Source organism: Macrobrachium rosenbergii, chromosome 8, assembly GCF_040412425.1.
Source record: "Macrobrachium rosenbergii isolate ZJJX-2024 chromosome 8, ASM4041242v1, whole genome shotgun sequence".
Taxonomy (NCBI): domain Eukaryota; kingdom Metazoa; phylum Arthropoda; class Malacostraca; order Decapoda; family Palaemonidae; genus Macrobrachium; species Macrobrachium rosenbergii.
The window spans coordinates 56968598-57073597 of NC_089748.1; the positions used below are offsets into that span (position 1 = coordinate 56968598).

A 105000-nucleotide genomic window follows, 5' to 3' on the forward strand; every position below is an offset into this window, starting at 1 on the left:
GGATATGTATTATATTCCCGTCTTAATTTGTACAGTTTACTTTAGGTTTAATGTTATTTAAAGTATGTGGTCTTTGCCTAAAGTTTCTTTAAAGAATAGACATTAGGAAATAATTATTACTCTGTAGTTAATAATAAAAATATTTTTTTGTTTTCTCATTACACCAGATAGCTGGGTGTATTTTAAAATTGTATTTTAAAATTAAAAATTTTCACATATATACATACGCTTTTAAAATCTGACTTTCGAAAACTGTACAGGAGTTGCAAATTCGATTCCAAAGAATAAAGAGGATACTACAAAAAAGTAAACATAGCATCAACAACTTTGTCGATGTAAAGGGACATGCGACTGATTGGCTAATCCACTTTATATCGTCTAGCGTTGCAACAGCAGTGTTATTGAACTCCCTAAAAGATGTGCTTATGTAGATGGAAAAGGATTCTGTATTTCTTTTTTCGTTCCATGGCTCTGCTTTTCTGCTTATTGATAATTCAGATACTCATGATTAAATACTCGGCTAAATGTCACGGGGGGGGGGTTGTTGTTGTTGGTTCTTGAGTCAGTTTTACGTTTTTATTATATATGGCTGGGATTTTCTGTAATGATTACACACACACTCACACACACACACACATATATATATATAGATATATATATATAGATGTATATATAGACATGTATATATTTACATTAATATATATGTATGTATATATATACATTAATATATAAGTATGTATATATATATATATTGATTTTTATTTTTGCCTGTTATGTTCGTTCATTATCTCATTACTCACATAAATATATTTTTCTACCGATTCAAAATTTTTATAAAAATTATTTTCTTCCATTGCCGTAACCACGCATTTTATCCTATGCTCTTCGCATTTCCTTTGGCATTATTTGTTCATTCTGATATGCCAGTTCCTCCTAGTTATTTATTATAACTTTTTAAAAAACTATTTTCCTTCATTTCCATTAAATTATAGCTACATTCAAAACCAATTTTCTCTCAGGTACTTTAAACAGTCTATCATCTTCCTTCCACTCCTTCTCCACAGGTGTATGGGTCGTATGGTGCCATGAGTGTGGGTTCGAGGCGCAGGTGCCCCCTGGCGGGGTCGAGTGCTTCCCCCTCAACTACATCCTACAGAAGCAGCTCGTCCTCGAGGCCCTCAACTCCTCCTCGACGACCGTCTTCTGCGATCTTTGCCAAGAAGGTTGGTTTATCTGGGGAAGATGAGTGTGATAAGGCTTCGTTCCCTTCTGGGTGTCTTATTGTAGGACTCTCGTCAGATAACGCTTTCTCTCTCTCTCTCTCTCTCTCTCTCTCTCTCTCTCTCTCTCTGTTCGTGTTATTGTTCACTGATATGATGAATTTCTTTACTAAATATATTTAAGTACTTAAGACACCTGTAATTCTTTGTTTTTTTTTGTTTTTTTTTTTGCTTCTTGTCATATAGTCCCTTTATTTTTGTAGTATAGAATTATACCTCAATTTTATCTTTCAGTTTACTACTTGCGTGAACTATAAAAATCTGTTAGTTAAAGCAAAATATGTATCCCTATATTTTTTGTGTTCGGATGCCACTGTGGTGACCTGTCTTTCGCTGACAGCGTTTGTGCCCAACGATGTTACTCTTTGTTTGGTCTGTGTAAAGTTAGTTTTCATGTAAGGATATTGATTCTTAAAGCTGAGAAATTGTGATTTTGTAATCCTCAACGTATATTAAAAAGAAAAATGCAGAATAAAAACAATGAAAGGTCGAAATGACTACACAAAGTTAGCCAAAGCAAACCATTTCTAAATTTGGGCCCAAATTTTTTTTTTAAATAGTCTTTGAGACATATGTTTTATTTACGCTGCAAAGCTGCAGTAAGTTGCCTTTTCAACGAATGGTCTTTAATGTTATTTCTTCCAGCTGTTTCACATTAAAATGTAAAGAAAGAGGTACAAATATTTTTATGATTCTCAGTCGATAACTTGCCGAGTTATATATTTGATAGGTCAGTTAGGTTATTTTTTATACTAACATATTGGTTTTTGTGTCATTTTGAAAGTGGAAAGCTCTAGTTTATCATAGTTTGTTCAACAAAACAAAATAACAAAACTAAAAGATCAAAATATCGTCTTGAGTTTAGCTGGAAACAGAAGCTTCTATACTGAGCTGTAAAAAAGTATTCTTGAACTTAACCTGAAACTGAAGCTTCTATATTTAGTTGCAAGAAAGTAATCTTGAACTTAGTCTGAAACAGAAACTTCTATATTTAGTTGTAAAAAAATATTCTTGAACTTAGCCTGAAACAGAAACTTCTGTATTTAGTTGTAAAAAGTATTCTTGAACTTAGCCTGAAACAAGCTTCTATATTTAGTTGTAAAAAAAGTATTCTTGAACTTAGCCCGAAACAGAAGCGTTTATATTTACTGTAGGTGTAAAAAGTATTCTTGAACTTTGCCTGAAACAGAAGCTTCTATATTTGGTTGTAAGGAAAGTATTCTTGAACTTAGCCTGAAACAGAAGCTTCTATATTTAGTTGTAAAAAAGTATTCTTGAACTTAATCTGAAACAGAAGCTTCTATGTTTAGTTGTAAAAAGTTTTCTTGAACTTAGCCTGAAACAGAAGCTTCTATATTTGATTGTAAAAAAGTATTCTTGAACTTAGCCCGAAACAGAAGCGTTTATATTTAGGTGTAAAAAAGTATTCTTGAACTTTGCCTGAAACAGAAGCTTCTATATTTGGTTGTAAAAAAATTATTCTTGAACTTAGCCTGAAACAGAAGCTTCCATATTTAGTTGTAAAAAAGTATTCTTGAACTTTGCCTGAAACAGAAGCTTCTATATTTAGTTGTAAAAAAGTATTCTTGAACTTAGCCCGACACAGGAGCGTCCATATTTAGGTGTAAAAAGTATTCTTGAACTTTGCTTGAAACAGAAGCTTCTATGTTTGGTTGTAAAAAAAGTATTCTAGAACTTAGCCTGAAACAGAAGCTTCTGTATTTAGTTGTAAAAAGGTATTCTTGAACTTAGCCTGAAACAGAAGCTTCTATATTTAGTTGTAAAAAAGTTTTCTTGAACATACCCTGAAACAGAAGCTTCTATATTTAGTTGTAAAAAAGTATTCTTGAACTTAGCCTGAAGCAGAAGCGTCTATATTTAGGTGTAAAAAGGTATTCTTGAACTTAGCCTGAAACAGAAGCTTCTATATTTGGTTGTAAAAAGTATTCTTGAACATAGCCTGAAACAGAAGTTTCTATATTTAGGTATAAAAAGGTATTCTTGAACTTAGCCTGAAACAGAAGCTTCTATATTTAGTTGTAAAAAAGTATTCTTGAACTTAGCCCGAAACAGAAGCGTCTATATTTAGGTGTAAAAAAACTATTCTTGAACCTTGCCTGAAACAGAAGTTTCTATATTTGGTTGTAAAAAAAAGTATTCTTGAACCTAGCCTGAAACAGAAGCTTCTATATTTAGTTGTAAAAAGTATTCTTGAACTTAGGTCTAATTTAGGTGTAAAAAAACTATTCTTGAACCTTGCCTGAAACAGAAGCTTCTATATTTGGTTGTAAAAAAAAGTATTCTTGAACTTAGCCTGAAACAGAAGCTTCTATACTTAGCTGTAAAAAAGTATTCGCTAAAAATAAAATAATAGAGATATAAAAATGCTTTTTTTGTGCGATCAGAACTACGATAAATTGCTTTTCCAGTGGTATAGTGTTTATTGGTATATATGCCAGCCATTGAGCAGTAGAGCATATTACCGTCATTTTAGATTTTATGGATAAGCATCCACAAGGTGAATGTTTTTTTTAACTGTGGCTAAAACCTAGGAGACTGCAAGAGCATGAAATGTGATTAATTAAAATGTTTTGAACATAACGGCAGCATTAATTATTGGTCATGACAGTGGAAAGTAGTTCTGGCCTCCTCCTTTCTCTTCCACTGAATTTCAAGGTCATGAATAATATAGACTAAGAGCACTAATTCTCTCCTCTTCCCTTCCAACTCTCCACTCACTCGGTCATTCACCTGGTTTCATTCTATTCCATAAAATATCAGCAACATAAATCTGATTGTTTTGTTCTTTGTTCGACAGATGTCGTTGCCGAGGAGAGATGCGACACCTGTCCTGTGAACCTCTGTCGCTTGTGCAGTCGGGCACACACTCGCCAGAGACGAACTAATCATCACAAAGTCATCTCTTTACAGGTATTTTTCATTTTTCGTTTAGTAATTCTGTGCCTGTGCCGCGTGTGCTTATATTTGTCTAAAGGTAAATGTGTATTTGTGAATAACGGATAACATGCAATCCGTACGTGTATGTGTATGACTGCGTATGTATATATATGTATGTATGTATGTATGTATGTATGTATGTATGTATATATATATATATATATATATATATATATATATATATATATATATATATATATATATATATATATATATATATATATATATGTATGTATATATATATATATGTGTGTGTGTGTGTGTGTGTGTGTGTGTTTCCAGATACTGTTGTGTGACTTTCTTCACTAAATGAAGATAAGCAAAACAACCTCTACAACATAGTGTTAGGAAAATTTTTTATTAGGTCACTGACCCTCAAACAACGATCTCTTCATACACGAGTACACTTTTATAGGGTCGTTCAGAAGTCCATCCTCGTTACGAATTAGGTTCATTTCACTTTCTAGGTTAATTGACTTCGAAGTTTAGGCCGACTTCTGTGTTCTTAAGTTCCATATACTGTGGAATATGTCCCAATATATCAACACCTGCCGAAAAATCCTGCATTTGCTTATTTTAATAGCAATTTTTACGAGTACCCGCGTTATTTTTACTGCAGTGCATTTTAAATTTGATAACAATTTTCATACATCATTACTGCGCAAGTGACTATTATCTCTCTCTCTCTCTCTCTCTCTCTCTCTCTCTCTCTCTCTCTCTCTCTCTCTCTCTCCAGTTCCCCGTTTTTCCCGTCCACCCACTCCTAAAACACCTCTTTTCCTCCCCGGGTGGTACATTTTGACTTCATTATGGAGCTGACAAGAATGCATGATGGACCGGCGCCCTTTGGGTCATTTATCATAACTGGCGTATAATATGCCATTCATGACTTGGGCGACGCGGCTGATAATGTTGTCTTTCAGACTGCTGCTTTTACTGTGCTTGTTTGGATGAGATTTTGCAGATGTTTTCGTGGAAAAGATCCCTATGTGAATGCAGGAGCATGTCTTCCTACGTATTTCTGTCTGTCTCCTTTTGTATATATTTGGCTCTATTTAGCTCTAGGCTCTCAAGGGAATAGTTTTAATTATTATTGCTCTATATTTTTATTTATTCTTTGTATAATATTTTCTATTTAGCCTTCAAAGGGTAAGTGTTTTCCGATCATGCATGTTTCATTTAACTCCAAAGGGTAGTGTTTTATATATCATATATGTTTCATTTAATATATATATATGTATATATATATATATATATATATATATATATATGTGTGTGTGTGTGTGTGTGTGTGTGTGTGTGTGTGTGTTATATTGTATTTTCCAGATTGACCTCTTCCAATCTGGTCTACGGTAGACGCGTCCAGGAAGCATCTTATATTTCAGCTTGGAATGTAAATTTCTTGGGAACAATTTACAAAATTCTTAATTCTTCTTTCAACAGTTATTCACGTGCGACAAGGAATTATCACTTTAGTAGATTAATTTAGATTGTTTAGTTTTCTTAATTTTATTTATCCCCTTATTAGATTATAATTTCCACCTGTGTTATTTCTGGGTGTCGGAAAACCGAGTCTGTCTGTCGGAGGGAGGTAACACTAAGATTCTAAGCCCCAAAATGTGGACTTCGTTCCTGTTCGCGGTTTTGAATGCGCCACTTTCACAATCACTTTCCGCTGTCACCACTCGAGTCTGTCTCTCTCCCACAATAACTAATTCCCACTGGTGTTCAAATTCAGTACCTTTTTCCTGTGTTTTCACCTTCTGTAGTCTGTTTCCCCAAACCTCATGTGTGGATTGATTCTTAGTTTATCGTTCGATTAATCACTCATAACTGCACACGGGCTCCCGACACAGGCAACGACTGGGACCTCTCTTGATGCGTTTTTCGGAAGTAACAAACGCCCTTTCATTTGAGACCTTTGACCCGTGCTGATGGATCGCTACGGATGCTGAATTCGCATTTATAGCACTCGCGGTAAGAAGCACTATTTCGACTGGCACCTTTGTGTCTATACAAACACCTGCGGACTTGAAAATGTTATTCTCCGTTTTCTCTGTTACCCTCTGTCTCTTTTGTCTGTTTACGTATAATCTTTACTAACGTTCCCATTACAGTCGTTTCCACTACACGCACACACACACATATGTATGTGTATATATATATATATATATATATATATATATATATATATATATATATATATATATATATATATATATATATATATATATATATATATGTGTGTGTGTGTGTGTGTGTATACATGTGTGTGTGTATATATGTATATTTATATATATGAATATGATTATATATATATATATATATATATATATATATATATATATATATATATATATATATATATATATATATATATAGTGTTTCAGTCTATGTATGTTTGCGTCTGAAAAAAACTCTGCTCACCTATCTCATTTTGATGATTCCGGCTTCATTTGTGTTAAGGAAACTTGTCAAAAAACTGCATCTTAGAACCTAGGTTATGTAGGCATTTATCCCCCCGTCTTGTCGAAACATTCTCTCTCCCTCTTTGACCTGTCCCGCTCCACAGCTATTCATTTGATAGAGCGGGTTCACTGAACACTCCTAGCCTTTCCGTCTGTTGTCATTCATGCTTCTATGGGGTCCGCTAGGACACGGGTAACCAACCTTTATGAGATGACGAGGACCCAGCCTTATTCTTTTGTTTATATAATTATGAGAACACCACCATAGCTTTGAAGATTATTAAGCAGCTTAGTTACTTAGGAAGACTTGAGATTATTTGGGCAAAAGATTCACAGATAAAAGGTGTTTAGTCTTTGAGTTTCTAACATTTGCCATTTTGCATATTATTTACACGGAATACACAGGTAATAGGTTCGATTATATTATTGAATACATTGAAATGGCTTTAGTATTGAATAATAACTATGAACACCAATGATTCTATCGGAAATTTTCCAATTCAGCGTAAAAAAGTTCCAACAATTTTTGTTATTCTACTTCAAATACTGAGAAATAAAATGGGTTGCACATTCGCTGATACATCCATGATTCCACGAGGCACAGAATAGCTTGCTCTTAGTATGGTTATTTTACTGAAAGTTTTTCAATACAAATGAAAAATATCAACGTAAAACCAGTAGTTCTCTTTGTAAAACGTTTAAAAATTATACTTTTGAAAATGAAGTGTTTTGATAAGATGAAATCTTATATTTTTTAAACAAATGAGTCATCCAGAAACTTGTTACCGGTTCTTTTGAACATTTACACTATACGTTTCATAGAAATGTTTGCCACTTAGAATTATATATTGATTATTACATTAATTATACTGAGATATATATATGAAAAAACAGTGATAAATACGCGTTTGTGTTACAAAAAATGAAGTTGACTGCGTCGTTCTAATAAGTACTATCCAGGCATTGTTGTACTGATTTGAAGCAGATTAACCTTCCTCATCTCAAGGGGCTATGTAACACCCACCAGGTTCCAGTTCCCATATGTTATTAGTGGAGATCGACACCCTTCAGGTTTCTTTTCCACTTTTGCTTGTTCTGTTACTTTTAGATTTAAACCTGTCTACATTTATTTTTTTTTTTTTGGCTTTCGCAGGCTTGAGATGGATAAGATTGTATACACGTCACATTGGTCTTTGTATGAAAGGAATTGCAGAAAGATGTGATCATTGATTAATTTCCTTTTGTCATGAAATTCGTTGTGAAATAAGTTCAGTTATGTTAGTTAAGACCAAGTATATTCTGTGTCCCGTGGAATCGTGGATATATCTGCAAACGTACATCCTATTTTATTTTTCAGCACTTGAAGTAGAATAACAGATTTTTGCAAACCTCTTACGTTTGTTTGACAAATTTTCCACAAAATCATTAGTTTCCTAGTTATTACTCAATTGACATTTATGCCATTTAATCAGTCCTTGGTATCAAGCTCTTCCACGCGTGAATCCTTTTATTTGGTTTGTGCAAGAGGCTGATTTTTTCTTGAATGTCATCCTAATATAAAACCGTATCTTTTCCATTGGTTTTCGATTCTTCATTAAAGTTTTATATCATTTCTCATTATTTTCAGGAAGCTCGAAGCATGGGCATTCGCGAAGTCGCCCATACCCTGGTGTGTGCAACCCACGGCGAGGGGGAGGTGGGGTGGTGGTGCCGAGGATGCCAGGAGCCCCTCTGTGCCTCTTGCCTGGCTACTTTGCACCGAGGGCACCCGACGGTCACCGTCGACCAGGAAGCCCCTCATGCCAAGAGTAACCTCACCTCCCTGCTTGACTTGTCCTCCAACAGGTACTTGGATCTCTCTCTCTCTCTCTCTCTCTCTCTCTCTCTCTCTCTCTCTCTCTCTCTCTCTCTCTCTCTCTCTCTCTAGTTAAGGATTATAAAATACTGGCAGAAATTGCCCCAAAGTGGAGTCCAGGAAACATAAAGAAGTGCGACAGGTATCCCGCTTCTAAACGTATTGCCACTGCAGCCAACCTCAAATAATTTACCGAATTGCAAGGAAGTTTTTGGTCTCCACTTATTAAGCGACTGTAAATCTTAGGGTTTGACCAAGGCTGAAAATTCCAGAGATTCGTTATTTTCAAACTAAATCCTGCAAATACAACTTTTCCTCCTGGCAGCAGTTTGAGATGCGGTGTATAAATCATGATGATAAAGTAATGTGCAAAATCATTTTTTACCAATGCACCCGAATATATGAGTGATTCTCGAAATTGTGATCAAAGGCCATCATCTGCCGCCCTTAAATTAATATAATTTAATCGTGATTTGCGAAACGGAGAATTGACAGTTGGTAATTCTACTTGTAATAGGTTTTTCGAAGATCTGCACAATAGGAGGAGGCGATCTAAATAATCATCACAAATGAGCAAGTAAAAAACGCTTCCGGGGTAACGCGGATTAAGATTTTTTTTTTTTTCTTCTTCAAAGTTGTCAATATTCATTTCGAGGATATACTCTCATTGTTAACTCAGACTTTCCTATAAAGTAATAGCCAGTTATAGAATACGTTGAAGAGGTCCTGAAGTGCCAGATTCGGCAACAGCTCCATACTGTAACGTTGCATAATTTCACAAAAAGAGGGATTTCAAGTTTACTTTGAATGTTCCATAGTCACTGTTTTGACCTCAGCGAAGCATCGGAGAAAAAAACGCCCATCTAGACTAATGTCACATATTTAAACTATATTTTATGTCATGATTGAAACAATTAACTGTGCTATAATCATGTAACCTTCAGAAAATTTACCTGAAGGACAAACTTCAGAAGCAGAATTTTTCATTGGTTTCGGAAATCAGATGTTTTAGGATATACCTAGGAGTATATATGTAATACAGTTGGAAGGTTTTCAACAGATTCACTAAAATATATTTCTTTAATATGTATCACCATGGCTTACTTTCAAACTTTGCCTTAGAAGTAGTGTTTATTTATAAATAAATGTGCTTAAAACCTATTCAGATTCTTGGACATTAAATGTATGCAAATAATATTTTGTTAGTGAGTCACGTACTTTGATGTACGAGCCTTAGAAATAGTGTCCTTATTTTACCAAAGAAGTCCGAAAAGCATTTAACACATACAGTGTAATGATTCAGGATGGGAGAGTTGCTGAGTACAGTGGAAGACCTCACCGGGGCTGCTGCCAGGGTCCAGCAGCGAGGTCGCGCGGTCACCGATCAGGTCAACGCTTTTATTGACGACTACATCATGGCACTGGAGGAGCATCGGCATACCCTTCTCAGGCAGGTCAGTCCCCTAATTAAGTTTTTTTACATTATTAGGTCTACTGCTTTCTTCACTCCTCTTATTGTGTATTGTTTTTAGAAAAAAAAAATTTTAAGTTATTTTTATTCTTGATAAGCCACACCTCATTATCTGAAGTGGAAGAGATATGATAAAGGACTATAAATGAAATGAGTTATTTATTTTTGCTAGTTTTTTTTAACTGTTACAAAATTCTCACCTGTTCTTTTACCTTTAAGGTTAATTAAGAACTAGCAGCTGATTTGTCCTTATTCAATAATGAGCGTGAATTAAATACTAGTGTTTTCTTTAAATTAGTGTTAGATTGAGATGGAATAGAATGGCTCCCCTCTTCCTCTTCTCAGTTATTCAGGTAACACCCGCCAGTTCTTGGACTCTTACATTTAGACTAGGAATCAACGATTTCCTTATTCCTAAGTTTGGTGAACGAGTCTTCCACTCTACCACCGAGTATGGAATTCCTTACATGTTTCTGTTTTACTTATAAATTCAAAGGAAGGTCTTTTGTTCCTTTTGGAGATAGTTCTGCCTTTTTATGTGATATTTTTACTTCGACTATAAGCTTCATAAGAGCATGAAAGTTTACAAATGAAGATGAAACCTTTTATGGAATATCCACATTGGTTACAAGTCTGTAAGTCTTTTAGACTGTTTACACAAAATCATTAATTTAGGAAACAGATAGCCGATGAACGTGTAAGGCAATGAAAATTTTTATTTTATGCTTTTATTTAATGATTAAATTAATCTCAGATCAACTTGAACTTCATTCATTAAAGATTCTCCTTCAAGTTGAGGATCAAAAGAAAATCTCCTTCGGAGGAGGGAAGGGCAGTCGGTTTAGTTTCCTGATATTAAATGAAGTGTTTGTAACTGGCTCATTTTTTCAACTTAAACTCCTGAGTCGTGTAATGAATTAATAATTTTAATTGTGTATGGGGTAAATATTTATTTTAAACAAATTCAAATGAGCACTTGATGTTTTATTTGATCGACCGAAGAAAAGGAATCCACGAAATGGCGAATTAATGAAAAGAGAAAAATATTAATGCGAAAGTGGTTGAAAACTCCTGACATTTTTCCATATATTTTCACAAAAGACTTATTCGTTAAACTCCTGTTTATTTCACGAAGTAAACGAATATGTTTCATCCGTTCCAACGTATTTTCGTCTAAAAAAGGTACTAATAAATTCATTTCATCTTGGAAGTAACACACCAATTCACTTTTACAGATTCGACAAGCGTGTGAGCGCGCCCAGCGGGGCATAGTGATGGAGTCTCAGAAAGCCGGGCAGACTGCGAGTTGGTTGCGGCAAGGCTGTGATCTAACCCACGATCTGTTGCATCACGCTGGGGATGCCGAGACCTTGGCGCTGGCCCCGATCGTCACGCTTAGGTTACAGGTAAAAGAGCTCTGTTTAAACTCCCTTTTTTTTTTTTTTAAGACTGTAGCTACGAGTACTGACCCGTGAAAACCTAGAATGAATTCTGGAGATACGTACACCTATCCGTATTCTCAACTTCTTTACTACTAATATGGACCCATTTTCGTAGCTCCATCAACAGATAAGGCCACGTATCATATGTTGCAAATTCTGCAGGTACGGGAACCGTACCTCAAGATTCTTAATACTATGGTACGGGTCACGTGCGTCAGCCAGTCAGCGCTTGCGCAATATTGGAAAATAATCTGCCTGATTGGTGAACTTGCTTTTACCTCTTCTCTGTTCTAGACATTCCTATTCTCCACTGAATTCTTTTCTCATTTTCAGCAGCTTTGGAGTCTGTCAGGACTCGGGCCGTTCCCTCCTGTACTAACTTTAGAAATCAGTAATCTATGGATTACGCAGTTTAAGGTCGTTTTTCCCGCTATTCTCAAAGTTTAGAATTTTCATTGCGCTTCTGTTTCCGTGACTTAAATTCTTCCAGCCTTCGAAACGTTGTTTTGACACTTCTGGATTATGTCCAATCTTCTCTTGTTTCAGTCAAGTCTTAATTAAGGACTATAAGTTTTATTCCCAGTAAGTCTTATTCCCAGTGTCCTCTTCATTAAAAGATACACATCTTTCAGTTAGAAATAAGTATATTGCTTCCATTAATAATCTTTTCCCATGCTTAATCCAGAATGAAAATTCCAATCGATTTGATGTTAGAGATGGTCAGTTTCGCTACTGAGTAAGTTCAAGCTAGAAATTTTACTTATCTTTGTTACCAAAAACTTTTTTGAGTTACGTTTCATAACGAATTGATGCATTGTTAATTTTCCTTATATTCTGACCATGACAGCTAAATAACTCCATTCACATTCCGTTGTTTCAGCATCTCTTAAACGAAGATGTGCGTGGCTGGGCTCGATGGGAAAGGCTGACCTTGCTTCGCGACCATCGGGCAGGCAAGGTCAGAGGTCATCGACTCCATGGTGTCATCGCAGACACCCCTGCTCATCCTCCAAGTTCCAGGCTCAAATTATGTAAGGATTTACATATATATATATATATATATATATATATATATATATATATATATATATATATATATATATATATATATATATATATATACATATATATATATATATATATATATATATATATATATATTATATATATATAAATATACACATAATATATATATATGAATATGTACTATTAAACACACGCACACGCACACATATATATGTATATTTGTATATACAATGTAGTGTGTATCCGTATATTGTTTCTGAGTATCGCAGTCTGCAGTACTATGAATGAGCACCATAACAAAATTTAAAACAAAAAAAAATTAAGATCAACATAATTTGTCTAATATATTTTGGAAGATACATTTTCCAGGTTACTGAAACACTGCCGCCATTTTAAACGGAAAACTTAAAGTTTAATTTCACTTTACAGTAGGTGATGTAAATAACATTGCCGTGGGTACTCGAGTGTCTGCGTTGGTGGTTGCTAGGGACGTTGACGGTCAGCCAATCACGCACGGAGGAGAGGACGTTGGGGCAATGGTGCTTACGAGAGACGGCAATATCCTGTAAGATTCAGCTCGGAATTCGTTTTGATTTGTTGTTACTCTTATTTACTATTATTTCAGTGTTTCATATGTCATTTTGTCGCCCAATGACTGAATGTTCTTTTATGTACAGTATATGGTGCATCACTATACTGTGACCGGAAATAATTAAGTAAAAATCCACAATTTTGTTTATGAGCAAAGCTGTATTTTTCAGAACATAAAATGGATTGAAAATGGGAGCTTTCGACCGTTTGCACGACGGTCCTTTTCAGTCGGTGAAGAGGACCGGCATGCAAACGGTCTGAAGCTCTCATTTTAAATCTGTTTTTGTATTTTGAGAAATGCAACTTTGCTCATACAATACACGCAGTTGTGGAGTTTTAATTATTATTCCTTAATGCTTTCGAAATTTTATATTTGCATATCATTTTATAATCAGACATTTATTTAACTATGAATAAACACCACTTTAATGTGACTTTATAACAATTATGCAGATGTAGTTGTTCAGTGAGGGATCGTGAAGATGGGTCGTACGAGGTCACTTTCAGCCCTCCTGTGCCGATGTCAGCTATGCTGAAAGTGACCATCCAAGGTGCTCACGTTCAGGTGAGAATTGTCATTATGTATGATTTCCACTTATTAATTTTGTTTATAATGTTTTTTCTCTTCCCCTCTAGTAATCCCTTAAGTGAATGGTTATTTTGCTACAATGGTTATTTTTCTACAAGTAGTAAAATTTTTTATGAATGTTTTCTTAGCATGATATAATGATTATTTGTTTGGTATTCCTAATAAACTCGTAGTCACTTGATTTCTTCAAAATAATTTTTTCAGAGTTGTGTTTTCAGCTTCTTAATACACTGATTGACATATTAATCATTGTGTCTTTTGTCTTTTATAGCTCTTTACTCAGTCTCTTGGCAGAGGCAGATAAATTCGTATTCATTGCCAATCTAACTGCAAGTGCTTGTAATGTACCTGCCTCTAAAACTTATAATTTTCCCATCACCGATCTTGTCACTGAGTATATCACTCGATGCTTCTTGTTCATGGGAGCTGCTGCAGCTGCGTTAAATAGGCTTTTATTCAGCTCTGCTACAGATAATACCAAAGCTAATAAGATCATTCACTTTTGCTCTAAATTCTTTTGCTGTCCTAGATGAAATTGCAGAGTGACATTTTATTGATAATCTCAGAACGTATGTCATATCCAGAATTACATACACTAAGGTCTCCCCCGCCCCCCGTCTCTCTCTCTCTCTCTCTCTCTCTCTCTCTCTCTCTCTCTCTCTCTCTCTCTCTCTCTCTCTCTTTAGCATGTTTAATGTATAACATCTCTCTCTGGTCTGAACAACTCTTTGTGCATCCTCATTCCACATCCATTTTGCTAATGCAAGGCACACAGTGTAGACCTCTCGCTTTCTTTATCAACAGAATTTTGAAACCTTCCACCTTTTGTATTCCTAGTGTTCTCTTCCAGTTTTACCAGTGCCAGTTCCACTTGCGCGTGCATGTTTTCTAAAATACTAAGCTGGAAGTGGACTTACTTTTTTCCTCGTAATTTACATTGAGGATAAAGCAAATCTAATTCCTCTTTCTGTAATTAATTATTCTTTAGTACAGAAAGGGTTTTCAGTTCATGCTTTATTGACCGACTCGATGAAGTGTAATCCAGCAGAGTAAGTGACATCTGACCTTTACCGGACATCCAAGGAATTAGTCAAATTTTATCATGTTAGTCAGATATAATTAATCTTACATTATGCAAGAAATAGAAATACTGCAGTCTTTTTGGGTCGTAAATCTTGAAGGTGAAGGACTCAACACTTCCGGAAAAATACTTTTGTTTCTGTGACAATGGGTTTCGATGATATTCTGGCAAGTAAATTACTCTTCACATTTAAAGGTCCCTGTAGGCTGTACTGCCTTCAGTAGCCGGAAATGTTCTATGCAGCTTTCCCGTGGATCCTTTTTGGTCAGCTTTCCGAGAGTCTAGAAACTAGACTTGCGTTGTCTGGTTAAACTAGGCTACATTAATAATGTGTCTAAAGACAGGAAGTTGCAGACAAAGACAAAATTTCATTTCGAAACTTCTGAAAGAATTTCCGATGGCGTTGCAGATCAGTCTTAGTTACCATTATCAAATAGATTGATTTTTATTTTCCCATGTTTCCTCCCTTCACTGTCAAGAAAACTTCCATTGCTACTTAATAACAGGAAGCCCCAGGATACCAATCAGCTCCGAACATTTCTGAATGAAGTATTTGTGTTTATTAAATCTCAACCTGTGTTCCTGTACAGGACAGTCCCCTGGACATCATGATAACGCCCACATCTTCGTCGGGACAGTCCAGCCCAGGAGGTGGGGATCCTAGCTGTAAGGAAAGAGGCGTGGCTGTGCCAGGAAGGCAGCATACGGGCATCTTCCACTGCTGTACCTTCTGCTCCAGCAGTGGTGATAAAACCGCCACTTGCGCTTGTGGTGCGACTATGCCAGGTATGACAAACTGCACAGAGACAGAAAAGGAAATAAGAAATAAAGCTTCTCAAATGAGAAGGAAAGAACTGCGTTTGTTTGCTTCTCGTAAATATGAACAGAATAAACAAACGTGTTCTTTAATTCTGCCTACATTTTCAGCATTATGAAAGTTGATGGACTGCTCTTGACACAGTAGTTATATCACTCACGTCGAATTTTTTTCAGCAGTTGCACTCTTTTATCGTTTAGTTCTTCTTTTATTTAATGTTTTTTTTTTATTCTTTTATATAGCTTCGCCCTTTCTTTCTCTGTATGTGGTGAAGAAAGTGAATGCTTTAACTAAAATTATTGTTATCTTGTAAAGATAGGAATTAATTAATTAGGTGGGTGTCTTATCAGCAAGTAAATTGGATATGTAGTCTTTGGGAAACTGGGTTAGAAGAACTTGTGAAGTAAGAGGATATTTAGGAAGCGAGTAACATTTAGAAAAGTAAACGGGAAAAAACCAACAACAAACTTTCGTGAATTGGAAGTTGTATGAATAGCTTTGGCCAGTCTCTTTAATTTCCATTCCCTTGCATTTCTTATACAGGTGGGTACATGGGGTGTGGTCACAACCACGCCGGGCATCCCGGAAAGAAGCACTGGTCTTGTTGTGCCCAGACGAGTGCGACAGCGCCCTGCACGAGGCCCCCATCGCAGTATTACCAAGTTACGCTCTGATGATGAAGTCTTCGAAACCATTCAGAATTAAATCCTTATATATTTTTCAAGTAAAATAATCATACCACGGGGAACTGCACAGATCTGTTTGCGATTTCCATTTTGTCGTCACGTAAAACCATGGCAATTGTAGTGTTCACTGTTGTGCATTTTTGGACCTTTTTGACCTTTGATTCTTCTTATAAGAGCAGTGAATTTTCTCATACATTTTGAGGTATGGTTCTTGAGCCTTGAAGAATATGCGAAGTGGATTTCATTTTCTTCACATGTTCCATCATTACCATTTTCGATATCATCGCCATCCTCATTATCATCTCATTTTTACAAAAACTTCCTTTCATTTCATTTTTCATCAAGATTCATAAATACTGCCAAATAGTGTTCTTCCTAATATATTTATCCTCATATCTCAACCATGTTTATTTCATGTTGTCAGGTGCCATATTCTCTGCAACTGAGATTGCAGTATGGTGTTGTATCATCCAATAAAGAATTATATCAAATGTGTGTCCTTTATTCCTCTTTGCTTTTGGCTACGTGTATAAAGAGATTTAATGTAATCTTAGGTCATGAGTTTTCATAACTGGTAAGAATGGACATAATTGATGGTTTCTTTTGTTGCAGACAAGAGGATAAATGAGAAGTTTGTGCGTGATATTTTGTTGACCATTCAAAAACCATATTAAAGAAGAAAGATACTTTCGCCTTTTGCATTTGTTTCCGTGTCAGTAACCTTGACAGAAGAATATGCACTGTCACAAATTCTGTGACAAGTTTGATACTATGAAAAGGCAGCAAAGAAATTACAGGTAATAAGTGTAACAGTTTCCTTTAATTATTTTTCAGTTGATACCTTTAATTTGCAAGCCGAATAATCTTATCTGAAAATCAAATTGATACTTATGAATTTTCTTTTGCAAATATCAGGTAGAAGTAGCTGGAGAGCCAGCTATTGATGAGCTGACCAGAATACATCGAAGCCCTGAAAAAATAGACATGAGACCAGAAGAGGAGTTTCACTTTCCGTTTGCAGGTCCAGAGGAATCTCATGATTGGAAGAAAGGCTGAGAAAATTCACTAAAATCAACAATGGTCATTTTGTCTTCATATCAGAGAAATCAACACGTAATTAGTTTTTGTGATATGGCGACTACAAGGGAAGTTCCATGTGAAAGCGAAGAGAGTCCACCAACTATTTGCAAATTTTGGAAAGGCACTCAACAGAATACCATGGCAAGGTGTTAGATGATCTCTAAGGAAGCAGGGTCAACCACAAAGACATTAAAACAGCGATGCCACACTATCATAACACGAGATTTAGAATAATAAAAGAAGGCCCCTGGATGCTACTATCTGTGATGTTGATGAAATGTTCAGAAGATGAAAAAAGCTGAATGGAGGGGAAGAGGACTGAAAATACCTGTAAGCAAAACAAAGCTTCAGGTGACTGGAAAAGAAGCAAAGAAGATCATCCAGGAGTGGCCATGTGGGTGATGTATCGAATTTGGCAGAAGATGCTCAGGACTGCAAAACTTTAAATGGGAGTAAAGGGTCTTCATTGGCCGAAGAAGGTAGGAAGAACGAATGGTGAGAGAGGGAGGAGAAGCACCATGTTGCAGTAAAGAGACAGGCCTTGTAAATGGTAGAACATTTCTGTGACCTTGGGAACACTGAACTGTGAAGCAGATATTGTGAGGGTAGCAACAGCTTGGAGGAAGTTCTGGTAAATACGAATATCCTACTGGTAAAAGGAGCAAAAATTTACAATCCATGCATAAGGCCTTGCACTACCCTACGCATCAAAGTCGTGGTCATTCACAAGGAAGAGGAGATTGCCCAAAATGCAAGATTCATGAGTAAGTTGCGGAGACATGTGGTGCCCAGCAGCTGAGAGACTTAGATGGTTTGAATATTAAAAATAGATGGGTATTCAACAATAATGCTGATGATAAGGTAAAGATAATGTTTTCTTATATGAATCTTTAATGTGTATTTTGCTAGTATTCTTCAAACTAGATAAAAATTAGAAGGTAATCTATTAAGGTCCTAGGTCTTCTTATATAAATGCATTCATAGCACACATAGTTGCACCCTGCTATTTGCATGGATTAGTTCTGGGGTCACATTAATCTGGATTCTTTCTCTCTCTCACTTTGCTCTTGTTTGTTTTTCTTATATTTTTCTGTATAGAGTGGTGGGTTTATTCCTCAGGTTAAAGAACAGATAAGGGGATTAAGCTGTCCGTCTGTTAGTAGTTGCTTAAAAGTGGGCATGTTTGTAAGAATCCATATAACAAATCTTCACGCTTAGTGAATGATGAAAAGGGGAAACTGTGATCAGGGTCAAAACTGTGGTGTATAGGTATGGCATATACATTGAAAGAATTCTCTCTCTCTCTCTCTCTCTCTCTCTCTCTCTCTCTCTCTCTCTCTCTCTCTCTCTCTCTCTCTCTCTCTGACAGAATACAGAATACAGTATGTTTGGTTACAAAATGTATGCGAAACTTCAGTAATACTCTTTCCACTCGGTCGTAGAAGACTAACAATCATATCCAATTTGAAGGCAAATGTTGATTCAAACTTATGAATAGGCTACATTTCATGACTGACGCTATTCTAGCAAGACATCTCCGTCTCTTTTGCACTTCTAGCAGACTTGAAAAGGGGATGAAGAGTTCAGAATGGAAAGTTATGAGCCTTGAAATAATTCCAAACGTTATGCATCTCAGTGAACGTTACAACTCATTTTTGTGGTAACAAAATAGTAAAACCAGTCTGTCCATCTCTCGTCTTTAATTGTTTAGTGTTCTCTTTTCTTCCGTTTTAAACAGAAGGACTGACGAGGAAAGAGCCGAGAAGTTTGGTAGAACTGATTAAGATGCTATATGGTATAGAAGGTAATTTGTTGAGGGGTATTAGAAGTTTTCAATGAAAAAGCTGAAAATACGGTAGAACATACAAATAAGAAAGAGACCTCTTTTGTGTGGAAGTGGATCTTAAGAAAAGTGTGGGTCAAGTCTTCGTGGCAGTTTGGTATTTTTATGGGTGGTAAAAGGAAGGACGTAAATAGGATAGGTGCAAAGTTCACGACAAGAAATATCGTGACGAGAATATGGAGAACTTGATGTTTGCAAACGATGCCTTGGTAGTTGGATAAAAAAATAAAACGCTAAAAAGACTAGTGGAGGAGATTGAAAGTGTTTGTAAATTAACTTGACGGAAAGTGGTCGAAGGATCGAGGCTATGAGGGAAGATTGAGTATGAGGAGTGAATCTAAGTAAGAATAATGAAAGGGTTTGCTTTTATAAGTATTTGAGAGTAAACATAATGCAAGGTAGTAGGACGAGAGGATAAATGATGTTGTCCGAGAGGGAACTTCCAAAAATAAACTGAGAAGGTGATGATTATGATGAGAAAATGAAAGAATAAACAAAAAAGGCAGGATCTCTCTAAAAAAGTTTAGAAGAAAATAGCAGTTTCTTTGTAAGCAAAAGCTCAGATGTATGAAAGGACTGTTGATCTAGTTCTTTATGAGGTAAGTTGTGGATTCTGAGTTTAAATGAAACGAAAAAGTTATAATCAGTTGACATGAATCGTTAGCAATGACTACGTGCAAAAAGATGTTTATGGTAAGGAAGTTTAGTATATGTGAAAAGATGAATCTCGGTCTTTTGAGGTGGTTGACCACTTGCATAATTCAGAGGTTATTGTAGGAGTGGAAAACAGCCCTTGAAGTGCCGGGATGGAACAGAGGTGCTAAAACAAATCGGCCGTTATATCTTGGAAACGCCAGAGTTCATAAAATGAGGATGATTCACTACTGGTAAACTTTTTAGTGAGGTAAGAAGCGGTTTATGTTATGAGAGAGTGGATGTTTGACGCATTATATATATATATATATATATATATATATATATATATATATATATATATATATATATATATATATATCTTATTCTTCTTTTAATTATATATTTAGAGAGAGAGCTTTTGAAGGACTTTTGATTTGGCTTTGGGGTAGACAAAACACAAGAACGATATCATGTATCATAGAAATTCTTCCCAGAGGCTTATTGCGCGGGTATGGCATTCGAGACGGTGAGATGTTTGTTATGATGTTGACATTTACACATATACATATATATATATATATATATATATATATATATATATATATATATATATATATATATATATGTGTGTGTGTGTGTGTGTGTGTGTATATATATATATAAATTCAATGAGGCCCTTTGTGGCATTGGAGGCAATGATCATGATGATGACACATACATACGTACATACACACACACACAAAACACACACACACACACACACACACACATATATATATATATATATATATATATATATATATATATAAATTATAATATGGTGATTGGTGATACATGTACATGAGCTACCGGGGTCTAAGCGATGTCAGGCAGGGCAGCCGATCGAGACTACGGTCTACCCCAAAGCCAAATCAGTTCTTCAAAAGAAGGCATCGTGCTTACCCCATACAAAAAATGGAAAAAAAGCACGTTAAAAGAAGAAGAAAAATATATATTCGTGAAGTGCTAATGCACACGTAGCCCACCCACAAATTTTTAGCAACACTTCCAATACTTTTAGTACTTCTCCCTATCCTCAAGGCTGAGGCTTTGAAGGGACAATCGAAACTGCTACTTTGTTGCTCTATTCATTAATTCCCAAATCGATAACCCATGACCTCCTTTAGGGCTATATCAGATCTGCAATTGAACCACACCCAATAAATAGGCGAGTACAGCCACAAATTCGAAATGGTCGTGAAAGTCTGTATGTATTAACTGTGCTGGATGCTGAGTTACTATAAGCTTTTGGGATTCTCTCTCGAGCTGGAAGGGTCGTGGAGGACTGTGAAATTTTCTAACCTTAATTTTCTGAATTGTAGAATTTGTGTAAAATTTTCTTTTTTTTATTCTTGTTTTTCAGTCACCTTTTGGCTGCACTCAAATTTATGAATGTGATGTCCTTGTAGATCTAGTGTAGCCCTCAAGAAAGCTGTGGGTTAAGAGCTGAAACAGCAGTGGCTTGGTAATTAATAAATGGAGCAACCTAACAGCAATTTGTTTGTTCCTTCAAGACTTGGGATATGAAAAATTGGTGCACTTGAAAATAAAATAAAGACTAAAAATTATAATATACATATGTGTTTATATGTATACACACACATTTATTTTATATATATATACATATATCATATATATATATATGTGTGTGTGTGTTACATAATCTGCTGGTCATTTTTACCAAAAAGTAAGAAATCGAAGAGTAACAATTTCATTATGGCTAATACAAATACGTATAGAAATAGAAGTGCCCAGTGGATGCAATTTATATATATATATATATATATATATATATATATATATATATATATATATATATACTTATACATACATAGGGCCGGAGCTGAGGTTTGAAGTATACATCATGAAGGAAGGAATAGGGAAAGGCATCCTCATCCTTTAACAGTTTATTTTCAATGCGGACGTTTCGTGACGAATTCCAAGTCGCATTTTATAAAGTAAAAACATTTAAAACTAGACAACACATTCAAAGACAAACCCATTTTAAGTAAAAGAAGTTCACTAAAATCTTAAAACAACCTGCATATATGAAAGGAAAAGCAAGACCATAAATAAATAAGAATAGAGTGAGGAAAAGCAGTTGCCCAAACTAGACTATTAACCAGCTTTACAGAAGACGATTAAGTGTTTAACGACGGTACCGTCTTTTTGATAATTATGGATTCTAAGATGGTTAAGGCGTTGTTGTTCTGCATTTCGCCTAACCTTGCTGTCAATATAAGTTTTACATAATTTTGAATAGTTACGTATATTTGATTGTTCAGGATTAGATAACCTGCTACCTGTTCTATGGTTTATGCTCCTGTGGGAATCTATGCGGACCTTCAACAGCCTCTTCGTGCATCCCGCGTATATCCCGTGATCACATCTCGGGCAAGTGTACTTGTATATGACGCTGGGCGAAAGCAGAGGACTAAGTCGGTCTTTGACTCTAAACAGACCACTACAAGTAGTTCCCAGTTGCCCGTCACTTGCAAAGCCGGTATCATATAATATCTTATTTATTCGCTCGGCTCTCCTTTACACATCAATACACGGTTTTCATTATTGCTATTCAGAATATTTTTACAATGACAATGATATGGAAAAGATTAAAAGTTTTCTGATTTCAAAGCAAGCCTTTTCATAAGATAAAATCCATTCGATGAAATGACAGTAAGGTACAGTGAAATAACAAACAAATAGATTCGCGCATACCAAACGACAATCATACTGCAGTAATTGTCCATTATTCCCTCTTGAAGAACTAAACCAGTTGTTAATTTCAGGAGTGCAGTTGCGTCATGATGATTTTGCTATTACTGAAGCAAAATAAAAAAAGAAATAACTGCAAAACAGCCGTCAATAAAAACGATTATGAAATTGATATTACGAAAGGCTAATTTTTAAGAGGCACTGATTAGTGAATAGAAAATTGTCACCTCCGGTTTATGACCTCTCCCCTAACTGTGGATTTACAAGTGACATTGTACATCTTACTTCATATGCCTCTGAGGTGACGGACAAGTGCACGGGACATACAGTACACGCTTTTATTTAAATCGTTGTTAACGACAAGCACTTAAAAAAAAAAGAAGATGATTCAGGTTTTCTCGAGCGTATGTATTGTTTCTTTTCTTTTCGCCCTAATGTAAAATTACACCAGATGATAGTTTGGCCTTAACTGGAAGCAGAGAAAAAGGAAATTGTATGCCTGCTGGCCAGATTTCCTTATTGAGTGGTGTTGGAAATGCATGGTACTTTTACGATGTCAGTGATGAAAATACTTGAACTGTCTAACGTAGCAGATCACCCTATTGCTCCACCCGTCTCCCTCCACTCGAACGTTATCACTAGTACGATAAGATTAACACTAATACCCTTGGCGGGTATTTTTATGATCAAAAACAGTAATAATAAATACTGCAGTTCAAGCAGTAACAACATACCTTTTGTGCCAATGAATTTCAAGTTTGAGTGTTTATTTTGAAACTAATAAAGTTTAATTTGGAAACTATTAAGTTTTGAAGATGAATAATTAAATATATGAAATCCTAAATGTTCGTACAGTATGATAATGTTTTACAACCAAATAAACCACTTTAATATATTACAATATAATTTTCATGGTTCCAAAATAAAATTTAAAAGCGTCAATAATAATTATTATAATCTGGAATAGGGTCATGCTTCCGGACATAATCAATGATAGTGGCCTACAACGTTTTATCTGAGGAGCAGCTTAAAACTGTACCACAAATGCAATGTCTAGTTACATTTTGTATCGGGATATTGCTTATGCAACTACTCATTCGGAGTTCCCTGATTTTTCTTTTCTGAACTCTTTTTGTTTTCTTTTCCATATTTGGCATTTCTCCTCTTCTACTTTTCCTTCTTCAAGAGTGAATTTTCATATACTTTTTTTCACTTTCTTTGTTTCCTTGCTCTACTCCTTTGCGTTGTTCCTTTCTTTACTGAATTATTTGCATTTATGTTTGAAACTGTGTAACTTTTTGCTTTCTTCACACATTTCACATGCTACATATTCTGTTGTTTCTCCCCGTATTCAGCGGTAGCCAATTTCCTTTAGTTTGGCACAGAGTAATCAAGGCAGTTCGGCTGTTTACCACTTATCATTTCTTTTTTCTATTTGAATATACTTCTAAACGGATATTGTTTATCCCATATTTTACAATTCAATTTCCTTTCTTGTATTTTGATTTCTTCTTATCTACTGTAGCTTCTTTCCTGTATATTGTTTACTACTCTTTCAAGGTTATTTCCTACGGTTTCATTTGCAGTTATTACTGCTGTGCCATAATACTGTTTCGCTAGCTCTGCTTCTCTCCAGTACGTTTTCCTGTTAATAATTAGTTACGACTTTTGGTAGTTTTCATCTTTTCTATCATTCATCTCTTTTGTGTTTTGAACATTTTCATTTCATTATCTACTGCATACCTTTTCATAGATATTTGATACTCTCGGCGATCTCCTGTATATCTTACTCGACGTACTGTACTAGAATACTACATGTCTCTTTATATATTCAGCCATCAACCTGCTTATCCTTACTAATAGTTTTTTTTTTCTTCCTGGCTTTATATTCTTACGTTGCCAGTAGCCTACCTTAACTGGGAAAAATAATCCCTGAGAGTGTAAAAGCTTCATCAGTGAATCCTTTATCCAACCCAGTTCTCTTATAATTTCAGATGTTATCTGTACTTCTACCTCCTTGTCTAACTCTGTCATTCTCCTTCTTACATTTCAAATATTGTCTCTATCACAGGTGGATATAATTTACCATACTGTTAAATAGGTGTTCTTTAATATCTTTTTCACAGTCGTATGCCTTTCCTGAAACCCAAGGTCTATACCTCGCTGAAATCTATCTAATACTTTTTTTATTCACAGTCTTGTATTATACAAATAATGTCCTCAACTCCTATTTTGGAAATACTGCGTAATATTCTATAGCTTTGTCCTTTATTTTCATGTGACGTTCTGTTTCTTCTTTTATCAATTTCATGAATAAATTGTACGAAGAAAACCGTAATAGTTAGTCACTTGTTTTTGGTTTGTTGACAAACGAAGAGTCGCGGGAAACTGCTCAGTAGAGGCGGCACGACGTATAAATATTTGTAATGGTGAGGTGGAATTTTTCGTAGGTTGTATGTTACGAAAATAAGATATAGTGTAAGACATTTGGTTGTGTAAGTAAATCGTGAAAGCAAATTGAACTGGTAATGTCTGGTTTGAGGTCAACAGATAGCTTAAGTAACTGGAGCGTAGACTGGGCGATGTTGGCTGAATCTAGTCAGTAGGCAGTGCCAGGGCCAGTCGTATATTTTGATGTCTGACTCTAAGGGGTAGGCCTCTGAAATTCGACAGTGGAAATGGGCCAAAGATAACCTTGACTAGAATGTCTTGTCCTGACCTGGCTAGACCTTACCATCCTTACTTGACGCAGGCGACGTGCCCTGACCTGGCCGGTGGGCTTTGCCCCTCCATGGACTTACCCCCAAGTCACACTGGATATCAGAATCTGGTCGGCGGGGTCTAAATTTACATTAGGACACATGGTATGGCCCTGGCTATGACCTGTCCATATCAGCCTTAACCTAACCATTCTTATAGCATCGTGCCCTGGCAGTACTAACCTTTGTAACCTGATTAAGGGCACTGTGCCTTGACCTGGCTGGATCAGACTTTGCCCCTTCTGGACCTCCCACCAGGCAACACTATTTCATGCACATGGATTGACCTAGATTACCCCATTGTGGTAGTAGGTTTAAATTCATGATTTTTGTTGTGCTACTTTATCAGAACATGTGCAATTATTTCAAGAAACTGCAGAATTTTACATCAAAGGTGTAATTATCGGCAAAATTGCAGTAAAAGGCAACACGGCCAAATGGCAAGGAAATACACTTTTCTAGGTCATTTTGATGTGTTTCGCACAAATTTCACATTAAAATTCATCGGAAATTGATAGTTTCTTAGAAATACCTGGATTATTTCCTCCCATTTAACACCATTTGGGGTTCTGATACTGGCGGTGCATGTGTTTGTTGTCGGCCAAATGGAATGTCCCTTCGCCGTGTTTAGTACTGGCAGCGGGGGGCGGGGTTACCCATATATTAACAAGGTATTGCACTTGCTGAACGGGATATGAACCTTTTTTTTTCGTCCTTTGGTCATGCATAAGTTAGGGGCTGTGACCTGGGTAGTCGAGTGACAAGTTAGTGTTAGGGGCTGTGACCTGGGTACTTCTGTGAGAGGGTAGGTTAGGTTGTGTGGGTTTCACTGATAAGGAAATATGTTATTCTGATTGATTTTGATGTGTTAAGCATGAATTTCACCTTGAATTTCGTTGTAAATTGATGGTTTTTGGTCCACTTAAGTACACAGAGTTATTTCCAAAACCGTTAATTTCCGATGAAATTGAAGGTGAAATTCGTACTAAACACATCAAAATCAGTCAGAAAAACATATTTCTTTGTCATTATGGCATGTTGCCTCATACTGCAATAATACCTAATTATTTCAAGAAACTAGAGAATTTTACACAAAACACCTCTCATATACTGTTTCTGAACAACAGTCTGTACGACGTCAAATTCGACTCTTGCAGTAACAGTAAACATTCACGTTACATGAATCATACCTTTTTGATTTATTCTGATTGGTTGGCTTCTGAAAAATCAGTAAGCATAGGGCATCACCTAGGTCATCTGGGCCACATGATTGGCTGGGTTTAAGTTACTCATGACTTGAATTCAGGGCGGCTGGGGCAACACACAATAGTCGCCTTAAGAACTACAGAGGGCAGTGCTGTGTGAAACTGTTCAGGTCAATTGGGTGCTTATGAAAAGTTACATTTTATGGAAAAAATTGTCTCAACCAGTTGACAGAAATTAATCAGATAAGTTACATTTTGGTTGGTTTAGAGCACTTAGTGTAACGTTTATTCTATGGAAGTTTTTGCTAGTAGGCAAAATTACCAACATCTACCCATCTCCCTATTCTTATTTATTACTAAGCCTAGGCATAGGCCTAGATTATAAGTTTATGATAGAAATATTGAATCTAGGCCTGTCCTACTTAGGTTATACCATGTAAACAAACTGGCTGCAATAATACTGCAGAATAGTTTTGCACACATTTTAATACTGTGCTAGCCTCAGCACGATGTCACTTTTGGGGGAGTCCACCCCCTCCCCCCTGCTAAGCCAGGGTATGGCACTCTAGGATAAGTTTGGTTCGGATGTGTCCCTGATGAAATATCTATGATCTGTGGAGTGAATATCTTAGTTATGTTGGGCATGTTGCTGTAGTAGCTTAATAGTGTAGGTATTTTTGTAATGTAGGCAATTACCAGAAGTTGTTATGACCTAACTAAAGGGTTTCAACATGATGAACTTTTTCGGTTGCAGTGCCTTTTATCCAAGCATCAGATAAAAGTGATATTTGGCAATGAATATTTTATAACCCTACCTAATTTTTTGCATGAAAAGTATTATTTAGTACCAGTTAAGTTCAATAGTTCAGGTACTTATCAGGGTAAAAGTGCGTTTGACACAAAATGGCTATGCCAGAAGCCATCAAAATCGCAGGTAAGGGTTTTGAACACAATAGTGGCGTTAACCAGTATAGGATATCTGTACAAGAAAGTATCTCTTCACTGTGGCTCAGCCCACTTGCTGATGACATATTCACTAATTAATATTAGTACCCATCCTAGGTTTCTAAGCGCATTATCAATGATGGTGGCGTTCTCCATAATAATAATAATAATATTAATATTATTATTAATAATGTAATAATAATAATAATTAATATTAATAATATTTTGTGGAATTTGTTTCATTGCAACTTCCACAGCAGTTGTTTGGACTAAGTTGAATGAGCTTCTGAATTCTTCCATTTTCTTGATATTTGTATTGTTTCTAACTTTACAAATAATTCAGACATGTAATTCATTACATAATGAACCAGTCTATAGTTCATTTGTTGAATCTACATCCATTCCTACTTAGGAATACAAAAGACCATCTGTTTTGTTTTACTCGGGTTTTGACACCATAGCCTTCCATTTGCAGCAAGCCAGGAGCGGTCACTAAGTAGAATTCAAATGAAAAGCAGTGATACCTTTTTCTATCAATTGTTAGGATGGTGTAAATATCCATTGTTTTGTTTCAGTTAAGGGAAGCCAATTGCTATTTTCTGCTTTTTTATTTATACCATACAGCAGCCTAAACAGTTTTCGCCAATATAGCCTTTTTATCAAAGCATCAAATAAAAGGTAATGGTAGGAGTCAAGATTTTGACCCATCAATAGTTCTGGTATTTACCTAAGTGCGTTTCCTAGCCTAATATCAGTCAAATGTAGGGTTTTGATTTATATTGATATGCATGGAAAGGAAAATATATTGGAATAAGTTTGAATGAGGAGCATATTGTTATAATCATTGTGTTTTAATAAATATGTTTTAGAGAAACAAATAAAATGTCTAACACTATATATGCATAATATATTTACAAAATGTTTTCAGTGTCACTCTTGAGGAAGAGGTTGGAATTGTCTAACAACAGCTCCTGCCCACACTTCCATTGTTTCTAAGTAACTATTACTCACTATAGAAATATTTACCTATTCACAGCTATAGTAAATCTTCCATTCACGGGTCAAAAAGACCATCTGTATACAAAGTGGCAAGCTTTAGACAAATGCAGTCTTGCAACCAGCGGGGACAATTCCATGTCCAGCTGACCATTGTTCAATTTTGTTAAATGCCATTGACTGTTTAAGCATATCCATTCACCGCCTTTTTGGTGGATGGGCTGAAACAGTGCTATAAGGCGTCATCAAATACATTTACGTTAGGAATCGTTTTTAGATCCTTGTCTATGATTTACCGGTTCCAGCATCAGTGACTTCATTTTATATTTATAAATATCAAAACTATTGAACTTAGTTCATTTTTACTTTATAATATCAAAATATTGAACTTAGTTACTAAATAATACTTGCAAAAATTAGGTAGGGTTATAAAATATACACCTGCCAACTTTCACCTTTATCTGGTACTTTGATTAAAAGTTGTTGTCGAAAAACCGTGTTTCATTGGCTCTGAATCCCTTAGTAACCAGATTTACGTTCACCTAACATAACCTTGGACACTGTTCCCTAACTTGGCCAGGGTGGTTAACCCCCAAGTAAGTTGTGACCCCTTACTCAGCATTCTACCCTGATCTGCTGTTCCCTAACTTGGCCAGGGTGGTTAACTTCCAAGTAAGTTGTGACCCCTTACTCAGCATTCTACCCTGATCTGCTTTTAAGCTGGCCTGGAATTGTAATATTAGGCAAATGTATGCAGCTCTTCTGCACTTTTACCTTGGTTCCCTTTAAAGTTTTAGCCAGTAAAACAAAAATTCAGTCTGGCCTAGGATATGCATATGGCATGTGTATGGTTATTGTTGTTAGTGGTATATGAGCATTGGGTGGAGACTTTTTTTTTGGGGGGAGGGGGAAAATTAGTAAAATAGCATGTATTCTGCATGGCTCTGTGTATTGGGTGGTCCTTAACATAGGAATAATTCCAACATCAAATTCAGCCAACCAACCTGACTGACTGGAAAAATTACCAGAAAATTTTGGACATTATTCTTCTGTGAGAGGCACTCATAAGCCATGTTTCTCTCTGGGGTCCTTCCTAAGTTGGTAGATATAAGGGGTAGGATTAAACACTGATTCTATTCTGTATCAGTTAGGCTGCCAAGAAGCAGAGGAGCACTCACTTTTAGACAGTCATATCTCCTGTGCAGAACTTCCTTTAGTACGGACCAACCATTGCATCACAGTAATAGAGGTATTGCAATACGCTCCTTGAGCATCTTTAGTTCTTATCTATTATGATATTTTGTGAGCTGTAATTGTAATTTTACAAAATGAAATAAATTATTAGAAAAAACATGCATAACTTTGTAAAATTAACATATTTTTACGTGTGTTCTGTGCCCCACACAGGGTTGTAAATAGTCACTTTCAACTTCCTGTGGAAGGTAGGGAAAAATTTTTTGAATTTTTCTTCTTACACCATATGCATTTCCATATCTTCCTCTTTCCATTGATGTGTTTTTTTTTCTTAAATTAGCCAACCTTAAAGTTTGCCCAGTCTGGGGGTGTGCTTGATACATATTTAACCTGTCCCTTAAGGGTTAAGACAGCTCTTAACTTTTGGGACACCAATACGAATGACCCTTTGGTGGCAGCAGATCAAGTTATCATGACCTGAAGAACTAGGGGAGGTGTATGTTATGTTCCCCTCACAGGTGTAAATATCTGGGGCAGTTGCAACTAAATATCAGTAAGCATGGTTTTCCACTGTTGTAATTTATACACTAGTTGGAGTGCAACCCAGTTTTACTAACATGACCTATTCTATTTTATGATTCTTTGTTAGCCTCAAGCTTCTCTTTTGCTGGTATCCATGTTATCCCGTGTCCACTGATTCAGTACTTTTCTAGGTTCCAATGATACTTTAGCTCTTCCGGTTATAAATGCTCCCACCTAAGACAAGTATCTCCTCAGACTGTCATAAGATTACTTTTTTTTTTACTCAAATCTGATGTCCAGTTTTCGTCGTTTGATGTGCTTTGGAGCTGGATACAGACTAGTACAGTTGGAAAGGGGAACATTTTCTTTTGGGCATGTTTGAAAAAGGCATGCATAAAGGTTTGTATGTGAAAAAATTAATTGATTTAGAAAATTAGATTTTTCGCTACTAACAGTGCTTAGTGAGTCCTTTAAAGTGATACTTTTGAAAATCTTTCATCCAACAGATTAAGTTTCCATTTTGAAGCTGTTGCAGATGTTAAAATGTGATTATCCCTGCTTATGTAGTGAAAAGTGAATAGGCCAGATTCCTTTCTGAGATTCACTGCTTTTACATATCTGAAACCCATCATCTGCAATGAATGGTTTTGTTGATATATGAATCTGATAACAAATTAAAATGGATTAAACCCACAGTTGGGCTGATGTTTTTCATTCCAAAATGAATATCCCTGGAAGTAATTTTATCCTTCAGATTGGTCATGCATTTGGCCCCTGAGTATATGATCCAATCCCAGAATGTAGAACAAAACCTGCAGTTAACATATCCCATGTAATTGTACAGTTTTTGACCAACAGTGGAAGTAAAGTTTTGGAAGCAAATTCTAATAAGTTTTGTCAGGATCTTCAGCATTTTAGTTAATCCAGGTGTGACATTTTTACAGTTGTAATTTATTAAATAAAGTAATATATTCATTAAGAGCAAACCCTTTCTGCCAGCCTTATGATGATTTAGATTAAGGTGGACATTTGCTAGCACATGAGAGTTATGATAGCTCAGTGGTCTGGTTAAACGATTTTTAAAATTCATTGCTTATTTTCATTGAGTTTCCATCATTGTAGTTTTCATTTCCTTCCAGAATTGTTTGCTTGACAGTTTGGACATCATATTGTGTGTGCCTTTTTTTCATGGCTGGAGGAGTTCATCAACTTTTGAATATGTATTACAGCCCAAGAGGCTTTGTTCTAAGTTAGGTAATTGAAAAACAGGAAGAAAGTATGTGGAACGGTTTTTAGCCAGAAATAATGAAAAAAATCATGTATGTAATTAAATGTTACCAGGTAAGGTATATGGTAGTTTGTAGGTATTCATAATGTAACCGGAGTTTCATTGGTTCACATCATTCTGTATATTTTCAGGATATAAGAAAATATTTTTTTCCCGTTGGGGGAAGTAAACCAAGTACAACTGCATCTTCAAAAGAATCAAAGAAAAAGAATCGTATTATAGATTCAGATGATGAAGAACCTCTTCCTTCATCAAGCAAAAAACAGAAAATTTTGGCCTCAGACTCGGGTAATGTAACCCTAGCTTCGTCATATTATTGCTTGCTGAGTCAAGTTAGTGTGGCTGAATTGATTAACTGGTTAATGTTTAGATGTTTGTAAATCACATGAAGTACTGTATTAAAGTTCCTGTCCTTGCATAAACTTTTTTAAATTATTAGATTACAGTATAATGTACAGTACAATATTTCAAACTTTCTTTTAAGCCTTCCACTTAGATATATTGCAGTGTTTTGTTCTGGAATAATAAAAAATTTATATTAACTGACAATTCACCTTGCTGTATACATAGTTATCCTTGTATATGAGAGTAGGTAATTGTCAAGTACCTTTGTAGATGACTTTCAGATATACAATAGTTTTAAACCGAACAAGAAACACGACATAATTGTAAAATTGCTTAATTGTTGCTTTTGCTCATCATACCTGTCAGATTTTTTTTTTTATTTTTTTTTATTGCCAAGCCAGTTACCTATACAACCACTACTTTACTGTGAAAGGAATGTTGACATTAAGATATTAACATTAAGGTTTGTGTATTACTTGTTGTAAGCTATGTTATCCTACACTCCGTTGCTTTTACATTTTACTTATAGGACTTACCTGGTAGTTACATAAGCTGTTGTCTCTTTATATGGCAGAATTTTGGAAATTTTGGCGCTGTAGTATAAGTTGTTTTAGGTGATCCCTCTACCAGCGCCCTCTATAGGTAACAAGGAACTATCCCAACAATGTTCTAGAACCCATTAAGTTTTCTGCCGAGAGACCGGTAACACGGTCCGTTTTGTGGTTGAATTTTTTGTCTGCAATTTATACCAACAAGTATTTCTTTGTGGTTTTTTGAAGAAAAGCTTTTGCTTTTGTGTTTGGAATTAATTCTTTGTACAATATGTCTGATTCTGGTTCCCAGTATAGATATTGTGCTTTTAGGCTGTAGGACAATTTGCCTAAAGTTCCATCGACCCCCATTCAGTTTGCTCTTCATGTAGGGGTAAATTTTGTAATTCAGAGAATACATGTTGAATGTATGCATCTAACAACGGATGAATGGTCAGCCTTAGAGAAATATTGAAGTTAGAAAAGGACAGAGTTTTTCAGAGGTCATCATCTGCTAAGTCTGTAGGGCAGGTAATTCAATGTTAACCCCTCTCCTATTAACTCTCCTTTGAAAAAAAGTTTTGATCCCAATCCTATCACCATGTCAGAGTTAAAAGTCCAAATGGACACTAAATTTTCAGCTGTGCTTTCAGCCATCCAGACGATGGGCCAAGCCATTGAAAAATTGGCTCCTGAGATGAAGTGTTAGTGGAGGAGGTGTCTGTTCGGCCCAATCGTTCTCCCAGAACCTCTGTCGGACTCCCCTGGTTCATTTATGAGGGCATATCGAAAACCGAAAGGACTAAGTGGGGCTTATACAAAACGCAGTCACCCCTCAAGTATTCCTGTTGTGCATTCCCAGGATGCTTCCTCACGCCATAGAAAAGGCGCTGCTGGGGATGTGTCTTCTAGTGGTGATGATTATATGACTCTTATTCTGGGCGTTGAGATTCTTCTTGCCCTCTCAAGAGGTCTGAGAACCGTCTCTCCTGCAGCGATAAAGAAAAAGATCGTTACGGATATCTTCGGGCTGTAGCTTCTGGGAGGATTTTAAACCTTTTTCCTCCTCCTCTTCAGTAGATCAGCCCCCTGTCGGAAGGAACCTGTGTACTATTGCATGCAAAGCGTGTTTCCGTTCCAGGAGCATCTACATCTCGTCCAGCCTCATCGAGAGATAGTGCCTCCAAGAAATGTCGGTCAACAAGATCCCCATTTGTCGCTCAAGTCACGGACAAATTGACGGATCTTATTCAGTTCTTTTTGTGGCAATCGTGTTTCAGGAGCACCTGTTGCGAGGGACACTTAGGTGAATGCGCCACAAGTCTTGACTCAAGAGCCTAAGCAGTCATGCACCAATGAAGAGGCTCAACCAGACGCTTCAGCATTCTTCTCTGGCTCCGGATTCGCCACGTTCGGTTGACGAAACGCCACTTCAGCATGGCTGGCGCCACTTCAGCTTGGCGCAGCGCCACTTCAGCTTTGGGCGCTTGAATTTCAAGCGCCACACTTGACGGATTCGGCGCTTCGGCATGGTCGTAAGACTTTAGAATACGACCTACTTTTTTTCAGAAACTGTTCCTGTGCACCAATTGTCTCCTGTGTCTTCTGTAGACGAAGAAATCAAGAAGATGTAGAAATAGAAGAGGACTTTCCAGGAATCAAGGAGAAATATTTTCTTGTTATAGGAGTTATCAAGTTTTTCGTGGAAAACTTTGGGGACTCTTTTTGCCTTCGACTAAAGCTTCTCCCAGATCGCAGTTTAAGAGGGATAACGTTTCGGATCCAGCTCAAGTTTTACACGCCTAGTTTTGAAATTTCCAAGAAGGCTATCAGAAAATTAATTCCTGGCTCTCAGACAAGAGAGAGCAAGGCAAAGTATGTTTTGTCTTCCACCCTCCAGATTGGCTCATCTGGAATATTGAAAAAAATTAAAATTTAGCGAGACTGGAGAACGCGTTTTTTCTTTTTGTCTGCCTCCGCTCAAAAGGACTTCCAGTCTAGTGGATTCAAGTCGTCACACAGCTCTTCAATCAGCGAAGAACGCAGTCAGAGTTGGATCATCTTCTCAAGAGTATTTTCGCTGTTGTGGAGGTCATCAGTTTCTAGATTGGTCAGTAGCGGCTCTGGCTAGGAAAGTCAAAGAATTCGCCATTTCGGATGCGCATCACAGATTTCCTGTAGTTTTTGGAGACAAGGGGTATGCGATTGTGCCTTGAGCTAACCGAGTTTGCAACGGAGTTCTGAAAAAAACGACAACTCTGGTGCTCTTTTTAAGACGAAGGGTGTTTGCCGCAGCCAGAGGTCTTTCTCTCTTTGCTCCTTTGTCGAAGGACCACTTGTTCCCAAGGAATTAGTCATCGAGAGATCCTGAAGCTCTCACACAAAAGCAACACAGGACCTGTTGGCTCAGTCAGCAAAGAAGCCAAAGAAGACTACTCCGGTAGCTACTTCCACCAAAACCTGTGTTTTTCGGACACTTCCAAGACGTTCAGGGGCAAGTCTGCTTCTGATGCCCCTCCTTTCCAAGTTTCGGTGGGAAAGGAAAATCTTCTACTCGACCTTCCAATTTTCAACAAAAGAAATGAGTGTGCTGTCCTCCACATAGCAGTAGGTGCCAGACTCAGTCGTTCTCGGAAGCCTGGCAAAGGTCACTCAAGATCCTTGACCTTTACAGGTGATCCGGAGAGGGGTACTCCATCCCATTCCAACAAAAGCCCCTATCGGACGCCCAGTCGTTTTTCCAACATACTGTGGCGACTCTCAGAAGTTTCAGCGCCCTCGAGAAAGAAGTAGAAGCACTACTTGAAACAAGCCATCGAGTTAGTGCCACCCCATGCTCTCCGGGGTTTTACAACCGCCTTTTTAGTTTCAAAGGCGTCCGGGAGGTTGGAGGCCGGTTCTTCACGTGAGCGCATTGAACGCGTTTTCGTAAAAGAAGGTTTTTCGATGGAAACGAAGAGTCGGTGTTAGCATCTCTTCAACTAACTGGATGGTCTCGATAGACCTCCAGGATTATTTCCACGTTCTATCCATCATTGAATCAAGGAAGTTCCTGAGGTTTTTTTCCAGCAAAGTTTTCAGTTCAGAGCTCTTTGTTTCAGGACTGTCAACTGCACCTCAAGTGTTTACAAGAGTTCTGTCAACGGTTATGAAGAATCTTCACTTACAAGGAATAAGGATGTCAATGTATCTGGACGACTGGCTTTGGAAGCACACTCCAAAGCCAAATGTGTGGAGGACCTAATGAAGACATTATCTCTGGTAAAGGAACTAGGCCTACTAGTCAATGTTCAATCGTCCCTGTCACCATCACAGCAGATAGTTTATTTGGGAGTGAGAATGGACTCTCTGACTTTTCGGGCTTCTCCATCAATCACGGAGAGTAGAGTCTTGTCTAAGCATGATAGACGACTTTCTACATCGCGAGGTTTGCTCAGCCAACCAGTGGATGAGTTTTACTGGGGACCTTAGCCTCGATGGAGAAGGTAAGAAACTGGGGAGACTCAAGATGAGGCCTCTGCAGTTTTATCTACAAAGCCAATGGCCTGCTTAAAACCCATCCGGATTCCTTTCTTTTTCAAGATCTCAGATCAGATCCAGAAGGAGCTGTTCTGGTGGAATTCAAGGGAAAGGCTACAGGAGGGAATTTCTCTTTTATCAGAACCCAGACCTCACACTCTTGTCAGACGCCGGATCAGGGTGGGAGCGACTTTAGACAACAAGGAATGTTCAAGGGCCTGTGACAGGAAGAGCAGAAAGAACTGCACATAAATGTGAAAGAACTGAAAGCGGTACATCTAGCCCTGATGCAATTTCAACAAGAAGTAAAAGGCAAGGTTATTCTAGTTCAGTCGGACAACACGACAGCTCTTGCTTATATCAAGAGGCAAGGGGCACTCATTCCTTCTCCTGTATCAGACGACCATGGAACTTTTAGAATGGTCGGAAGAGAACGCAGGATATTGACCAGGTTCATAAAAGGCGAGAGGAATGTAACAGTGATCTTTTAAGCAGGAAGAATCAAGTCTTGCACGGAATGGACCTTACATCCGCAGGTTTGCAAACGATTGTGGAATCTGTGGGGTTGTCCGCTAGTAGACCTGTTTGCAACAGACAGAACAAAATCGCCTCCCAGTATATTGCCCTCAGATCCGGACGACAAGGCACTTTGGGTGGATGCAATGACAATGAGTTGGGATTGCCTAGATCTTTACGCTTTTCCACCGTTCAAAATTATCAGGAAGGTCTTGGAAAAGTTCAGGAACCACAAGAACACCAAGATGACTCTAATCGTTCCTTTCTGGCCATCAGGAATGGTTCCCAGATCTTCTCCTCCTCCTCTCAGATTTTCGAGGATCCTCCCGTCGATGGAAAGATCTACTCAGACAACCCCACTTCCTGAGGTTCCATCAGAACTTGTCCGCTCACGGCTTGTCGCCTGCAGACTAGCGACTCCTCAGGAAGAGAGGTTTTTCAAAGGAGGTTGCAAAAGCCATTGCGCGACCCAGAAGAAAGTCTTCGGACGCAGTATACCAGGCTAGATGGAATCAGTTTAGAGCCTGGTGCAATAGACATGGAGTCCACAGCTTCTAAAACCTCTCTAAATCAAATAGCCAAGTTCTTGCTATCCCTTTTTAAGGAGAAAAGGATTGTCTTTGAGCACGATTAAGGGGTATCGATCAATGCTTGCTTGGAGTATTTAAGCACAGAGGTCTAGACATCTCAACAATCAGGATCTAACAGATTTACTTAAGTCTTTTAATACCTCAAGACGAAAGTTCTAAACAAATAGCATGGAATTTGGACATCGTTCTTAAATGGATTTGTTCAGATCAATTCGAGCCTTTGGCAAATGTCGCTGAGAAACTTGACTAAGAAAACTATTTTTCTAGTAACACTGTCCAACAGCCAGGAGGGTGAGTGAGGTTCATGCCTTGGACAAAACTATTGGTTTCTCTCAAGGAAAAGCTGTTTGTTCTTCCTCTCTTAGGTTCTTAGCTTAAGAACGAAGATGCTTCCAGACCATGGCCGAGGTCTTTCAGCATTAAGAGCCTTTCAGATCTTGTGGGAGAAGGAGAACAAGAGAGATTGTTGTGCCAAGGTGAGAGCCTTAAAGTTCTATATTCACCGAACAAAAGGTATCAGGGCTCTTGGAGAACTTGTGGTGTTCTGTGAGAAACCCGTCAAGACCACTTTCTAAGAATGCTCTTGCTTTCTTCTTAAGAGAAGTTATTTCAGAAGCCCATGTGAATTGTCAGGACTCAGACACGGGAACTCTGAAAAAGTGAGAGCACATGAGATAAGAGCTGTAGCTACTTCTTTGGCTTTCAGGCACAACCTCTCAGTGCAAAAGATTGTGAATTCTACATTTTGGCGATGTAAGTCGATATTCGCATCGCATTACTTGTCAGAATTGAAGACTGATTTTGACAATGGCAGTACCTTAGGGCCTTTAGTAGTTACTGACACGGTGGTGGGTGAGGGAGAAGAGGGGCAACCCTATCCGACTAACATTTTCTCCTTGAAGTTGGAAATTGAGTTTGGACTCGTTTGTAGGTACTATGTTGTTGGTTTAGAGTACCTACAATCTTTTAATTTTATGGTTGAAAGTTTTTAATTTTATATTTTGGTGATAGAGGTGATCCCTTATTGTTAATTTGGTTCTGCGCCCAGAGCAAGGGCATACTAAGTCTTGTCCGTCCAATCTTTGTCCTCACGGCAAGTACTAACAGATTGTATCTGACACCCGGATCCTTTATATCCTGTCTATACAATCGAGGGATAAGCAGACTACAGAGGCAGTAACCGCTGAGTCAGCAATCCTTCAAGGTAAGGAACTAAAATTCATGTTTTTGATTTCTAACAATATATGTGGCTGACATGATCCCACACCTCTAAAGGTGCCAATCAGCCCCCTTCTGTAACTACCAGGTAAGTCCTATAAGTAAAAATGATATTTTTATGATAAAATAAGGTTTTACTTATACTTACCTGGTAGTTACATGAGTAAACCCGCCCACCTCCCCTCTCATGTCAAGTGGGCTTAAAACTTAATGGGTTCTAGAACATTGTTGGGATAGTTCCTTGTTACCTATAGAGGGCGCTACTCAGAGGGATCACCTAGGTGTTTTTAGCGCTAGCGGCGAAATTTAAAATTCTGCTAGAGCCAGAGACGACAGCTATATGTAACTACCAGGTAAGTATAAGTAAAACCTTATTTTATCATAAAATATCATGTTTAACTTAAAGGCAGTAGCAATACAAATCTGAAAGGAATTACACAATTTGCTCTTTATATGTACCACCTGGAAATTTTGTCCTATCCTGTAGTATTTAGTTGTTTTGGGTAAGTGCTAATGGCATAAACCAGACAAGGAAAGAGGTCTTTGTTGCCTGTAGTCAGTGACAGGGTTGGTATGGTGAAGGGCTCTGATATAAAGTCCTGCTGATCAGTTTCCTCAATTTTATCGACAAATTCATATGGCCAACAAATATTGTAGCCCAGGAACTTTTGAAGAAAAGAATTGTGTTGAAGGGAAATAATTCAGTAAAAGCTGAAATTTGGTATTTACAGATATCTTGTATATCTTGGACAATATAGTAAAAGTTCCACGATATCCTCACTTTACCATACTATTGATATTTGTTTCATAGTTGAATACACAAGAAAATTGTTTTTGAAAACTAACTCAGTTTTTCACAGTTGTTTTTAGTATACAGGTATACTACTAATTTAGCAACTAGAAAAAGTTTTATTGTGTTAAAAATAGGAAATATGAAAATAAAATATTTTTTCAATCAGATTTCACAACTAATGGGCTGAATATGGAATTGTTGAGATAAGAAAACTAGAAGTCGTTAAATCTTTCCAGAAATATGTACATCTTTTTATTTATGTTTATATATGCAAATGAAGGCACTAACAGCATATACAAAACAGTTGACCACTGCTGCATATGTGGCATAAACAGAAATATAAGTAGCAACTCAACCATCGTGGATGTGATCTTATAAATTTATCTTAGTAAATAGTTATATGACCATATTCTTTGCTGTTGAGATTATTTTTGGCTTGATCAAGAGCTTTGAGAACAAACTCATGAACATAACATAAAAAGTGAAAGTTACAATATCTTCCCAGATTCAAGGAAATTTTTTAAGACTGACTGTAAGAACTGTGAACAGTATGCAAAACAAAGACTGAATGTAAGAACTGTGAACAATATGCAAAACAGGTTACAGAGGCTCCAAGACCCAATTTTCTGAGGTTTGTGCAATTGGAAGAAATATCCAGATGAAGCAGATTTTACATATCTGAAATCAAGTTCATTGAGATTTTACAGATTACAATTTCAGTTAGTTGACTTCCAGTCCAATCGTGTTTCAGAGAAAAATTTTATTTTGTAGGGATTTAAGGTGAATGCTCACAAGGAAATATAAATAAGCAGTCAGACTGTTAATAGCTAAGAGTATGGAATTGCATTTTTTTAATATACTTTATCCAGTAAGTGATTCAATTGTCTGTATTTCCCATGACTTGTTACTTCTGTCAAGTGAACGCCCTATTCTTTGGGAGCTTGAATTTCAAGTCAATGGCCCCTGTGGGCTTGTCCCATATGAACCTCTTATGAATAATAATAATAGTAATATTCTCATATTTATCCTCTTAAAGGGGTAGTAGGAAAATAAAATGGTGTTCTTTTGAAATATATTACAAATGCACTTCTAACTATTTTCTTGTCAACATATTCATGATGAGTGATTCATGCATAGCTTTGACATGTATATGCTACCCTTTAATAAAGCAACAAAAAGTGATTATAGTTAAGGTAACTCTCGGTTTCATTTCAGTATTCAAGTTTTATGAGATTTTGAAATTTCCAGTTACATTTTATTAAAGTGCATATTTTTAAAAATAGGCCTGTTAACTATAAGCATTTAACCAAAACTAGAATAACTGGAATATTGAAAAAAATTAAAATTTAGTCACTTTGGCCTGAAAAGGATTGCCATCTGTACAGTTTTTAAAAAAATTGAAAGTGAAAAATGAAGTGTATGTCTTTTGATGAATTGACGTAGATGGTGTTTTAATTCTCATTTGAAAGTCCATAGCCATATCCCAATAAATAAAGATTTTCAAGCATAAACTGGTATCTTTCCCTTTTAAAGTTTTAGCTTTCTTGGATGAGTATACTATTTTTTTTAACTAGTTTCTGTAAGTAGAGAATAGTGACTAATTGATGCATGTAGAATTTGTGATGCTGGCAACTTCTAAGTTCTTCCTTTTTTTCAGATGATGAGATTTTCAGTTACTCAAAGACCAAGAAAAATAAAGGAGAGAAACCAAAGAAAAAGTCTCTTCCCAAACCAGAACCCCCTAAACTGAAGCCAGCAGCTGTTTCAGAATTTTTTGGTAGTAACCCAGTTGTACGAAAAGAAGCTCCTGTTGTTGCTGCAAAGAAGAAGGTATGAATAACTGACATCTGTTCACAGAGGAAATTTCCTTACAGCTATAGACTTGAGTGATGTGTACTTTCATATCCCCATTCACCTGTTTTCTGGGAAAAACCTTTGATTTGTTTGGCTGGGCTGCATCTCCTTGTTGTTAGCCCTTTGTTGTGGTCTCTGTATGGCTCCTCAGGTCCTCACCAGGATTCTTGCCCTGGCAGCCTCCTGGCTGCATCAACTGGGCCTGTGTCTTCATCACTACCTAGATAACTGGTTGGTTCCATCTCCTTTGGAGGGGGAGCCTAGCCTTGACTAATGTTGATCAGCTTTTGTATTTGGTCCCTGTAGCTCCAGTTAGCTTTGTTTTGGAAGATAACCTCAATGCCTTGAGCCATCAGAATCCTGGCAAGGATGCGCGTTCTTTGCACCTTCATTGGTAGAGGGATTATCAGAATCTGCTGAAGGGAATTTCTTTAGTACATCTTTTCAGGTGTATCTATCAAGAAATTTGGGTTCAAGGTGTTTGATCCAGGGAGGAGACACACATGTACACTAACTCCTTAGAGCAGCAAGCTGTGTTATTAGTTTAAAAACACCAATAGACAGTAACTTGACCACTTGGCCATCACAAACCTTGGCCTGGTTTAGAAATGATGGATGGTGACTGACTGCTTGGCTATCTTGATAGCCAGGTGGTCAACGTTGCTTGTCTGTTGTTGTTTCCGTACTAGGCCATGGCTTGAATCCTGGCCAGTACAGGAGCACTTATCATTTATAATTCATTTAGTGTAAGCTTTTCCCAAGTTATGGCAAATTTTATATTTAACAGTTTTTTTTTTTTACAATATTATGAATGAAAAAGTCACCTATTTGTAAGTGACAAAATTCATCATACTAATAAGTGCATATACATCCAATACCACAATGGTCCCGTGGCATATAAATATAAGAAGCACTTGCAGGAAAAGGTGAAAGGAAAGGTCATGGATCCTGAGCTTTCGTCTTTATTTCAAGACCTGATCATAGTAACAGAGAGGGAAAAAAAGTACAATACTGTAATATTACATTCATCTGGTAAAAAAAAAAATTACGTACATAAACAAGAGTAAAGATCAACTGTCCAGTTGCTAGTATTTACAAATTATGTAATACATCAAACAGCCCATTGTTATGAAGAGTAATTACCTTGTTGTCTTATGAGGGAAAAGGCTCGTTTAACTGTTGGTTCTTTAAATATCTCATTTTTCATAACTGTTAACTATAAAATCCAGGATTGAGGTTCATATTAATTTTGCTAATAAAACATGATTCTGTTATTAGTATTTCTAAAATATCACTAGATTTATACAGTGTTGTTGTATCTTTCCAGTTTATTACAAGGTCTTTGTCTCTTTTTACCAATACATGTAGTATGTTCCTTAGACCCCTGAAAATATGTGACCCAGAATATTTTGACAAAAAAATTCTTAACTACAGTATATTGCTATTGGTTAAATGTTATGTTACCCAGTTTATCTTTTTGGCAATGCATTAAGGAAGGTAAAGAAGTGTTTTTATGGTTCAGCATTTAGGAAGGAGTTTGAAACTGAGAATATTTTATGTTTACCATATTACAGTGGACTTTGTCATCTCCCTAAATTACTGAGAGAATTTAACTTAACGTTGTTTTTAAATATAATAATTGTATCAGAACCTTTTTGATAAAGAACAAACCTAAAGAAAGTGGCACAGGATGTATACATTGTATGCCACGTACAGGCTGTGATAAAGTGTACCTGGGACAGACTGGGAAGTCTTGCTGCACAAGTATTTCCCAGCATCGTTATACAGTAATGTACAAACTGTTAACCAATCTAGTTGCATTTTTATTCAGGTGAGAGACTAAGGCCATGTAATGAACTGGAAAGATGCAACAACACTGTATAAATCTAGCAATATTTTAGAAAGAATAATAGAATCATGTTTTATTGATAAAATTAATAATATGAACCTCAGTCCTGGATTTTATAAAGTTGATAATGTTATGAAAAATGAGATATTTAAAGAACCAACAGTTAAAAGAGCCTTTTCCCTCGTAAGACAGCATAGTAATTACGGTTCATAACCGTGGGCTGTTTGATATATTATGTAGTTTGTAAATACTAGCAATTGGATAGTTAATCTTTACTCTTGTTTATGTATGAAAATTTTTTTTTACCAGATGAATGTAATGTTACAGTATTGTACTGCTTCTCCTCTCTGTTACCGTGATCAGGTCTTGAAATAAAGTCGTAAGCTCAGGATCCATGATCTTTCCTTTCACCTTTTCCTGTGAGCGCTTCTTATAATAAGTACATGTAGTAATGGCAGTACATTTACCTCTTTATAAAATTTTGTCAGATACATTTAATGTCTTTTAATATTGATTAGCAAACTAGAAGGGAAATTATAATTTGATGGAGAAATTTCCAAGTAAATTTTAAAAGTTTTGTATGAGACCCTTATAATTTTTCCAAGAGTGACAAGTTAAATAACTTTCACAAAAGATCTCTGTACAAAATCTGTGTTACATGCATGTTGCACATTTACAGATGTGTCCATGATTTGAGGTAACATGGAATGTTTCCTCGTAGCATGTTTATTGCTCTGAGAGTTCAGTAATATACATGACAGATAAAAAAGTAAAGCTAGTATTGCTCTTTTGAAAATATTTCAGAGAAAGTCGTTTAAAAACTAAATTTTTAAAATAAATAACTGAATATATTTTTACCCATTCGTAAGAACATTACTAATATTGCCTCTCAAAATAATATATTGCTCATTAAAAGTGTGATACAACTTTTTTGCTGTAAATGAAGTTGAATTAGTCAAAACAAGTGCAAACTGCTCTCTCTCTCTCTCTCTCTCTCTCTCTCTCTCTCTCTCTCTCTCTCTCTCTCTCTCTCTCTCTCTCTCTCTCTCATTATACTATATTTCCCATTTCATATAATTAAGATGAAGAAATCTCTAGTTGAAATGCATACCTTGTACAAGCACACTCATTACTTATATGTAATTTTTAAAAAGTAACAGAATAATAAATAAATGTAACAATAATACAACAATGGTATTAGTGCCTGTGAGCCTATGGTATCAAAGATTCTCATTGTAATAATGACCAAGGATATATTAAGTTTTAACTTCCTGAAAATCTTTAAATAGATTTTAGTTTATAGGAAGATGCAATTTACTATCCTTTCTTAGTAATGTTTTCAGCTAATAATTTTTTTTAGTCTGCTTACTGTACATTATATATCAAGTGGACTTTAAAGACATTTATTTTTTCCCCAAGGAAGTGGAGGTGGTTGATGTTCATAGTGATGAGGACTTTGAGAAGACCCTTCAAGAATTAGATGAAAAGAGCAACAAAGAGAAATATTCATCTCAACATGAACAAAAGGAAAAATCCAAGGACATCACACCAAAGAAAACAGTGCAAGAATCCAAATCAGTTTCACACAATGAGGAGAAACCTAAACCAAATGAAAATAGCCCGCCTAGTGAAAATGCTAAGAAAAGTAGTCTTTCTAGTAAGCTATCTGCAAAGGTAAACAGCTTTGAAAAGAAAGACAAGCTGGAAGGAGAGAAGAGAGAGAGAACCCAAGAAGTTACTCCCCACAAGGAAAAGAAGCATGATCACGGAAAAGAAAGAAGCAGCAGTCACAAAAAGAAAAGAAAACATAGTGAAGATGACAGGAATAATAGAAGGGATAGAACACCAGATAAGAATGATAATATTCATAAGAAACAAAAATTATCGACTCAAAAAGATGAGGGATTAGTGAAACAGGAAGAGAAAGGAATGCCAAAGAGGGAACGTTATGAATCTGGTGAGAAGGAAAAGAGTGATGATCAAAAGGATGTCACTCCTTCAAAACAGAAGAATGAAAATAAAGAAAAATCTTCAAGCATGAAGGAAAAACCCAAAGGTTTGACTCCTAAAAAGGGAGAAATTGCTTCAGACATTGAAACTACGCCCCAGCCAGATGAGAAGAAGAAAAATGCCAGAGCAGCATATTTCAAATTTTTGCAGAGATCTGGCCCGAGTAATCCAGGGAGCAAGCTGATTCCAGAGGTATTTATTTTCTCTGCAGTTTTGCCTAATGTTTATGAATTTTTTTTATATAGAAGTTGATTTTGCTGCACTCTGTTATACAACAGAAACTTGTCTGGCTTAGGATGAACTATGTTGTAAATGTTTCTTTTCAATAGTTTAAGCATAGACTTTGTCCTTTTGATTATTTATCATTCAGACAGTATCTCTTCTGGATAGTTTATTAAGTAATATGTGCTCACTAGACGTTTATTTTTTAAATGAACGTTATCTTGCCATTATATAGTTTTTACTTCCCCACCAGCATTAGTAAATGCCACATAATGGGGTAAGTATTTAAAAAATAAAGCTGAAATTGTTTATATTTTTCAGGGAAAACCAGAGTGTTTGCAGGGCCTTGTTTTCGTGTTGACAGGTGTTATGGAAAGTTTAGATCGTGAGGAAGCAACAGAGCTCATTAAGAAGTATGGGGGTAAAGTCACCTCATCATTAAGCCGCAATACAACCTATGTAATTGTAGGTAATGAAGCTGGGGAAAGTAAATTAAAAAAGGTAAGTTCTATGTTATAGTATTTATTTGTTTCATCATAATCCTGTTACTTTTATGTGGTCTTTAATCCTGTTACTTTTATGTCATCTTTTTGTTTATCTGCGCTAGTCCCAAAGACACCAGGTTGGCTCATTCATATATAGTTCCCTCAGGTATGTAGTAGCAAACTGGATCACTTATTGTGTCTGTCAGTTGGTTCAAAGTCAATCATTTTTTCCCCCCCTCTCTTCAGCATACTATTTCTTACTTATTATTTATCCATTAATCATTCATTCGTTTTTATTTTTTAGCAGTTGGTTTGGTTATTTAAAAGAAAGTAGGATTGTAGTGAAATCTACCTAGGTCTCTTTCATACCTGAGAATTCATTGCAAGAACAGTACCCATGTTCTGCTTCAGATCCCTTACTTTTGTTAAATTTTGTGTGGATTAGTGCTTTTAGGTTTTTTTTTGTTTTATCAACGTTTTTGGAGTTTTTGCATCTGGTAGTAGGCGTGTTAATGCTTTGGTATGTTTACTGATAATTTCAACTTTTATAGGTGTAGGATAAGTATTGTTGTAATTTAAGTGCTATTTGCAGTGTTTGAGAAAGTTGTGTACCATTCTTGTATTTGTAGTGCAGATTTTTGAGTCTGCTTTCAGTAACTCCATGCAGCCCTCATGTGGTATCTTTTTCATGTTGTAAATTTTTTTCTTGTATGAAGTGTATATTGTACCTTGTTTTGCAAGTTTAAGTGCTTTTATTTCTGTGTTGTGTGTTGAGCAGCCTGGTTTTTTTTTAACTATTTATTAGGAAATGTTATAGCAAAGTGTTGTAATTTTTTTTTGTATATTGTTCAACTATCATTTCAGCTTACCATAGGTAGTTTCATGTGTATTTTGTTCCTGAGATTTGTATTTTGCTAGGATACTTCTTCAGCAAGACTTTTATGTGTTAAGGTTTGAATTTATTTTTTTAAATTTTATTGCCTTATGTAATCATATTATGCCAACATAGTTTCATTAATTTGCCAGGAAAGCTCTGTGGAAGCTTTATGTCAGGCTTGACAGGGACTCACATTATTTACGCAGTCTGAGTCAGGTTTCTGTTAGTTAACATGAGATCCATTAAAATTGGTCTTATATTTATTTACTAAGAATACTTGCATAGCAGTAAGCTTTATAAGAAATATTCTGGGAAATTAAAAATGGTATGTCTTTTTAGTTGAGTTGTCACCAGTTTTCATTATAGCACTGATTTCACTTCCTAAGTGGTTGATTCAGCAGTGGTTAAAGAACCACTACTCCTGATGTAGTTGACTTCCTACTTTATCTCCTTTGTCCAGAGGTTCAAGAAGCAAGTCTTTGCAAGAGTGAGGATTTTAAGGAAAGCACATCTTGTCTGTGTTTTTTTCTACAGGCTTTTTTAAAAAACAGTTTTATATGAATATCTCATGTTTCACAAAAATAGATAATTCAAGTTAGCTTAAAGATCACGGAATCCAGGCACCGTCAGTTTCCCTGCTTCTTAATTTTAAAAAGAAATTTTGATGTCCACTACATACGAATAGCTGGTAACTAGAAGTGTCAAACTGTATTTGCACATTTTTAAGACATGAGTTCTGTAGGTTCTTTTCTGTGGGCTTGCACTTGTTTCTTCAGATTCCTCTCTCTTCGTGTGCAGGGATAGACACAGCTAGGCTCCCTCTCACCTGAATTGGACTTCAGGCTTTGTATAATTTATGGGGCTATTGGTTAAGTGTTATTATTACTAAAATATTTATCTTTTTCAGTACAAGCCCATTCTTTACATTTTGACCCAAATGTTCTTTTCAGGTGGTTCAGATTGCACAGTAAGTGATCCAATTTACCACTGGGGGCCTGAGATAACCCTATGTGTGTGTGCACTAACCCACAAGAAGTAGCTTGCCCTTTTTTTTTTTATTCTGCTTAGAATGTAGTATGGTGGGATTGGGCAAATGCAAGGATAGGCTTGGTAAAGAAATCAGTAATTAAATTGTAATGAAAAAATTATTTGCAATTACAAGAGTTTGCTTTAATTCTTTATTTTACTGTGCATCTTATTTTAAGTGGATAGGTATTTACAGAAGAAAAGTGTCATAAAAAATTTTGTAGCAAAGCTTAAAATCATAGTTATGTAAATTTAAAAATTCAAATTTTACCTTTTATACAAGAATAAGTACAGTACTTGTTTTGAAAATCCTTTATTTGATTTACCTACCCTTATTTAACTTCAAAGTTGTAATTGGTATTCTTTCAGGCAGAACAGTTGGGCACAAAACAGATAACTGAAGATGATTTGTTAGACCTAATACGAACCCGACCAGGAAAGGGCAGTAATGAAACTCCTAAAGGAAGCGGTATGACGTGTTCTTTTTCTGTTCATGTAATATCATCATCTGTTTTTATAACTTTGGGTCAGGTAGTGTTATGTATTGTTTAGACATATGTATGTTTTCATATAAGTAACTTACCAAGTAATTACATAGCTATGCTTTCCACTCGTGCAGCAGCTTAAATTTTAAAACATGTAGTAGCGTTCGGTTGTTGAGTGTTTCGTCGGCAACAAATTTCAAAATATGTAGTAAGCGTTCTGGTTGTTGGTGTAGAGTGATAAGTCCACCACGGCGGGAATATACAGGAACGACAGCAGACAACCTCATTTCTCTTTCTGCCATAGAAGGAAAGTACTTATTTTGGCAGATGGGTCTTTGGATAAATAAAGCTTTCTTGACAGCTGAGAATGGGTGTTGAGTGCCAGTGCCCGCTAGCACTGGTGCGCTGAGGGCCCAGATGATCACTAGCTTCAGAGCTACTAGCTCTTGTGCCCAGCTACACCAGGCACCATTCACATCCTGGGATCACCCGGCGCCAGCTCCCGATTGTCTGGCGCCAACTCTTCCCACATTAATTTTTTCTCTCCTACTACTAGCCCTCATATTTTCTCCCATGTCTGGCTCCCTCGCTTCCTTCCCGTGCCTTCGCCAGTCTTGTGTTTGGGTTAACAGCAGTTAACCTTATGATAGTGTAGTGTTGTGCAGTGTAAGAGGTGTTTATGTCCCATTGGTTCTCCTAGACCTAGAGTCATTGTCGCTCCCTGAATTTGCAGGAGAGGTCATGCTGAAAGTCAATGGAGGCCCAATAGGAAGTTCCCACCTAGTCAGTGCCCCCTCAGTCAGAACCTGCTGTACAGTCCCAGTTGGGGACAGACAGCCACTGAAAAATGTCTTGCCAGAGTGTAGGGGACTGGGTGACTATCTGGCCCGCCAGATCTCTCCTGACCAAAGGTCTTCATCACTGCTCCCCTAAATCTGGGAGAGACATGTTTGATGTCCAGGGGTTTGCCTTGGGGTAGTTGCCCCCTTCAGTCAGGCCTGTTGTTTGGTGCAAGGCGTTGTGGACCAACCATTGAGGCATCGAAAGGATGCGCTTTGGTATTATAGATTATTCTGGGTTGGGGAAGCCCACATGGTGTATCTCTTGCACACACTATGCACTTTCAGTTGTGGAGCGTGCCAGTGTTGGGAGTCAGGCTCTTGTCCAGCTCGTGGTGCCCAGCACCTAGGCACAGCAATTTCAAGTGTCAATGGCTCCAAATTGCCCCCCTCCCTATGCTCTTAGATAAAAGGAAGAAGGTATTCCGAAAGTCCAAATGAGGTTGGTGGGGTCTTCCCATTGGAAGTCACCTCCTCGGTAGAACCTGTCACTCACAGTTCGTGTAGTGGAAGACCCTTAGACTGCCATTGGAAGGGTGCCCCTTTTAGTTCCCACCAGTTGTTGTCAGACTCAAAATTATCCTTAACAAGAGGCGTTGTAGGTATTTTTCACGGCGCATCCCGGCCCTTGAAGAGATGTAGTGACAACGAGACGTCTCCTATTACGTTCCAACGGACTAGAGATTCTTTTGGTGAAATACGACAGTCACAGTCTCTGTGCACTAGGCGCCTACTCCCGAGCGCCTGCTGTCTACCTCTGCACTCTTGGCACTGGTTGCCAAAAGTTCGGCACCAACTCCTGAGCATCTGGCGCTGATTCCCGAACACGAAGCAGCGATTCAAGAACGCTCACCGCTTACTACAGAGCGTCAGTATTGACCCAGTGAACATTTATCACCCGCTCGCGGACAGTTTTTAAGAACGCATTGTTACTCAATCTTGAACACCAGTTCCCGATTGAGTGCCTGACTGGTTTTTTCAAGTGACCGGCACCAGTTCCCGATAACCTGGCACCAGTTCTTCAATATCAGTCTCCCGCATCTGGGCATCATACGGAGAGCATTAGTCTGGATATAGAGAGGTCCCTTTTTCTGAGGACATTGATGTCCAGTAATTTTTGAGCTTCATGAAAAAAGCTCCCTCCTCTTAGACAGCCGGAGCTCTGGTTAAGAAGTTAGAGGACGTCCAGTTTTTAGTTGAGAGACATTACCTCAGTTTGTCTCTGAGTCCTGTACTGTGTGGAAAAGGATGATTGAGATGTCTTTTAGAGATCTCTGCTCTTTACTTTGAAACCTCAAGAAGAGAAAACTTGGGTGCTCTTTTACTGCTGAGGGAGTCACACAATCGCATTCAGCCCTGTTATTTTCACCTCCGAGCCTACATTTCCTCTTCCCTCAGGACACAGTTGAGAGAACTGTGTCTGTTCTGCAGAAGGGTTTTGCCCAGTTTGTCAAACCCACAGTTATGCTTGTGCTAGGTTTCTGTGTTTTCCGCATATGTCTTCGACCTGTGCGTAATGTTATCAAGTCCATAATGCTTGAGTCCGCTCGAATGTCCAAGTGTCTTCTGACTGTCAAAGGGTCAGTGGAGTCAGCAGCTAGTCCGCATGGTGGTCTGCGGGTTGGGACGAGGATCTGCAAGTTCCCTTGGTTGTCTGCGAGACCCATAGTAGTCAGTGAATATGCCTGGGCCCCAACACCCCTTTTTTCTCTCAGAATAGAAGATGAAATTCAGGATAAAGATGAACCAGACAATCCAGTCATCCATTCTCCAAGGGCATTTGTATGAAGATGCAAGAAGTATCCTTCCATGTCCCTGCCAGACTCTGGGAGTATCTCCTCCCATACCTGAGGACAGCCAAGGGGGCTCTCTTCTTCCACCTTCAAGGGGCATAGAGCAAGGCTAGGCTTAGTATAGAAACACAAAGGTCTAATTTTATCTTCTAACCAAGATCTTAGCGACCCATGAAGTCTTTCAAGACTTCCAAGGCAGAGAGGAGTCTGCTCCATATACAGTAATACCCCGAACTTGCACGATTTGAGTTGCGCGAATTCACAGATACACAAGCTTTTCATTGGAACCTAACTAATTATCATACACGAGTTTTTCACAGACACACGAACATTTGTGAATACTGAGAAACCCTGCAAAAGTGTCTTATGTTTAATTTTGTATGTAATTTATAAGTTTTCAAGCTTTGTGTAAATTAAATAACATTAAATAATAAAAGTAATAATTCTCTCTCTCTCTCTCTCTCTCTCTCTCTCTCTCTCTCTCTCTCTCTCTCTCTCTCTCTCTTGTACTGAGATGAGAGAATTTTTATGGTACATGTATATGTTTATTTGTTTTGCAAGATAAGTAAACTTTTTTACCTAATAATACATACTAATTTTCAAATATTAATAAGATTAACACTTTCCCATCTGTATAGTTTGAGCGCCACGCCTACCTGAGACCCAAGGTATCTGGGAGCGCTCGACAGTGCGAAAAAATTATTATTTCGAAAATTCAGTAAAAATAGAAATTTTATGCCAACAACGTTCATTTTGCTGACCTTTTTTTCTCAATGGTTATATTTTATGGTGGAATAGTCAGAATAAGAGTCCCATTCCTCTAAATACGAAAAAATGTGAGTTATTTAACAAAAAAAAATGTTATTTTTGTATTTTTGTTTGTAACCCAAAAATTATGAAAGTCAGGCGAATTAATTTTGTTTTATGAGAAAGCCAACAAAATTCTCCAAATGTCGATATATAAAATAATGAAAAACAAATAAATGCAGTTGGTGAAAAAATTGATAGAAAAGAGGGTAAGAAACAGAGCGTGCTGCCTGGTGTACGGTGAGAATTATTGCTAGAAAATTTTAAAAAAAATTCTTTTGGAAGAACCCTATCTCGGTTATTTTTCATAGAAATTACTTTGTAAATATACGAAAATGTAGAGGAAAGGTTGAGGAATAAAGTGAGAGTCAAGAAAAATGGCTTCGGTAATGGCAACAGTTTCATTTTGACGTTATAAGTTGATCGAAACGAAAAAAAATGTTACTGTTGTCAACATTATTGTTCGTAGCTCAAAAACTATAACAGTTAGGCGAATGAATTATTTTTTATGAGAAAGCCAACAAAATTCTCTAAATATCGACTTATAAAAGAATGAAAAACAAGTAAGTCCAGTTGGTGAAAAAATTGATAGAAAAGAGGGTAAGAAACAGCGCGCTGCCCGGCATACCATGAGAATTATCGTTAAAAATTTTTTTGAAGAGCCCTAGCTCAGATATTTTTCATAGAAATTACTTTGTAAATATACAAAAATGTAGAGGAAAGGTTAAGGAATAAAGTAAGAGTCAAGAAAAATGGCTTTGGTAACGGCAACAGTTTCATTTCGACGTTATATGCTGATCGAAAAAAAAAAATGTTACCGTTGTCAACATTATCGTTTGTAGTTTTTTTTTATGAGAAAGCCAACAAAATTCTCTAAATATCGATATATATAATAATGAAAAATGAGATTCAGAACCCTGCCTAAAATCCAGACGTCTCTTATGTGATGCACTAACGTGTTTTCCTCTAGTTTTACCGTAAAAACTTTGCGAAAGCATGTTGGATATTGTTCTCTATTGACGTCACTGTATGTAAACAACCACACGTGTTTACCCTAGCTCGCACGCGTGGTCTCTGACAGAGAAGTGTGGCCTGCCAGGCCTGCGTAATAATAATAATAATAATAATAATAACTGTAATTACAAAATTCATATGTGATACGTATTTTCAACAAAAAAATATTTTTCCCTCATCTTGAGTAAGAGGCTCGAAGGCAAAAGCTGTCAGACATGTCACTTTAACATGACAAAAAGGGTTTGTGTTGCTGATTAGTGGTTAAATCTCTCTCTCTCTCTCTCTCTCTCTCTCTCTCTCTCTCTCTCTCTCTCTCTCTCTCTCTCTCTCTCTCTCTCTCTCTCTCTCTCTCTAATAATTCATAAAAATTTCACTCTCTTAAGTAAGCATTCAGAGAGGGCATAGAATAATGAATAATAATGGGAGAAGGAAATAATGGAAAAGAAGTAATAAAATGGGAAAAATAAATGTGGAAAAAAGAGGGTTGATGTGGAGGATTTACCACCACCTTTAAGGAACCACCTTGAATATCGGAATAAATCTCTTCAGTTTCATGACGACGCACATCTGGTCCACCAAGCTCAGGTACTTGTGAGATGCCAGACCTGCATCCCTTGATGGAGGCAAACTGTTTCTTGCGGCATGAAAAAAAAGACAGTCAGCCATTACAGAAACAGTAGAATTGACTGGATTAACACCCCTTCCACTTCACCAGTTATAGAATGGGCTCCACTTGGCCTGATAGAGGTTTTTGGTTGAAGTCTTACAGGATTCTGCAGTGGCTGTGACTGCCTTCAAGAAACCATACACAAAGCTCTAACATTTCAAAGTTGCTGTGAGCTAATAAGAAGTGTGGCTGCTTTAGTAGCATTGTCAATGCTGGAAGCTTCTTACAATTCCCCATCAGTATAAAGAGGTGCTTGAAGCACTCCTGCTACAGCCAAAAGGGCCACATCAGTGTCATACTCATGTCCGGATGTTTTGAGCTTAACTGTAACCTGCTTGATGAGTCTGAATGGTGGGAAGGTGCACACATCTATATGTCATCCCAAGGATGTATCATTGCATCTGTCTTACAGTGTTCTTAGACCAACTGGGCTGAACAGTAATTATAAGTTTATGGCAGGCTTATCGTGAACAGACCCACTAACAACTTGCCTCACGGACACCAAAGAGCCTTGCAGATCTTGGGATTCAGTGACCACTCCAACAGCAGGTCCTGCTTTCCTTGGCAAATACTGTCTGTTATCACATTTTATCTTCTTGGAGTGAATCTTGAAACTTTGCCTAAATTATTCACATCTACTCATACAAAGATGTTTACCACTAGCCAAGTAAGCCACTACTGTCAAGTTGTTAGCCATTATACTCATGACTAACTGCCAAGAGCAGAGTAAATGTTTGGAGGCTTAAGAGAGTGGCCATTAACTCAAAAGTCCTGCCATGTCCAAGTTTATGTCATTTTGTAGTACAGTAGGTATGCTCCCCAACCATGATTGAACACATCCATAAATATCAATATCTCCAGGGAGAGAGGACTGGTGGAATTTTTATTAGCAGGTGACTAGTATTCTGCCACCATTTAAGATCCTTCAAGACATTGTCAAAGACTGTGACTGGGCAACTGTTTGGTAGTGATATTGCCTACCAAGCATTGCAAGCTGCAGTCAAAGCAACCACAATCGAAAGTAGCTGTAGGAAACCAGCAGAACTTGACTGAAAGATCTGGACCTAACTTAAACTGTTGTATGTAGGACAGTCTCCTGATCATGCCCTTCTTGGGAAAACTATTGCTGCTTCTGTGTCATTGTTCCTACCCTTATACTTGACTCATTGAAAGCACTAGATCTGATTTTTCCCAGTTGATATATTTTGTCGGGTATTGAAAAACAGACATATCAGGGCTTAGCAATGTCAAACCTTGTAAATGGCAATTCTTTCATAAAAATATGCTTGATGATGAAATGTGTCAAGATATTTTAAATATGCAATGCAAATTGCTTATATAGGTTCAATTTTTATTGGTTGTGAAAGCTATATTTTTATAAGTACATTTTTTTACCCGTACATGAAATTGTTTTATAACATTAGTACATTACATTTTATAACCTTAGCAAATTGTATGTTTCAGAGAAAAAATCAACCGCAAGCAAACTTAAAGCATTTGAAAAAAGTAGCAAAGCCAGTATTTCTATAAAGAATTCAGGTCCTGATGAAAAAGCTAGTGATTTACCACCAGTGAATTCCTCCAGTTCAAAGAGTACTTCAAAATCTAGTCCCCAAAAATCTCTTACATTGTCTCAGAGTAGTCAAAATTCACAAGTAAGTTGTGTTTGGCTTCTGTTTTTTTTTTTTTTTTAAGTGTGACATTATATGTGGATGTTATTGTTAATGTAGAATTCAATCAAAGATAAATATTGTGCAAATTTTTATAGTGATAAAATGAGAGTTGATTATTATTATATTTTACGAGTTCAAGAAACTAAGTTTTATAATTTCTCCTCTTATCATTTTAGAAAATTGCAAATAGTAACAGCCAGTCGTCATCAACTTCTTCACCAAAAACACAATCAATTTCATCCCAAGAACTCAAAGATCGTTCTGGGGAAACACTCATGTGGGTAGATAAGTACAAGCCAGTTAACATTAAGAATATCATCGGCCAGCAAGGAGACAAGTCAAATGTTAAAAAACTCTTGGTGTGGTTGCAAAACTGGAAGAAAAACCAATTTGGTGGCAAAAAACTAGTGAGACCAAGTATGTTATATGTATTACTCCAATCTTTGTGTTGATTTGGTAGAAGTAATTTTTTTGTTTCCAATGTGATTTGCAGTAATAATTTTCAAATGATTTTCTTAGGTTTCATTGTAGAGAAAATTATTGTAGATGGATGTCAGTTCTTCTAATTCTATGGATTGGCATTAAGTCAGTAGTATGACACTTTTTCACATGAAGAAATTTATGGAAATTTTAAATGTATCATTTGCTATGTTATTGCTAGAGTGCTCACTCTTAGTCTTCCATTTCCAAGTTTACCAGCTGTTTGGTATAATTATTTGTGAAAAGTTGATCTTACAATGATTTTTTGAGGCTGGGTGATATATTTGTATTTTGAGACCATTCTTTCACTCAGTCAGTAATCTGGTATTGAGAGAATTTACATTTAGTATATAAAAAATACATTAAAGATTCTACAGTAAGTTCCATTTCTTTTGAACAGGTCCTTGGGCCAAAGATGATAATGGGGCCTTCTTTAAATGTGCTTTGCTGTCAGGACCACCTGGTGTTGGTAAGCAAAGTAGATAACAATAGAAATCTAATTAAGAATTAATTTGGTTTAACCTTTTTTAATATAAATAGAATATCTTTTGAATTTTAGAATTTTATGTGCAGTTGTCAGTCCAAGAAGGATCTTCAGTCTTTTCCAGAATATATTTTTGCAAAAAATTTCCACTTGATGTACATCATGGTTAGTTTAATTTAAAGGGATTTTTATTTATTTTTTAACTTCTCAGTGAAAGCTAAGTAAACTCAAGGAAATGTGTGATATGTCTTTAAGGAATATAGCCGAACCTCACTAAAATGGATTTAATGGATTCTGGGCAAGAGACTGTCCATTAGCATAAAGTTTCAGTTACCAGGAAAATTTCACACTTAGCTTTGGGCTGGCTTTTAATATGAACTGCACTGTCATTAGTTACAAGCATAATACAAATATTGCAGCATATTTATGATGAATGTATAAAGTAAATTGCAGTTGCAGCAGATACTTGAAGTAAAGAGTTTTCTCAGTGTTAAGTACACATTTGTGTATCCTTCATACTTTTACAGTAGTGGTGAGTGGCATCCATTTCCATATTGAGTTACTTAAACACTGCCAAATTCCATACATTTCTGGCTCTCTTATGTAAGCCATTTTCAGAATATACCTTACTGTCTTTTTATTGCATGATAGGAGACTATTTTATCTAGCAGAATCCATTATTGAGGAGTCTGTTAGATTGAGGTTTTGCTCTAATAATTTGTTATCTTGAGGTTTTACACTATATAATAATTCAAAAGTTTATTCTTGAGATACCCTTTATCTGGTATGTGTTTAATCTCGCTTATTCTTTACTTTTTAAGGTAAAACCACAACAGCTCATCTAGTCTGTAAAGAAGCTGGGTTTGACTTTGTTGAGCTCAATGCTTCTGATGCTCGATCAAAACGGCGACTAGATGAGGTGGTAGCAGAACTACTTTCAAACAAAAATCTCGCTGGATTTGCTGGAGGTATGTGAGGTATTTATAGGAAAATGTTACTAAATAATAGTTTTCAGAAGCTTTTTTTGTTTCTATAAAATTAGATTTTTATGTATTTCTTGTCTTAAATAAGAATTGAATTTGATTCCCTTTTAGAGAATGGGAAGTTAATAGAAGAATGTCAGAAAGTTGGTGAAACTGTTTACTGTTGTTAGAATATGTGGACATAAAAAAGATTTGAGGGTATTGGGAATTTTTGACTATAGATTAACAAGATTACATAGTCAAATTTTGAGACTTCCATTGGGATATCCTGAAGGATTTCTTCTTAAAAGAGAAGCAAAAATAGGAGTAAGGTACAGTATTCACAATAGGGAAAAGGGGGAACTCCCTGTGACCTACTGTGCTTTGAGGTACATTGAATGGCCATATCTGTGTAACATTTCTTTACTGTTTCTGGGTTAGCTCTGTCCTCACTTTCTGTCTAGCAACCCTCTCCAGATTTCATATATCCTAAGTAGTACCAACATCATAAGAATATCTTGTTACAGAAATATTAACTTTTGCAAGAAACTGCAGTGCAAAATGGAAAGGAAGGCCTCTCATATTCATATTAACTATCATTTTTGTGACATATGGCTTGGTAAGTGAAAACCTTTTAAGTGAAAAAAGGCCCATTACTACAACCTAAATATGAAAATTCAAGATATCCATTAGCCATTAGTAATTCTATATAATTTCTAGCATAAGCTTTCTTATGTTTCATGTGTGTAATTCAGTTCAGGAGATTTATCCACAAAATATGTCACTTCAGAAATTGTAGCCTAGAAGAAGTTTTCAAGTAATTAGTTGATTATTAACAAGTTTTGATAAGGTGAAATTTGATGAGCTTTAGGGGTGCTTTGGCAGTTAGCAAGTTGTTGGATTTGCCTCATTGTTCCGTGATGTGTGTGTCATATGTCAAAGCTTCTGCCTCTTCCTGGTGCTTTGAGGGATCTGCATTACTGTAATGAGCCTTCCCCATTCACAACCCTGATTGTTCTGTCAAGTTCTTGCTCATAAGGATATCTTCTCCCAAAGGTTTCCAGATTACCCAGTGTAGACATTTGTGTGTCATGTTATCTGCTGCATTTGCTTCTCTCCTTACTTGCCATGTTGTGGTCCATTCATGCCAGTGTTCCTCCTTTGTTTTGCCAATGATAACTTCTTAGTCAAGCGTAGGGTGAAGGTTGCTTTTGCATTGTGGGTTGGTTTTTTTCTGCTGTCCATTCATCAATACATAAGTTGATTGCAGCCTTTAGTTTTGTAGTCCCTCCAGCACTTCCTTGAAGCTGCTGCTCCTTCTGCTTGTCCTTCTTATTTGGACCCTTTCACATATCCTCCTTATCTTGGATATTTTCCAACCCCAGGGTCTCAGCTGTTACATCAGCTCCTGCATATTTATATGCTCCCAGTTACTTTAGTGTTCCCTTGAACAGTTGCCCCTTGAATTTTACAGGGATTAGGGGCACCAGCTCCTCTTGAAAATTGCAAATCAGCAAATAATTCTTGACCCCCAGACCCAAAGTTGTACTGTAATACTGTATAATGTATTGTTGGCCATGAATTTTACCAATATTTAACATAAACTGTTGGTTATTTACCAAATTATATTCAATACAGTACAGTATTGTAAAATATGCTCTCTTTAATGTACAGTATAGTATAGTATAGTAATAATGAAGTATGTTTAGAGAGAGAAAAAGAAATACTCATACTGTACCTGTACTAGGATAATATGGTATACATATAGCTTATTTATTATTATACTCTATTTGTTATTAAATTTAAGAAATAATATCAGTTGAGTAAACCTGATTAATATCTTAAAAATACCACACACCTTAACCATCTCATTATGGCATTCTGTTATGTATAGACTAATGGTCAGTTATTTTACACATCTCAGAGTGTATAGATATGCATGCTCTTTGACTGAAGAATAATAGTTAAAAAATTTCATTTCACCTGATTTACTGACATGACCCGATGTTGGTGTTGTTGCAAGGCATTAGTGGATTCTCTTTACACCCACATTTTTTACTATTATATGCTGCTCAAAAGTTGGATGATTAATTTCCGATGTAATTGATTTTCAGGTAAGGAGAAAGGGGTTACCAGTGAAAACCATGCTCTGGTTATGGATGAAGTTGATGGAATGTCGGGTAATGAAGATCGTGGAGGAGTTCAAGAGTTAATTACGTTGATTAAAAAATCTAAAGTTCCTATTATTGCCATGTGTAATGACAGAAATCATCCAAAGATCAGGTCTCTTGCTAACTACTGTTTTGACCTGAGATTCAATAAGCCAAGAATAGAACAAATTAGAGTAAGTATTGTCAGAGTGTTTTGGATTACAACAAAAATTTGTAAAAAAAGGTTCTGAATAGTTAGAGGTTCTTACTATATTTTACCTAATCGTCATATGCAAGACATTTGCAGCTGTTCCTTTTTGTTTTCAAGCTTGAGGTATTTCCTTTATTCTTTTTATTTTATTTTCAGGGTCCAATGATGTCTGTGTGCTTCCGTGAAGGTGTCAAAATTAAGCCTGATGCCCTTGATCAGATTATAGTTGGAGCAAATCAAGATGTACGTCAGATTCTTCATCATTTGTCAGTGTGGTCAGCAAATCAGGAAACATTAGCTGCAGATGCCATGAAGGTGGAAGCAGAAAAGGCTAAAAAAGACCTTAAGTTGGTAAGATTTTTTAGCTTCATTTTGTTTTGTGATGTTTGCCCAGATTTAATACAAGTACAGTAAACCCCCCGTATTCGCAGTCTCACGATTCGTGGACTCACCTATTCACGGATTTTTCTGTGGAACATATATACACATTATTTGTGGAAAATTCGCCCATTCGCTGTATTTTTCACTGGAAAATATTCACTAAATACTGTATTTTCATATCATTTTCATGACTAAATGCACTTTTTGTGATAAAACTATTAAAATACCCAGGTATAAGCATTTTTAGAGATTTTTGTTGTGTTTGAGCTATCAAAATAGGCAGTTCTAAGTGTTTTTAGAGGGGTCTTAAGTATTCATGGATTTTGGCTACATGCCGTAGAGTGTGGTACGCATCCCCCACAAATACAGGGGGTTTACTGTATTAACCTGTCTGTGCCATTTGTTTTTACATTTGCTTCAAACATAGGATATTGTATATATTATTTTGCAAATAGTGTATTCTTAGTAATGAATTTTATATGTGATTTCTTGTTTATTGTTTTGTAATAGGGTCCCTGGGATGTTTGCAAGAAAGTCTTCACAGAAAGTGACCATAAGAATATGAGCATATATGACAAATCAGATTTGTTCTTCCATGACTATTCCATTGCACCCCTCTTTGTGCAAGAAAATTATCCTAAGTGTGTTCCTCATAGTGCACAGTAAGTATTACAAGATCTGTCTGTATACAGTTGTAAGACAGTGATCCCTCTATTGTCTGCTTTTCTATTTTTCACATTATACAGTTGTTTGCATGCTTTTCGGCACAGGTGTTCAAGGAATTTATTTGCACAATAGTAAAAGTGTGAATAGAATTTCTTGGTGTATGAAACAAATATCAAAAGTTCTGAAATGGGAAAGAAAACACTATTTCTGTAACCTGCTCAGTCAGGAAAACTTATTACTTTAAGTATGTGTTGCCTACTGAGAATGTAGTGTGTTGAGTGGTGTAGAAGGGGTTGAGGAGGGAAAAGGGTAATAACCATGTGGCTTGTGTGTGGAGGGGCATCTTTACACTGTTACCCTTAGTCCTTACCACTTCTTGCTTGTGAAGTGTGCAATCTGAACATGACACAATGCAATCTGTTATAGCTGTTGTTTGTATGACATTCACCTTGGTAGGGCTTTTGTTACTGTGTTATGACTTATTGTGTGTTCTGATGACACTATTGCCTGCCAGGCAGCAAGCTCAAGACTCAATCATGATATGTTTTGCATCAGTGCTAAGTATAGTTTGCCAAAGACAACCCTCCAAGACATCTTTCAAGTCAGTGAGAAGTCTGTCATTTATGAAGAAAGCTGGACAGCAATACAGGAAGTTGTTTTTGTTGTTCTTTTAGATTAGGTTAGCATTAGTGTTACAAAGAAAATGCTAGTAAGGAGGATCAGCCACAATGAATGGCATATGGCATCATGTAAAAATGTATTTTAGAAATTTTAATTCATTATATTGTTACTGGTGACTATCTGCACCTAATTTCAAAGTCTTCAGGAATTCGTGCCAGTTGGCTTTTATAGCAACAACTATTAGATACAAAAATGAGTCAGTATAGAAAAATTGGCATTGCTTTTCAGTTTCCCTTTCCAAGTTGTGTTGTGGTAAAATTGATTTAGTTAATGACCTAACATTGAAGCAAAGCACTGATTTGTGATTGAACAATGTTATACCAAATACTTCACAGTAGGGAAACATTTTGTATTCTGATAAAAAAGAATTGCATAGATGGAGAAACAATTCAAGAATCAGCAGCAGGATGGAATAGTGATAGTGTGATGTTACTTTGAAATCAGAATATCATCAGTGAACACAATTTTTCTCTCTTTTGAAAACTCACATTCACAGCACGTTTGGAAGTTGCAGGGGCATTAACTAAGCCAAAACTCAAATTCTTAAACTGATAATGCTTACTGCTTATTAAAAAAACCATCACAGGTTGACTTTCCTCAGTGATTGTCATCTGGTAATATCCCCCTCACCAGATCCAACTTAACAAATACTTTTACTCCATTCATACTATACACATTCCGACACCACATGCATCGGAAAACAATCTTTCCGTCACTTCATTCACCTTTCTGTAATCAATACACATTCTCAAACTTCCATCAGGCTTTCTCACAGGCACAATTGGGCTATTCCACTCACTCTCACTTGGTTCAGTTACACCAGCTCGCTCCAACTCCTCACACTGCTCCTTCATAACCGGTGGAGGAAAATGACATGGCCTTTGATAAATAGGGGTGTCATCCTTCAAAATCACTCTAAACTCAGGCAATTCAGCCCCTCCAAAATCAGTATTGCCCCTACTTATCACACTCCTCCTCATGCACAACATGTTGCACACTTGACTCCTGTGTCAGTCACTCAGACCCTGCCTACACTTACTTTCTCCACCAATTCCTCATACGTCCATTTGTTTTCTTCTATTTTCTCCACCATTGTATTACAGCGGGTCACAAACCTTTCATCATCCGCAGCCACAACTGTGCACATCCGTCCTAACCAATCACCAACATGTATACTTCTCCACCTTTTCTTTTTCGCATCTGTATTCACCGTATAGTAAACCTCAGGGTTCTCCATATCCAGTGTCGCATTGCATACATGTAAGATTCGTCTTACTTTATGATCAGCTTTATCCCCATTCAACACAAACATTCACTTGTCCTTTGCTTTAATTCACACTATCTTGCTTTCCCTTGGGATTTCCACATCCTCAACAGCATACACTTCTACCTCACTTAACATCTACACTCTCACACTACCATCTCCATTGGAGTACCATTTCACTCTAGCACTTTTGTCGCCCTTCATTTCTGTCATACCTTCCTTCGGGTGTACCACTATCTTATTTTCTCTCAGACACTTGTAACCTTAACAACACATCACATCTCTCACTGTCACTCTGTCGTGTAGAATTCCCCTTCATTCATACTCACTCCACGTATATCACACACTTCAGTACTTCTAGCAACTACTGGTACCTGCAATCCCTCTTACATAACCTATTTGGTTATAAGGTTCTTTTGCACCTGGCAACTTTTCATATACATTCTTGCACATGATACTCATTGCACATCCAGTATCAACCAACGCTTGAAGTTCCACCCCCCAACATGCTTCCACATCCGGAAGTGGACCTGTTTGCCACATGCAAGAACCATCAACTTCCAGTGTGTGAGTGCATCTCAGGGCCTGGGCATTCAGTCAGTAGTAAGAGATGCATTACTACAAGACTGGAAAGAATGGAGGACGGTATACCTTTTTCCTCCATTGTCCTAGATTTTGAAGGGTTTGAACAATCTACTAGCTTTCAGTGGAACTGCTTACATAGTGGCCTCGAATTAACCAGATAGTTAATGTTCATTTTTTCTTCAACAACAGGTGAAGGAATAGATCCCATACAGCCTGCTGTTCTATCCCAGACAAAAGGAAAGGAAATAGTCTATGCATCCTCCTTTCTGCATGACTTTTATGGGTGGATTTTGAAATCTAGTCTGCTGGGAAGATTGCCAAGCGCCTAATACAAAATTACAGACTTCATTTGTCCGACATACCAGTCCATATAGAAAATGTGGTTTGATTACTTCCAAACTGGGAGCCTAGTTGAAATTTGTTGAACAGCTTTACATATTATTATATATCTTTTGAAGTCAAGTGCCTTGTCAGAACCCTTGCGTTATGGTTTCGGAATTGATTCTAATATAGAAATTGTTCTCTCCAGTCTTTTGCACTGCAAAGGCCAGCTCCTTCAAGGCTTCCCTTTACCTGGTCCCTGAATAAGGTTCTTAGACTCCTGTCATCCCCTCAGTTCAGTGGGCCCAATACTGCTACAACTCATATGCTCCAAAGGGCAGTCTTCTTGACCGCTTTGGCTTCAGGAGCTTGGATTAGCATACGGGGCTCTCTTAGGCCGGGAAAACGTTTCGTCACTCATACACCCATTTGTCATTTACTGTTGTCTCTTGGTCTATCATTATTGGCCAAGAATGAGAACCTTACAAAGAGAAAATCCCCTTTTCTGATAAGGGAACTCAGTATTTCAAATAAAACATTATGCCACAAAACATCATGCCCAGTTCAAGCACTCAAGGTTTACCTAGATGTCACAGCAAACATCACAGATGGTCCTATTTTTCGTACACCCTAACACAAACAAAACATTCTCTTTACATACCCCTATGGGGTTAATGCTGTCAGTACACCTGTAAGGATTACTTGAAGGTCTGCAGCGTTCCCTCAGGCCCTAGCTGCAACCTCTTATTTCTTTTACTGTACCTCTGTTCATATTTTCTTTCTACCATCTGACTTTCCACCCTCCCTAAGAATTGTTTCCTAGTGCAACTACGACGTTTTCCTCCTGTTACATCCTTTAAACCTTATTGATGTCAGTTTCCCTGTCAGTGCTGAATGACCTCATAGGTTACAGTGCTTGGCGTTTGGCCTAAATTCGATATTCAGGCCTAAATTCCATATTCTGTTCTACTCTCTTTACATGGGCAGAAAATTATTTTAGTGTCCCAAATTAAAGAGGCAGACCCCCACTCCTTTCCTAAATCGCATGAATCTAAAAGGTGAGTACATTGTGAACTTCGGAAATTTTTCTTTCAAAGAAGTCTGCAAGTATTCTTGACATGGGGAAGGTGCAATAATTCTGCAGTCAGACATGACATTTTTAGGAATGTTACCGTAAAGCCACACTGGATAATACATAGGTTCATGTGTTTCTTGTTCATTATTACCAAACCCTAATGGGTATCCAAAATAAAGAACAGTTGTTAACCCTTAAGGGATGGCATAATTTATCAATGTGCAGCACCCCAGACCGGGGAAACTTTGAGGTCGGCAAAATAAAAAAAAAATCACATCAATGGAAAGAGAATGACACGTACATTCACACTGTATAAATAAAAAAATTCTACAAAATTTTCCCTACCTTCCATGAGAAGTTGAAAATGACTATTTACAACCCCTTGTGGGGCCTCATTTACAAGACGGTCGTAAATTTTACCAACTTATATATGTTTTTTCTAATAAATAAGTTTTTTGGATTTTGTAAAATTATTATTACTGCTCACACAGTATCAAAACAGATAAGAAATAAAAGCAGTAACAAATTTTTTGCATATTTGTTGTAAAATATTCACATAAATTTATGAGAAGGAAGATTCAGTAACTGTTTTTTACTTTTACATGGTTTTTCTAATATTTCTTTGCAATTTTCTTTGTAAAATTAAATTTACAACCGACATACTATCGTAAAAGACAAAAACAAAAAACAGCAACCCTTTCGTATATTTACAAGCAAATTTACCAAAAGACTCAAGTGAGAGAGAGAGAGATGCAGTTCCCTCTTGAAGTCACAAGCATTACTGATACTGGCCTAACTCTCACGTCTGCATAAAAGTTGCCATTAGTGAATTTATAGCATATAGAAGTATTGGCACCTTTGTTTCAAATCATTATTACCATAACAGTGGTGAGTAATTCTGCTTCACACTGAAGCTCAGTCCGTCCACCTCCCCAAACCTGTTTTACTTCACACTGAAGCTCAATCCGTCCACTAAGGGTTAACCTGTTACTTTAAAGTAACTTGGTTTAAAAATGCCTGAAACACTACTGCCATGAGAATAGTGGTCATGCTGAGATATTGCCAGGGAAGACACACTAATTCCACAGCCAGACACCACATTATTTGATAAGTCACCTCAGAACCACAAAGAATAATACATATATAGGTTCTTGTGCTGTTTCCTGTTCTTTATTGCCAAACCCTAATGGGTATCCGGAATAAAGAAAATGGTTGGTCATTGACTATACTTTGGACCAAAAATTTATCTGGATTGTTGGGATTTATTTATTAGGAGCTAAGCCATTTCTTCACTTGTCAATTTCTTTTGTAAGCTTCTTTGAAGACGAACAGCGCCTGCACTTTCAAAAAACAGGTTTTGACCTAGAAAAAACGATTTTTGGTGGATGCTGTGATCCTCAAACCCACCCATTTTCCCTGATGAAAAGGCATGGGACGGGGGTGAACATTTATCAGGCAGTCGATGTGTGGACGGGAGATATAGCCCTCCTGTCCTAAGTCTTTCATATTCTATCACTGTGCCAACATGCACTATTCTGGCTGAGACCAACTATAAGAGAATTCCCCGAGATTGGTTGGTTTGTCTTGTGGAGCCCTGGTGGGACCATTTGAGTTTTAACTCCTTTGAGGACAAACAGCAGCCACCAAAGATAGGTTTTTCCTACATCAAAACCTGTTTTTTATTACCTGTTTCACTATTACCTTCATGCTTACAATACATTGTTATACTGTATAACCAAGACTTGAAACTACAGTTCTGATGAAATTGTAGTTATCTTGCCTTACATAGAGCTAATGCAAAGCTTAATGTAGCTCTATTAAGAATCCGGGTGAATTCATATTACATGAATGAAACTCCAGTAAGAGAGAGAGAGGGAATAAAGTTATATTCCATCCCAGCCCGAGAAGAACCCTAAAAGAGTTCAGAGGTCTGGTTAAACAAATCATTTATAACTAACTAACTAACTATTACTGTATATTATGTACTATATTGACAGCAAGTCTCTGTTTATTGTTTCTTCTTCAGGTTATTAAATGAAAGTAAACTTGTCTTTGAGTAAAGACAAATGATACTGTGTTGCTGCTGATGTGTCCTGTTGTGTGTAGTTAGGGCTACAATGGTTACATCAGTACTGAGTAAAGACTTTTTGTACCTTTCTCAAAACAGTTGAACATTTCTTGTATTTACATAGCATTCTGATCGCACAAGGTATTGTGTAACTTACGTATATGTATGCATATCCATACTGTATGTTATGTTATTTTATATAAGGGATTTGAATCTTTATGATTTTTGACTCACCAGTACCTTTTAAGTTGAATCCCAACTGTACATTGTTAAGAAATAGAGTTGGGAGGTTAAGAAATAGAGTTGGGAGTCTTTTCAGACACTAGGAGAATTATAGCATCTGCATAAATCCATTGACATATTTAACTTCAGCTAAAAGTGGTCATTGATCCTGGGCAAGCATTTACAAATAGCGTTATTGAAAAGGAATAGCTATTTATATCAACAGAGATGTGGGAAAATGCATTAATAATCTTTGAAGACTACTGTTTTTGAATATTCATGTGGAGAACACCAGAACAAGTGACAAGTTTGCTATAAAAGAATATGAAGTTTTTCCTTTGTTAGCTATTCGAACACAAAGGAAACAAGTTAATGAGACAGACCCCCTTGGGTTCCAACAGCTGTCATAATGGTACTGGTATAAGCATAGTGAACATTAAGATTTTTCCAAGAAGCCCAACCTGGCACCACTACAGAGCTTCATCTGCGGTATGTAAACTAGGAAAACTAAGAGCCTTCAAAACATCAAGCAACACATTGACAGTACAATGAGAAATGCCCAGCAGTACAAGGCAGTAAAACCCTTTAAGTTATAAAAGAATTCAGCAACAGAAATTTATATTTCAATAACTCAGAGGCCCAGGAGGACTTTAACTTAAACTTAACTTTAACTCTCATCTAGTGAGGGAGATGTTATGATTCACTGCAGTCAACACCATGAGGATCTTGGATACTTGTCAGCACTAACCTGCCTTTAGACACTACCTTCCTCTTGCCAGTTTGATACCCTGATTACATAAGGTGGAGCTGTCACGAGGTTTTAGTGATATCAGGCAGTTGGTGTTGCAGTGTTGCCAGAACAGTTTCCACAGGTATTTTCATTGAAAATTGACTGAAAGTCATCATTTACTCAAGGAAAGCAGAATTATTGTATACTTATGGTACAGCCTTGATATTGACAATGACTACTTACCAGCATGTTCAGATCATTGTCATTTAGAATATGTATTACATGACATGATAAGGAGGGGAGAAAACTAATTAAACAATTGAAGGTAAGAGCAATGCAGTAGTTGTCAATTTATGTATAATTTACACATTTCCTTGTAAATATCACCAACTTCCCTCTGCACCTCTCAGCTGTATCTCTTTCCTCCACTGAAATATCATTGGAGTGAAAAAATTAGCAGAGATATAACAACAGTGTTAATGTTTGTATTTATTTGAATGAATTTTCTTGTGAGTTAAAATTTGGAAATGTAGACCAGGAAATAAATTTTAATTGCTCATTGCTCTGATGTATAATGTATGATAACTTAAGCAGGCCTGGGGATTATGAAAAAGTTCAGAAGTAGTACTATAGATAATTCGCAGGCTTTATTCAGTATTTTTACCACAAACTTTAGAAGCAAATATCATTAAAAATTGTTATTATCAGCATCATCATAAGCTTTTCTCTTTATGGGGTTAGATGTGAAATAAGTTTTCTCCAGTCTTCTGTCGTCTTCTCTCTCTGCCTGAAGTCCCAGTTAAGTCTGTATCTTAATCTGTCCCATTTTTCCATGATTTTCCTGGCCTTCTTACAGGTCCTCATCCTCCAACTTCCATATCCAGTGCTTTTCTGACAAACTCTTCCACACCACACCACATCGTATTGTGTCCAAACCATCCCAGTCAATTTTCAAGCCTTTGAATACTGCAACTATGCCAATTCCTGATTTGCAAAATGATCTACCCTTGGTACTCTAGCCATGAATATGAACCTCTATTGGCTACATAATTTTGAAATCTCCATTTTTCATGTTCTTACTTCTGCTATATAAAGTAGTATAGGCTGTGTGTATCCAGTGCAAGTCTTTATTCTCACTAGCAGGTGAGCATTTTTATTTCCTAGTAGTACAGCATCCTCTGGGATGCATATGGTACCAATTCCACATCATTTTGGTGCTCCCTTGGTATTGCTTGCAGTGGTACCAACAGACTCTTCACGCTTTTCATACAAAGTTGTGACGTCACAGCCAGGTCCATCAGTGACATTACCTTCTAACATGGCAGCTGTAGTTACGTCAAATCCTACCCTTTCCGTGTCGACAACAACAACTACAGATTCCGTTCTGAGGGTGTGATGATAACCGAAAATCGCTGACTTTTGGTTATTGGCGCCTCTGTTAGGTATGTATTGGCACCAATACCCAGTTATCGGTGCCGATAAGCGGAAATCAATGATTTTCGGCGCAGAAAATTGCCAGTTTTCTTTGCTAGACAAGCCCCGTAAAACCGGATTGCAGTTAACTGGGGATTGCCTGTACATCTTATGGGATGATGTCGAATCCTACATTGACAGATTTGTTAGCCAGCACAGTAATGAAAAATTAAGAGTGTTAGAGGAGAAGTTTAATGAAGCATGCAAGGAGAAAAGATGTAAGTCTGCTTCTTCTTCTGCCGCGTCGTCAGCTTCATTGGATTCATCCATTGTACCTGTGCGTGTTCCAGTTAAGCTTTGGTGAACAGGAACTTCATGCCTGATCCTCGTGCCAAGAAAAGAAGGACATTTTCTTCTTTGAGCAGAGACTGCCACATCTGTGTATATGGAAGTTCAAGATTCAGCTGTAGGCATTATCTCAGAGGTTGGTGGTTGTGATTCTTCCTTGGTCATTCGGTCTAGGAAGTCTACGGACAAGGGACTGAAAGATTCGTTAGTTTCAGTCTCAGGAATGAGTGCAGATGTAGTGGGAGTGTCCTCGGAAAGTGTTCGAAGGTTTCCCTTGGTGTCTCAACGGGCAGATAATATTCGTGATGAGTTTTCTGTGTCTCTGGTACGACTGTTCAAAGTTACGAGGAAAGATGATAGTGCTCCAATAAAGAGATCTAGCGTACTGGAGGTGGGGGATTCATGTATAGATGTCAACGGACGTTTGTCTACTCGGCCTTTGGACAGTGGAGTCGTTCAGCCATTGATCAGGTGTTCAGGGTCCAGATCCCCCAGGGAAGTGCCTAGTTCTCCCCGATACGTGTCGGCCGTAAAAGTGTGGATAGATACGGACGTAATTCATCACAAGATTGATTGGACGTGAGGGAGCAAAGACGTTCATGTTCACAGTCGAGGAGCAGAGAAAGGATTCGCTGGTGGCTGTCCTCTGGATGTCAGTGTGACACAACTAGGCCAAGAGAAGACGGACATGCGTCATGTGATAGAGGTGGTTCAGCTTCGAGAACGAGTATTAGTGATATTCCTGTGTGCCTTCCTCTTTTGGTGACAACGTAATTAATGAAGCGGAGGATGTGGATAAGCAGGAGTTTCTTTCCTCTTATGCAGAGGTTATAGATATGATTCGTCAGTTTAATAATCTTTCGAAGAGGATTGAAACTCCTTTGGCGATCGCTCCCACTGGAATTGAAGCACTTTTAGGACCTAAGAAAGATATTAAGACGTCCTTTGAATTGCCATGCTCTAGTCATGCGGAATCAATACTGCAGCATGTGAACTCAGGGGTTTCGGGTTGGGATAACTTTATGTTATGAATAGATCGTTCAAGTTGCTCTCTCCCCCTCTAACTCAACATAGGAGATGATATATGACTCCTGTCATTCCTCTTTTGGGTAGACAGATCAACCCAGATGTCGTTCGTTTGAGACCAGGTCTGATGTTGGATCAAATCAGAATGGAATCTCCTTCCCTTACATGTCAGGAAGCTGCTGCATTGGAGTTGACTGCCTCTTCTATCTTTCAGATGGCATCATGGTTAGATTTATAGTCAACAGCTGCAGTAGATGAGACAGCTTTTATCAGATTACTTCAATTTGGTTCTAAAGCTATATCATATTTGACTAATTTGAGTGCCAACGTATGGGCTAATATTATTTTAATGAGAAGAGCTGCAGCTCTAGCCAAGGTAAGCCGTTCTGTGGATGTCGACTCTGTGTTGTCACTCCGGAATGAGGATATTTTGGAGTCTCAGTTGTTGTTACCTAAGGATAGGTTGGAAGTTGCCACCGATAGACGTATGAATACTAACAAAAGGCTAGTACAGCAAGCTGTTAGTAAGTCTAATGTGAGTCGGTCTAATTTGCAAGGCAGACTCAACAGGCTCTGCAAAAGAAGTTGGTAAGATCTACTCCTGCCCCTAAACCTACTCAGCCAGCACCTTCAACAAAGGAACCGTTTCAGCAGCATCTCTTTCAGAGCTGACCTGCAAGAGGAAGGGGAAATAGGGGCAGAGGCAGGGGTATGAGACGGCAGAGTGGGCACCTCTCCCCACTTAGTGCCACCGGTAGGGGGATGCCTGGCGAGCCATTTGGGATATGTGGCAGAGATTTGGGGCAGAGCTGTGGGTAGTAGATGTTGTAAGGATAGGTTATCTACTTTCGTTCGACTTCACTCTGCCTCCTTCAGATCGCCCTCTACCGCACCTTTCTTACGAATCCTGGATCAAAGAAACACCTCATTCTGCAAGGAGAAATGAAGAAAATGATGGAGAAGGGAGCAATAGAGCAAGTAATGCTTCCTTCAGTGGGGTTCTACAGCCGGATCTTCCTAGTACCGAAGGCCAATGGTGATTTGAGGACAGTAATAGACCTGTCAACATGAACCTCTTTGTCAGGAAGACAAGGTTCAAAGTGGAGTCTCCAAGGACAGTCTTGGCAGCAGTCAGAGAAGGAGACTTTATGCTGACCATAGACTTAAAGGTTGCTTACTTCCAAATCCCAATCCATCAATCATCACGGAAATTTCGTTGGTTCAGTCTTGTAGAGCAGGTATTTCAGTTCAAGGTGCTGTGTATTGGCCTGACAGATACTCAAGTGTTCATGCTGGTGTCAACATGGGCTCTTGCCCAAGGGGTCAGACTGATAAGATACCTAGACAACTGGCTGGTCCTGGCAAAATCCCGGGGAAAGTTACTTCATGACAGAGATGATCAGCAGCTTCAATTTTGTCGCATCATAGGCATTGTGATAAATTGGGAAAAATGGAATCTAGTTCCCAGTTAGAGGATTTTGTATCTGGGTATGAGCACAGGCGAGAGTTTTCTGTCCGAACAGAGAATAGAGAAGCTCAAGAATGTGGTTATGTCCTTTCTGTTCAGGAAAACATAACCAGCAAAGCAGTGGCAAGTAGTTCTGGGCCTGCTTACTCCTTTAGAGGAATTAGTTCCCCACAGACATCTACATATGCGTTTGTTACAATGGAGACTGAAGGAGTTTTGGTTGATCTCCAGCAACAGACCACCCTCACATGAAGTTCCTCTTTTCTACAGAGGTGAGAAAAGTCCTGCTGTGGCAGTTGGATGACAACAATCTGACAGTAGGAGTCCCTCTCCATGTACCCTCTCTGGATCTTCTGTTGTTCTCAGATGCATTGGCTGAAGATTGGGGTGCTCATCAGGAGGACCTGCTAATTTCAGGAGAATGGAGTCATCAGGACAAACAGGGGAGACCAGCGATAGATCTCGTCTCGACAGGGTACAACACAAAACTGGAAGTCTATTGCTCAGTAGTATTGGACATGGCCACAGTGGCGGAGGATGCCCTACAACATCCATGGGGCAATTTGGATGTGTATTCTTTCCCTGTCAGGTCCTGAACATCCAGCGTTCGACTCTCCGACTGGCCAGTGAAGAATTACAGGAATTTATTTCTGATGATAGAAATTCATTTCTCGTCATAATGTGGTTCGGATTCCACAATAAACTGTAGGTCCCGTTGCTAGGTAACCAGCTGGTTCTTAGCCACGTAAAATAAATCTAATCCTTCGGGCCAGCCTTAGGAGAGCTGTTAATCAGCTCAGTGGTCTGGTTAAACTAAGATATACCTAACATAAGGTCTTGAACATAGTGATGAGGTCCCAGAATCTCAAGATGATGTTGGTAACTCCTCCATGGCCACAGGCAGAATGGTTTCCAGACCTGCTGTCTGTAGTTCCAAGAGAATTACCCCCCTGGCACAACCTACTTTGTCAACCTCATGTGGAGAGGTATCATCAGTCAGCACAGTTCCTATCTCTTCACGGGTGGAGACTATCGAGTATCTCCTGCGAGAGACAGGATTTTCTCGAAGAACAGCATCTCAGATGTCAGGATATTTCAGGAAGTCTTCAATGTCCGTTTACCAGGGAAAGTTGTCTGTATACTGTGATTGGTGTCGTAGACAGGGTTACTCTCCACTTGGATCTTCTAGTCAACAAACAGCTGATTTTCTAGTCTTTCTGAGCGGAAAAACATCTTTCTGTATTTGCCGTAAAGGGCTTTGGGGCTGCTCTAACTCTAGTTCTGCATATGAAAGATGTAGATATATCTGCATCTTTGGAAATATCTGTGCAGATTAAGAGCTTTGAGCAGTCTTGTTTCCCTAGAGAACTCAAATCTCCTAGTTGAGATTTGACTTTGGTTTTGACTAGTCTTACTCAAACCCCCTATGAAGCGTTGCGACAGGCTACAGATAGAAACTTTATCCTTAAGACGGTTTTCTTGCTGGCCCTAGCATCATCAAAAATGGTAGGCAAACTGCATGGCCTGTCTTATATGTCAAATACACCAGGGGTTGGAAATCTTTGACTTTTGAATTTATTCCTGAATTCATTGCTGGCCCTAGCATCGTCAAAAATGTTAGGCAAACTGCATGGTCTGTCTTATGACGTCAACACCAGGGGTTGGAAGCCTTTGACTTTAGAATTTACTCCTGAATTCGTTGTAAGGGCACAAAATCCTTCAGTTCATAATGAAAGATTTGTCTCCTTTTCTGTACCTTCTTTGGGAGACTTTGTTGATAATGACCCTGACGAAATGTTGTTGCGTCCTGTCAGGACGCTGCATGCTTATCTAAAAAGGACTCGACATCTCAGACCAGGTTGTCGCAGACTTTTTGTTAGCACAGGACGAGTCAAGAAAGAAGTGTCCAAGAATACAGTCTCCTTTTGGCTATGAGAAGCGATCGGAAATACCTGTTCATCTGCATCAGGAGCTTCAGATAATGTCGCCAATGCAAGAGCGCATGATGTTAGAGGTCTAAGCTCCTCATTGACATTTAGGAAGAATATGTCTATTCAATAGAATTTTGAAAGCTGGTTCGTGGCGTCACCAAACCACTTTCACTTCCTTCTGCTCGTTGGATGTTGCCCATAGGTCCCTGGACACTTTTCCTTGGGTCCAGTGGTGGCTGCTCAACAAGTTGTGTAGCTCATCCAGTGCCCCTGACAGGTCAGTTTGTATCTGGTCTAAGATGATGGTATGAAAGTGAAATGAACGAGATGACTGGTCTCTTTTCTTCTCTTCTTCTTTACCAGCAGGCGGTAAGAAGAGGGTTCTGTCATGTGCTGGAACTGACATGATACAGGTGAGTGCAGTGGCCATACTGTTAGGTGATCTTTAATGCTAAGATATCTTTCAGTAGCGATGCATTCCTCTCTTTAGCAAGGAGAGAGAGGAATGGTAACAATTCTACATAGTGGCTGCATTGGTTTGTTATTAGAACAGACAGCTTCTTGTCTTCCATATGTGCAATGAACTGTGATGTATTAAAACCCAGAAGTCTGAACCCAAGATATACATATATCTGGGGTTCAGAAATAAAGGTCATATTTCTTGGAATTCTCTTATTCAAAAGAATGACCAGGTGTGACAGACCCCCAGTCGGTTAATTTACTTATCTTCCACCAAGAGTAAGTCGATCCTAATGTTAAGACCGAAGCTTTGTTTTGTATATGAACAAATGGCAAATTTATTAAATTAATTTGTATTTTTCATAACTAACAAACCTGAGGTCTTAACATTTAAGGCCCACCTCTAACCACCCCTCTGACTACTTAACCTGGGTTGGAAGAATAACTGGTGAAGTCACGGAGTACTGCTTGATTTGTGAGTGGTCCCACTTGACTCGTGATTGAGGACAGATGCCACTAGTCCCTTGCATATACAATTTTATTGATTTTACTGGATTCAAGCTGGCACTAGAAGATTTATCCTGATGTTAAGACCTCATGTTTGCTGTGAAAAATACAAATTAATTTAATAAATTTGTCAGTTTTGCCTTTTCTTAGCATGACTAAGCAACTTCCATTGTACGTTATAGGAGCAATCGCCGAAAGACCTTGGAGCAGTTGTCAAAAACTGCTGCTTGTATAGCAGATGGAGATCTATGTGAAAAGGCCATCAGATCCAGAAATGCCTGGTCACTCCTTCCTGTTCAGGTAGGATAAATCTGAGACTGTTTAGTGGATATTTATTCTTGAATTACTTCATTAGGAAATATATATATATGTGGTGATCACATTAGGTTCAATTTTGCTTTATACAATAAATATATTAACCTTCATTTAGAAAGTAACAGTAAGAATAACAAAATTACTATAATTAAATTTGTAGAAATACAAAAATTTTTTATTAATAATGACCATACTGTATTAAATTTCATAGTAGAATTGATGGACAAAAATAGGTATATTCTTGTGGGTGTGAGTTATAGCTCTAACATTGCCAGTTTGTATATACATTTTTACTTGGCTAAATTCTTGCCAAGTAATCCTTTAGAAGGTAGACTTAGATATAAAAACACACAAACTTTATAGGTTATCTATCATTAAATAACAGAGATATACATTCAGTGTTAATTCAGTATAGTCTAGAGTGCTGTACTTGAAGTTTCCAGTACAGTACTAATAAAGGCCTAGATAAAATAGGATCTTTCATAGCTATTAATGTTAAAATTATTAATAATAATTTTTTAAATTAGTTTTTAATTATACACATTGGTAATTTCTTGCATATCAGTGTATTAACAAATAATTGACAATTTTAGACAAAATTGTCACTGGACACATACACACTTTGCTGTAGTGAAGTTAAGGCATACTAGAATTAAGATATTGACATACAGAATCATAACAACATTGAATCCATTTTTCTCTTCAGGCAATGTATAGCAGTGTTCTTCCGGGAGAGTATATGTCAGGGCATTTATCTTCACAAATTGAGTTCCCCAAGTGGCTTGGTAATAATAGTCGTCGTAATAAATTTGATCGTCTTATGCAAGAGTTACAAATGCATATGAGACTGAGGTAAGCTTATAGCAATATATGTCCTTGTCATCAATAAATTTGCCATTGTTACACATGCATAATCCTAAGTAGATCTTGAAAGGAATTCTTTGCATGGTGTCTGTTGATCATTACTCGGAAGAATCCTTTTCCATGGTAAATTGGTTCCAATCACTATGTTTTTTTTTTTTTTAATGCATTAAAACATTCACAGAATATAATATAGGTATTGTAGTACATATATGTCGCCAACAAGAAATAACTGATACTAACTCACCCACAAACTCCATGATTGAATTCAATCTTTATCCTTACTATCTATACATACTGTTCTGGACAATACATTGTTATAATTTGTATTGGATTTCTGTAATTATTCTGTAATAAAAAATGTTATTACAGATAAGTACACCCCTGTAGGGGGTGCACTGTAGGCATTACGTAACCCTTAATGGATGCATCTCCTCAATAGAGGATCTAAAACAGGTTTTGTGTGGTGGATGGATCCCCTCTCAGGAGGATTAATATTACGTGCCATACAATTTGTCTGTATCGAGCGGGAAAGAGTTTCCAATACTTCAGTGCCCCTTAAGTGAATTGTAGCAACTAAAGAATTCAGCTCAGCTCGATCATGGGCATCTTGGGAACTTCAGTATTGTTCTTGACTTGGAGGGGGAATGTCTTGCTCCTCTCTCTCCCATGACGTCTTTTTATTTATATGCTCATAAATATACCCAGGGATTGTTGTTGGTTTTAGTTCTTATCTTTTATGATATGATGTCAGATATAATTGTAGTTTTGCAAAGAAATATTAGAAAAAACCTGTATAAATCCAAAAAAAAGTTACTGCATTTCCCAATCTCAGTAAATTTACGAAAATATTTTACAACAAATATGCTCAGAATTTGTTACTAATTTTATTTGTTATCCGTTATGATATTGTGTTAGTTGTAATTATAATTTTACAAAATAAAATAAAGTAAATTATTTGAAAAAACATGTGCAACTTGGTAAAATTTATGAGTTTTGTAAAAGAGGCCCTACACAGGGTTGTAAATAGTCACTTTCAACTTCCCATGGAAGGTAGAGAAAATATTTTAGAATTTTTTTTCTTACACCGTGTGCATTTGCATATCTTCCTCTTTGCATTGATGTGTTTTTTCTTAAATTAGCCTCTCCCTTGAGGGTTAAAGTTCTTTGCAGTGTCCCTTTGGCCCCTAGCTGCAACCCCTTTCATTCCTTTTACTTTTTTCCATCATACTTTGCACCCTCTTTTAACATTGTTTCATAGTGCAACGGTGAGGTTTTCCTCCTGTTACGCCTTTGAAACCTTTTACTCTCAATTTTCCTTTTAGCACTGAATGACGTCATAGGTCCCAGTGCTTGGCCTTCGGTGTAAATTGTATACTCTTTTCTATTCTATTTGATATGTATATAAACTGAGGGACCAAGCTTTTCATAGGGGCATGTTCCCTAAAGTCCTATATGTCTCTTATTAACCTTAGTTTGAACTAGGTACATAGAATAGTTGTTAGTTAACTATAATGAGGTACAGCTGGGTAGGGTGGAGGGAAGGAGTGAGAAGAGAAAAAACACCAGATATGAGTGCTCACTGCTTCAACAAAATGTATATTATCAAAATGGAAGGCTTCATCAAGGTAACTTTCATTCCTAATATACCCAAATATTTTAAAAGATTCTCTTTTTTTTTTCACAACACATACGCACACAAATTATATTAGGTATTTGCCATCCTTTTTCTTCATTCTTCTTATGATAAAAATTGTCAAGTGATGGTGAGTAAGCTGTGTTGCCGTATTTGCTGAAAATTTGCCAGATGATTCTTCAGCTTCAGGTAGGCTGTTAACACCAGATAATGAAGGACTTCTTAGTGGAGATTCTGGGATGTCAGGAGTATTTTAACAGTTTTTGTCAAAGCAGGTGTCTTTTAAAAACACTGTGACAGAATGGAATTTCCCTCTAATTCATCATTGTTGTTGTAGGGAATTTCTGGAATGTTCACATTGCTGGTTCTTTGGCTCTTCCTTTTGTCTTCCTTTTTATGGCCTCTGATGTGTTTTTCCACTTCCTCATCAACTGTGGTTGTCTACGATGAGGTGTAGGATATTTTGAAACTATTTCTGCAGTGGCCAAAAGGGAGTGATAAGCCTCATTCAGAAGTTATCTGAAGTACCATTGGGGAAAGGTATGAATGTGAAGGTCGTCTCACACCTGAGGCATCACATTCACTACCCAAGCTGCTGAGTCTAGCAGAGGAGAGCATTACAGTGGTAGTCTGGATCGCAGTTTGCAATCATACGTAAGGTAGATTACTTGAATTTTCAGTTTGCAGTCATACTGAAGGCAGGCTGTCTGAACTTGAGGTTGGCAATCTCACTGAAGGTAAGCTAGTTAAACTTGAGTTTGGCAATCATACCATAGATGTCTTCTTGAATGTTTAATTTTCAGTTATACGAAAGGTAGACTATTATTAGAGCTTGCAAATACTGTATTTCAAATGAACATCTCAGAGCGTGTACTGAAGTAACCTGTGATAGTTGTAAAAGACTATAATTACTGGGAGCTTAAAGGTAATGAGGAGCCAATTTTCTTGAGAAGTTTTTGGGAGTTCACATCATTAGCATCACCAAACAACTTACTTGTAGCAAGTAGGTTAAATTTAACTGACCATTACCATATAAGATGTACAAGTGTTTTCCTTGACCTTAACTTCAAAAGCGTGGCTTATATGTTTGCAAATTTTGTATGCCTTCCAACTTAGGAGTTGTGGATATGTGTTCTGTTTAGTACAGTACTTTGGAAATTATCGTTCATTGGAAGTTTTCTAAGTATCAGAATAACTCAAGGTACCCTAATTTTCAGAATTTCAGGGAGTAAAATGGATGTTAACATGGATTACTGTGAGCCGCTAAAAAATGCTGTTACTCAGCCTTTGGTGAAGGAAGGAGTGGATGGCATTCACAGTGCAGTGGATGTTATGAATACTTACAACCTTTTAAGGGAAGATTTGGATTCCATGTTAGAGTTAACACTGTGGCCTGGCTCAAAAGATCCAATGAGTAATGTTGATAGTAAGGTGAGTAACTGTTCTTCTTTGATTGTTTGATTTGTCTTCTCTGAACTAAACAGCAAATTCTTTGGTATTTTTGACATTTTTTTTATATATGTAATGGTCTTTTTACATTTATCATTACTTTTAAACTAATACAGGTAAAAGCAGCTTTCACACGAACCTATAATAAAGAAGGCCATATGACTCCTTTTGCTCATGTTACTGTTACAAAGAAAAAGAAAGGTAGTACCGGTGGTATGGGTGAGGAAGGGATGGATGGTGAAGAGGAGGAAGAAAGTGAGGAAGAGGAAGAGGATATCACCAAAAATGCAATGATTATGGTAAGGGCAAATGTACTTACATTTACAGGTTTTAGGCTGTCATAGTGTCTGCTTATATGATAAATTTTAAGTACTTGACATGTTTGAAATACATGAGCTATTGATACTCCCCATAGGAGCAGAGTGCTGGGATACTCTAGTAGTATCCTGTATTGACTATCATAATATATTTTACTACATCGGTATCTTTGAACTGACAAATTAAAGTTTATTACTTGACATGTTTGAAATACATGAGCTATTGATACTCCCCATAGGAGCAGAGTGCTGGGATACTCTAGTAGTATCCTGTATTGACTATCATAATATATTTTACTGCATCGGTATCTTTGAACTGACAAATTAAAGAGTTTATACTTTCTTTCCATAGGTGAAGAAAGGTGGAGGAAAGAAAGGAGAGGCTAGCAGCAGTAAAGGTGAAGGTCGTGGTGGAGGTAGTAATAGAGGTGCTGGCAGGGGTGGAAGTAGTAACAGAGGTGCTGGCAGGGGTGGAAGTAGTAACAGAGGTGCTGGCAGGGGTGGAAGAGGGAGAGGCAAAAAGTGATAGTTACTGAGATTGTTAATCATGCATCTAAATTGCATCAAGTAGTTTTTGTAACTTGAGTTTATATTTGTTGTTTATATGTATATCTGATAATACTTTTAAAGTATGCTGATTTAAAGACTTCTTGGCAGGAATGATAAGTTGCAGGAAAGTATTATAGTAATTTCTGAATGTTAAAAATGTATTTTATTTTAAATATAAATGTTAAATACAGTAATGCTGTACTGACATCATTTTTTTACTATTAACTATGAATAGTGTATTTTAGAATAAGAGTGCTTGTAGCTCCAGTGTTAGGTGAAAATTATAGAAGTACTTTTCTAGAATTTGTATTTTTGTACATGGCTACCAAATATTATAGAGGAAGAAATAGCTATTTTAGGCACAAATCAGTGCTTAATAGCTGTGAGGTGGTTCTGGCTACTGTTGATATGGATGCAAAAATCAACTTTCTCTCCATTTTTCATATTATGCAGTCAAATAGTATTTTCATTTCAGCAAGTGTGTGTTGTTTGAGGCTTAACACACAAGCTTTGTGATGCTAGGGAGATATTTTGGCAGTGGTACAGGCAGTCCCTGAGTTAAGGTGGTTTCGACGTGTGTCAATCCCATCGTACGACACTTCAAAAATATTCATAAAAAATTTGTCTCCGACTTAGGGTGAAAATCCAAAGTTAAGGCAACGTTAGGCTGGGTACTAGTTTCTGAAGTACCTCATGTAAAAAAGTGTCTCCATCCTTCCAGTTTGCAAGCAACCACAGGTAAAGGTAAGGCTTTCGTCACTTTTTTTTTTTTTTTTTTTTTAGAAATTTTTTAAAATTAAGATCCGACTTAAGTCGCACTTAAGTGATGGATCTCTGCCTTAACTTAGGGACTGCCTATCTTTATCAAAAGCATAATCATATTTATTTATAATAGGCAGTATTTTCTCACTCATTATGGACCAAGTACATTTGTAGCTGTTTTGGGATTCTTGATGCTTTCTCTCTTCACAGTCATTATAATTGGAGTTAGTAAATATAGTTGGTGAACAAGGAAAAAGATCCTTGGTCATTTATAAATTTTAATGATAGTCTCGTCAGTTTAGTTAGGAAATTTATCTCAGAATTTTGGTGGTTGCATTTGTAATAAATACTTGTCCCTTGACTAGTTTTGTGCATGTTGAAATTGATATTGAATGGAAATAAAGTCTAGTGTTTACTTTCCTGCAGCACAGAAATTTGATGTGTTCAGCAAAGTGAATGCTGGTAGGAGTGAAATTTTTGTATTTGTACAATTTGCCATGAAAGCAGTGTGCATGATATTGGAAAACCAAGCTCTAGTTTGAAAGGTATGATATGTAACTGAAATCCACCTGTAGGTAAACAGGAAAATATATAAAGGAAAGAAGGAGAAGAGCAAAAACATAAAAAACATCAACATTATTGTAATTATTATCACCACTCTAATGGGTATATAAAGTAAACCCTTGAATAAACAAGTAAAAAATGGGCCGAAGTTTCTTCGGCGCAATTAAGTTTTCTGTACAGCGTGTAATTAAGGCCACCGAAAATAGATCTATCTTTCGGTGGTCTCAGTATAATGCTGTATGAGCCACAGCCTATGAAACTTTAACCAAGGCCCAGTGGTGGCCTATCCTACATTGTTGCCAGAAGCACAAGTTTTGCTAAATTTAATCTTAAATAAAATGAAAACTACTAAGGCTAGAGGGCTGCAGTTTGGTATGTTTAATGACTGGAGGGTGGATGATCAATATATCAATTTGCAGCCATGTAGCCTTGGTAGTTTATAAGATCCGAAGGCATAGAGGAAAAAGTGCGGACGGACAGAGAAAGCCGGCACAATTGTTTTCTTTTACAGAAAACTAAATAATATAAGAATGCATGGAAGCATGGCCTTAGGATCTTGTAGGGGTTAAAGCTTATACAAATATTCAACAAACCCACTATACATGCAGTAACAGTAACTTTGACAGCTTTTAGCAGTTATAAAGCCAAGTAAGAGTAAAGTAAAAGCAGGACAGTGATAAGCCACCAAATACAATGAATAAAATGTACATGTAACAATATTATATATGTACAATATTGTTCATCAGTGTCTGTTTCTAGATTAGCATGTGGAAATCGGTAGCAACTTGAGGCATAACTGAAAGCAACCAGTAGTGAAATATCATTTGAATTTTAATTTTAAATATATTACACCTATCCAGTCATCCATCCATATTTCAGCTTCTTGGTAAATCACTATACCCGTCATTTGTTTCACCACAAACCCATTACTTTAACATAACCTACTTAGTGCCTTGCAGAATTCTAGATTGTTATCCCCTTGTATAGAAGAAAAAGGATCAGGTGGGTTAGGTTGGCTGGCACTGGTGCATATGCTCCCTCACATTGTGTCAGTAACAGTCACTTTTTGTCTACCAAGAGGCTCAGCAGCTTCCAGGTATTCTCAGACTTTTGGAACTGCTCAGACTTACCATTTGATATTTAGTTTTCATTGTACTTTTTTTTCATTAATAATTCCCACAAATTTTATTATTTTTCCTTGTGCAGAGTAATACAGTTGATGATGATAACATCCTCAGTAAAACATCTTAGGTTTAATAAGCATCAGGAGGTTTTCTCCACCAGACTGGTAGTTTTGAAGTTTGAGTACTTACACTTTTATTGCTTGAAGTAAAAGTCTTAACAAGCAGAGTTGCTAACCATCTTCTTCTTCGTTTAACGTGCTTTTTTCCCATTTTTCATATGGGGTAAAGCACGATGCCTTCTTTGAAGGGCTTTGGAGTTCCTCATTGGCTGGTCGATATCATACTCGGCCTGCACTCTCCCTAGGCCAGCTCGGATTCTCGGCTGGCCAATGAAGAATTAGAGGAATATATTTCTGGTGATAGAAATTCATTTCTCAAGCTATAAAGTGGTTGATTCACAATAATAAGCAGTAGGTCCCGTTGCTAGGTAAATTCATTTGGTTCTTAGCCACATAAAATAAGTCTAATCCTTGAGGCCAGCCCTAGGAGAGCTGTTAATCAGCTCAGTGGTCTGGTTAAACTAAAGGTATATTTAACACACGAAGGGCTTTGATTTGGCGTTAGGGGTAGGCTGTAGCCTGGATCAATTGGCCCTGCCTGACATCACTTAGACCCCCATTAGCACATGTGTATATGCTTATGCGTGCCAAATCCCCAGCTCCCTTTCTCCCAGCAGCAAAGAGACGTGGTACCTTGCCTGCACTAGCAGTTGCCTCGACACATCCTAAAAGAAAGGTCTCTCTTCATATACGAGTATGCTCCAAGGTTTCTGAGTACCCTGATAGCAAAAACTGATCATTGTGCATGGCTGGTGTATAACACCTGCAGTCTTGCTTCCAAGAAAATCATAGCTTAAAATTTCATTAAATCTCAAACTGGTCATCTGCTATATTTATGCTTTCATATTAATAGGTGGTGATATTTGTCATTATTTTCACCTTTTCTGTTTTGATGTGTATATGCTGGCCTGAACAACTGGGTATGCTTGTATTCATCAGTAGTTATTGTAAGTACAGTGATTTTCTTAAAAAAGATGGCTGTACACCTTTATTTTCAGCTCAGTGGATCTCTTAGTCATCTTTTGGCTTGTTATAGAAATTTAGTTTTTTATTAAAGATCTGGTATTTTGTGAGGCTAATAGGGGTTAATGGGTATTGTATTCTAGTGATTTGCTTAGCTGTCATGTCAGTAAGGATATTTTTTTTGTTTATCTTACTGTTAGCTGTTGACTATGGTGAGTTTCATTTATTTAAAGATTTTTGGCCTAGCAAAGCTAGGCTGTAGTTTTTCTTACAGTTTAGCAATTTTTTGTCTTGCAAAGTTGCGTTGATATTTTACTATTTATGTCTTACATTGCCTAAGCTTCATGACACTTCAAAGTTGGCCAATCAGACCTCGCATGCAGGAGTAACACCTTTAGGGCTAAAGGTACTAGTAAGGGATTCTTTCTGTCTTTAAAGACCTTCAGTTGTATTGTCTCCCTCTGGAAAGCTTATCAGGGCTTTATGTGTCTTGAACTGGTAGAAGAGGCCCTTAGCAAATGTTGTTCTTATGGAGAGTGCTTTTAAATGGGTTGAGTGATCTTTTTAAATGAGGGGTGAAAATTGTAGGAAGAAAAAATTCAGTTCATTGTCTTTTGATACTGAAATAAAATATCTGATACTTATTTAGTGTCTGGATATAGAAAAAGCAAAAGCTGTAACTTAATTTAGTGATATATCCACCTCATACAATTACTGTAATTATTGTCATCTGTATCAGGATTGTACACCTATCAGGCTACCTCATCCCTACACTTAATGTGGAAATTGTTAATTTTCAAATTGCACTGTTCAGTGACTGTATCTTTCCTTGTACTGCCAGTGGAGTACTATACCTTCTGTTTTTCCTGGCTCTTTAAAAAACTTCTCCCTTCTAAGACTGGTCTGTCATTTCCTTTGTGGACAACTGCCACCTCTCTTCCTTCCTTTTTGCTTGTCTCCAAGCTCAGGCTAGAAATAGGCATTAAGCTGCGTGTCCCATTGGTCTTTGTTCTTAGTTTTCAAAAAATATTTAGCATATTATTTAAAACTGCTTAATGTTACCATCTAAAAACATGTAATAATCAGTACAACATGAATTATCAATACTGTATATATTATATAAATTATGTACATTATGAATTGTCAGTACTGTATACATTACAAAAATAATAGGGTAAGTTACGTTATATTGAATGTTTTGAATTTACAGATGTTAAACACCATAATAATACTGATATGTATTTATTAATAACGGCTCTAAGATGCTAGCGGCAGAGTAGCCTATGACAAATGCTGTAGTTATGATAAAGCAGCTTTCAACACGTCCGATATTCAGAGCAGCTGAAAGTAAAAAAAAAAAGATGGTATTTTATGACCATCATAAAACCTGTAAAGTGCACACAGTATTTTTAGTCATTTAACCCAAGATGGAATAGTATATAACTATTTATTTTGAGTATTATATTATCTGATGAAAAAAAAATCAAGATACTTACCTCTTATACTGTATAATACTAGGAAACAAAAAGGACAGATCACTGAGCATCAGCACTTGGAATATTAGACTTGAACTTTGGTACCAAATTATGGCTGCAATATTAGCTAACCTACCACACTGCCCCAGTAAGCAAGCATTGTATATCTGAATGCTTCCTCTGAAAATACAGTAAACAATGTTACAAGATTCCCAAGTTAGTAGTTATACAGTTTTTCATTTTTTAATCTGTATTACATATCAAATGCTGAGGGTATGCGGAAGTGTAACAATCCTTTACAAGGAAAGCAAAACAAAATCCTAAATCAAATCATAAGGGAAAAAGATTAGCAAAACAGCAGGAGAAAAGGCAGCACAATAGTGTAAACATTTCATTTAAACACTGCACAAGATTAAGCAATGCAGGGACTCGAGAAAAGGGTCAAGTCAACAGATATGAATATATACAGCAGAGACTAAGAATGGGTAAGAGTTGAAGGCCAGCATCATAAGCCTTTAACGTAGTTTATAATCTAAATAATGTGATATATATAACCTAAATAAATAATGTGTCCGTTATTGCCTCTTTCAAATTTTCTTTCCCTTTCCCCGCTATTTCTGTAAGAGGACGCAGCTGTTGTGACTATGTTGCGTAGTGAAGGTTAGCTCAATGTAGGCCTTAAGCACCTGCTGTGTCATAGTTAATGTTCATATGTTCATAAGCGAATTTGTTGGCTTTGCCCCTTTCTTGAGTCTCTATAGTACTTGAAATTATTGTAATCTGTTTCAACAAATTATTTATTCTAATGTATTGTTCAGTTCCTCTGCTTTACTAATCTTCTCCTGTCCTTGTATTTCAGTTTTATAATTTTGCTTTCTTGCCATAATTCCAGTATTTCCTGGTGTTGAAGATGCAATTTTTTTCCTGAAGTAAGTCTCAGAAATTTTTCTTATATGTAATATCTGAATTGTGTGGATCAAAATCACTGTTCTATTTACCTCTTGTTCTCTTGGATGTCACATTTAAAATGTGTGGGGATTTTCAGCAAAGCATAACCGCATTAAATTGTTATTCTGTATGTCTAATGTTTTCTGTTATGGTGTTTACTTTTTCATTAATCTGGGATTTTAAAAAATGCTGCATAAGCTTCCATACAATATTATCTAAAAATATTAAAATACTGCACCAGGTGTACCACTATCCTTTTGCATGCACTGAAACCCTGTGGGCCAAGAAAATTTCTAAAATATGGCTGGGCAGTTTATACTGTGTACTGTACATTACTTGGTTATCTGTTACATTTTTTTCAGTTGCCTTGTATTTCAGCTTGAGAAGAGATTAATGGATATAAAAATAATGAACTAGAAAAACATAAAACAAAGGTAGTGATCAATATGCTGTACCAGCTGAAGCCACATTACTTCAATGCATTGAGAAAGTAATTTTTTTTTTTCAAATTCTAATAGTCAAAATTGAGATGCATCTTCAATTTTGGGAATACTGTACTTGAAATATTTAACCTTTTATTTTGTTACTAAATATTCATATTTACTTACTTACTCCAAGATTTTAGGGTAGAATATAACCAGATTATTATTCCAAACATTCCAATTTCTGAAAAACAAGAGATGAGTTTTAAATACCTGGTTTAACTATCCTGATTTTAGTCAAGAGCATAGTTCAAATCTCCATCTAGAACATATGAATAATTAACTTAGGATTTACATTTCATTAGGTGCAGTTTCTTAATAAACACAAATAATAAATTTAAAGGATCATCTGATAAAAAAAAATGGAAATTGAAGAAAAATTGCATAATTTTTTCATTAAGGCATTTGACATGTGAATAAAAGGTATTTCATCAAAATCTGTTCTGGTTTTGTAGTTATGGGGGTTTTCCCAACCCTATCCCCACAAACTGGAGTGTGTGATGTTTATTTGGTATGTACAATATAGTTACAATAAGTTTCGATGATAAAAATGCCAAGAATATACTGATAATTTATAGCATTCTTTCTGGTTGTGCTTATGGCCAACTACTGTTTATATTTCTATGCAAAATATGAGATTTAGCCCTCAAAACACCTTGTTGCTTATGCAGATGATGCTACTCTATTTATACTGATCCCATCTAAGTACAGACATGTGGTAGCTCAGAGATCAAGTTAAAATTAGTGCATGCACAAATTATGAGTGAAGTTCATTCTTAACAAAATCTGATGTCAATGTATGATTATGACACCCCAGGAATATCTTTTCAATGACGTTTTTAACTATGAGCAACTCACTCAGTGGTCTCTCTCTTGCTAAGTTGTACAAAAAATTTATATACTGAAACAGTTTCAATGTTTTTGGAGGCCCATCTATCCTGATGACATTTTTTTAATTTCATTCAGCCATGTTTGGAGTATTGTTCCTAAATCTTCTTGTCAGCAACTGACTGGCATCTTAAATTGATGGACACAAACTTGAGTTACATTAGATTTCTCATTCCAGATCTCAGTATTAATCACTGATAATCAATTAACTCACTGCATGCTTTTGTAAATTTGTTCATAATTCTGATCATGCAGCTCACTTCACAGTACTAGAGACAATTAATTCTAACAGCCTTTCCTTTTCTTTTATGAGATTCAATGCCGTACAGTTTTCCAAAGGTTTCATACCTGCTGACCAAATTAAGGCCATTGTTATGAGAGAATGTGATTTTGAAGTCACATAGCTTCACTTTGTTTATACAGTATATATCCTATATTGAAGCCTTGTAATTGGGGAGAGCCCTCAAACCATGAGGATCTACATCATCCAGTTCACATCTTGAATATTAATCACTATCACTTCAGTCTCCTTCATACTTTATAAGTTTTTCCTATCCTGTTATCCAACCCCTATCAACTATAACTTCAGACAGCTACTGCAGCGTTTTCCCCATATTTCACCTTCAGATCTTTGTACTGAATCTCTTGCTATTCAACCAGTCTAACTCCCTCTTTTTGAAACCAGTAGTGGAAACTGTGATTGCCTTATAAACTACTTAATAATGTTTGGATTTGAAAGGCAAGGTCAAAATATGCGAGTTATATTGATATCTCAAAGGTGGGATTACGTCTTGGGACTACCTCATGAATTCCAGGAGTGGGCTGGTTTTGGGGAATAATACTGCATTTTGTCTGGCTTACCCACCAGGATGATTACAGTGGGGATGACTGTATCTCTGCAATACTCTCAGTCCCATCTTGCATGTTTGGCCAACACATATACCATGCTAATCATGTTGGTGCCATCCCCTGAGGGTAGGGTATGGACATTTGGGAGTCTGCACTTACTTATGTTACAGGTAAAGGAATGAGCTCTAAGATAGGCTAGTGGTGTTTTTTGGAGATTCTAAATGTCTTCTTTTTTAATTTACACTATGCAAATGGCTATGGTTTCTTCTACCCTTAGATTCCCTGACAATCCATGAATGTGAACAACCTTCGGTGCCGTTATAGATATTTTCTGTATTATCTCTGATGATGAAACAATTGTAAATGATGCTCAGACCACTAGCTCTAATAGTACTAAACTGAAATCACTGGAAAATATATTTGACAATTGTAAGAACTGTTTTAAATATAATTCAGATTGTAATAACTGTTTAAAAAAAATAAAAGGCATGAACCCCCTTATCTGACAAAAAAGAAAATGCTGTCACAAAGACGTTATGTGAAATGCATGACTTGAAATTTAGTGTTATTCATTTCCTTCACCAACAATCAAGAAACCCTTTATGCAATTTGTAGTTTTGAGAACATATGAGGCCCTTGATGCAATTTGTAATTTAAGGACCATAAAACAGGTTTTGACTTAGGAAAAACCTATTTTTATTAGTTGCTGTGAATATCAGGAGTTTACCTTCCATGGTCTGCAGAGGTCCGCGGTGACCAAAATAATATCAAAGGAATTCTCTTCTTGTTTACAACTGGGCCATTAAAGACCAAAGTCATTCTCTGTTGGTCAATGCTGGATGATCCCATGCCTTTTCGTCAGAGTACAGGAGGGTTTGAGGACTCAGCAGACTACCAAAAATATGTTTTTCTATCAAAACCTGTTTTTGATAACGTAGTCACTTGTTTCAAAGAAACTGACAAAGTTGACACATGAAGAAAGGCTTGAGCTCTCAGTTTTTAACCCCAAAAGGAAAAAACATTTCTGGTCTGAGGTCAAACCAGATTTCAAGCCCCATTCTTTATTCCAATACTCTTCAGGTTTTGGTACCAAGAACAAACTAACACGAGACATTTTAGGATGTAGTTCTACAGTGGCTTACCTAAGCATGCTGGGTTTGGTTGCAGTACTGTGCATTCTCCCAGAGAGATAATTAGCACACTCACCGTCAATAAGCCCTTTTTCTCCAGCACCTGGGATTAAGACTAGCATACTCTGACACAAGTGTCAAATTTGTTCAAATCCCATGGTTTTCATTTGGAGACCCTTGAAAGAGATTTCCCAGGAAAGACCAACAGCGTGAATATGTGACCTAGGAAAGGTGTGGATTTGCCTTTTTAATGAGAAACACTACCTCATTCTCAGCCCTTGTAGGAGAGTGGTTAGTTTGTTAACTGGGGTGTAGGAAAAATAGGACCCTCTGGGATGTTTGCCGTGACTAGGAAACCTCAAATGCTTGAACTGGGCATAATGTCTTTGTCTCAAAATTGAGTTTTCTTATAAGAATAGATTTCCTTTTTAAAGGATCTCATTCTTGGCCAGGAATGATGGGGAGTCAATAATAATTGATGGTCAGCTCTATTAATGCAATCAAGATGATGCCCCTTCTGAAATAATGCCAGTGGTTGTAATACCAGTCTCCTGTTAATGCAATCAAGCTTAGTTAACATATGCGTTGTGGTTTATATTGGGTCTGCTGAATTAAATCGGTTGATTGAAGTCTAAACAACATTTCATGACCAATCAATCAAAGACTTAATTTGGCGCAGACGCTGTAGAGTAAAAAACTGCTGATAACCGAAAATCGGCAACTGATAACTGAGTGAATCCCAAATCCAAATCGCCAATTTTTAGGTTCCGATTTTTGCCTTATCATGCCACCCTCAGAATTTGTAACCACATAGGTGTTTGTCTGTGTGGAGTATATAAGAAAAATGAAAAAACACCTTTTCTATAGAAATTTTAATCAGGCCTTAGGATGAATATAATCAAAAAGTAACCAATCTTCTATACGGACTGGTACATTGCCAGACAGATGATGTCTATAATTTTTTTGCACTAGATGCCTAACTTGTGTTGGGTGAGTAGTTTTCACGATGAATAAGAAAAATAAGTGTTTCGTGATAGAAATCTCGACTGGGAAACTCTTAGCATGAAAGAATCTAATCATCTTCCATACAGACTGGTATGGGATAGATATGTCCATATTTTTGCACTGGGTACCTAGCAATGTTGGGTTTTAATTTTCACGATAGATGTTTTTAAAAATCCATCGTGAAGATCTCGGCTCAAGAAAGGAGGCGTGGAATAGCTCCCTCCTACTGTCTGAGATAGAACACTGGACAATAGTAAATTAATCTTTTCATCCGTTGCTGAAGTAATAGGAACCAATGCCTGTTTGGCAAAATTTGAGGCTATTAAATGGCTGTTCCTTTGAAGGTTAGAGTTTGCTCAAACCTTCAAAATCTGGATTCAATCACAGGAAAAAATATATCATCCTCCCTTATTCCAGTCTTTAGGAAGGCATCTCTTGTTGTTGCTTGACTGTCAGGTTCAGACACATATATTAGGAGTTTGTGATTCTCGTACGTGGCGAACAGGTCCACTTCCAGTTGTGGAAGCATGCTGGCTATTGTTTGAAAAGAGTGGTTGTCCAATATCCACTCTGTGGATGTTGCTATTACAATGAAACCCACTGTGAGGTGAATTACAGACATGTGCCACTTCCTTGCTTGCGCCATCTGTTGAGAGGAGGTGAACGTGATCGCGACCTCTTGATGTAGGATATTATAGTTGTCTCTCTCTCCTGGAGGTTTTAGTTTTTTGAGACAAAAAGACAGCCATCAGCTCCAGGAAATTGATATAAGAATTCCTCAGAGTTGCTGATCACCTCCCTGCCACCTGACAATCCTCCCAACCTGTTAACGAGGCATCTGTGTGTATTGTCACTCATATAGGCGGAATAGACGGAGGAGTCAGGGTGACCTCTTTCACCAGAGATTCCGTCCGGATCCAAGGCCAAAGTATCTCCCTAACTTTTTTAATCTTTTGATGATGTCGGTCTCGCATTTTTTTTCTTGCATGCGATAGCCAGAATTCGTTCACATTTTTAGTTACAATCTAAGTATTGGATCTATTACCGATGTGAACTAGAGCAGCAGGCCCGTCATACGTTCTAATTGCCATGTGGAAACTCTGGGCTGTGCAAGGAACCTTTTGAGGACTTGCCTTATTCTGTTTTGAGTATGATGAGGAGAGACAACAGGCCATGAAGAGTATCCCAACACATTCCCAGCCACTGAAAGTGTCTGTCTGCTGGGTGTGAAGTGGGACTTCTTTTTTCTTTTTTTCTCAAATTTATTATAAAACCTTTTGACTGTAGTCTGTTGACCATTGCTCTTAGGTTTTTCAAGCATTCTTTTCTTGTGGGCCCCAGATCAACCAGTTGTCTAGGTAGGCTATTAGTTATATTCCTTTTTGTTTGAGTTCTCGAATGAAGACCATTGCTAATTTTGTAAAATATTCTTTAGGCAATGTTTAACCCAAAGGGCATGACTGAATCTGTATGTATCTTTCCCTATCTGGAACCTTAGGAAGGGGCAAAAGGGAACAGCTATAGGGATGTGCCAGTATGCATCTTTCAGATCTATAGAAACTGTCCAAGTCCCTTTTAGAATGATTCAGTGTACTTAGGCAACAGTAATTATCTGAAACTTTTGGCAAACAATGTGCTTGTTCAATGTTGATTGGTTGAGGATCATTCTTCTTTGGGAGGAATCTTTTTGAGGACACTGAAGAGACTTACTTGGTGGTGAATATATGCATGCTTCTCTATGGGCCCCATTAACAGGGCCTTTCTGCACATATAAATAAGAAAACTCACATTGTCTGTGATGTCGAAGCCGACCCCCAACCATACAATTCCTCTTGGTATCTGCCTTCTCCTCTGCCTTTGCCTTTGATAGACATTCCAGGTGTTGCTTTTCCTTTTTCCCCCTATAAGATGGGTTTTGGACCTTGTGAAAAAGGGTTTCCTTGCTGTCATTGTTGTTGTTGTTCCAAGTCCCTTTTAGAATGATTCAATGTACTTAGGCAGCAGTAATTATCTGAAACTTTTGGCAAACAATGTGCTTGTTCAATGTTGATTGGTTGAGGATCATTCTTCTTTGGGAGGAATCCTTTTTGAGGACACTGAAGAGACTTACTTGGTGGTGAATATATGCATGCTTCTCTATGGGCCCCATTAACAGGGCCTTTCTGCACATATGAATAAGAAAACTTCCATTGTTTGTGATGTCGAAGCCGACCCCCAACCATACAATTCCTCTTGGTATCTGCCTCCTCCTCTGCCTTTGCCTTTGATAGACATTCCAGGTGTTGCTTTTCCTTTTTCCCCCTATAAGATGGGTTTTGGACCTTGTGAAAAAGGTTTTCCTTGCTGTCATTGTTGTTGTTGTTCCAAGTCCCTTTTAGAATGATTCAATGTACTTAGGCAGCAGTAATTATCTGAAACTTTTTGCAAACAATGTGCTTGTTGTTGATTGGTTGGATCATTCTTCTTTGGGAGGAATCCTTTTGAGGACCTGAAGGACTTACTTGGTGGTGAATTATGCATGCTTCTCTATGGGCCCCATTAACAAGGCCTTTCCTACTTCCATTGTTTGTGATGCCGACCCCCAACCATACAATTTCTTGGTATCTGCCTCCTCCCTGCCTTTGCCTTTGATAGACATTCCAGGTGTTGCTTTTCCTTTTTCCCCCTATAAGATGGGTTTTGGACCTTGTGAAAAAGGGTTTCCTTGCTGTTGTTGCTGTTGTTCCTGTTGTTCCTTTGTAGAGAATTGTCCCTTCTGACCACCTACCTGTTTTTTGAGGAAAACTTTTGGGGGTGACTGAAGGCTTATATGATTTTTTATCAAGCAAGCCTTTTTTGCAGTTGGGTAAATGGAAATTTTGGGTTCTTTGTTTCCTGAATTCCCCTTTCCCCAGAAAAAGTTAAGTATACCATAGTTTTACCAGACCACTGAGCTGGGCTCTTGGGTGGGGAAGGATTAGATTTATTTTATGTGGCTAAGTTTGCCCAACAGGAATACAGCTTTTTAGAATCCGAACCACATTATAGCGAGAAATGAATTTCTATCACCAGAAATAAACACCTCTAACTCTTCATCAGCCGGCCGGGGAATTGAACTCCGGCCCATCGAGTGAAGAGCGTACACTGTACAATTCTGTTGGTGGACATGCTCGGTGAGTTGAGCCACAACAGACTCCTCAAACAAGTCCTTACTGAAGGGGTTAGAATGTAATAATGCAGTAACATTGGAGAGTGATTTGGTGGAGCCCTCCAATGCTTCCATTTGTGATTTTATGCACCATTCTAGGAAGTCACAAAGTGCTTCCCATTGGGTTCTCATAAGACTTTTGGCCTCAACAGCAAAAATTATCCTGGGATCTTCTGGAAGCCTTTAGGTGGCAACTTCCAGCAAGGTGATAAAGATTATAATACTAAGGAGTCTGAGCCTAGCATAAAATTTTGACGAGGCTGTCCCCTCTGAGAGTCTTCTCATAGGGGTCCCAAACTGCTGAGTAGCTATATCTAAAGGGAGCTTTTTCCTTTCAAAAGGGAGTTGCAGCATTACCCATTCCTTGGTGGAATTTCACGAAACTGGGATGACTGCGGCAGATGGTTTTAATTCTGCCTTTGTCTCTTGTCTGTAGTCACTACAAATTCTGAAAATCTGTCTTCACATGATTAATAATTTTGAAAGTAAAGGGACAGAAGGCTGGGGCTACTTGGTGAGCAACTTGGGTCTTATTCAAAATGAAAGTAGAGCTCCATTTTTCATTTATCTGGTAAAGAGTGGTTTGCCCATCCTTGGTGGAATTTCCTGAAACTGTGATGACTGTGGCAGATAGTTTTAATTCTGCCTTTGTCTCTAGTTTTTATTCACTACAAATTCTAAAAATCTGTCTTCACATGATTAATATTTTTGAAAGTGAAGAGACAGAAGGCTGGGGCTACTTGGTGAGCAACTTGGGTCTTATTCAAAATGGAAGTAGAGATCCATTTTTCATTGACCTGGTAAAGGGTGATTTCTATAGCTTTTAAGGCTATAGGCACAGGTAAGAAAACTGTTTCTGTTAGTGGTTTCTCCATGTCTGGTGAAGATGGTACCAGGTGCCATTCTGTATTAGGGAATGCTGCCATTTGTAAATTCTACATGTACAACTTCGATCATAGTTTTTCTCTCATTAATTACATATTTGCCATTGGGAGAGAAAATGCACATTGAGGCGTCTCACCAAGGATTATCAGTATCATCAGGGGTGAGTATTGGAGCCCCTATTATGTTTTGATCTGAAGTTCTGTATTCTGAACTGACCCTTTTGTTGTTTCCAGTCGGAATTCTAACATTAGACCTTGTTTGGGCAACATTTGTATCCACACTCACTTTTCGGTTACAGGATGTAGTACTTTTACACTTTGGGGTGTACATGAATGACTTACTTTCCTTTTTGGAATCATGCTTCATGTCCCTTATATATTGCCGTTCTCTGGCAAGGGCATCTTTGTTGGTACTCAATTTCCTTACTGGATTGATCAAATGCCGCAAACTGTGTATCCCTTTTGGGGGAGCTTGCCGCAAACTGTGTATCCTTTTGGGGAGCTTGCGCAATCTAACTAAGCTTCAGCAACTGAACTGTAACTGCCTGTTAATCAAGGGGCAAAGTCCTGGGTAAGTTACCATACCCCTGAGTTAGGTGGCTCCTAGTATCCCTTTTGGGGGAAAGATCCTATTCAGCAATGATAGCTGCATGGGGAATAGAATTCCTTCTGGAAGGTTTCTCCCATGGCTAGCTAAAATTTATCCCTGAGCCTTCTGGGTTCGGCAAGGCCATGTCAGTGGCAATTTCCACTTCATATTATTTAGTAAGAATGTCAACCCCATGTAAAGATTCCTCTACTTCCTCTGCGGGGTTAACCTGGGAGGTATTGGGGACTGATGTTACTGGGTTTTGGCCCAAACATTGATGTTGTTCAGAGAAATGGTTAAATATCTGCTGCTGGAGTTCTGCTGGAAAGATATAATCTCCCCCTTTTTTTCGTAACCTGCCCCAGTATGATAACAGACTTCCTTGAGAGTTCTCCTTATTCATTTCTTAACGCCTTCGTCTACTTTATAATGATATTTTTGTCAGGTAATGCTTTGGCTTTTTGTTATTAATATATAACTCCTTTATCCAGCTGTTTTTCCTCGTTAATTCACACCCTGTGTTTTCATCTCGCTTGTAGACTCAGTATCAGCATCCCTTTCCACTGCCAAGAGAATTTCGAATGAAATGCTATTAATCTTACCTCCCATTTCAGTCATGCCCTTAACAAAGGATTACCTTTCTTTGCGTTGCTTGTTGAACAAAAAGGCCATTCACTCTTTCACAATGGGCAGTGTTGCGACTGCGTTCTAGTGCCTCCTCCTGGGTGCTCTTTCTTTAGGGAATTGAGTGCTAAAGCCAGTATATAAAGGTGGGTTTCTTTATATCACTTTTTAAATAAAAATCAAATAAAAATTAATGTTTTCATTATTATATGTAAACATATGTTAAGAAATCGAAAACCAGTTCTGTATTATATTAGAATTATTATGAATTGTAAAAAAGTTAACATCATTTTATACACACATATACTGTACAGTATAATGATGTTAACTTTTTCTACAATTCATAATAATTCTTATATAATATAGAACTGGTCTTCGATTTCTTAACATATAGGAACTCTGTTGTTTGAGAGTCTGTTATAAAAATTAATGAATTTTTCAGGTCTTGTTCCCTAATCATGTTTACATGTAATAATGAAAACATTAATTTTTATTTGATTTTATTTAAAACATGATATAAAGAAACCCACCTTTACGTATGGCTTTAGACATACATACACATACACACACACAACACAACATATATATATATATATATATATATATATATATATATATATATATATATATATATATATATATATATATATATATATATATATATATGGATGTATCAAGTATGTATAAAAGCCACAATTACCTCCAAGTTGTCTGTTCCATACTATTTTTGGATATGCTCTCCAGTGAAATGAAAGAAGTCCGTTTTAAAAAATACATTTGAAAATCTTTCGAGGTAGAATTCTAATCTACAATTGTTAGAAGACGGAAGTCTGTGTGTGTACGTATGTAGTTAAGTTTGTATGCAAGAGTTAGGAAATCAGTTTATTATGACACTCAACAAGTGACACATTAATGTAACACTGTGTTTTTGTTTTATTTTAGTATGTTATCTTCATATATCTTTTTTTTCTAAAACATACTCTCACCTAGACGAAATGTCAAAAGACTATCACCCAGCAGAGAGACAGGAGAAAGGACGCATTTGAGAAGTGGAGGAGGAGAAGAAATGGAATGCAATAAAGAGGGAAAGATTGCGCAGACCTATTCATTTGTTTTTCAGAGCGCTTCACTTCTGTCTTATTCTTTTAAGAATTTGTATCTGGGTTCAAGAGGTCATTTTAACTTCATAAGTTGTTCTTGCAAGCTTTTAATTAAGATTGTATGTTATGCCAGTTGCTGCCTCTTGTATTACAAGTAGTTGAACGCTAGTTAACAGGTTGTCCATACATATGTAAAATTCGTCCATAAAATCACAGATATATGTAAAATGAAGGAGAGACAGACAGACTGAAGGATGAGAGAGAGAGAAAGAGAGAGAGACGCGAAAGGGTATTTGGGAATTAGCAAATTTAAGTTCTGTATTGGTAGTTTGAGTATTTTATATTGGTTTCTGTCCTATATCAATACTGCAAATCCATTACTGATTTATGGTGATTGTTGTTGAATCCATCCATATATCAGCTTAAATGCTAAATAATTTTGAACGACCTCAGTAAAACTAGCTTGTAGGGTGGCATTTACCATTCATACGAACATCTACATATCTATATTAGCGTTTTATTTTTGATGGCTTATGTAAATCTGGTTAGGCTGTAGGCTTCGATGACAATACAACATTTCCCCCCCTCCTCTTCTCTCTCCTCTTCTTTCTCTCTCTGTGCTGCTGCTTTAATGAGACAGTTTGACTATCTGAGCATTCAAACTTTTTTACATGACTTACAAATACTAAACACTGCAGAATATCATAATTACAGTATGTTATGATGTCGCGTCTGAATTCATAATTTCTTCAGTATAACATTCTCATTCTAAAAATGAAAATTCGTCCGATAAACAGAATGAATTTCCTTCCTAGATCAACTGAGTTCTTGCTGTTTATAGTCACCTCCACCCTAAAATGAAAACAGTTTATAATGAGAGAGAGAGAGAGAGAGAGAGAGAGAGAGAGAAAGAGAGAGAGATGTCTCTCTCATATCCTACCGAATTTATTTTCTGCTTGTTAAGAAACATCATATCTAAATGGAACACGTAAAAAGAAAGCCTTGACAAGCAAATCCTGTTTGAGGTTGATACTTGGTAATGCTTGATAGGAAACGTCCTACTTAAAAAAATAAACTGTAATGTAGGAATGGTGATAATGAAAGATCTTATTGTTTTTGGGATGTCCACTTACAGGAAACCACTCTGTGTGATCTGCGTATTTTACTTGATGAGAAATTCGTAGCTTTCACAAAAACACCCTTCTTGCTTGGATCTTCCTGATTGAGTGCTTTCATTAGGAAGCACGTCTACATTTAACAAATTTCCTGCTTTTTTGCTTGATAGAAACGTCCTATAAAGTAGGAGAATATCCTTTATTCGAATTACGTATGCGAAAATTTTCATGTTTCTCAGGAACGTTTTGTATGAAAAGAAATTCTTTGTCGAAAGGAACGCTGATTGATTAACTTTTCTGATCGTTGGCTGCTTATGAGTGAAATCTTTCGTAATTGCGCGTCCAGATGATCTGCCAAACAAAACGTATGAGAGTGTCCGAAGGCAAGGCCAATTGCTGTCTTCTGGTAGATCAGTTTAGCCCATTCGGTTTTAAATGTCATTGGTAGGCGGAATTCATTTCTGAATGTTTGCACTAATAATGTATTTTCACATATCAGTTCATGCAGAAAATCATTAATCAATTAACTCATGCTTTAAGTAGCAGATTTTGACACCAGTTTATGGTTAACAACCAATCTCGTTTTCCCTTTGAAGGCATTAATAACATGCCCGGAAACATATCTGTCGTAGCAGAAAACCATTAATTAATTAACTCATGCCCTAAGTAGCAGATTTCTGACACCAGTTTAGGGTTAATAACCAATCTCTGCTTTCCCTTGAGTCATTAGTAACATGCCCGGAAACATATCTATCATAGCGGAGTTCTTTAAGCAAGAGGGATTTTGTGTTAATAGTAAATCTGTGAAGCAACGAGGACCAGAGCCCTTTTAGGACATCAGCAGAGTGAGGCCCATCTGCACCAGGTTCAGCTCGAAATCACTACTAAAATAATCAATGGTAATTCATGGATTTGTATCTGGATTTTTTCTGGGTCATTTCAATATTTTGCCCATTTTTCTTTGTCCAGGGGATTATGTGATGTGCAGAAAGGGGTCGGTATTCCTCTCTCTTTTTCCAAAACGTGCCCACGCGCACGAGTACAATACTGATTAATGACTGGTGCAGTGTGCTGGGTACAACATTTTTTCTGACAAATATTTCTGTCAAAAGAGGCGTAACTAATTTGGTGGGTGTTCATTTCCCATCATATTATACTCGATTATGTTTGAATGAATTTAACAGCAAGCAAACTGATGCCAGTGAAGGTATGCCAGCTGCTCGTAATGAAATTTTTAGTTAAACATGGTATTTTCCGTAGAGTATGTAATTGCAACTTTATCTTCTTGTAATAAGTCATTGATTCTAGAACTTTTAGAAAGTATACATTTTGTAACTCCTTTTGAAGTTTTATGAGAAACTTATGATTAAATTTAAATGCTAAATTCGGCCTTTATGGAACTTTTTTTATAAAATTTTGTGCTCTCTTTAATTTCCCTTTTATTTATTCAGCAATCACAGAAAACCAAACAACATTAATTCATTTAATTTGTTTACTGTTAATATTGACATTTAATGGAGTTATCTTAAATGTTTCTTCATCACTGTATGTCTATGCGTTAAACTTTGGGAATGGCTCTTTAATCGATATTTGTTAACTTTACATATCTTACATCTCCTGCATACATCTGTCTATATCTATAATAATGCAAATAGGCAGATATCCTTAACTGATGGGAACTTATCAGCTATACTGCCTAAGTTCCAGAGTTTGGAAAGGGGAAAATTAACTCTAAAACCACAAAAACTTTGAACTTCCATGAATTTTGTCAAATGCCTTTTGAGGGCAAATAAACGATAAAGTAATAGTTTGTGTAGAAACGGGACCCTATAGACTACGCCCATCTCCAACTGGAAAACTTAATGAAATAATTCATATAAAACAATAGATTCATACTGAAAAAAAAATTGCTAATTTAATATGTTAACTATCTTGCTTTACAGTTGATATTGTTATTATTTTAGTAGGTTATAAAATTAGATATGCAGTTCGCTCTTCGGAATTGGAAAATGCAGTTACCTGCACGCGGAAGCATTTATTAAATTCCATAGTTAAATCTGGTCACGCTGTGACCCCGGAATTTGGGTTCAACATTTTGCTGTAGCTGAAAATAAGTCATTTGTGAAATTCAGTCATTTCTTTTTGAACCGTTTTCGCCCTTTGTCATTCTTCCATTGAAATCCATGTTAAAGCTTTGTGTTATCAGGCTACTAGGAACTTCAACAGGAGAATATGGAATGATATTACTTTTGATTTTAACTCAGCGTAGTTGGGAACTAGCTAATAGGAGAGAGAAAGGCACACAGAAGCAAGTATATTACTGATACTGGAGAGAGAGAGAGAGAGAGAAGAGAGAAGAGGGGGCAGAATCAAGTCTGTCCTAAATAGTAAACAAGTGGTTACACTTGGGAAAAAGATGAATATAGATTAAATGAGTTAGAGATGTTGGAAAAAACTTTGAATACGTGGCATCCAGCCCATTCAATAAGTAGTTAAGAACGAAAATCATTTAGAAACATGAGATATGTTCCAGAAGCAATCGAAGATACATCAACTAAAAAGGGTATGATATACAGAAACCCTAATAATTCAAGAAAACTTAAAGTATAACTGACAAATAACCAATTCGATGTCGGATGCGAAAGGGTGAAATATTCCAGGATGATTTGTAAATGAGAACAGGAATCTCATGTTAGAGATATTACTTATTTGGCTGTGAGGTAATTCACTTGACAGAATTTCACGTCAGATAAATCTTATATGAAAAAGGGAAACAAACCTCTATTTTATTTGTAAATAAAAGGCTATTACTGGTTATTTTAATTTTTGTTATTCATGTTTTCGTTTTTTCTTTTATGACTTTAGAAGGAAATTGTCTTAATTTATTAATATAAGTTCCAATTTTATTGATTTTTATCGTGTTATTTTGTTTTCATTTTGTTATTTTGTACCTAAACTTCTCTTCGAAGTAGCCCCTCGAATTTGGTTCCTTCCACTTTAAAGTGTCTAACCAAATTCAGAGTTTGTGGTTTCAATATTTTTTTAATGCATTTCATCTCTGTTTGCCTTTTAACGTCGACAGTCGTTTTCTTCTTCTAAGAAATTGAAATGAACTTTGTATATCTTTCGTATGATTTTTTGGGACTTTTTCTTTCACATGATAAAATTATGTGAGATGAAATAAAATGAAGAAACCATCTTTTCATCTGATTTTGGGAAGAAGATATTTTACACTTTGAAGGGCTGTTGAATAGAAGTTATATTTTACAGTCAGCTTTATTTACGTAGGAGAAATACAGAAACAAATACAAAACATGGCTGACTGGTAGCGTGGGGGACTTTGGAAACAATAATCCCAGTTCGAATCGTCCACAAGGCGAAAGAAAGATATCGCCAGTTATGGCATGAATACTTATCATATGTGGGGCGAAAAATCTAAGAAATTATTCCTAACCTAATGTTACAGATATATGCTATACATACATCATATATATATATAGATAATATATATATATATATATATATATATATATATATATATATATATATATATATATATATATATATATGAATGTGATAGACAACGGAAGGACATATTGTATGGTTTTGAGTATATCAATTTGAAACAAACAAAAAGAAAAGAATGAAAAGCAAAGTAATGAAGAATCATCTCAGTGCGTCGTCAGAAACCAGACAACAACGAAATACACACATTTTCTCGATGATAGAGAAATATAGTTCTGCCAAACCTGTCCAATAGGGAAAGAGTTGTTCTGAATCTTTGCTAGTTACGTAACTGCTTTGATATGGCGAGGACGGTTGCAGAGCGTCGCAGCATACGAAGAACCCTATCAAATATTCGAGGAACTTTTTCATGCGTATTTTCCAGTTGATCTTTATTGCATATTTCCTGTTTAAATAATAAATAGTGAGTTATGATCTTGCTCTTTTCAACATTTTATCCTTGTAAGCCTTAATTCCATTTATTTTTTTATTTAAAATCTCACATTTTCATATGTTGTTCAGTTTTCTTCTGTTTTCATTTGTAATCTACCAAATCACTTGTTCATACGGAAATAGATTGTTCTATTTCCAATTGTCAGTGATCTTGATTGGTCATCTTAAAGCTATCATCTTGTGCCATTTTAATACGAGACTAAACAACACATCAAGTTTATTTCCGTATTTAACCTAGTTCTTGAGGAAAAAAGCCGAAAGAACGAAACTTTGGACTTGAGTGAAAGAAAGAAGCTTTGGACTTGACCCTTAGGGAGTCTATGTACTCTTATCCTACGAAAAGGCAGTCTTCTTATTCTGATCTTAAAGGAGGGATATCTACATACTCTTATCCTACAGGAGATTCAGAAAACACTGTAATAATAATTTAATCAAATGGATTGGAGAGAATATTGCATCAAAGACGAAAGAGAATAGAAAAGGAAGTAATGGAAACCCCCATAAAGTTGAGAAAGTTTTGGGAAACAGGGAAAATTGGACTGTTTAATCATAATAAGGATACATATTAGCATTACAAAGAAGATTGCAATAATAATAGTTTCTGTATTTTTATTCTTTATGCTATAATTTTCAATGTTGTTTATTGGCAGTAATGATGTCTCTAGATTTATCTTGTTTACCATTAATGTTTTTTCTGTTTTTATGTTGTGTGATAAAGATTGAATGTTGAATATTCTGTTGACAGTAATAGCACTTCTTTATTTTCCAGGAAATCAAACATCACAGCAAGACCTTCGCATCACTCACCACCACCACCATCATCACCACCATCACCATCATCAGAAACAGCATCATCACCAACATCAGTCAGAAAACCAGCAGCATCAAGACAAATTAGCAGCAGCGTTCGAAGACTTGATTGGTCATCGAGCCCTGACGAATCTGTCTCCAAACGTCCCTTCGAACTCATCCACCAGACCCACTGCCCAAGATGACCGCCCACGCCCTCGCCGGCGCACACGCCCACAGACGCTTCCTTGCCTTCTCCTCCCCTCCCCAGTAGCATCATGTCCGAGAACGACTTGGCCTCCCTCCAGTACCTGGGTTCGAGGGGTTCCCAAGACGAGGTCAAGTGGCAGGTCTTCCAGTTGTGGAGTGGAACAGGAATAAAGTTTGTTTAATTTGATCTCATTAGGGGGAATTCCGTAATGGTATTCAGGGCGCTTTACTTTCTTTACATCAGTCCTTGTTCTGTGTAATGATGTCCATAATTTTAACTGTCTCCTGTTTTAACTCTGAGTTTTGGGGTACAGAAGCTGTTTAGAATTCATTTTCCTCGCTTCTTTCCTAAGAAGCAGTTTAAAATTGCTTGCTTTTTCATTAGTCCATTTTCTCCCAAATATTCATTGTTTGGCTTTCTTCGTTTCAAAGCTTTTCCTTTGAGAAATTCCTAGTGTTTCTCTTTGTTCAAGTCAAAAGTGACGTATTCATGTCTTTTCATCTGTGTTGACGCTTATGACTTATTATCATTAGTGTTCATCTCCTAATTTCATTTGACATATCTCACTTTTCTCTGTCTTTATCTTTGATGGCTCCGTGTATCTCATTTACATAAGGGATCTAATGTTTCCCCCTTTTATTGACTTAATTTAACTTGACTATTTCAATGGAAATTTAACTTTACTATTTCACATGCATATTCGTCATTAGCTGCCCAGTAGACTGCGTTTTATCAAGTTTGAAGGAAATAAAGATGAGCTTGTTCAAGTCCTCGTGATTATAACAGGAAAATTACCGACTTCCCAGACATACTGACTTGTAGATGAAAACCTGAAGAAAAAACGTCTGATTCTTCGGTAACTGATTTTATCCAGGGGAGCAAGCCCTCGTTTATGAGCCGAAAAAGACATAATTAAGTATACGCAATTATAATTAAGAGGTTTATATATGAGTATGAAGCGATGTGGAAAGTTTTGTTGGTAGTGTTATGTATGGCTAATCCAACAGTTAAAGACGGGCTTGTATCTACTGATGCCTTGGTTATCATCACTGCCATCTGTTCCTGGCAGAGGCCCAAAATTTAGTGGAAAATATAAAGATCTGCTCTGCCATAGAAACTGTTCCTTTCCTTTACTGTATTGGTTTTGAGATACTTAACTTGATAGACTCAGCACGCCTCCTAGTTTTTAGTTGTTTATTAACTTATTTATTGTGATTGTGTGTATTATATATATATATATATATATATATATGTATGTATATGTATATATATATATATATATATATATATATATATATATATATATATATATATATATATATATATATATATATATATATATATATATATATATAAAGATTTCTGCCCTTTATATTTTTGGTTTATCTTGTTTTCTCGACATATGTTCTTATTCTAAGTGAGCTTGTATAGAGTTTATTTGTCCAGTATGAATGTTGATAACGATATTGACAAGATCGCATATTTTCGGTGAAAATCCCTTCCTGTTCGTCACGTATTTTCCTCCACCCGAGACAGATCAAGGATCAAGTTACTAGTGCCGTCGGCCTGAGAATAAAAATTGGAAAAATATGAAGGCGCAGAAAGATTCCGGATAGCCGTGAGCTTTCAAGGCCAACTGCGCACAACTTGTCGTTTTAAAGGCCCTAAGTCGATCCCCCTGAAACGAACGGTCGCGTTAGAAGTGACAAATATGTCATATGTTGTTGGGGTAATTCCGCTGCAGTTGAAATGAAGCGTTGACGAGTGTCCTTTATGGCCCGCCGGATATTGCCTTCGTGCTGAGGAGTGGCCATAGCGGTTTAAAAGTGAGATTCATTTTTTCTAAAGATTTTATAAGTACACGCTCAGAATTTAGCAACATTTTCGTTAAAATTATGTTCTGAATCGTAATGGAACAGATTAACACGCCCACATTGCACACACATATAACAACTATGTGTGTGTGTGTGTATACATATAGTCACGAAGTGATGAGTACCTGGTTACAGTCACAATACTAAGACCAATATTCTACCTCATTTCAGCCAGATACCTGAAACCTCATAACAAATATTAAGACTGAATACTCTAAAGGTAACAGTGATCCATTAAAACTTGCTTAACACTTGAAAAATCAACCAAAGTTTATTAAGTTATGGGTGAGGTAATAACTGTTAATAAACAAATAAGCAAGGGGAAAAAGGGCATCACTCCATCAAACACTATAAGTATTTCCCTGGTTGTAATTCACTTTGATAATATCAGAAGAGAACGGTACAGATATATCACTTACCGTGCACACAAACACACACACACACACACACATACACTTACAAATATCTTTAATCACTGGTGATCAAAATGAAACACTGTGCTTTTAAAACTTTAAACAAACAAATTTATTTCTAAGTTCAAAAGTTATAATTAGAGTTCGCAATCTCAAAAAGATTTACTATTACTTGACAACAATGTAAGATTTAATTAATGTTTAAACAAGTTTAATTCACAAAACTTTAATTCATCAAGAAATCAAGTTAACTGAGCAAAATTCAAACTATTAAGATTTATTCCAAATCTGAAAAAGAAATCTCAAGAAATGGCAGTTAGCACAAGTATTCAATGTTAAAGTATCAAGACATAATTGTGGGGTAACACTGTGAAATTATGAACATATGAGCATATATGAATAATATGAAAACAAAGACATATTAAAAATTAATATGCAGCAGAAAATACAACAACAGCAATTTCACTAAGACAAAATATGTGTAAAGATTACACCAATCTTTCAAAAGATTACCTCCACTTTTAAAAAGATTAAACTCACTCTTACTAAAATAATAACTCTTTCTACCTAAGACAACACTTCAGTTTTTAACATTATACAATACAAGTAAATACCATTACTTATTCTTCTGCAAACATTTCACAATTCTTTATTCCTCACTAAATACCTTTCAATGCCTGAGCAATACAACTATTTTTAACAATTCACAAACTTGTAAGATTTTATGGGAGAAAGTGACCAGAATTTCACACCCTTCTATTTAAGGATGAGCTGAGAGAGAGAGAGAGATA

General features: G+C 36.9%; 3 protein-coding genes across 3 annotated transcripts in view; 2 read left to right on the forward strand and 1 right to left on the reverse strand.

The window, feature by feature from the left end:
- Positions 1–16755, forward strand: part of LOC136840896 (E3 ubiquitin-protein ligase TRIM45-like) — a 59802-nt gene extending 43047 nt beyond the window's left edge. The window contains exons 3-12 of the mRNA XM_067107856.1: positions 1065–1223; positions 4099–4211; positions 8334–8551; positions 9865–10015; positions 11268–11438; positions 12355–12505; positions 12930–13065; positions 13545–13656; positions 15352–15547; positions 16122–16755. Of these exons, the coding sequence (XP_066963957.1) occupies positions 1065–1223; positions 4099–4211; positions 8334–8551; positions 9865–10015; positions 11268–11438; positions 12355–12505; positions 12930–13065; positions 13545–13656; positions 15352–15547; positions 16122–16252 (1538 nt within the window). The 3' untranslated portion in view covers positions 16253–16755. The remainder of the gene's footprint in view (positions 1–1064; positions 1224–4098; positions 4212–8333; positions 8552–9864; positions 10016–11267; positions 11439–12354; positions 12506–12929; positions 13066–13544; positions 13657–15351; positions 15548–16121) is intronic.
- An 8148-nt stretch (positions 16756–24903) lies between these two features.
- Positions 24904–79460, forward strand: Gnf1 (germ line transcription factor 1). Its single transcript, XM_067107860.1, has 18 exons — positions 24904–25006; positions 31618–31774; positions 40655–40827; positions 44120–44902; positions 45254–45433; positions 47690–47789; positions 54390–54580; positions 54775–55015; positions 55479–55547; positions 56384–56530; positions 58639–58868; positions 59042–59236; positions 59777–59928; positions 74213–74330; positions 75052–75197; positions 78060–78273; positions 78408–78590; positions 78961–79460. Exons 1-18 carry the CDS (start codon positions 25004–25006, stop codon positions 79132–79134), a joined length of 3456 nt encoding a protein of 1151 aa, XP_066963961.1. The 5' UTR covers positions 24904–25003; the 3' UTR covers positions 79135–79460.
- Positions 79461–83784: 4324 nt separating this feature from the next.
- On the reverse strand, positions 83785–85902 carry LOC136841157 (uncharacterized). Its single transcript, XM_067108201.1, has 3 exons — positions 85721–85902; positions 84186–84344; positions 83785–84044 (listed from the first exon to the last, which is right to left on the reverse strand). The coding sequence occupies exons 1-3, from the start codon at positions 85768–85770 to the stop codon at positions 83903–83905; spliced, it is 351 nt and encodes a 116-aa protein (XP_066964302.1). The 5' UTR covers positions 85771–85902; the 3' UTR covers positions 83785–83902.
- Between the last annotated feature and the right edge of the window lie 19098 nt (positions 85903–105000).

Coding starts and splice junctions, on each gene's coding strand:
- LOC136841157 (XM_067108201.1), bottom strand. CDS start 85,770: ATGTTTGGAATAATAATCTGGTTATATTCTACCCTAAAATCTTGGAGT. Junction 84,345..85,720: donor ACCCTAAAATCTTGGAGTAA/GTAAGTAAATAT, acceptor CTGTATTTTCAG/AGGAAGCATTCAGATATACA. Junction 84,045..84,185: donor AGTATTATACAGTATAAGAG/GTAAGTATCTTG, acceptor TACCATCTTTTT/TTTTTTACTTTCAGCTGCTC.
- Gnf1 (XM_067107860.1), top strand. Junction 47,790..54,389: donor TGAAACTCCTAAAGGAAGCG/GTATGACGTGTT, acceptor TGTATGTTTCAG/AGAAAAAATCAACCGCAAGC. Junction 59,237..59,776: donor CTAAAAAAGACCTTAAGTTG/GTAAGATTTTTT, acceptor GTTTTGTAATAG/GGTCCCTGGGATGTTTGCAA.